Below are 144,179 nucleotides of genomic sequence, written 5' to 3'. Positions count from 1 at the left end.
ATGAAAGGGCTGAAAGATGACAGATTGGAAAAACAAGCTAAAATGGCATGGTTGTGATTTCGTTTTTATGTCACATTCTCTTTTGTTCGTACTATCGGGTGGGTTTACACTGTAAAAAATGACCACGAATTTAACAGTGAAAATTTATGTTTGTTGCATTATTTCAGTTTCATGTGTGTTTAGTGTTTGTATGAATGACACTGTGCAACTATATATGTTAATATTTAAAAGCTGTTTGTGTAACGCCACGCCAGCAGAGGGAGCCCTCACCCACTGACTGACTGTTGCTGCTCCCTCTGCTGCTTCGTTTGTTACTTCCTGTTTGGTGGCCATAAAAGGAGGCCATTTTCAAACAGGAAGCTGTGAAGTATTGTTTTGCTCTTGTGGACTCTACCAAGCGTTTTTCCCTGTTTTCATTGCCCTGTTTTGTCTTTGCCACGGTTTTGTTTTATTATCATAGTTTTGCTTTTGTTTTTCCATAGTTCTGTCTAGTTTTTGCCATCGTTCCTTTCCTTGTTTATTTGTTACTTTTTGGACTGCTCTCCCTGGTTTTTGCCTTCGTCACTCTGTTTGTCTGGATACTGACCCTGCCTGTCTGACTACGATCTGTAAATAAAGCTTGCACTTGGATCTTACACGCTTCCTATAAGTCCTGCTTGTTACAGTTTGTGATGGGCTTTGGTTCATCATGTGACTTTCTCATCACCACCTGCTTTTGGTGGTTATCAGTGTATTACAAAAGTACAAAACAGATTTCAGTACTTCAATAGGTTGGTACATTAAAGGAGAAGTCCACTTCCAAAACAAAGATTCACATATAATGTACTCACCCCCTTGTCATCCAAGATGTTGATGTCTTTCTTTCTTCAGTCGTAAAGAAATTATGTTTTTTGAGGGAAACATTTCAGCATTTTTCTCCATATAATGGACTGATATGGTGCCCCGAGTTTGAACTTCCAAAATGCAGTTTAAATGCGGCTTCAAACGATCCCAGCTGAGGAAGAAAGGTCTTATCTAGCGAAATGATCAGTTATTTTCATTAAAAAATACAAATTTAAATACTTTTTGATCTCAAATGCTCGTCTTGTCTTGCTCTCCCTGAACTCTGTGTATTCTGTCTCAAGACAGTTAGGGTATGTCGAAAAACTCCAATCGTATTTTCTCCCTCAACTTAAAAAATCATTTCAAAATCATCCTACATTGCTGCAGAAGTACCGACCCAGTCTTTGCAACATGAGCATGCAAAGAAGATCAAACACCCTTAACAAAAAAGGTAAAACAGCGATATAGGACAATTTTGAAGCTGAGGGAGAACATGAGATGGGAGTGTCATGAACCGGAAAACAAACAAACAAAAAAAAAAACAGTCCAGGCAGAGTAAGACAAGACAAGCGTTTGACATTACAAAGTATATAAATTGTATTATTTTTATGAAAATAACCAATCGTTGCGCTAGATAAGACCCTTCTTTCTCAGCTGGGATCGTTTAAAACCGCATGTACAAGGACCCAATAATGTTCACTTCTGGTATTTTCATTTGTTATTTTCATTTTTTCAAGAATTGGAACAAGTTCACAATATCAGATTCTCACTACATGATTATCATTGACAAAAGTGCACTTACACACTGAAAAAATTATAGACATCACGATAATATCGTTATTGTGATGTCTGTAATTTTTTGAGTGTTTGAATGTAGGAAAGCAAAAAGCTAGTTTGTAGCCAAAACTGTACAAAAATTGCTTGACCCTGATCAGTTCTTTCTGCAGACTGTCTAAAGGTGTCGAAAATTGGTGTTATAGAAATTTCTGTGGAAATTTGCACGCAAAAAATGGTCAATTGTCTATAGTCATTAGTGTAGAGGTGTATAAGGCCAAGTGCAATCTGAAGTCCCTTTCAAACAAAGCAATGGTTTGTTAATACAGCAAATTCACATGACTGAACCATTGTGAAACCTGTGTGGGGTAATTTTTCATAAAATTACATGAAATTTCAGATTGCATGGATTCTATTTGAAATAGCTGGATTTCGCCTGTAATTAGTCATCAAACACTGCTAAATATTTTCTTTATGGAATCCAGAAAACTTCCACACTGGCAAGCTTTTTTTCAGATGTGGGTAGAGTGTCTCACTTTCTTCTGTCATCCCCTCTGATTTTGTGGTGCAGTGGTAGCTACATTGCACCATTTATTTATTTATTTTTTTCCTTTTTATGACGGCCAGCAACCACCGTTAAGTTGCAATACTGCCACCTACTATGTTGGATTGTCGACCAGTTATTGGCACTGAATTGTTTACGATATTATTGTAATGTTTAATTTTTTAAATATTACAGTTTTTTAAATATTACTAGTATATTGCAACATCTCTATTCAAAATAAGGGCAACACTTTACTTAAAGCCTTTATGTCTAATACATTATAAAGTTATTTATAATAATGTACTTTGTAATGCTTTGTCTTTTCATAAATAATTGTAACCAAAGTTAAAATGCATTTTAATGGTGATGGTTTGTTTAATTTATTGTGTATTTTAATGCATACATTCTGTGTAACAATAAATAGAGTTTTATAATGTATTAGCAGTTCACATAACACTGTATAGGTGCATTGCAAGGCAAATTTAATGCAAATCATTTTTAAATGCTTTTAAGTGTTACCAAAATAAGTATAACCAGTTCCCCAATGTTAAACACTCATGATATGAATTTTATATTGATGTGACAAAGTCCCATTGTTGCATCATGGCTAAATTCCACCTTTTATGTCTAACAACACAATATCTACCATCATACCGCACAATCCTAGTTGTGGCCTTCATTCATCTGTGAGTGAATAAGGAAGACAGAGTGAGAGAGAGAGTCAGACAGTTCAAGTGAATACTAAACAAAGACTTTAACTCTTCTATTATGTCTCTATAGACATCCAATTAAATCACTTGAAGGTTTACATTATTCTTTAATGATAGCAAGTCAGATTATAGCCTGGTGAAATCTTAATGCATCAGACTCTTTTCGGTAAAAGTGGCCTTGTCTTCTGTAATGAGATATGCGCTGTGAAATGTTAATTACACGCAGGGCGAGAAGCAAGAACTGCTTCCAGTTCTGACCCCATTTCTATTCTTTTAATAACAATTACTTGAAGAGAAAGTGGGTTAGAAGAAATTGTAGAGACTTCACTCGGCCACACATCTGAGACAAAGAAAGCCCTATGCGGGCACACCTTACGCTTGCGTTGCACGCTGAACCGCCAATATCAGATCCTCCTTCTAATATTCTTTCCCACCCTTTTTTGAATTCTAACCAGACTGAATGTACTGCGGAATTCTGTGGAACATATTTAAACCGACCCGAGATTCGCTGATCAAATTAGCCAAAATAAGTCATAAACTAAATTTATAAAAGTCAAAAGCCCCAGTTCTGTGTAAATCCGTGTACTGATTCCATGTGGGCCTGATTAGAAACTTTTTGTGTCTTTTATGAATCATAATTAGCTACTCCTCCAGTGTGTATTCAGCCCAGACACAGACTGACAGACGATTAAGAGTATTTCTACTCTTTGGGTATGTCTAAGACAAAATCGTTGCACGAATCTGGTTCTAAGCACGGAGCGGCTCTGTTATGAATAACAGTAATTGTTCGGTCGCTCGCCGCCTTTGCGCCTTTGCCAACTGGCACCTGCTCCCCCGCGCGTCACATGACACTACAGCTGTGTCCACATGTTCCCCGGGTCACCCCATCAGTGTGGATAATGCCTGCTTTTGATCAGTCCCCCTGACTTTTTCGAAATGATCTCATCATATTACCGCAGATTGCTACCTATTACAGAGCGATACTCATTCGGCAATTTAGCTGCGAAAATTGCCCGGCTCCGAGGCTAATTTCAGCGGTGACATTTTACTGCGCCGCTGCTGGATAGACAGCAAATGACAAAGAGTAATTAACGCTAAATGAGTCCCTCGTTTTGTGTGTGTTTAAAGGTCTAGCCCATTCATTGAGTTCTCTCGTCTGACCCAGAAGGAATTAAACTTTGTGTTTGTCTATTAAAACAAAGGCGAACACAGCAGTGAGCTAAACAGCATAACTCAGGAGTCTAGGGTAATGCTACACTGCTTCAGGGACACTGTGAGATAATTGCTATGTGTTGTGTGTGTCTTACACCCCATTTCCCCCACACACAAAGAGCTTCACACACTCACAAAAAGAAACACATGGATTTATTGTGTCGCCTCACTCACTTGCTGGTAATTTGTTTGTCGGCTTACAGAGGACATTGTTGTGGTAAAAAAAAAAAAAAGACTGTGAGTGATTAGCTGTTTAGCATGATTGTGTTGCACGGGCAGTCAGATGAATGAGCCACTGGCTTTTTCCCAGGCATTTCATGACACCACTTCAGGACGAAAAGCAATTCCAGTGTAGATTTATGCTGGCTCATTTGACGTAAGTAGTTTTTTTTTTTTTCGTCGAATTCAGTTGTACATGATAGATGTTATTAAACGTTTTGAGCCGTTTTGGCGTGTTTTTAACTCCGTATTTTTTTCTCCAAAGCAATCAGTTCTGTGGGTTACAGGAAGGGAGATACATGCAAAAACACGTCTCAAGTTCTCAGGCCATCGTTTTATCTCAGATGCATCATTCAGAAAGCTCAAAACCGAGTGCAAACACAGCGACACGCGCGGAGAGTTATGAACTCATCTCCATTATGGACTGACCCCGGGATTTATGGAAGAGGAAGTTCGGACGAGGTAGTAAAAATGAAATCATGATGACATTTAAATACGCTGCCTATTAAAGATACGAAAACAGAAGCTCCTCCTGCCAAAAATAACTCGCCACGGCCCGCCGTCCAAGGCTATGGTATGGTGCATCGATCAGACCGATAGATATTTCACCATATGTCCCTCACACTCTGGAAAAATCTCCACAGGCTTATATATCGGGATTATTATCTATTAGGAGAGATGAAACCCAGAAATATCTTTCGAGGAAGGCTCGGATGATAGAAGCGGCCTTGGTCCCGAGCAGGGGTTTGGGGAAAAAGCCACCAGAGAGGCTGTTATTAGATATAACTCCGCATTAGCGAATGAACGGCATTTGAATGATGTACTAATGATGACCTATTCGGAGGATCCTACAGGACTCAGCTGTGTTTAGGGCCAGGAGTATTGGCCTTTGATGAGGAAAAGCCAGACCACTTAATGGAGAGAGCTCTGCAGAGTGGCTCTGCCACCAAAACATATATGCATAATGGAAAAATAATGGAATTTATAATAATTTGTTTAGCTGGAGAGAGAAACAGAGGGAATTAGAGATGCTTGGTGCTGCAGCCTGCAGACTACATGCACCTCTGCCATAACAAGATTAGAATTTAAACTATGGAGCGAAAGACTCTCTCTGGCTAGATGAAATATTAAAATAGGCCATGCCTTGGCGCTAGGCTCTGTCTCTTTCTCCATGTGACATTTTCCAATTCTGACATATACCTGCCAATCAAAGTGATTGACACCGAACACATCAGGCCACCTGAGCCGTTTCACACGATGAATTGCAAAGCGCCGCATAAGCATCTCTGCATATGTTACGCTTGCAGTCCATATGTCTTTTTTTGGGAGCTATAGTCTCCGAATGTCCCATTCGTAACTATTTGAATACGAATTGTCATGAATTATCCACAGTGTTCAGGCTCGGCCAGCGAGACTGGATGAGCATCCTCTTGTGTGTCTGTTTATTTCACAGGGAGACGGGTTAAAAGGTTGTCAGAGTCTTCCTCAGGGCTTTAGGCTGACGCGAACACGTGTTTCCCTCCTGTGATCTTACGGAGCCGTGTGTGTTGTGTGGGACTAGTCAGAAGGCATTTGGATCTAGAAAATCCCTGAATGATGCAGGAGGTGTGACCTGCCCTCCAGGGAGAGAGACCTGTTCCAGACAGACCTGTACCTGCTGTGTGAGTTGCAACTCAATCTAAACACTAAAGAGATTTTTTAGGATGTCATAATCAATAACTTTTATATATAGATACAAAGTGTGTGCTTTCATTTTGGCCCTGCGCTAGATGACTATAATTCTTATTATAACTTTTGTGTCTCTCAGAGGTATGTGTCTGATATGACAATGAATGAGTTGCATTATTGAAGTGATGACCTCAGGATGAGCACAAAATGCACTGAGCTGTAATGGGGAACATGAAGGTAAAGATTTTCACTCACTAATTTGTAATTGCCACCAGAGGGAGCTAGGATAGTAGCTTTGGGTTAGGATGAAATGAGAGCCGCCTCTGAAACTTTCTTTTCCTGGCCAACCAGATGGAATATTGCAACACCAAAATGCCATTTATGAAACATTAAAAAAAGCCCTGGGGATCACAAAAAGATTAAAATCAGGTGAGATTTTTTCTTACTTGTTCTTACTTAGATAAATAAGTTAGTTACAAACAATTAGTTAAAACAAATTATTATTATTGTTGTTGTTGTTGTTGTTGTTGTTGTTGTTGTTGACTTAATAAGTCAGCTTATCAGTTTTTATACTAATTATGAAAAATACAACAAGTAGGAGTAGTAGTACTAGTACTATTGTTGTTGTATTTTTCATGATTAGTACAAAATAAGTCAATAAAAAAAAATAATAATAAACTACTATTATTTAGGCTAATACTTAAGAAGCCAGCTTATTAGTTTTTGTACTAATCATGAAAAATACATCAATTGTTATTATTGTTATTGTTGTTGTTGTATTTTTCATGATTAGCTTATTAATTATTAGCTTTATGATTAGAAGAGCTATACTACTACTACTACTACTAGAACTACTACTACTAGTTAGCATTCTATTTCTTCACCATGATAAGCACAAAATAAACTTGATTAGCCTATTAACTATTAGACTTGTTAGTTGAAGAGCTAAAAAATACCATTAATTATAATTGTTTTTTTTTTTGTTTTTAGAATAATAAGAATATTATCATCATTTATCATCATCATCATTAAAATAAAAACTGATTTAGAATGCCCAGTTTAGAATGATTTTAGAACGCTGATTTAGAATGTTCTAACACAGTATGTTTCTCTAATATGTTATATTTTGTTACATTTGTGTCTTTCCCTGATTACATTCCAGCCAAATCAAAATGTGGTCAAATTATCTGTTGAGTCTCACATTGGCAATGGCAATCATGTCTGTTTCACCGCTGTTTCACTTTGATAAATAAAGATATCCCCATCACATCTCCTGCAAATCATACTGTATTTCTCTCCTACAACCACGTTTCAGTGAACGCACTGTAAAATGCAAATTCCCTTCTTTATCATCTGATTCTAATTTTGGTTTTAATTGTAACCTAATGTCACGCCATAGCTTCCTGTCCGTGACTCATCACTGAGGAATCTGTGCTGGCTTTGCCAGAAAGCTGTTTAGCAAGTGCATAACAGAGCAGCCCAATAGAGATGTCCCTTTATTGACACTGTTAGAGCAGACTCGCCCTCACCCCGTGTGTTTACACACACAAATGAGCACACAAGCACCCACACACACAGATGTCCTAAAATCTAAGTCTTGCAGCTGCCAACTCTCTCCATCCTCATACCTGCTGTATTCAGGGATCCTTGTAACCCAGAACTGTTGTTGTATCTGCTAACGATATGTTTATTTTCACTCAGTAGGTGTTCATACTGTAAAAGCGTAATGACCAGTGGCTCCATCTAAGTGTTGATTCAGTTTGAATTCATTTGATGTGCCTTGGAAAGAAAAAGGTGAAGTCAAAAGTACAATTAATTCAATTTGATTAAACTGATTTAAAAAAACAACAAAAAAAATCATTTTGACTGGTCCCGAAATGCACAAAACAACAACACGAATGGAAACTAAATTTAAAAACAAGTAAAATGGACCAAAATGAGAATCTCAGCCCAGTTTTAAGTTCAGGCTGAGAATGTAAAGGATTATTCCAATCACTTTTTGGACCACTTAAAGTGGGTTTAGTTCTGTTACAGATACTCATGTGTGAAAATACTGCATTTCTTCAAGCATGAATAATTCCTTGGGCCCCACAAAAATTTGCGAAAAGGTATATGATGTCTGCTTGTTTCAGAGGTTGTCAGTACTGTTTGGCTGTGGCTAGTCAGTCGCGGCTCAACTAATATGGAACACACATCGGGCTAACAAACAGTGTTTAGTTGGAGCTCGAGTGAATGTTTTTCACCCCTGCAGGGTGGAGATTAACACCAGAGCTTCTGAGATTGACTAGTAAAACACTACATGGACTCCACTGTTTCACAGACTTCTCCTTTTCCCAGTGCAATTTGGAAAACATATTTGTTTTTACAATTAAAGCAGTAGCATGAGGTGTAAGGACTGTTTGCACTGTCACTAGGCAGTTCACAACAGTGTTCTGGGTTGACGGCATTGCTAACTGATTGACTGATAGATAAAGAAAGAAAGAAAGAAAGAAAGAAAGAAAGAAAGAAAGAAAGAAACATATTCTCTGGTAATGTATGGGACTTTTTTAACCAATGCGAAAATACAGCTAGTTAAAACATCAAAGCAACTATTTAGCAAGAACGCATTAACTAATCAAAAGTGAAAGTAAATGTATTATTGCAAAACAATACACATTAAATATAATAAATATATAATCAATTCCGTTCTTTTGAACTTTCTGTTCTGAATTTCTAAAGGATTATGTGACAGTACAGTAATGACTGCTGTAAATTTAGCTTTGCATCACAAAAATAAATTATATTTTAAAATATATTCATACAGAATATATTTTAAAAAAATAGAAATTTCAGCTTTTCTGCACATAAGAGACTTTTTAAAAAAATGTACTAATTCGTTTGAACAATAAAGTATATTTATATTTGAAATTGTATAGCAATTATTTTGTTAACAGCTTAGCTCTCTCTACATGCAAAACAGGCTGCTGACAAACAATATGTTCTCACAGTCCTGTGGAATTCCATACAATTTGTGTGTGTGTTTGTATGTGCGAGACAGTGAATGGGAGTGGAAGATACGGAGAGACACGCTGAGATAATGAAAAAGAGACAATTCTTCCAGACACTGTCTCTTCTCATACTCTGCTTCTCCTTCTGTTGCACAGTTCTGTTTGGAGCCAAACAGTCAAGAATGTGGGGTATCATTTCCTGCAGAGAGATGACGTTCATGGAAAGGAGGGAAAAAAAGAGAAAATGGCGAAGGAAAAAAAGCCCTCGCCAAAGGGAGGCTTAGTGGTGTCAGACTCAGGAAACAGAGTTTTCAGATTTGCGGGGTTAGAGACTGAATGTGTGGGGAGAAAAGCACTGGAGCTTCCACGGAGAATGTGTATGTGTGTGTGTGTGTGTGAGGCCGAGAGCTGGCAGCTGCTGTGGTAGGGCAAGACTGGGCAGGCTCCGGTGCTCGGCCCCAGGGAAGCACCAAGCTGCCAAAGTGCCCTGGCAGGGGCCCGGGATGGGTCCGCAGGAACAGAAGAGCCTCTTTGTGCTCACCTTGCCAGCAGAATCCGGCCTGCCTCCTCTCCTCCGCGCTTTGAATCGGGTCTGGTCCGCTTTGCTGTGCTCACCGTACAATACGGCGACCACGGCTGGCAGCGAAGCCAGCAGAGTTACAGACGCTCTAGATGTAACGATGCTTTTGGATCTTGTACGGACCAGGATGTTGCACTCGTACATTCGGCTTCTGAGGTGAGAGACGTCTGCCCGCGTCTCCTTCGGCGGGCAACTCCGGAGTCAGCTGTCTAACAGCGCTTCTCAGCTCATTAAATGAAATCCCACAGCCCACATAGAAGAATTTAAATGAGAGCACGCGTTTGATGTGTGGGACTCCCCCTCCTTATTCGCCCTCTGTATGTGGTACGGTCAGGAAGAGGCTGGGTGGTAAACGCCTTGTTTAAGGCACTGACGGGTGAAGGTCTCGCGGGCCGACCTTGGGGAACTTAGCTGAAACTGTATATGTGTAAATCCATTGCAAATCCCCAGACCTTTTTTCCCCCTTACAGCCCGACTCCCTCAAGAAACTGGATCACTGCACTGTTTACAAGACCTCATGATTCATTTGGGATAAGGGGGCTTGACAAGGCAGGACCCGGGTCACTATTTGCAAAGATTGTAACCTAAAACCGAGGTCGAAAAAATGTCTTTAATGAGGACATGAGGTAACTAGTATGAAATAATTGGACTTTAACCCTGTTTTTACCTTTGTCCTGAAAATGGGAGAGAGTTTTAGAGGGTTTAAGTGAGTTGATGTGATGCACGATTGAACCCACTCTTTGTAATAGCTTCAACTGAGATATGGGTTAATGACATATAAAAGTGTCCAGAATAAATAAAAGGGACAATCTAGTTTAATCTAGTGTACTCTTTGAATTTATATTGGTTCCATGTAAAAAAAAAAAAAAAAAAAAAAAAAAAAAAAAAAACAAGAAAAAGTTACATTTATGGTTTCTTATGCCATCAAGTATAATTATTAGGGCTTAAGCCACTAAGGCGCAGTTATTGGAATTATTTTGACTTGTTTAGAAGTAAAAACAAACATGCAAAAAAAATAAAAAATGTGTGTGTGTGTGTTTCACACTGTTGATTTGTAACCCGTTTCATTGCTGTAACACTTAAATCCAAACTGCCGGAGGGTTACTGTAAATGCATGTGCATGTAAACGCACCGTTCTCTTGATGCCATCGGGATGGTTTTGCACTGATGACTTGGGCCCGCCATCGCTGCTTGCAGCTATATTTTTTTATTGTTATTATTCTATTAAATTATTTTTATTAAATTATTTTAATTATTATTACTAGTTTTTCACTGTGATAGTTGACTAATAATTATTTTCTGTCTAACATTTTTGAAGTTGTATTAAATATGGAAGCAGTTTAATTCAAAAAACAAATAAATATAACTTTCTTTTTAAGAATTGATTGATTAATTGATTTCTTTGTTTAATTATTTTTCACTGTTATTTTGTGCTATAAAATAATTCACTAATAATTATTTCTCTTTCTAACTTTTTTTTGTATTTGTAATAATTATTGAAACAGTTTTATTTTAAAAAATCTAATATATATAACAAAATATTGTGCAAAACTACTTGACAATGTTTTCTTTTCAAGAATTTATTTATTTATTTAACTTTGTATAATATCAGGGCAGATCTATAGCCCTATTTTTTTATGCCCTCCAACCCTAACCCTAAACTAACCTTAGGAAATTAAATGCATGGACGTCATATATGTATTCATATTGCTGTACGAACTTAAAGTAAATAGATAAAATAGATGAGATAAATGAATGTCACGCCATTGATCCTTAAAGTTAATGTGAAAATCAACTGAAATTAATGAATGCATTCTTTTCTTGATTCTTGCTGTGTTTATTTATCTCAAGCGACAACAAATGACAAGGCTTTTGTTTGCATGGTGCTGTCCTTTGTGTACACTGTCATTATGTCTTACAGACCCTGTTTATGAGCAACACCTTTTCGATATCAGGCTGCTCTTGCTATGCTGCATTCCCTGCCGCCGTGTTATTTGATTATTTGGTACTCGCACGAAACCACAAGGTCGAAACAATCACCAGCTCATAAACTGGCTGATCGGGTTTGTACATGGAATCATATCCACATGGCCACTCGATAATGATCAAATCTGCGATAAGCAATACAAGATTTTATGGGATATTGCAGAACTTACCCACTTGGCACCTGGGCTTAAGCGGTCGGAGTGGGAGAAATAGAGATCTGAAGCCTCTATTTGAGTGTTACGGAGAGCTAGTGTGATCCAGAAGAGCATCTTAACCCACCTCAAACCCCTTCATCCTCCTCCTCCTCTCGCACCCCTCCTCCTCCTCCTTCAGCACTCTCGGTCTCTGTATCAGGTTTGTAAGGGATTTGCCTCCCGAATCCCTCAAATCAACAGAGGATAGATGCCCATTGTGTTTAATCAAAGCACTTCCTTCCCATAATCCTTCAATTCTAACAGGAAGAATGGGAATGTGAAGGGGAATGCCATGGATGGAGCCCATGAGGGCCCACATTATACAGTCTCATTTGGATTTCTCCAGCATGCAGTGCCAGGACCCGGTCCTTGTTTGTTGATATTTCATTTATCTGTTCTTTCTTACTTTGGTTTGTGTGTATTGGGCTGTTTGTGTTGCCATTGCTGACATGTTCAGTTGTGGATAGATGTCAGCTCCCCAATCATGTTTACATTGGAGAATAATTGACTTGTCACCTGCAGAAACCTGCTTATGGGTTTAAATCTGTAGCTGTGCTTGGCAACATAAGTGCATACTGTTTATGCTCCCGTCAGGTGAGAGCAGCAAAACGTGTTAGAGTTGGCTTGCCGTAATCCTGTTCGGTCTAGTAATCGAGATAATCCTCAGGGACTCACCCTGTTTGCACTTTCTCCCAGAAGTCCCTGGGGCAGTGCACCCACCTGACACCAAGGTATTCTACATTGTTGTTATTGCGCTTAACACAGTGCTGCCAGTGGGATAAAGAAATAAAATTCAGTACATGTTATGCACAGTTGACCACAAAAAATGTATTTCCAAACAAAAAAAAAAAAAAAAAAAAAAAAAAATCAGTTACAATGAGAAACTTAATTAGAGGGATCAAACAAAATGCATGTTATTGTTTATTTAGCACTGACCTAAATATGATATTTCACATACAAGATGTTTACATATAGTCCACAAGAGAAAATAATAGTTGACCTGGTTCAAATGTTTATATCCCCTTGATTCTTAATACTGGGTTCTTACCTGAATTTTCCACAGCTGTTTTTTTTTTTTTGTTTTTGTTTTGTTTAGTGATAGTTGTTCATGAGTCCCTTGTTTGTCCTGAACAGTTAAACTCCCAGCTGATCAGAGTTACAATGAGGAACTTTTAATGGAAGTTAATTTACACCACTAAAATACTCACTGTTTAAATCCTAAAATGAACCCTAAAATAGCTTTACAGATTAAACAATACAAGTTCACAGAGGAATGAATGTAAATGCTTTTCTTAGGTAATAACTACCCAGGCTCATTGGAAATACATGCCTGTGGTGGCATTTCTGCAAAACCCATAACTCAAAAATAAATAAATAAATAAATAAATAAATAAAATAAGTACCTATATGTACAACATCACTACAGTTTCTGGTTTAAATGAACACTAGAGCCAGTAAAACTTTTATTTTTATTTATTTTATTTTTTTTTCACACAAAGTATGATTTACAGGGGCAGTGTTTTGATTAAGAAAGCCCAATGTTCTCACAGTAGGCCTATTATGCTATAACTTCGAAATTATGTTTACATGGTGAGAGATTTGAAAACTGATAGCCTACTTTTGAACGTTAACGTCACATACACAGCTTCATATATTTGGCTTTTCTAATGCAGTAAGTTTGCTCGCTAGCTCATGCAATACAGTGTTACATTCGGCATTTGTGATCATTGTTCATGAGTCCCTTGTTTGTCCTGAACAGTTTACCTGCCTGCTGTTCTTCAGGAAAATCCTCAACGTTCCATAAATTCTTTGGTTTTCCAGCATTTTTGTGTATTTGAACCATTACCAACAATGACTGTATGATTTTGAGATCATGTACACATTTCCATTCTGTTCAAAAGTTTTCACTCCCCGACTCCTAATGCATGGCCTTTCCTTCCAAAGCATCACTGAGTGTTTGAACATTCTGTAATAGTTGCATATGAGTCCCTCAGTTGTCCTCAGTGTGAAAAGATGGATCTCAAAATCGTACAGTTAATGCTGGAAAGGGTCTGTAGATCATTCAGGTAAGAAAACAGTATTAAGAATCAAGGGGGTGTAAACTTTAGAACGGGGTCATGTTTATAAATTCAACTATTATTTTCTCTTGTGGACTATATGTAAACATCTTTTATGTGAAATATCTTATTCAGGTCAGTACTAAATAAAAAAAAAAATATCATCCCTCTTATTTTGGTAAAATAACTGACATTTTGAATGATTCTGATAAGGGGATGTAAACTTTTGACCTCAACTGTACCTGAAGCAATACTGAATGTGTGTTTTAGTGCCTCTCTTGAAACTGCAGCGAAACTTGCAATAAGGTACGTAATATAGGTTTTGCAAAATTGTCGCCATTAGCACGTATTTCCAGTAAGCCTGGGTTGAATAATAACCTTCAAATCTCTGCTTTTAAATCTTCCAAAAATTGTCCCCATTTACTTCCATTCTAAGTGCCTCACTGTTTACTTTACTTTTTCTAAATAAGAAAATGTGGGATGAGTACTAATCAACATTTTGCTACAAATGTTTTACTTGTACCGAACCTAGAGGATTCCTTGTACATGTTCTGCTGACTAAAATGCATGTGCAGAATCCCATTCCCAAAACAGTATGTCATCGGCAGACGGCAGGCAAGAGAAAGCGGAGAAAGCGAAATGGTTTAAGTTCACACGACATGGACTCTTGGTGGATCATTCATCCTTTACTCTGGACCACAAGCCTGGGCTCAGATCCAAGCAGATCTCAGCCAAGGCCTTTCCATGGGCCTGTATTACTCCTGAGGGAAAGGTATCTAAGCCTTCCCCGCTACACAATTTCCCAGTGCCTTTCTACTTGAGTGGGTGGCCCCCGTGTGCCCTGGCTCCTGGTCTTTCAGTGACGGAGACCGCCCTCTGCTCTGGAGGAGGTGAAATCAAATCCCGCCGTCGGAGACAGCAGCGAACGGCAGGAGACCATAGAGCGAAGATTAAAGATCCATCTCATATTTTCCCTCCATGTGCACTGAATAAGCATTGTAATCCGTGGAATCAAATGCTTCTAATGTAGCCCTCAAGGGCCATGATATCTTGCTTGTGACATTTAGCTATTTTAAAACGTTTTCCCATCTCATATCAAATACTGACAGTGAAGTCTGAACAGAATACTGTGTGTCGTCTACACTGAATGTCTGACAATGACATTACCTTGGGTCTCATGCATTTCGGCTCGAGCTGGAAATGGATACTTCTGTATGTGATGTGTAAAGTGATATTGATGATCAAAGTAAACAATGTGACCCTTCATATGAGGCTTTGATTTGACCCTTTTGAAGAGAGTCCAAACCAATTAATGAAGTTTGGAGTTGAGTCCCAGGAGCTTCATTAGAAGCCCGAACAGCGATTTCAAAGACAGCTGCCATTTCTCTCCTCTGGTCCTTTCAGCCCCATTCAGCACATTAGAGAACATCTAACAGTTCATTTCAGCTCACAATTTGTTCATAAACCCAGTTGGTGAATACAAAGTTTTGGGTCTAAGATATGAGAGTATGGAGCCGAACAAAGTTTCAGTTTCTTCTCGGAACATGACGTTGTCAGACAAGGACAAATGTCCTTCTTCCTGGGAATGATTGATGATAGCTGGTAATCTGACTAAGGTAGTTTAAGAGAGGAACAGGTTTGTTGGATATTGATAGCTATTCCCATCTTGGGCCATTCTCCAAGGAAACAGGAAGTAGCCAATGAGACTACTGAGCTTGGGAGGAAATGTGTTATAGCTGTTTGTGTCATTTGAGACAAAGAGTGCATTTAGGCTACTTTTACACGAAAACGATGGAGTCAACAACAGAAAAGTTTTTCCCTTGCATTTTTAAAAAGTTTCACGTATGCACAACAACGTTTTCAAAACGATTTGCGTTGACACATATCCGTGAAACCTGCCAAAAACATTGTATTACGTATTCCAGGCCAGCAGTTAGCGCGCTGCTTGTAGGGCTGTGTATTGCCAAGACAACACGGGTTGCGATACGATATGTTGCGATACATTGCAATATTGTAAACAAGGTGATATATTGGGATATTTCTTATTTTATGAATAGGACATAATTTTAGGAAAGCTGTAATTAAGAACACACCACCATATGCAAACCATTCAATGTTACTGAATCACTTTTTGTGCAGTATGAGTAAAGGGGTAAAATAAAATGCTTGCAAGATTCTTTAGTTATTAAATGTATAAAATGTAAGCTTTTATAAACAGACCATATATATATATTTAGACCCTGCTTTACAACTTAAATTTACAATCGCAACCATGTCAGATCATTTTGATCTGAACTTAAGAATTACATCTGCTTACAGGATTCCTAAAGAAAACAAAATAGTGGTAAAACAATAAAATACATACAAATATTAGACATTCTAAGAACATTTTTGTTCTGAGAATTTCGTAAGGTTTGGATTTTCCAAGTTTTTCAGTATTTGTAATTATGCTCCGCGTGAAATCGCCGAGACCGCCTCAACTGCACAAAACAGCCCCACCACGAGAGAAAGCGGCAGGTAAGCCGCGCCCGGCGCGAAGGCCCTTTCACGAGACGCTGCAAGCAGCGGAACCACGGCGCGGGCGCCGCCTCGGCTGCACGGGGCGCTTCTGCTGCACAGACGCGTGGCGGCCGCGCGGCAGTTCCGCTGCTTGCCGCGTCCTGGAGCGAACGTTAGGGACTTTAAGCAGCAGCTTCCAATGGAACGGCTACGATGACCGGAAGTAGGCTGTAACCCCGCCGTAGCCGAGAACGTAAAAATCATTAAGCAACTAGGTGCTGATGCCAACAGCAGACATATGTGACCACAAAACCAGTCTTAAGTCGCTGGGGTTTATTTGTAGCAATAGCCAAAAATACACTGTATATGTCAAAATTATTGATTTTTCTTTTATGCCAAAACTCATTAGGAAATTAAGTAAAGATCATGTTTCATGAAGATACTTAGTAAAATTCCTACTGTAAATATATCAAAACTTAATTTTTGATTAGTAATATGCATTAGTAAGAGTTTCATTTGGACAACTTTAAAGGTGATTTTCTCAATATTTTGATTTTTTGCACCCTCAGATTCCATTTATTCAAATAGTTGTATCTCGGCCAAATATTGTCCTATCCTAACAAACCATACTTCAATAGAAAGCTGTTTATTCAGCTTTCAGATGATGTATAAAGCTCAATTTTGAAAAATTTACCCTTATGACTGGTTCTGTGGTCCTTGGTCACATATCTTTGTAGAAATGAAAACATCGTTAAAATTGGCCTAAGTTTAAAACATATCAACACAGATTAAATTAAAGACTAATGGTAGAATCGTATACTGATGCAATTACAGTGGTATATACTATAAAATGTAACATTTATCTACCTAATGTGACGTTGTAAAGACTATGGCAAACCAGCTGTTCTCCCGTAGTAGACGGCTACAGTAGAGAAGAAGTGGCAGTCCCTGTTACCTCAAAAGCCGAAACGATGCCACACTTTACACCGAGGCGGAAGCAGGAACTATTCTTTCATCCTCCATTAACACTAACATTAGCAGCGTGCCTTATGCTAGTATTTCCTGTTACTGTTTCAGTTCAGACATAAAAAGACTGCAATCTAGCGGTCAGGATGTAAGCTCAAAACGAAGCAACTGTCATGAATCTTGTATGATTAATTTTTTTAAATATCGGTTATCCGTTTTTGAGAATCGATACAGTATCGCCAAACAAAATATTGTGATACACACGTGTATGGATATTTTCTTACACCCCTAGCTGTTTGTGCTTGAGTTTAAAATCGACACGTACTGCGCATGTCTACATACCTAACACATACTATGCACACCCCTGAAACTTTTTTAAAAACTTGCACTTTGAACCCCTTTTTTTAAATTATGCGTTTTCAGTCCCTAAAATGATGTTGTCATGTAAACGAACAGACAAAATGCATAAAAAGATTCCTGTTTTTGGCTGAAAATGTTGTCATGTAAAACGGCACCATGGATTTTTAAATGGTTAAATTGAGGTGGAAAACGTTTTTTTCTTTCTTTCTTTCTTTCGTTTTCAAAGTTGGTATTTCAGTGTTGATTATATGACTAGAGCAAAACAATGGCTTTTGTCATCATTAATATCAAACTATGGCTGCAAGATTTGGGGAGCAAAAATAGTAACTGCAATTTTTTTACATAAAAATTGTAATTGCAATTTAAAATGTGATTTTAATTCTATTTTTAAGATCCAGGGCTGCATAGTTTGTACTTGTGATTATATAAATCAGTATAGCTATGTCTACTACTATTAGTAACAACAATTATAATGTTGTTTTTGTTACAAAATAAACATACCAAATGAAAGAAATATTACTATTGAAATTTTCACAGTAAAAAAAAAAAAGATAATAATGATCATCATGTTATTTTATTGTACAGCTATAAAATTATAATACTAATATTTATCACTAGACAATACAGCAGTTTCTAATTGCTTTTCATTGTGTTCTCAAATGCATGTTATAAGCAACACATCGACTCTGCATGCGTGTAAAAAATCTACTGAGCTGCATGCGCGTAAAAAAAACAAAAAACACACAAATATATTTCTTTAATTAAATCACGGTCTTTGCAGTTTGATATGCTCCATTCAAACCATGCCGTAATTTCGAGATGAAAACGTGACATTCTATTCTATCTGAATTATGTGTTTCTATGGCAACACTATCAACGCCAAAGCCCTCACGTGTTCCTGAACTTGTAATTACAACTTGTAAACTCGTAATGTTTTTAGCATTACAACTTAAACCAGTTACAGATATACCACGTGACCGCCGTCAGGTTCGTTTTGGTGCTACTTAGGTGCTACCTCAGAGTCCGACAACATGGAAAGCTATGAGTAAAATGTCACGTGTTGTAATCTCGAAATTACGGTAATTACGACATGGCATGAAGGCAGCATTAGTCACACTATCATGTCAGGAATATGGACCTGTTTTGTTGTTTTTGCCCCTGTTTCTGTTCCTGTGTGCCCTTTCATGGTCATGTTCCTGTTCTCTTTTAGTCTGATTAGTCATTCTGTGCACCTGTGTTTTCCCCACTTGGACATTTTGGACATTTTTGTCCATTTCAGTTTTGTTTTTGATCATTTTGCCTGTGTCATTGCCAGCTGCATACATTTTGGCACAGGTGTGTATTTTTATTGAAATTTTACTATTTCATCCCATTTCCTTTAATAAATCTTTTTTGCACTAGGTACAAAAAAGTTTGTTTGTCTCAGGACCTTAAGGACAAAAATGTTTCCATTGAAACCCATTGAAACTGCTATTCTATATCACAGTGGCATTTAACTGTAAAATGATGCCTTTTTTTTTTTTTTTTTTTTTTTTTTTTGTTAATAGACTTTCATTCTGTTGGCAAGGCTTCGAAATTATTATTATTATTATTTTATTTATTTTTTATTTTTTTATAGATAGTGCCATTTTTTTGCCAGTTGAATTAATAATGCAACTATAATTGTGTGGTTGTGTTAGTATGGATGTCAGAGTGTGGTTTGTATGCGTGTCATTGAAAAAAAAAATGTGCTTGTAATATTTGAGAGAGAAAAAACTCTACTGCAAATCACAAACCCAACCACCGTGTGCACTAGTGGAGTTTTGCTGGCATCTAAGTTTAGAGTTTAACATGTTTCATAAAATATATATTTTATATAAAATATTGTTCATAAAGCATTTTCATAAATGTAAACCTCTATAACTTTATTTTGGTTTCTTCATATAATGGACTGATATGGTGTCCAGAGTTTAAACTTCCAAAATGCGTCTTCAAATGATCCCAAATGTGGTTGTAAATGATCCCAGCTGAGGAAAAATGGTCATTAAAAAATACAATTTAAATACTTTTTAATCTCTAACGCTCGTCTTGTCTTACTCTCCCTGAACTCTGTGTATTCTGGCTCAAGACTTATCCATGTCTCCGTCGTTCCTCCCAGCACAGTTCATGAAATATCATGATTTCAGTTTAATTTTGATTATAATTGTATCTTCAACCATCATGTTTGAATACATAGAAGCATGAATGAGATTTGTGATGAATTCAGTTTGTTTCTCAAAGAAATATCTTCAAAAGACTTGAAGTCATAAAAGAAGTTGTAGAGACTGTTATGGTGTGTTTGCCAATTTACATCTCTTATATGGAATAGAGCAGGACGGGGAATCATACAGTTATGGAAGGACATGACAAAATAATAATTTTTAGGTAAACTCCACCTGAAACTATGGTGACTAAATAAGGTGTACTTTAAACTTACAAATTTATTTATATAGCCAGATATCATCAAAATATATACATGGTAGCAGTTTACATAAGGTGTAATTTGTTAACATTAGTTAATGTATTAACATGAACGATCAATGAACAATACATTTATTATACTATTTATTAATCTTATTGTTATAAAAAATACATTATATTGTTTGTTCGTGTTAGCTCACCATGCATTAAGTCCACTTCCAAAACAAAGATTCACATATAATGTACTCACGCCCATTGTCATCCAAGATGTTGATGTCTTTCTTTCTTCAGTCGTAAAGAAATTATGTTTTTTGAGGAAAACATTTCAGGATTTTTCTGCATATAATGGACTGATATGGTGCCCCGATTTTAAACTTCCAAAATGCAGTTTAAATGTAGCTTCAAATGATCCCATATGTGGTTGTTAACGATCCCAGCCAAGGAAGAAGGGTCTTATCTATCGAAACAATCAGTTATTTTCATTAAAAAATACAATTTAAATACTTTTTAATCTCAAACACTCGTCTTGCCTTTCTCTTACTGAACTCTGTGTATTCTGACTCAAGACAGTTTGGGTATGTTGAAAAACCCTGATCGTATTTTCTCCCTCAACTTCAAAAATCATTTCAAAATCATCCTACATCGCTGCAGAAGTACTGACACAGTCTTTGCAAAGTGAACATGCAAAGAAGATCAAACACCCTTAACAAAAAAGGTAAAACAGTGATATAGGACGATTTCGAAGTTGAGGGAGAACATGAGATGAGTTTTTCGACATACCCTAACTGTCACAAACCGGAACAAAAACAGTCCAGGCAGAGTAAGACAAGATGAGCGTTTGGCATTAAAAAGTATATAAATTGTATTATCTTTATTAAAATAACCGATCGTTACGCTAGATAAGAGCCTTCTTTCTCTGCTGGGATCGTTTACAACCACATTATATGGAGAAAAATGCTGAAATGTTTTCCTCAAAAAAATACAGAATTTCTTAACGACTGAAGAAAGAAAGACATAAACATCTTGGATGACAAAGGGGTGAGTACATTATATGTGAATCTTTGTTTTGAAAGTGGACTTCTCCTTTAACAAACACAACTTCTGATTTTAATAATGCATCAGTGAATGCTGAAATTAACATTAACTAAGTGTAATAAATGCTGTAGAAGTATTGTTCATTCTTAGTTCTTGCTAACTAATATAGTTAATTAATGAACCTTACTGTAAAGTGTTAACATCTATACTAAATTGCTAAATGAAGTAATATTTGCATTATATACTTTTAAAGTTTTACGTTTAAAAGCCTCATTTCTTTGGAGAGCAGCTTTTCCATCTGCTCTTCAGAAGTGGCAAGGAAACCCCTCAGTTACACACACTTATGAAAAGCAGCACAGCTTAACCGAGGCCGGCCTCCTGCAGGAGATTTTGTCAGTTTGCTTTTTTCCACCAGCAACAGGATCAGCCGTAAATACTCTCTTCCCAGGAGTGCGCATGGCTTCTCTTTTACACAGATTCACACACTCTCTATAGCTTGCTCGCTCTCTCTTTCTCTCTCTCTCCCTCTTTTTGTGGGCCCTACAAACAGTCCAAGTCCTTTCTCAGCCATTGGTTCCTAACCCAGATCAAATGTTAGGGTTTAAAAAGCTAAAGTCTGATGTGGATGAGCAACTGCCCATAAAACACTTTAATCCCTAATGCTGTAATGTATTTAATTTCACACTCTCTGATGCTGTTGCCCCTTTTTAGGATTACTGAGGGTGGGGGCTGGGTCAGGGTCTGGGACAGAGGGGGCCACTCAAGCCCTTCCGATGCAAAAGATGAAGATTGAGGACGCCGCTCTTCTAAAACAGTTGAGCTCTTCATAGAGCCGTATCCACAGAATGCCGCTGCGCTGTTTGGATGCTTGTATTTAAATTGGAGCGGAGGGCTTTAAAGAGCAGGGGAATGCAGTGATATCTGCATTGTCCTAAACCCCTGCTTGAGAGACCCGGGCAAATCCCATTGTATGCGTGTTACTATGGAGCTTCATAAAGTTGAAGACCAATATAGTTGCGCCTTTATTAGATGAGGATCTGCACAGGCGGATGGGATATTGGATGCAATAATTCCCTGCTAGGAGCGCACACATAGCCTCTTTTATATCGCCCTCTAATATCCAATTTACGGGCGAGAGGACCTCAGCCAACTGAGCCCACTAAGTTAAAATGCAAAGTCTTCAGCGTGAGATGGAATTAAGGCCAACTTTTCCTCTCTTCTGTTTGCCAACACTTTTGAGGTTTAAAGAAATATGAAACTTTTTTTTCTCTCTCTCTTTTTTTTCTTATTTCCCCCCAGTCTCATTCACATGAGATAGATGCAACAGAAAACAACAACTCAGTGTGAGATGAAAACCTGCAGCTTTGTGGTTTCACATGGTGTTTGGTAAAGGGTTTATATCATGATTGGATAACTGTGCATTTAATTAAAAACTAAATTAAGAAGATGCCACGTTTTCTGGCAAAGTTAGTGCTCTTGGGCATACTAGCAGTTAACAGTTTCCTTTGGACGTACTAAAATCCTGTTATTAGGGTTAGGAAAATAACTCAAAACTTAACTTTGTGCTCTTTAACAAAAAAGAACAGACTTCTATCTGTTTAGACAAATCCTTTAGAGGCATTGTATTCAAGTCCCCAGATCTTTGCTTGCTTCTAAGAGGTTTGTTTTACCCACACACACATACACACAGTGACTTTCCACTATCTTTAGCTGTCTAATTCTCCCATGGACTCTGATACAATCACTGCCAGCGGATATATTTACTCATAACAAGGGCTTAGCTGCAGCCCTGTAAATAAGAATATATGGTGATTTATACGCTAAGCACTGAGGATTGTGTTGCCCTGCTGGTTTAAGCATTTTACACTTTGATAAACTCACCCGAGGCTCTCTGCCACTTTGGGTACTAAACCCCCAGTGTTGACCCAGCCCTGCTGCCTTTTGCCCTGTTAAGCAGGCAAAACCAATCTGATAAGTGCACATGCCGTTTTTTGGCTCTAAATGTTGTTAGAGCTCGCCATGCAGTTTTTGGTTTGGAGCTGTGGAGATGATAACCACTGAAAACAAACACACCATCCGTTTTCTTGATAAAAAAGCAAACCCATTGTAAAATTCCACTAGAATATCGATGTCACCAACACAGGCGACACAAAAGCTTGAGATGGGGGATGTTTACTGCATTTATTATTTACTTTCCTGAATGCAAAAGCTAATGACAGTATGCAGAAGTCATAAAACAATCCTCCATCTTATTATTTGATCATTTCTACTTGATGGCTTCATGGCCAAGAAAATGGAATGAAATACTGGCCATGTCAATAGTGGATCCATAATGACTGCGCTATTTGGCTTTTGCTTTAGAATAATTTAAAAGCTCAGTAATCAATAACTAATCTTGGCTATAGTCAGATGAAATGAAATAAAGTGGTAAATGATGAGGCACACTATCATAAGGTGCGCTCACACCTTCCTTGGGAAAAATCACTATCACAATCATTCATTCCATGAGTGTTTTTTTTTTTTTTTCTCTCTCTCTTTCTGACATTTTAGGGGAAAATCTACTCAATTTTGCAGAATAGATTGAAACATGACACTTTGTTAAATGAGCTGAAAGTGCTAAACACTGCATACAATTGTATGCTTAATGACTATCTTAGTCTTGTTTTCCAACAGAGAAATATTTAAACATCCTTATTACTTAATAACAAGAATTTACCAAGTACAACTATACAACATATTAAGTCATTTTATGCTTAAACCAAGTGGGGGGATAAAATAAAATAAAACAAAATAATAAAATAAAATAAAATAAAATAGTATGGAGATAAAACACACATATGTCAAATCTATGAAAACAATTTTACCCTCTGTAAAAAACTACTCTCTGTTAGTTTTTGTTGTTGTTGTTAAGGTTTGTTAAACATTTTTACTAACAATAGTAAGATTAGATTTATATATTTGCAAAAACAGATAACTCTGTTTTGTTCCAAATCATTTTTTATTATGTTATCATGTTTTTATTGTTTTATTGTGTTAGTTAGCTATATATTTTATGTATTTATTTGTTTATTTATTTAAAGTCATTTTTACTTAATCAAAAAAAAAAAAAAAAAAACAAAACTCAACTGCAGTTTGATTGAGATTAATTGGAAAGCACAATAAAAAAAAAAAAAAAAAAAAAAAAAAGATTTTTGAAAAACAGAGTTTTAATATATTTAATATGTTTTTATATATAAAACAAGAAAATTACAAGCATTATCAAAAAAGGCAAAATATGATTTTGTTTATAAAACATTTTGTAGAACTTCTCAGTTCTCTGGAAATCTGCAAAGACTTCGGCAAACACAAATTCCCTCGTGGGTCTGCTAACTTTTGAGGATTTTAAACTTCACAGTCTGGAACAAAACAGAAAGCAGCTACAACTCTTAGGCTTGGGATCATATCAACTTGTAAATGTGTGAATTTACAGTAACCCCAAAAGTTTTAGAAATATCTGAATGCTGTTGCATTAAAATATCAAACCAAGTGCCATCTACACACAAATGCAGCAGAAGTTTCTCTGACTTTTCTGAGATTTTTTTCCAATGACTTTTGATCAACTGGTGTTTTTTTTTTGTTTGTTTTGTTTTGTTTTGTTTTGTTTTTTGTGAATGCATGAAGTCAGCTCTCCTCAAATTCACACAGGTGTCCATCAGAGTAACCATAGACGTTTAGAATCGTGGATCATCGTGATCCACTAACATCTGACAACTATAAAGTGTATCATTTAAAACTAACAGTATTTTCATGAAGTCCAAATACTATTTGGACCACTGTATGTCAAGGACATGCCGTTCACAGTGCAACATTTGAGACATGCAATGGAGTTTGTCTGCTTGCATTTATTAGCGCAAGCCCATCTGTAAATGTTTCTGGAGCTTTAGTGTGTAGTATTTAGTGGACACGCTCACAGCTGCTTTGAAACAGACCACTGCTTTGTGCAGTCACCCTGTGCCCTCTATGACCTCTACCTGCACTGCAGAGCAAACAGAGAGTCGGGAGAAGAGAAAGGATGAGAGGGAGAGAGGAGGGCGCTGCTGGAGCTCTGTTAATTCTTCCATATCTAAGCCTCTTTGCTGAGGCTCTCTTTGTCTTCAAAGTCCGAGTCATTAAGGACTAATCCTATCACTCCACCTAATCTGAAGTCGTGGAGTCAGAGTCCAGCTTTCCCTAAAATGGCCTTTGTAAAGGCCAAATAGACACGGTTAAGTTTTAGTCAAGAGCATCCAAAAGTGCCCCTCTCCTCTTTTTTGCAACCCGGCCCTTCAGACTCAATCCTCCCCAAAAATTTGATGGAGTGCTGTTAATGAATCTTCCCCTCTGCTCCTCTATTCAATCCCGCTCATGAGTCTAAGGAAAAAAAAAAAAAAAAGAAGAGCGCCACTCAGTTTCAAAATAAAAAAAAAAAAATATATATATATATATATATATATATATAGATATATATATATATATAGATATATAGATATATATATATATATAGATATATATATATATATATATATATATATATATATAGGCAGGTTTATTTTGTGGAAACTACATAGACATTGAGATGGACAACTCTTTCTCTAGATTGTACAAAATGATTTTAAGAAGTTAGGGTGCACATACGTTTTTCAGTATGGTTCTCAGGAGAGCACCTGGGGATTTGGTTTGGTGCTCACACTGCACATAGTGTGACCCATTACATATACTATAAAAAATAAAATAATTAATAACAGTAATAATTTTTAATTATAAAAAAATAAGAATTAAATAAAAATGCAATTATTTTATAGTACACTTTATATATATATACATATATATATATATATATATATATATATATACACACACATGCAAATATATTACTTTTTTACCTTTTGAAACCTAAATCAGCAAGCTTTTATTTTGGCAGGCTCCCGAGTGAAGCGCGTCAATGAATGAAATGTCACAGTTTTGCGTATTTGCTCTGAAACCGGCAGCGCTTGGCCTAGATGTATGCGTTCAGTTCAAATGTAAATCTTATACAGTATTACAGTTATTCAATCTAAAACTGTGATTGTGCACTTACAGCTGTCAGCCATGTCCGTGCGCAATAAGCAGTCTTCACACAGCGCATCTTTTTATGTTGGTCGACACTTACATTCACCCCTGATTATTGGAGTATGTTTTATAAGGAAACACAATTTCAGTCTTTCTACTTAAAATTTTTACATTTAATTCAATGTGTTACTTGCTGTTTCTTTGTAATTATTTGTGAAAGCTACTACCAGTTGTTTCAAAGTAAATCCTACACCAGTGTTTTTCAGTGTAATATTCTGTTGATTCTTAGAGTTGAACTTCCCGTCTCATTTAAACTTGAATATGCGGTTACATCCTCATTTTGCAGCGTGCTTTATAGCAGCATGACATCTGCCAGCGTGGATTTTCCCCCAGCTCTGTTTGAGGACAGCTGTTCCTAAACACACTGTTAAGGCATAGTTGTCTGGTGTATGAAACTGTTAAGAGAGCATTGCTCAAATAGTTCAAACCATTTGATTCTGGAGAGCACTGGAGGGAAGTGTTTACATAGTGTCTTTCTGGGGCTTGTTAGCCAGGCCGTTGTGGAGAGAGCTGGGTCTGCTCTGGTGAACTGGAGTGCTTTTGGCAGTTGCCCACCCTATTCGACTTGATGTGGCTTAATTAGGCTCAGACAAAACTTTGTAAATATGTTAAGGTAGCCTGCTTGTTTATGTGTTCCTTATCAGGAGCTGAAGCAGGAAATGAAAGATCAAGAAGTAACCCAAGCAGTTACTCTGTTGTCTGGTAAGTGAAGCATTTTTGATTACTACTTGCCTTGTAAAAGCCAAGTTTGAAGAAATGTCCTGACAAGAAACATTCCATGGATATGTCCGGGTTGTATTTCATGCCAAAATCTAAAGTAAGAAATAAGCCTATTTTTAGGACCATTCGTATTTTTTTTTTGCACATTTTTAAGACATAGACATGTCTTATTTGCAACTCTAGACACCTAGAAATATGTAAAAAAAAAGAGACCAATCACAATATAGATATCAAATAAATACACGAAAATAAATACTGCATTTAGTGTACAAATAGTGCAAAGAGGTCAAAAAACAACAACAATAATGTGTCAACAAAAATCAGAGATGATTTGTATATATATATATATATATATATATATATATATATAACACATTTAATAGCTTTTATTTTTGTTCACATTTTCCTTTTAATTATGAACGTATAAGGACGATAAATGCTTTTTTTTAAATGACTTTTCATTTTCAACACCACACCCTGCAGTGCCAGCGATTTTAATAGATTCTCATTTTTATGAACCAATATCGATTTTTAAACCCTAATTGATTTGTTGGTCTATGCTGTTTTCAGTTGATGTAATGAACAGTACATAGTGCGCCTCCCATCCAATAAATCGCAATAGGCTAAGCTTTGTGTTACTTCTGATATGAAATGCAGTCTCAGATTTTAAATTCTGTCCATTTCATTAGGAAATTCATACAATAAATACCGTTTTGACGCTCTTTAATGTGGCTTGATAGATCGTTGTAGCTTCTGGGTACTCACCTGTATGTAATCAAACACATAGGAAAACATTCGTGACAGTTTCGTTTTTGTTCTGGACCCCCTGCTCTCAGTATAATCTGTCAAAATGTTTCAGATCTTTCCGTCACTGATATATATATATATATATATATACACTGCCCTCCAAAAGTTTGGAAACACCCCTGTGGTTTTGGACGATATCAGCATAAATCCTTATCATTTTTGGTGCAAATACATTGAAGTAACTTGACATTATCATTGAAGACCAACAATAATAATTTTCATTTTGATTACATAATAATGGCAATATTTACAAGTCAGACATGCCCCTTTGCCAGCTGTGATGCCTGGTTACTGGTTTAAACTTGGCCCAGGTTTTTAAAAGATTTTTGGGTCAGCACACCTTAATAGCTTCAACAATTGATTGCCAGTTAAGTTTAGAATACAATGAATTTAGACCCAGATTATGCAGAGCTGTAATAGCTGCTAATGGTGGATATTTTCATTAATCAAAAATTTAAGTTTTTTCTATGTATAAACTGTTTATGTAATAAAATATGTTTTCGTAGTTTGTGTTGTCCCTTATCAGTGCAAAATTATCACAAATTAAAAAGCATTCATGCCAATATTGTCTAAAACCCCACTTTTCTAGGGCGTTTCCAAACTTTTGGAGGGCAGTATATATCACACTTGTAGATGTGCCTCGCGCCAATGGCCGAATCACAGCCATGCCGATATACAGCCATATCTCTCATCTCTGTGTGTGATATTGCGTTTATACAACGGATCGACGGCACAAGTGTGAATTTACATAAAATAACAACAGAGTGTATTTAAAAACCCTCTTTTGTGCAGAACTACTTCCTTCTACCATGGAATCAAATCTAAAGTTTACAGTTTAACAGCTGAGCCTAAGCTTCCATTACTAATTCGAAAATGTCACTTTAGAACTAGTAACAAAGGAATGTTGAGTTGCTTCATTGAAAGCCTATTGTATTACTGTATTAAAAGCTCACTGAAGTATGTATAGTAGAGTATTTTGAGAGAGAAATGGACTAGGCGAGTGTGATTACCTGCATTTGATACAGCATTCATTCTTCAGATTGGCCTCGTATTCACAATAAACATTAGTTTAAATATCTTCTGGAAAGCGTTATCTTTGTCATAATGTTAATATCCTTTCATCTGTTAAGGGTGATTTTGCTGCTCAGTGCATTTATTCACTGCATCAAGCTGTTGTTGAAACTAAAAATAACTTCTGTCTCTTGTCTTCTGTCATCAAACGGTGGAACAACTAAAATCACCATCACAAACACGCACCGTTTAAACACTATTATGAAATACTAATATTTATATCAAATATTATTTATTGCATAATAATATTTAATAAACAACAACAGCCATCATAGAAGTTGCTAGGCAATTTAGTAAAAAGTACAAAGGCTGCGCTCTGATAAACAGCATAGAAACATGAGATTTTGCCAAAACTATGTTCTCTGGAACAAATAATAGATTAATGAGACCAAAGACTACCGTTAGATTTACCCATAAGAATTTATATCTCATGTGTAACCACTACAGAGACATCAGAGTCAGCTGTAAATTCCAGAAGATCTGGCTGAGGTGAGGCACTGCTGACAGTCTGGAGCTCACATGTCCGCAAATTTTCAAATAGACGTTATCTTAATTAACAAACTGCATATTTGAACTATAAACACAAAAACAGTAATATTTATAAAATGATACTGATTTTGTGCATCCGCCATGATACTCGCTGTAAGAAGTACATGTTCATGTCATTAATTACTGGCCTTCATTCCAAACCTGTAAGACCTTTGTTCATCTTCAGAACACAAATTAAGATATTTTTGATGAAATCCAAAAGCAACTGACACGTTCAAGGCCCAGAACGATAGTAAGGACAACGTTAAAATAGTTCATGAGACATCAGTGGTTCAACCTTAATTTTATGAAGCTATGATAATATTTTTTTGCGTGCAAAGAAAGCAAAAATAACGACTTTATTCAACACTTTTTTCTCTTCTTTGTCAGTCTTTGAGACACATTCAAGAGAATAAGATCAGAAAGCTCTCGGATTTCATCAAAAATATCTTAATTTGTGTTACGAATATGAATATGAAGGTCTTACGGAAAGTATCACTTTAATTGCATCAAAAAACATATACACATGCAAGTTTGTGTTTCAGAGAGGAAGATAAAAAAAAAAGTTTATTTGAAACAGCTCTACTACTTACTATGTAAGCATGAAACGTGAAATACTCAATTATTTAAGTATTTTAAATGATATAGTATATTGTACATTAATTCCCTTGCACATAACTATGTACATATACCCATCTTCAGCGATAAAGCCTAGAGTGCTTGTCTTTCTGCTTTTATCGTCACTGCAGAAACAAATGAAAACCATGTGTTGTTCAAGTGTAATTATAGTGTTGTAAAGTGACAGAACAACAAGAGTGTAGTTTTACTGTGCCGTAAATGCAGGTACGAGTCTTTATCAAGGGATCTCATGTTGCAGGGATGCTGGTCTGGGAACTCTGGTCCTGCCCATGGAGACACAAACGGCCCTCACTGTGGCTCCAGGGCCCCCACCCACACCAGGCATTACACCAACACCGAAGGGTCAAGGGTCAGTCTTTAAAATGTTTATGCTCCGTCCTGTGATTTTGAACTCCCCCCGCTATTTTGGTAGGAGCCCCAAATTTCAAAATGACTTCAAATGTGTATTTTTGTTGTCACAGACTGGAGCTCTGAGAGATTGCTGGGGTGTGTTTATGAACACTGTCTCCGATGGTAAAGATCAACGGTTGCTCTCAGGCCAGTTATGGCTACACTGCATTAACTGCCATCGCTATAGGGAAATAATGGTGAATATAATGGAGGTTAGATTTTATTTTAGTTCATTACAAAACCAGGGTTATTATCCTTAACTGAAAGTGTATGTGTATATTTATCTTCTTGACACAATATAAACATTAACTGAAATCAAATCAAATTTAAAAAGTATTTTATTTCATCTAATTGCATAGGCAACATTTCTCATTTTCTCATTTCATTCATGCATAGTTTAACTATAAGTACTAAAATAACTAAATAAACTAAAATTAACAATAGACAAAATGACAAAAGCAAACAACAAAATTACTAACACTTTAAAACTGAAGTTAAAATATAAAATCTTATTTATAATACTAACAAAACTATTACAGTACCAAAGTGCCATTTACACAGGTTATAACTGTATTTGACATTTTTTTACAATAGACATTTTTATTAACCTCAGATATTGCACAGCATCATGCATAGGTTTTTTTAATAAAGAAAATATCATCTATATGTCAACAAAGTCACAAATGATAAACACGGCTAGCTCGTGCCCGTAACAACCTTCTTGTAAAGCCACACAATCACTATAGGGGTGTAAAACTCTGACAGCTTGTTATCTTTCAGTGACAGAAGCCAAATCAGCCTGGCTTACCGACCCAATGTAAATCAGCAGCGTAAAATAAGCAGTGGCTAAATCAGCCAGAGACAGAGAGGCTCTTTGTTGCAGCGTGCAGATTAATATCTTAAGCGTGTACCATTGTTCAGAGTTATGTCACCAGTGGCCGTAATGATATCTTAAATTAATGAAGTGATGAAAGCGGCGAGGGAGAGGCCTGTGATTTACAGGATTGCTTTTAGCTGATGCACACCACCATCACTGGAGATAAATCAGCCGCTGGGAGCCATGGGGGAAAATGAATGGATCTGCACACGGGTTTACAGTTCAATTAGTAAGGCACAAGGACGCCAGCGCAATGTAATTCGCCCGGCCAGGTGTTTGGATGAAGGAAGGAGCAAATGAAACAACGGAAGATGTATGTTCTTGTGATAGAAGAACATCTTAGGTCGTTGCTGAGTTTACACCTTGTAAAATAGATATACAGTAAACACATTATTTCAGTATTTTTTGATGTTATTACATGGTGATTCTAAGGCAAATTCAATCTTTTCAAGGCAAAGCGTGTTATTCTTGCAGAAAAATAATTAATGTTTCTAAACAGGAATTGATTGGTTGGTCCAACAGACAGTCCCACCCCAAACTCATGCTATTGGTCCAACTGATCAAGATGCAGGATTTTAAAGGGATAGTTTATCCAAAATGAAAATTCTGTCTTCCTCATGTCATTCCAAACCCGTTTGACCTTTGTTCATCTTCAGAAAACAAATCGAAGACTGACACAGAAGAGAATAAATTCTTAAATAAAGTCATTATTTTTGTTTTCTTTGCACACAAAAAGTATTCTTGTAGCTTCATAAAATAACGGTTGAACCACTGATGTCGTATGGACTACTTTATTGATATCCTTACTACCTTTCTAGGCCTTGAATGTGGTAGTTGTATTGCTGTTTATGCAGGGTCAGTAAGCACTCGGATTTCATCAAAAATATCTTCATTTGTGTTGTAAAGACGAACAAAGGTCTTATGGGTTTGGAACAGCATGACGGTGAGTAATTAATGACAGAATTTTCATTTTTGAGTGAACTATCCCTTTAATAGAACTAGAATTGTTGTGTCCGCATATTTCAACAGAAGAAAACCATCAAACGTGTGTAACTGATAATGGCAAAGTTAGCCCTGATTACTACCAACTTGAGACGGTTCCCCAGTAAAGCAGAATGACCTCCACATGCCCTGACCTTCCTTTTATTCTGCTTAAGAGGCAGGCTTAGGTAACTGTTGAGGTAACTGATGCCACTTTCTCAGAAAATCAATAATTAAATTCGGCCGTACATGGACCGGTGGCCTGCACCTGAACTGGAGTTTTGTATTCCATTCCCCCCCAAAGTGGTCCAGCATTCGCTCCAGATTACTTTACGCCATGTCAGATCACATACACCACCAGTCAAAAGTTAGGACATGCATACTCATTGTTGATTATTACTTTTTTACACAATCTGTAAAACTATGAAATACAGAATTGGAAGTATGGAAATTATAAAATACTCAATAAATAAATGAATAAATAAACAACTTTATTAGGCAGGATGCTTTATTTTATTGTATTTTTATTTTTTTGTGTAACAGTATGGAAGGAGATCCCATGCAGGTCACTTGTTGATTGATTTAGATTTTTCTTCTCTATCTCATTCATTTAGTTTTTCATTGTTCAGTTTAATTTTAATTGTTCATTTATTTGTTTTAAATATTAGTTTGGGATAGATAGATAGATAGATAGATAGACAGATAGATAGATAGATGACTGATTGATTGATTGATTGATGGATTGATTGATTGATTGATTGATTGAGTGATTGATTTACACTTCTGCATAACAGTGTATGTAATTTGTTGCAGTGCATGTTTTTATCATTTAATATGTTTGGGCTAAGGAAAGGAAAATTACTATTTTTATTTAGCAATGATTTATTAATTAATGAATTCATTCATTCATTCATTCATTCATTTTATTTATATTAAAACATAAGAAAAACACATAAAAAAATACAGACATGTAATAACAATAAACTAAAAACAAATCAACTAATACAAGAATGTCAACATATATTCAACCCGTTCAGGAGAAAAAAAAAAAAAAAAAAGATCAAAAGTAAAAGTAAAGAAATGTATAAAGTTAAAGAAATCCTGGAAAAAAAAAAAAAAAAAAAAAAAATATATATATATATATATATATATATATATATTATTTTTTATTTTTATTTTTTATTTTTATTTTTTTTTTTCTGGATCCTGAATGTTTCTTGAGAAGCAAATCAGCATATTATAATGATTTCTATAGGATCATGTGACACTGAAGGCTGGGGTAATGATGTTGAAAATGTAGCTTTGCATCACAGAAATGAAATTAAAACTTTGAAAATTAAACATATTGAACTAAATAACAATTATTTTAAATTGTAATTATATTTCACAAAATTACTGTTTTACTGCTTTTTTTGATCAAATAATTGCAGCCTCTGTGAGCATAAGAGACTTAAAAAAAAATCTCACCAGCTCCAAACTGTTGAATGGTACTGTAACTCTTTGAGGTCTTGCTATAACATTAATTCTCAGCTGTCAGTTTCCTGTATATGTTTAAAGGGTGTTGTGGCATTACCATGTTGTAGTTATCACCTTATCTGATGTTGTTTTTTGTTGAAGTGAGCTGTAAACTCATTTAACGGGGTGCTGCATGTGACAGTGGTGTAAACTTCACTCTCCGGCAGCACCTCAGTGTAAACCACATTCCCTGTGGCCCAGCTCAGCGCTCCTGTTCCCAGACCATTTGTTCATAAATGCAATCCCGCTTTCCCGTGGCATGAGAGGTTCACCTTGAGAGTGAGAATAACTCAGTGAGCCCGGTTTGTGTACGCTGACTTGTACTTTAAACAACCTCTTACTGATATTAATGTACTTCTCTGCTGTTAAAATTATAGTGATTTTTTTTTGTTTGTTTGTTTGTTTGTTTTTTTTGTATTTCAAAACTACTAAAATTGAATGTTTATTCTCATAAACTGTAAAGGTGATTACAGATCAACACACACGTCCAGCAATGGCCAAGCTAATGTTTGCCTGAATGCAGCTCGTTTCGCCTTGGAGCACCTCTCTCTCTCTCTGGTTTAAGTTTCCTTTAGGGACTCTGCGAGACCCACAGCGTCAGACCCCATTCAGTCTATTGTTAATCGAGAGCGTCTACAATCAAAGTGTGGAGTGTTTGGGTCAGAAACCTCAGCGATTGTGGCCTACCCCAGGGCAAGAGCATGGCCCCCAGAGACACAAGCTCACCAACCTGCTTTACACCGCACAGCTCTGAGGTTTAGCCTGGGGATTCGAGTGCTTTAAGAGCTAATGACCAACTCCAGAAATATTTGCTTGATTGAGTGTGTGGTTGACTTGAAGGCTACCTTTTTTCTCGTATTGATCCACAGGTGAGATCTTCTGTTTCACTTATAAGCAGCCAGCTCATTAATCAACCTTAACTATTAAAGTGAAACTAAAGATGTTCGTTCATTCATTCATTCAATCATTCATTCAATCATTCATTCATTCATCCTTCCATCCATTCATCCAGCAAAATTTGAGTTTTGTTTTTCTTTCATTCCATGTAGCATTAAGATGATCTGTATGCTAGTGTATTTAACTTGGAATGAATTAATGAATAAATAAATAAATAAATAAATGCACTGCCATTCAAACATTGGGGATCAGTATGGTTTTTAATGTTTTTTTTTTTTAGATGTCTGTTATGCTCATCAAGGCTGAATTTATTTTAATAAAAATAAAAAAAAAAACAGTAATATTGTGAAATAGTATTTTAATGTAAAATAACATGTTTTCAATTTCAATATACTTTAAAATATAATTTATTTCTGTGATGAAATTTTCATTATTCATTATTCAGTGTTACATGATCCTTCAGAAATCATTCTAATATGCTGATTTATTATCATTGTTGGTAACAGTTGTGCTGCTTCATTTATTTATTTTATTTTATTTTATTAACCTGTGATACTTTTTTCAGGATTTTTGATAAAAAGTTTAAAAGAACAGCAGTTTTTCAAAATAGAAATCTTTTCTAACAATATAAGTTTTTACTATATTTAACACATCCTTGCTGAATGAAATATTAATTTCCTTCAAAAAAAAAAAAAAAAAAAAAAAAGGAAAGGAAAAATTACTGACCCCAAATGAACGGTAGTATATATTGTTACAATAGATTTCTAAATAAATAAATGCCAAAAATATTGATGACTCATCTTGAACTTGTGGGCAAATAAATTATTTAATAATTAAATTTAAAAAAATAAATAAAATAAAAAATTATTTGGTCCAATAAAAAGCTCCCTAGATGAGGATGTCCCTCCCCTTAATACTCAATCAATTTTAACTATTAAAGTGAAATTGTAGTAGATTATATATTGAATTATTATTATTATTATTATTATTATTTTAAATTACTGTAAAGTGCTAACTTTTTACAGTAAGGTACATTAGTTAACATTAATTAATGCATTAGCTAATATTTAATATTAACCAACAATGAGCAGTATGTTTCTTACAGCATTTATTCATTTTTGTTAATGTTAATAAAAGTACATAAAAGTGTTAGCTCAGGTCAATTTATTAATATTAACAGATAAAACTTTAAATTGTAATAATGTATTAGTAAATGTTGTAATTAATATGAACTGAGGTTAATAAATGCTTTACAAGTACTTTTCATTGTTAGTTAATGTTAACTTATATAGTTAACAACTGGAAACATATTGTAAACATTTTTATTCTATGCCTATTAGCACTGAGATCATCTATGCTGGAGTACTTCAAATAACTTAACAAGTAGACGTAATTCACATAATACAGACGACTCTTTTTGCACCAGTGGGGGTGTCCAAATTTTGTTCCAATAAAATGCTCCCTAGATATCAAATGGCATAATATAGTTCAAGGCAAATGGTAAATGAAAGGCTGCTGGCTATTTAAAAGGAAAGCCTCATTCAACATTGTTCAACACTAGAAAGAAAGCCATATTGGTCACACCATTTCAAAGGTTTTCAAAGAGCTATTTCTATTTGATCCTACACTTAAAATAGATCACTCTTGTGTTGGTGTAACCTCAAGTGGTTAATTGTATTTTCAAGTGGTGTACTCATTTTTACTGTCCATGCTGATGAATAACCTTAGTTGGCATTAGTGGGACTGTACAGTACAGTACATCCAAAAACATGGCCTATGACATCAGTATGCAAAAGCGCTGAATGTGAGGAGGTGGATGAGATGATGAACATGAAGTGCGCTGGCCCGGCCCTCAAGGATGGTCTTAATTTTAAGACACCCTCTCGGCGTGTACAGACAGAGCTCATTAGAGTGTGCTGGTACTCGGAGCTCAGGCCTGGCTCTCCCTGTGTCCTTGCACGAATATATGGGTCTTCACACGTCCTCCGCAAAAGCACTCTTTCGCCACCCACCCCCCTTGCTTCTTTTTTTCCTCTTCTCTCTTTCTCTCAAAGGTGCTGATCAATTCACAGCCTCCTCTGGAGGTGTGAGACTCATCCCTGCACTTTGTGATTGGCTCAGGCGTCACAAACCCTCCGTCGTTCTCTCCCGTTCTCTTTCTCCCCCTCGCGCTATCTCTCATTGAGGGCAGCGGCCTACTCTTTTCACCTCTGGGCTCTGCCAGCCTGTGGCCAGGCTTCGGTCAAATGAAATCACACTAATCAAACTCCCCCCCTCTCCTTCTGCCTCTCTCTCCCACTTTCTCCTCCTCTCTCGTGGCTCTGAGCCCATTAGCACACCTGAAATAATAACTCAAGTGACAAATGTTTTGGCACTTATAGCTGATAGACCAAGAGAAAGGGTGGGAGAGAGCACACCATGCTCTCAGAGACTCAGACACGGTATTTTCCAATCCCAACTGTGTCAACAGGGCAAGCTGACAAATTCAGAAATCATCCTATGTGAAAACGCTAAAGCTTGATGTTAATAATAAAAACACAAATTCAAGTGCAAGTATTTGTGTGCTGCTTTAATAGAAATATCATTTGCAAGACATTTACAGTGAATTTCATTGACAACGTTGTTTTAACAGTGCTCTTATAGATGCAAATGTAGCAGCATATTGATATCTCACAAGTGCTATTCTTTATGCTTCACAATAATCTACTGATTTTTATTAGAAACTTCGCTTTGCGTCTTTCTTGGTGTAAAATCAAATAACAATCCGTGGTGAATAAAATCTGTTACAATACTTAAAACTTTAAGGAACGTAACCAAACGCTGTCGTATAATTTGGGAATTGCTGTCGACCCTTCTGTTGTTTGGTTTCTGATTTTTAATTTTGACGCAGCCGTGCGTAAATTAAAAGACTTTATAATTATCTGCATGTTCATTTAGATTTATTTAGATTTATAATTTTAATGTTACTGCTTCAGTTCACTCCTAATTGATGTTTACTAGTTACGGAAAAACAGAAAATAATTTACAACCGAAAACTTCAAGAAGTCAGCCGGTAATTTATTTAATTAGTTTTAGCTTTATTAATAAGGCGAACACAGATGAAGTGGGACATTTTGGGACGATTTGTCATTAGCGTTCTTTTTAACAAACATTATCCAAATTTACATCAATATCAGCATGATAAACAATTCAGATTTTTAGTCATTGAAGATTAACATTTTGTAAAGATGATTAAACTTACGTTACTAGATTTGAAATGACCGGATCTGTCACAATGATCCGTACATCAAACAAATACATTGTCATGTAGTTTTAAGTATTCATTAATACATATGCAGTCTCCTAAATTGTCAGAATTGATTATCATCATTAATAAAAGTAAGAATTGGTATTTTAACAAATAGTTAAGAGTGGCGCGATATTACAGACTGAATTTCGCCTGTTTTTGTGTGTGTCAGAAAAGTCATTGCGTCTCATTAAGAAACAAAGAAAGAAAATTCAGTATGTTTCCAGTAGAAGGCGCACATGATCAAGCATACAGGGTCACTGCGAGCCTTTGCAAATGACAAATATGTTTTTCTTTTGGATCTTGTTGTAGTGGTTTACATTATTGCAAATCCAATAGGCCTGCAGTACGTTTCTCAAGTCAGAAAATTTGTTAAAATAATGAGATCAGGCATAAATAAAACAAGCATTAATAACAACAAAGTAAAATAAAATAAAACCACTACGCAAAATAAAACAAAAACACACTGATTTCTAATTTTAATTAGACATATGAACATGCACATTAAAATTAAATACATGCTCAGTCAAAGTAGTGGGTTCTTTTTAAAGTTTGCAATTAATAAAATGTAAGTAAAACCTACGTCCAATAATTTTTAACTACACCTGTAGTTTATAAAATATATATATATATATATATATATATATATATATATATATATATATATATATATATATTTTAGCCAGTGTTTTATTCCCTTACAACTGAATTGTACCTAAAATTCTCGGACACATGCACGTATCTAATTTACGTATGGCCTAGAAAACGTATGGACCATCCAAAGTTTTTTGTTTAGTTTTACAGTTTTGTCGTCTTATTATATGTGTAATCTTGTCAAGTTAATTAATTTAATTTTCCCCGCTATTAGTAAACATCATTCCCTTTTATTATTTTATTAGCTACTAATTGTCTAAAACGTCTAGTTGTGCGCTTGGATGAGAAAACTTTAAAAATAAATAGATACACGATTATTTGCATATTCACACACTTCACATTTGACAAGCACTTGAAACACGCTGTAAGATCATTATATCTAGGCAGTGGCAAGATCAAGAAAAAGTTAGTAGCCTGCTGTTTTATCCCAGCGCGTCTTACCCATTCCCGACAGTCTTGTAACTTTGAGGCAGTTGTCAGTAGTGGAGATGGCAGGGTTCACTGCTGACTGGCCCCTGGTCGCAGATTGCTGCGGGGGGATATAAAGGATGACCTCCGTTTGACTTCTGAACCACAGCGGCATGTTGATTTCAATAGCGACTTAGGCAGAGGAAGATTGAAATGAATAACAAATATTGAGGCAGAATTGGAACATTCTTGTAATAAACACCCAAATGACTTTATGCGTTCCAACACGTTCTTGTTTTTAGGAGTAAGACTAAAATGAATTTCTGTTAGATTGGGCAGTCGATTTGTTTAGAGGCCCCTTAGGCATTTTATATGCCACTTCATACTTACTATATATGTGCTATATACTTAGTACACATTTTCCTAATTATATACATACATTTGAAGTAATAAAATAAATTAAGTCTAAATTAAGTCATATAAAATATCGTAAGCACACTCAATCCTATTGCGCAGTTGTACAAATGTTGCCAGTGATGCAAAGATATGCTTTATCTTTTTTCATTTGATAATGCATCAGGCGCACAGTTCAGTTTACTCGGCAAAGAGTCGGACTTGTTTTTAAACTCCCAGTTTCATTTTACCTCGAAAGATTTACATCTCTTTCTAAGCCCAAATTATCCGAAATGATGGCATTAACTCACTGATGCGTGCTGCAATCTGCTGACCCTCACTAAAAGGCAACCTAAACAGTGAAAGTCCTTGCCCTCATTGTGCTCTATAGCGTGCTTTTATAGATGCTAATTGAAGGAACTTAATTACTTTATAATGCTATTCTGGTACTGTGACAGCAGTTAAGCGTTTGGGTAAGCACAGCTTTCATGTCATCCCGTTTGGTTCTCACATAATTGAGACAGACACAAAACTAATGTTGAGATTACAAACATCAGTAAAACAAAGGAGTTAACTAATAATATAAATATATATATATATATATTACATCTACATTGCATACTTAACTGAAATTAAAATAATTGTTTGAACTAACAATAATTTAGATAAACAAAAACTTTATTGTCATAGTAAGTGCTTGAAAAAGACAGTATAGCCTACTTACCAATAAACGCGTGCGTGTTTATCTGTTGTACGGCGTCGGGTTAGCCATATATCTGTTGTATCTGTTGCATGAATCCTCCTTTCATTTGTGTTTAAGTCCACATCAGATCCTTCACCCGCGCAGCTCGCAACCTTCGTTTGCCGAGCGCTTTGGGGATTTGATAGTAATTTCATGCCTGTAAATGTGCGCGGCGGATCCTACCGCTGCTCTTCCGCGGGAAGCGAGGGTTGTGTGATGCTCACGGCAGCTGATAAGACACTGTTCCTTGCATTAATCGCTTCAGATCGATGACAGATGCTCCTCAGACAAACTTCATACACCTTGTCACCGGGTCAGTTGTATTGCCCGCAATGGCGCGCTTCAGCCTACATCAGTCAGTGTGTGTTTAAAGCCTCTTATTCAGCTTTCATTTGAGGATTTTACGGAATATGTATTATTTATGACAACAGAGAGGTTCTTTTATTTAGGCTGGTGTGTTTTAAATTTGCCAGAACACAAACTACTTCTCCACATTTTAAAACTGAATATTTTTTTGGACCGTACATTGGCATTGAAACTACTGGAATAAGTAGTTAAAAGTTCTGTCGGCGACTTGGAATGATAGGAATAGGAATATGATGGCACGAAGAAGTTCTTGTCAGAAGAGACAGGGAAAAAAAACAAAAAAAAAACTTTGTAGCATATAATATTAAGCACATTCACGCTTTTCCTTTTAATTACAAGACAAATAAATATCCACAGTTATGTATTAAAAGTAATATATGTTCTCAGTGAGTACTGTGTGTGTTTAAGTTTGAACGAGACTACGTGTGAGTGTGTGTGTGTGTGAGAGAGAGAGAGAGAGAGAGAGAGAGAGAGAGAAAAAGATAGAGGGAGAGTAGCACAAGAACAAAACAGAATACGAAGACTACATTTTCCCTCCAGATTACAATATTTTCATTCCACCCTTTCTTCATTTATGGAAGCATATCGACCGATAAATTAATGATTGATCATTCTTTGAACCAATAGACGACTTGATTCACTGTAGCAGGCTTTCATTGGACACTGCACCAAACTCCTAAGATCCTACAGTAAGTGGATGAGCCCATTCACAAATGGCGGGGGTGTTTTGGCTGAGAGCGCACGCAGCACTGCTGAAGCGCAGCATATGCTGTTTCTGAATAATGATGTTTGTGTGAAATGTAAAGTACACAGGCATGTGGTAAAAACAATATTTCGCATTAATAGTGCGGTGCATGTCTATAGGCTCCCGCGTAATACGCGGCGAGCGGGAAAACTTCATTACGCAAACTGAACAAGGTTTCCAAGTTTCTCCACTATTGTAAACAGCGTTCTCCCATTCGGATACTCTGATCAGAAGTGATAATAAACAGTGTGTTGAGAGTGACCTGATGTTAAAGAGCCCACGCTCCATTTGTAGTTATATTTAAAGCCTTGTTTTTATGTAAACACTTACGTGACTTTATATATCGCATGTCTTGGCACGCAGTGCAGGAAACAACCAAAAGCACAGCGCGGTCTCTGTGCGTTAGAGCTCGGTTCATGTTGAATCGTGGTCGTAGTGGTCTGCGCTTTTCTGCGTCCCACACATCTCACCCCCCTGCTTTGGTTGGAACTTGATGTGGCCCATCGCATTGTGCAAGACGCGACCTGTTATGGCCACCACTACTTCCGGGTTTCAGCAGTCTGGTCCAGATTCAGCTGCTGAGCCGCGTTCAACACACACTCATTGTACACAAACGGGGAAAGGCAGCTCGCAGCATCGATCGTGGCTCCTTTAAGAAAAACTAAGCCAGAATTATCAGCCCACCTCCTCTTGATCTCATTTAGAAGCTATTGCATAAAAAATCAACTCAGGAGCCGAGAGTGATCAAAGAAACGAGAGAGAGCTTCATTTTTGTGCATTTGAGTAGTATTCTCGTTAGGGGTGCTAACCAGTGGAAGCGCGCAGAGGATCATCATTCATTCAGCACTTTGACAAGCTCGCGTTTGATTGATTGACAGCCGGAGTGGCAAAAAGCCATGAGATGCGCTAGTTTTGTTTGAAGGGCTATTTTCATACTGCTTTGGAAAAGAAGATTTTGCTCGATCCTTGTCGCTGTCCACGGGAAAGAAAGCGAAGGGGACCTATTCGCTGAACGCGCCTGGCTGAACTTGTGGTGAAGGACTGGCTTCATCGCTCGCTTGAAACAGGCAGTTGGATTTTTTGGGAAAACATATCCCACGTTTGGAATTTGCGTGCTTATTTCCTATTCACCCTGGCCTCATAGGGGATATATTTTTGATTAAAGGAAGCCGAGGGAGTGTGGAGGGCGATGGCGCAGAGGGTACGTATCCCGAAAAGTTTCTTCGACTCCGTATTGTTGAATGCAGTTGGAAATACTGAAACGTGGCCGATGACAGTCAGCCTCGCAGTCAAACTTTCTCTTCTTTTGCCTGCCAGTTTTGTTGCTACATTAAACTTTACATCACTTACATTCATGCATGTGTCTTTGTAGAGAATTTTGAGACACTGAAACATTTTTTTTTTTTTAAACAGAATACTCTGTAATTACGCTTGACAGGAGCAATTCCTATTTTTTAAACCATACTTTTACCATACGCACTGCACTTGTTCAGGTTTCTTTAATTTCTCAATGAGAATAAATTATAAAAAAACTTTGAAACTATTGGAATTGCTCAACTCTCATAACTAAAAGTTATTACAATACATGTTATGATAATACATTGTGCAGGAACATTAATAGGAGTTCAACAAATTAAGCTCAGCAATATTATTTTTATATTCTATATAAAATAGCCTTATTTTTTAAAAAGCATTACAATGAAACATGCTTGGGCGCATGAACTTGTAAAGTTGACATTTACGACTTGGCCACTTTTTCTTTACGTTTGTAATCAAATGTAAACAATCACAAAGTAGATTTCATCGCAACCCTCCGAGCTTTTGCTTTTGATGGTGAAAGTACAACAGCACCCTGCTGTCTTGCTTACAACTCTATAGATTTAAAACTCAAATGTGTTATGTTCTCATCATCACACTTTCCCTACAATATCACGAAACTTATAATAATTAAGATAAATTATCAATGTCACTTATAGATTATTTTAAATAAACTAATTAAATATTCTATTGAACTGTTAGGCACGATTGGGCAATGTAAATTTGTTTAATTATACTAATCCTAAAAGTGTTACATATGTTAATATTTGAACTATAGTGTATAATACATTTAGTTATAATAACCTATGTATTACACAGTTATTACATGCAAGTGCCATTACTTATTACTTCAGTTGCACTTGTAAAAATAGAAAATCACATAAAAAGTGGCACAACAAAACACTGCACAGTCGTGTGATATTTTTGTGTTGATCTCAATAAAGCTGTAGCCCAGTACTCCATGTTGATGTGTCCGACGCTGTACTCTAAGTCTGTCTGTTTTTGTCTTTTTAAAAAGCATATGAGAGTTTTGCAACAAATTGCATTTTTAGCATTTATTGTTAGAACCACGAGATAGTCTGCATGTACACTTGATATTTTTAATTACTAAGAACAAAGTGTTTTCATTTCGCAACAGCTATACTTTTTTTTTTGCCCGAGAACACCCGATGTTGCTACCATTTATATTTCTTTTAGTGTAGTTTTTTCTATGTATATATTGTGTAAGAGGTAAAAGTGACAACATGGGAATGTTGCCCTTCGTGTGTGTGCAGTACGAAGATATACCCCACTATGGGATGGACGGAGTAGGAATCCCGAGCACGATGTACGGGGACCCGCACGCCGCCAGATCCATGCAGGCTGTTCACCTGAATCACGGGCCCCAGCTCCACTCTCACCAGTACCCGCACACAGCCCACACCAACGCCATGCCGCCCAGCATGGGCTCATCCGTGAATGACGCTCTAAAAAGAGATAAAGACGCCATTTACGGGTACGTGTAGATAGCCAAGACATATATTTTATGATGAACTTTGCCAATAACACATTATCTGACCCGTAATAGTTTCTGCGCAGGAACATATTGAGAACTTAAGGCGCCATGAATGTTTAATCTTTTTAAAAGTTATTTTTATTCTGAAAGTGTTCCCCTCTCACTTTTATATTAGTTCACCATTTTAAAAGACAGTTCTGACTGTTCGTTTTGTCTTTCTTTTTGTGACAGATGGTGTTTTTTTTAAAATTATCTTGTCAAAATTCTAATAAATTGTTTTAAACTTAAAAATTAAACTTGATAAATACAGAGTTTTAGAAAAACACCACTGCGCATAAAACATAGATGTGTATGTTGTATGTATATATAACTTTTTTAATTGTTTAAACTTTAGGCCTAGTTATTAGTTAAATGGATAAAATACATTTTTGGACAGCTTCGCAAAGTGGTTCCCGTGAAAATTACAATGAACACTCTCACAAAACCATAAAGGCTATTTTCCACATAGTTTATCTGTTCTAGTCATAAATTGTGCGAACATATCTGGATGTGCGGAGTTACTCCAAATGCGCCTATATACAAAAGCTGCTCGAGCACAAGAGTTCTCATCACAGCGCTGTATATAAACGTTGTTGTCGTCCAAAACAAGCTATTGAACTTACTCTCATTCATTATAAATTAGATACGTCCCTAAACATTTACACAACATATAGGCCCACTATTTGAACCATGGTTAAATTGCATGCTTGGCCTAGACTCAACGTGAGCATTTCTTAGATGCTGTGACCTCGTAGCCCACTGTTTATATTGACTGCTGTATTTAATAATACGTTCAGGAATCCAAGTTACCTGTGATTTGACACAGTATTATACACAACTAACAAGCTCGTTATAATGCAAGTCACAATAAAATAATCGACATGAACGTACGTTTAAACACTTTATATCTATATTATGGTCGCGCACTGATAAGCACGTACTTTTGTTTGGTGACCAATTAAAATGAGTTAATTAAATCTAAATTTCTTAAACGCAAATTAGATTGTTCTAATGCTTTCAGAAGTGACCGCTCATACACTGAGAAGGAGTTGTAAACTCTTATAAAATGTCATGTGCTAATCCAGAGCTTTCCCCGCACTGACCTCTTGTGTTTTTTTATTCCAGGCACCCTCTGTTCCCACTTCTAGCACTGATTTTTGAGAAATGTGAATTAGCCACTTGCACACCTCGAGAGCCCGGTGTGGCTGGGGGCGATGTGTGTTCATCAGAATCTTTCAATGAGGATATAGCAGTGTTTGCAAAACAGGTCAGAAGCTGTTTTATGGGCAAAAAAAAAAAAAAAAAAAAAAAAAAAAAAAAAAGTTTTTGCATATTTTATTGTGTAGTTGCTGCGTTGATGAACTCTTTGTAACTTTAAATCATAACACACTGGCTAACTAATGCTTTTAAATATATTTCTTAATTTTTTTTTAAAGAAATATTTTTTTTCTCACAATTTTAAATTATTTACATGCATATCGTCTCAGATTCGAGCAGAAAAGCCGCTATTTTCATCAAATCCCGAGCTGGATAATTTGGTGAGTGCAAGTTATTATTATTATTTTGTATTTGCCTAGAAGAGTTTTAATTTATAACTTTTATAAAATATTCAGAAAATGTGCTTCTTGATGGCATTGCTAATCGTTATGGATAACTTTTTTTTTTTTTTTTTTTGGTAAGAGTTCAACATTTTTAATGCTAATTATTATTTTTTTTTTTTTTAGTATTAACGCTTTATGTTGACGGAGGACACAACTCCCTGTCATTAAAACAGGGACTGAAGTGATAATTTATGCATAAATGAAGTATAATTTGATTTAATTGCGGTGCATTGTCTAGAAAGCGATCTCAAGTCAGAAATGATGCAAAATCTCATAAATCGCTTAATTTGCTTGTAATTGTCTCGGACCTGTTTGTTTCGTCACATTTAAAGTTAACTTTTTTCTTCAATGTCAATTTTCCCCAGATGATACAAGCCATTCAAGTTTTACGGTTTCATCTTTTGGAGCTCGAAAAGGTAATCAAAGTTTACCCCAACTGGCCGGTCCTCTCTTCAAACCTATGGGCCTCATCTGCATAAATGTATTTTTCCTGGTCTGTTGTAATTAGTGTCAAAATCAATCATGCTGCCTATTTCTCCTCCGAGTTTAATTACAATGCAACCTGCTACCACGGCCACAGATATTTCATAGCAGTAATTTCAATGTTTCTCTGCATGCTGTGCCATCCTTGCGTATTTGTAAGCGGTTTTGTTCTTTTATCTTATAAAAATTGACCATCGTTATTCAGGAATACAGTCGACCACGCTGATGGCACGTTTTGCGCTCTTATCTGTTATCAGCAATACACTTTGGAGGAATTTTATCAACACCTGTTTCCACGTCGAGAGTGAGCCTATCAAGTGATTTATCGCCAAACCATATAGTTTTACAGTATTGAATACACTTAATAACCACCGGCTCCAAATCTCCAGATATTTGCATGAGCCTCCTGGGTTATGTTTGTTGAGATAACGCGGCCAAGCGATAGTTTGAGCATTCAGCAATAAATAAAGAATTCTCCCCTCGCCACTGAATGTCATCCACCATATTATTCCCCTGTAAAGAGGTGGTAATGAAATAACTAGACGAAATTAAACAGTTTACCTTAAATGTCAGTCAAGCAGGTCATCTCTCTAATGGCCACAACCCCGGGAGCAGATGAATTTAACACGGGTGTTGAATACGGTGTAGCCCGTGAGTCGTCTTGTCAGTGTCAATTTTCGGCGATATCTCTATTTTGAGAGGGAGTAAAGTTATTTCACATTCTGGATGCGTCTGATAGCTATCAGAGAAGGCCATTGGGAGAGGTTTTCCATGTCAATAGGAGTTCTGGATGCACTTGTCAACTCGCTGTGATGACCCTTTGTGATTTTTCCCCCCCTCCTTGCTTCCCTTGTATCTATAGGTACATGAACTTTGTGACAATTTCTGTCATCGGTACATCAGCTGTTTGAAGGGAAAGATGCCCATCGACTTGGTTATAGACGACAGAGAAGGAGGATCAAAATCAGACAGTGAAGAAATTACAAGATCATCGGGGCCCCTTGATCAGGTACGTGGAGGAGTCCATTTCTTTTCTGGCCATTCAGCTCGTCTTTTGGGTCACTTTCTCTGCCTCGCCGTTATTTGCATACGATTAAGGCTTTTAAATTCCATCGGATTGAAAAATTTGGAATAATGTGGCCCATTATTGCTTCATTACGGTTTGATCCCGGAACTGACCCGAGGAGATTAGCTCGTGAAAGCATTGCCATAAACTTGACCTGTTTCTTGTCGATTTTAATTTAGTCCTTTCCCTCTTCTTTTCTCTCGCCTGCCTTTTTTTAATCAAACCAAATGGTTAGGCTATCTATGGTATCTATTACTATCTCGAACCAAATGGAGACATATCTATAGTAGACATTTAGAGATTTGGTGCTTTGGTTTTCTGCTGTTGTTCACGCTTCATTAGTTGCCTTGTCAGTGTTTTTCCTCAGACGAGTGCGCGCAATGCTTATGAGCAACGTTCTACTCTCAGCCTTTTGAATAGCAGAAGCAGCGCGCGTTCGTGTTTGAGTAGTACTGTCATGCACTATTCTGTGTTTATAGGAAAATGTGTGGAATTCTGTTCCTTTGTGGCTTTTTAACTATGCGGCAGCTTGTACTTGTGGATTCTTTGACGTTTCTTCAACTCTAACGTACTTTCAATTCAACTTTTACGCGTTCATTGCTTGTATCTGGGAACGTCGCGTAATATTGATATATATTTTAAATAAATGACATGAGATTTGGGAGAGACAATTGTTTAAAAAAAATAATAATTGGTCATATTAAGGGGATTAGCAGATTCACCAGCATAAAAAGTAATGAAGCGATTAGGCTAAATAATTTAAATCTGTCATCTTCCATATGGCTGAGTGATCGAATAAAGCATTGACCAGTAGTAGCTTTCCAATGAGTGCGTCGGCCACCAGCTTTTTATATTAGGGCGAGAAAACCCTGTCCCATTCATTACCAAACAGGGACTCCAATAAAACGACCTTTGGCTGCTTTAGTCTTTTCCATCTCGGCTGTATTAATGATTATGTTAATGGACAGATAATGCATCTAATTCAAAGGAAGCATTAAATGGCATAATGTCAGTTGTGTTTATAAATCTTTTAAATTCCATCGGAGGGCACGTGTCAAAATTTTTGAACAGATGAATTCTTGAGCAGAGATGAATTTGAGCGATAAAAAAAAAATAAATTAGGCTTATATGAAGACCCCTGGGTATGCAGGTATATAACTTGATAAGAGCAATTTATGCTTTGCTGGAGGCCACGAATTTATATCTTTAATTGACTTTAAGATGAAGACATGTCCTATTTTTTTTTTTTTCTTGATGACGTGTAACACCTAAATATTAGGGTTAGTATTAAGTATTTACATCTTCATGAAAGTCTGATTCCCCAATGTAAGCTGACCAACTTTTCAGAAGTTTGCTAATGCGAGGTAGAATCTTTGTTTTTGTTTTATTATAAATCGTACATAAATGCCGCTGGTTGGGATGGTGCGCATTTAAAATTAGACGAGCTACTAATAAAACTCAAGTAAATGTAAAATTAAAAATAAGTTTAAGATAACTAGATGTTTTTGGTTAACAGCTACAGAGTTAAAGTTAACTTCATGGAGCGTTTGACTTTAGGTCCTATATGTATTTTACATCTCATTTTTTTTTTGTGGCTACATTTCTGAGCTTGCTAGGCGGTGACATCCCTAACGAATTTGCGTCGCTCATGCATTATCTCGTTCCATATGTATTTTTAATATATGCCCTCGGGCATAAAGTTGAATTGGACTGGAAAAAAATCTCCTTTGTGCAAATTCTCAACAATGTTAACAAGAGGGAGAGAGGCGGTTCATTTATTCAAAGGCCAATTTATTCCAGCAGGAATACTGCAGCATAAGAAAATCAGAAATATACATAGAATTTATTAAACTCCGTGGTCCAGCGCTGTGCTGTGTTTTCGTCCTCCGTGCAGCGAAGCATCGTATCAATAATGTCTCAACTCCAGCTTAGCATTGTTTTGCAAGTATCGAGTGAGGAGAAAGAGGGGCAGAGCTCAGGGGTGAAAAAGTCAGAGCCTCTCTCTCTCTCTCTGGTGAATGCGGCCCAGCCAGTTTGGATCACGTTGTTTTCCTCGTACTGCGCTGATAAACGCGCGGCCATATGAGCCTCAGGTGCCATATGAGCGGAGGGACTAGTTAGCAGCTAGTTAACCCCTTCACTGCGGCCTTCATTCTGGAGAATCCTGTTTAAGTTTTTTGACAGCTACCACATGTCACACTAAGTAATTACTACAATGCTTAAAAAAACAAACAAACAAACAAACAAACAAAAAACGTATAGTATATTAATCTAGTATTAAGTGGTATATTATTAAATAATATGAAAGTTACTGTAAAGTGTTCTATATTAAAAAAAAAAAAAAAAAAACTATTCAAAGGTGCCCTTAGTTGTTTCTTATTAATCATATTTATGATTAATATGTGTGATTAAATTAAACTTTTTAAAACTTTTTAAAACTGTTTCATACTTGATTAACCTCCAAGTGTATTCAACCTCAAATGTGTTCTTTTGGACACTTTTTGGAGAATTTTGTTAAGATTTTTTTTTTTTTTTTTTAACTACACAAGTAAAAAAAAGTTGTTTGTGAATTAAAATACTTACTTGTTTTAAACTCTTAATTCTCTAAGATGCATTTTGTGGGTGTAATAAGAGTAGCATTAACAGTAAAAATAACACAAAATTAAGTGAGATTATAAACTAGCTAATAGTTAAATAATTAGGTTCTTAATAATAGTAAAAAAAAAAAAAAAAAAAAAAAAAAAAAGTATAATTTCCCTGATTTAACACTTTTTATGCGTTTATTATCAAATAGACATTGAAGTCTTAAAACCTATGAAAAATTGTAAATATCTTATCATCTCAAGACTTTAAAACTAAAATGATTTTTCTTTTCTTTTCTTTTCTTTTCTTTTGGGAAAAGTTATCCTAGTTGAATCACTTTTATAATATATACATTTTTAACTTCTTACAATTCTTATTTGAATATAAAGAAGTGTGTTGTGCTACAGGAATAATTTCTATGTTGAAGCAACATTTACGAACATATAGATTTAGTGTCGTCAGAGTAATGACTTTATCTTTTGTTTCGGCATGTTTATTGCCTTCTTGTGCCTCAGTGCAAAGCAGGCTAATTTGTTTTCCGATTGGCTGGCTCATGGTAACTTGTTTATGACGTATTTGCTTCGTGCTGACGCTCACTGAAGGCAAAGTAAAGAGTCTGAATGCATTTCCATGGGCTGCAGCGTTTGCACAGTTGTCTTTAATTGCAGAGAGGCACTGCCATTTGCTAATGAACTCAACACCATGAAAACCTCTGCAGTGCTTAAGACTTCAGTACTCGAGGGCTCTTTAGATTATTCCATGCAGCCTGAAGAGGGGTTGAAATAATTGAAATGCTGAATAGTTTCCCTGTTTGCCGTTTCCTTGCTGTTTTGTTCAGAGCCAATTTAAAAAACTAAGGGTGTTATTACATAGTAAGCTATGTTATTGAGGTATTCCATATAGTGGCCACCCAGAAGTCACGCCATTTGTGTGCTTAATAATTTGTGATCCAAAATATAATTTTGTTAATAGCTCAGCTTTTAGTGAATGAGGATATAAAGGCATGCTGCATAAATAATTCCACTCTTTACCTGTCATGAGAGATTCTTTTACTCGTTGTTATATCCTCACTGTTGAATGTATCACGTATGCTCAAGAAAACATCTTTTTGCACTTTTAGATGAGAACTGAGTGCACAAAATCTGTTTTTATTCACTCTTTAGTTCATATTAGTTCATTAGTATTTTGTGTGTTTTTGCCGTGAATCAGAAGTAATGTCTTTTTAAGTATAGATTATTTTCTTCTTTATAGTACACCAGTTGGGCAATGTCTAAATTATTACTGTGCTATAATCATAGTGTTTGTTGAAGTAATGAGAAGGCGAGATCCCTCGCTCTTTATCTGGACAAATGGTGGCTGCTGTCAGTGATTCAACAAGTGATATAAAGAACAAACGTGACTATTTTATCCTTTGAAAAAGTGGCACGGGAATATCAGATTGTGGTTGTTAAATCTGATTAGTTAAATTGAAAACAGATATTATGCATCGAGTTAACTGCTGTTTTAAAAGAGACGCACAGAGTTAAGTTCATGAGATTTGTTTGAAAAATGAGCCATATTTACATGCTGTTTATAAACATCTAATGTTGGTTATATTCTTCATAAGTTTTCCATAGTTAAACTTCTTTGCAATTCTATTTTACTTTTTGTTTACATCATTTGTCTCAACTTTGTAATTTCAAGAAATTAAGCTTGAGGATCCCACTACGAATTGTTTTTTAAGCCAGTGATGTGAAAGCTATTGTAATTAAAGGAGATGTGTGATTATCCTGCAGTGCCGTTAAGGGTGACTCTACTCGTTTTTAAACGAGATCTCACCCACAGGCCATTTTAAGAGATTTCGCTTTCTCTGTAGACCACAACCAAGCAGATTTTTTTTCAGCAATTATTCCCCCCTCCCCAATTTTGCTCCATTTTGCTTTGTAAGATTTGTTAAAGGAGGTGTTTGGGGGATTGGACTGTTCTAGCATTCACCCTCCCTTTTTTGTTTCTGTGCATGCCATTACCACATCCATTCATTTAAGAAGCCCTGATGTTTTTTGCGCAGAGTTGAACCAACAGCCACGTGGTCTGTTATCAACATTGAGGATCTCAGCCTTATCAACAAGCCGGAGTAAACAAATAAACAAGTGTCCTGAACAGATTTAGTTTTTTGGTTGCAATCCACTGGGCAAAGTTCATGTGTGAATCTTGTGCTTCCCAAGTATTTCCCAGCAGAGCTTGAGTATTTTAGTGAGCTTGTTCAAGTGTCCTTGCTAATCTTGTTTGATGAGGCATATAAAAACTCTCTCTCTCTTTCTCGCTCTGTGTGTGTGTGTGTGTGTGTGTCTCTCTCCCTCTCTCTCTCTCAGTCCGTTTTGTTGTGCTATCTAGATGAAGCCAGAACCAAAAATAGTACAATGTGACACTGGTGGGTCTGTGTTAAAAAAAAAAAAAAAAAAAAAAAAGGGGGAGTGAGAGAGAGAGCATTCACTGTGGCATGAAATTGTAAACATATACTGTTTATGAGTTTTCTTTCCCCTGTGAAGTCTACAGTAACCTGAAACATTTTTCTTTATTATTATAAATGAATTGGAAGCCCAATATTCTTTGCATGAGTGCGTGTATAATGTGCAGAGAAAGAGAGCTTCCATCTAAGACCCAACACAATGAAAATGCAATGAATTGGAATGCCTCACCGATCATAGCAGAATCAGAATTTCCAGCAAGGAAAATCTTTTCATGGCGAATTAAGTGGTGGAGGAAGAAAATGGTAATGAAAAAAAAAAAAAAAAGGGAAAGGCACAGATGACAAACGCTGCTCCCTGGGCTACGCACTGCAGATTTAAGAACTTTAGCTAAAGCTATGCAGAATAGAATGTGGAAAATTGAATTTACTAAACAATTAAGCATTGAATTAATCTACATCCTGCACTTGAGAGAGAGAAGGACATAAGGAGGGAGAGAGAAAAGGAGCAAGGGAAGAGAAAACATGTGGAGGGGGAGGGGGACGAAGCCACCCAAAAAAAAAAAAAAACACGACTGAATAAATCCTAGCTAGCTCATTAGAGAGACAGTGAATATATCAAGTGTGTTGTTGTGTGCAGCAGGACAGCATTCTCTCCGCCACGGCACTCATCTCTCCCGTAACCATCTGCATCCACACCGCCTCCACCCGCTGTTCATTTTGGCCCACATATTTACTCCTTCGCTTATGCGCCTGTGCGGTTTCCTCCGGGTGTCTGCTCGCTGGTGGACTGCTTTGCGTTTTGGGTGTTTTTTTTTTTTTTATTAATTAGCTGTTAGATCTGTGGTGGACGAGATTGTTGGGGCAGTTATAAATAGACTCGAGTGCACCCTGGAGATGTCACTCACCCTCGGCCGAGACCCTCCCCCATTCCCATGGGGCCGAGCGGCAGCCTCCCACAAGCCCCGCTGCTCTTTTGTTCAATTACAGTTAATGCAATAGTTTGCTATTTTCTCGTTCTAATTATATTTTCAAGTGGGATTTGTTGTGCGTAAAAAACATCCTTTTACGTGTGGAGGCTCTGGGGTTCTCGGTCTCCAGGGTGCTGTACCATTCTTTTCCACAAAGCTCTGAATAAACAAGTTCCCTCCATTTTTTTTTTCTCTCTCTCTCTTTCTTTTACAAAGGGTTGTAGAAACTGGCAATTTCAGTTTTAACTGTTTGCTCCCTGGGCATGTGTTCTAGATTACCTCTTACGGCATACTTTTGGTATGCTGCAGAATACACCATTTTTTTTCCTGGACATTTAAAAAAAAAAAAAAATCTAGAGTGGCTGGCACTGTTATGCCTGAAGTTTTTAGAAGAGTTGTGGCAAGTCTATAAAATGCATTTTATTTTATTTTATTTTATTATTTCTAAAAAGTGTTGTTTTAATTTCAACAGCAAAGCATATATAACAGAGAAGAATATTCACATTTGTCTTTACTTTTTATTTTCTTTGCACAGTCATGTTTGTGCATACATAATAATAAACAATCTAGATTTCCACAGAAATGAAAAAAACCACCATTCCCCAACTTCTGGTTATTTAATATTTTGTCTGTTTTAATTATACTTTTAGCTAGCAATAAGCATACAGTATTCTTGATTACGTTTAGCACATTTATTCATGTTTACACACACAAAGTTCCTAGGCCTGCTATTGAGAGTTATCATCACTGATACGCATCTCTTTACATCAGAAAAGATGCTGCGGCCTTCATCTCATATTTTCCTCCCTCAGTTAATGTTACTTTTGTGGAGGCACCCAGTGATAAGAGGCAACATCTGTTTTGTTCTATAGTACAAGTAGAGCCTGCATGGGGCTGAGTGTGTGCAGGCCCCGGCTCGCCATTGTTCCGTCCACTTCTCTTTATCCCCATGTCTGCTCCATTTGCCACATACCATCCGCCCAACAGCTGACACTTTCTCTCTATTATACACCTAAGCTTAATTGTCAATAGGATTTCTCTCTTTTTTTTCTTCCTCCTCTTCCCAACTTCAAGGAGAATGGCTCTTATTTGATTTCATTTTGATTCGCTAGGCCAGCGACCAGCGAGCAGGCACACACGCACACACGCACACACACACATACCCTCCCTCGCTCTGGGATATAAGAGTGGTGACTGACTGGCTCTTGTTGTATTCAGAGATCTCAAGTTAGCTAGTGCATGTGTGTGGACAGGCGTACACATCTTAGCTGCTATTGCCAACTCTTCGTTTGCTGTTTTTATTTTTCGTTTCTGGACTATGGACATTTTGTCTTGGGTAATACAACCTTTTTTGCTTTTGAGTCTAGTGTGTGTTAATTAAAATAGAGCTGTGTTTTTCCTTTTGCTACATTCTGTTCTGTGAAGTGAGAAATGTGTCAGTGATTGTGTAAAATGCTCAGTGACAGGGTTTGGTCCATCGCTCTTGTGAGCTGTGCTGACTGAATTGTCGTGTGAGGTTGTAGGGCCTGGAAAGAGGATGAAAAACAATGAAATGAGGAACATCTGATAAAACCAGCTGTCTTTGTAGCATGGGACTGTAGCCTGTGTGTGTTTCTCTGTGATCTGATGCCTGATTGTGTGCCTCATTCTCTCTCTTTCTCTCTCTCCCTCTCCGCATAGACTTCATGGAACAGAGACCATGACGATACAGCTTCTACACGCTCTGGGGGAACACCAGGACCATCCAGCGGAGGACACACATCGCACAGTGGCGACAATAGCAGCGAACAAGGTAAGGATCTGAGATGTCGTTTGATGCATATGTAAGGGCTAATGTATAGACTATCATTAACATAAAATAATGCTGCCTGGCATCTTACACAGTTACCAGTTAAATAAATTAAAGGGCATATTGATTTAAGTTTATTAGTTTGTTATGTAAGAGACCACAGAGTGGCAGGGGAGAAACTAGAATAGTTATGTAGAAAATATGCGATTAGTTGTGATTAGTTAGCATGCCTGTGAGTGGCCAATCAAAGTCAGGTATTCTATGGAAATGTCACTGTCTGACTATGCAGATGTGTCCAGTTTACCATCTGAAGCCGAGAGAGCATAAGAGAGAGTTAAAGCAGATGTTTAGGCCGCTGCTGGCCGGTGGTGTGGCGTAGGTCCATCAGCTGGTTGTGATAAGACTGCATTAATGAACCTTCCTCTGGGCCCATCTGGTCAGGGTGTCTGAAGAAAGCCGCTGGTGATGACAGTCTAACAAAAGAGCTTTTACAGTGATGGAGCTTTATTTAACGTTCTGGTATATTCCAGACCAAGATTCTGGAGCTTTCAAAGAGAAAAGATATATTCTCCAAAAAAATAAAAAAGTAAAATAAATCTTCTCGGTAGGAATTGTCTCTCAGTGGAATGAAAGCTAATGAAAGCCAACTTCACTTACTTCATCATGTCAACAAAATTCAAACTATAAAGAGAGTCATCAGATGTTCTGCGCTGTGATTGGCTAGGTGTGTGGTTCAGCCAACGAGAGGCAGTGTGGGAGGTGCCGGATGGAAGGGTGGAGGAGGGTTTCAAACAAACTGTAGGCAAAAAGCAACTTCATTTATTATTGAAAGGGATGTCAAGGCAGCAGTTTGAGGGCTGCACAGCCAGCAGGCAAAGCAGGATGAGAGCAGAAAGGACCACATTATGTTCCAGATGACTGAGCAACGATTTATATACCAGTGCTGGTTTTCTCCCTCCACAGAGAAGGAGAGCAATAAGAAAGAGGCCGGCCGGGCCTAGTCGGTCAGATGGCCAATGACTAATGGCCCGGTTGCTCGCCACACTCTGATTGGATGCCTTAATGAGCACATTTTGTGCCGAGTTTGGGCTCCTGCTCGCGGTGACCTTTGCTCTTTATTGACCAAAGTGACACGTCATTTTTCACATACTTCCAATTATCGCCAGGCTTTTAATGTTCACCCCCTCCTTCCTCCCCTCGTGTTCCCTCACCCCAGTGTTTTGGGTGAGTGTTTGTTGTTTTGTACGCTAGCGGGAAGGGCCGCAGAGAGGCTGAGCTATGAACCTGGACGTATGCTGAGTGCGTTCAGCATCAACAATTGACCCCGAGCACTTCAGCCCCTTCAGTCTTATTCACGCCAGTGGAGGTTTAGTGGAAGTATTATGTTAATGTGGGTTAATTGCTGATTGTGTAAAGCAGTGCTGCTAACCGTATTAGCATGTTCTGTAAGGAGTGACTTCATAATCCCAATAAGACCATTATTCTGCTGTTGGCCAAGAAACTCATGCCAATATGTCCCCAACTGGTCCCCTCTCCAGCGCCTAAGACTTTTTTCTTTCTGTACTCCGCTTCTTTCAATGTGCTTGCGCTTTATAATTAGCATTAACAAGCTATCTATGTTGAAAATATCTGCACTACTGTAAAAAGGGTCGATACTGTGCTTCTATGCAGAAATGGCATCATAACAAACAAGGACAAGCCTTCAAACTGCATAGGAACATTGTACCCACATGCATAACATAGTACATCTGCAACCCATCAACGTAGAGATTGGCATCATAGCTGATGGTTCCAGTGGTTGCCATCTGCACCATGTTTTCCATACCGCACCTAAATAGCATCTCAGTATGACTGAGGACAGCATTTTCCTTGTTCGTGATTCTGTACCCTTCAAAGTGTGAGTGTCCCCTTAAGGGGGGAGGATAAAGCCCAGTCCTCCCTCTCTGCGCTCACAGAAACTTTCTTAGCGGAGTCCAGCAGAGACTCAGCCCGGCCCATCTCTAATTAGAGCCCGTTTATTAGTGTAGTGTGCTCGTATGCACCCGCCTTTGTTTAACAGCCGCCCTCTCGGGGGACATCTTCTTGAATTGTATCTTGAAGCCATTTTTTCAGAGCGTCCACCCTCAGTGGGTAAAAAGAAAACAAATCATTATTATGGACTGTTGAGTATTGCTCACTCTGGACTCTTGGCAAGGCCAGCGCCCACCCAGATTAAAAGAGACACCCTTGGGCTGCAGCGAGAACGCAGGCGATATGAGCCCTACCAAAAAGGGGCAGGGCGCGTGGAAAATGACATGCTCTCACATACGCAGAGATCATGCTGAGTGTTTTGAAAGGCTTTGGGTTTCCTCTGCCTCATCAAAGGGTCTGGGAACAAGGTGATGACTACAGGAGTCAGATATGTATCAGCAATTACCAGGACCCATTTGCGAAAGGCCCCATGTGTGCCAAGTCAAATAGTTCCTGTGAGGCTCTTGTTATTGTCTGCATAAATTTACATGCACAGCCATGGACTCCAAAACTGGACTGCGGTAAGACTGTGGGAGCCAGTGAGGTCCTCAAAGCGAGTTAAGAAGTTCATTTACTTCGACCGAACTCGACAGGAATGACTATTGACGGATGAGACCGTTCAGCTGCGGTGTAAACAAGTCAATGTACAGTAAAAACCCACTGAAATGTGTGAAAAATTTGAAATGTGCCTGCCCGAATGTTACATGGACTCGTCTGGTGCTGTTACTTGTGTCGAGAAAAGCTGCAGCTAAACTTCATGCATCAAACTGATCATTATTTTGTTAGATTGATTGTGGTGAGTGCTGTTGTCATCATTGACTTAATGGTCAGTTTGCTACCGGCCTGTGTGAAGGTCAGTCTGTGCGAGAGCTCTCATTGGCTCCCGGCCACCATTTCCAATCTGCGATTGGCTGGCATCTGAGACTGACCAGCAGACATGGCCTCTGACAGGATGCCAACGAACCTCAGAGCCTAGATCCGCCCAGCGAGCCCCCGCCTCACGTGTTTGTCAAAGTCACCCGTTAATTGCAACGATTGTCCAGCAGACTGGAAGAACCCAGCCCCTTTCTCTCTCGCGCTTTCTTTCCGTCTCTGAGTGCCGCCTGCGTGCCTTTGCATTTCTCATGCGCTATTTTCAGTGCTCTCCTCAATTGCTGAGTGCACTACAATGCTGATCACTTTCCTTTTTGATTTTACAGCAGGGTCCTGGCTTTGTTTAGCTCAGTCACTTTGAGCTGTTAAGAGGACGCCTCCCCGTTCGCTTGCTGTCTGGATGCCCTCGCTCTTTGACTTTGTGTTTTTCGCTTTAATCGTGCCCGGTGTGTGCGAGTGTTGTGCTTCAAAGAGCGATAGGAGCTCTATGTTGTCATTCAGGTGTAGTCAGTCAGTGGTTGTTCCTGCCTCACTAGATTCTCCTCTGTGCATGCAAAAGTGCTGCACGCAGGAGGGGGAGGCTGAATGCTCTCTGCGCTCCCCGTGTATCAGTGGCAGCACGTTGGTGGAGTAATCTGGTTAAATCAGAGGCATAATGGCTGATAAAAGGTGTGCGGTTTTTATAGTGCAGGGATCTAAGAGCAGCACCGGGCGGCCCGAGCAGCCCCTGCTGTTTTTCTCTCTCATTCACATCACACATCACACATCACATCATACACACCCACAGAAGGAGCAGGGAAGCAAGAAAGAGAGGGAAAGACACAGAGAAAGCAAGGGATCACAGGAAAGAGAGCAAGGTGCCAATTCCAGTAAGTGTAGGTAAGTGTTTGGAAATGCATGTGCTTGACAGGAAGGATGAAATCAAAGAGCAGTCTCATCATGTTCTCTCTTCCAAGCCCATTTGCATGACGCTCTCATGAATTTCACATTGTCCCTGCAAATGGCTAAATTTAGCCAAAGTCAAGGAGATGCCAGCCGGCATCAGTGAGGGGCACGAATGGAGCCATGTCCTCGGTAGCTTTGTTAGGTTACCTAAGGGAAGGATGCAGCATGGGGAACCTAGGGGAATCCGAGCTGCTGGCGTGTTTATGACCCCACTGAATCTCAGTAGTGACGGCACAACCAACAAGCTACCACTTGTTTCTCCGAAAACGATCAGCGCCAATGGTTTTATGGCCCCGCTCCTGATAAGACTGTGTGTACGCACAGCGGTCCCATGGTGAAAAAAGGGGAAATGCCGCTGGTTCCCACACCAAGGGGCAGTTTGCCTTTGGGATTAGGCTGATGTCCTGTGTCATGTGGGAAAAGGAGAGTGAAAAGTGAGAAAGTGCAAGCAAACAACCTGCCCCCCTCCTTTCTCCTCATATATCAGCTGTTTCTTCTGCTTTCCTAATCATTGCCTTTAACTAGCTTTCATAGCCTGATTGAGCACCTTGTCTCTGGGCAGATAATACTCATAAAGCTGGTATGATAAAGTGTCACTGTTGTGTTTGCTCTTCTGTTTGTTCTGGGATTTAACTACTGCTGAAGTGCTTCTCTTCTCCCCCCACCCACGATCATGTGAACTCTGGCTATAGCACTGCTGACATCTTTCTCTTCTTCTATCCACTATTCTTTTATTCTTTAGTGCAAAAGTTTGGTTCAATGTGACAATGTTGCATCTCTCTTTGTTGTTGTGAAGTGGCCAATGTCAGTGCCTCTAGTGGCACCTATATGAATTGCAATTATTTAAACAACCCCAAATTGTCTCAACCTATGTTGTGGGGTGGGACTGCTTGTCTGATTTCACAATGGAAGACAGGAGTGTTTGAAACACATTTAAACGCCATCATTTTTGCAGTTCTCTACAGTGCCACTAGTAGTGCAGAAATTACACTCTTCACCTATAAGGATGTTTAGCCCCAGGGAGAGGGAGTTTTGGGTTGGACTCATTTGCTATGTGATGTTCAGTTTAAGTGGGAAGCAGATGTTAAATTTAGATCAAATGCTATAATTGTGGTGTGTTAATGATGTAGACACTTTGCATCTGTCTCCATGTGTACAGGAAGTCCTTCTAAACCAATCCTTTTTTGCTTGCCAAAACCAGATTTTTGGTGTTTGCTAAATATTCCCTTTACAGCCGCTCACGGTCATCATCGCTCATCTGCTTGCACATTCTCAAAACTTGAAATTCTTTCATCTCTTTTCACTCTTCATTAGATGTTTCAGATAGCAACATTAACATGTAAGTGCAGAGCAACTGCAGAACTATTGGAAGCTGAAATGGCCAGCAAAAAGAGTTTTTCTAGTAAATACTCAGGATGTCTACTTCATTCAGCGGTGATTCGTCATATGCAGGGTCACTGTCAAGAGGGGTCATGTTATGTTCCACAGTTTATGTTGCCTTTCCCAATCTGCTCCTAATAGCTGGGAAACCCCTTTGCTCCATTTGAAAAATCCCCATGCCGTGCCCCGTCATCTGATCTGTGCTGGAGAGGTTCATGTGAATTTGACAGAAATCAGCGCAGCTCATCACTGACGTGTCACAACGCATTAGGTCCCTGTAGAAGACCTGAATGAACATTACTCAGCACGACCTGGGAGTAGCAATGCGCACCCACCGGGCGTCCATCAGATACGCACACATCCAACTTTTCAGGAAAGAGCTGATATCACCCAAAGAGATATGCTATCATCGCTTGGCTCGCCTGATAGGGAGGGCAGGAAGGCCAAGGAGGGAGCTGAGGAGGAAGAGAAAAGAAGTGAGGGAGAACGAGGGGATGTTGGGAAGGAGTTTGAAGAACAGTGAGTGACAGTAAACAAACAGGGTTTAACTCTTTGTTCATTAATCAGGTGCTCTTGTGTGGCTGTGTCACATGCACTCGCCTTAGTTTATTTAGGGCTATGATAAAGAGATTAGCAATCTCTTTTTGGGGTTATTCTCTGCCAAAAAGACGTCTCTTGTTGACGATTCCCTTCTACAATATCCCCACTGACCTGCAGGAGCTATTCTAGTCCGCCATGATGAGCGCCTGATAGATTGGTTCCAAATAAAATTAGATTAAAAATATAAATCTTTCTGCAGCCATCGCAGGAAAAAACATTATCCCAGCAGGATAATCCTCCCGTGATCTGTAGGGATGTACATTCTTTCTCTAAGCAGGAGGCCAGTCTTTTTATTAGCGGTATCACAGTGGGTTCGAGTCCAGCTTAAAGCCACAAACAGTATTGTGCTAATTTTAGCCTCCAAAGAGGATGAGGATGAGTAGCCTGCTGCTAGTTTGCCATATGCTGCCCTACCGATAATACTGCGTGAGGAATATTTTCCTGCCGATAGCGACTGGGTCTGTGCGTGTGAGGTCCTGGGACTGTTACAAAGACATGTGAGCTACCCAGAAGTGATAGGACGAGGAGATGCTTGGTAGGTCAAATTGTACTGACTAATAGTCAGTTTTGTTTTCTTTCATATGTCAATCACATTTATTCACTTTTCCCTGACATGTAAATTTGCCCTGATGAATAATCATTTTTATATAGCACTTAACACCAAATGATTAAATTTGGACATGTCAGAATCTCATTCACAAAGACCGTTAATGCATGAAGCCTAACAAAGAACAAAGGAATTTGCCAGGCCTGTTTGGAGAAACCCCAGAAAGCCAATTTCATGTGAGCAAACACCACCAAAGCTCCATATTTGGGGAATTTGGCTTCCCTTGCACTGTGTGCTAAAGCTATTTGACCTTTGTATTTGTCACCAGAGACTTCTCACAGAGAGGGATTATTTGCTGGGGTGCTGGAGTTTTGGAGTGGTGGTGGACGAAGGTGTGTGCAGATAGAGACCGGTGCAAAAAGCACCAGGGGGAGGGCTGTGTTAACAACAGGCCGAAAGCTTGACCCAGGACTGACCCTTACTAAACAATCCTCTCCCAGAGCCCAGCCCTGGTCTTTTGACATGGATACCTGCTGAAGGGATTTAGGAGGAAAGATAAAGACCTCCTCGAGCGTTTTTTTTAAGATTTAAGGAGTGAAAGAGAGATAACAAACAAACAAAAGTGTGTATGCTTTTAGAGGGTGTGTATGTGTATGGAGAGAGGGTGTGTTTGCCTTAATGTGTGCTTGAGAGAGAGTGAATGCATGTGTGTGCGAGCATGCATGCACTTTTTTTTTTTTTAGAGTGGTAACCTGATCACCAGCCATGCCCTGGGAGCCCAAATGAGTCAAAGAATGGCAGGAACCAGAAAGATTCCCAGGTTGATAACCGAAAAAATGGCCAAAAAAGTCACAAGAATTGTTCCTGCTCTTTGTGGATATATATGTAAGTGCGTGTGTGTGAGTTTGTGTTTTGTGGTCTCAATAGAGGACTGCACAGCCGAAATGTAATGGTATCGCCCACGTCCAGCCGCCCCTGCTCTGTTGCTGTCAGGAAGCAGACGTTCAGCCCAGCTCTGTTTCCGTCACTTCCAGCCCTAAGCCTTATCTCCCTAGTTCACCCCAAGCTGATAGAACTACAATTCCCCCACATTCCCTCTGCTCCACTTCCTGCGGCCTCAGCACGTCTGACAGGGGTGAAACTGAGGCCTTCGTTAGACTGCAGTATGTATAGGCGTAATGGATTTGCCACTTTGAATGAAGGACAGCATATGAAAGACGGAAATGCCCCCTGATGTTGCAGTTCATCCTCGAATGCCTTTTTTCCCATGTCTTCATTTTTCCTATGTCTTTATTCTTAACCATTACTCATAACCAAGGGGTCAAGGTTTGGCTGTCAGCATGAGTGTATTAACCCCTGCTTGTAGAATGCTGTAACTACACCATTTCTCTACTGAGAGCCGATCAAAACAGGATTTGTATTCTGACTGATGCAGACATTTCTGTATTTAAATACGAGGTTTTTGTCTCTTAAAAGTGTAAAATGGATGTTGACGGCACAGCTATAGAAAAGTCAGAAGCAAAATGCTTGAAAGTGTAGTCGTGTAGTCAGTCTGTTTTCAGCATGTTAGGATGTAATTTTCCTGCGGCTTTGAAATGATTAGTCACAAGGCGTTTATGTCTTAGTTAACCGCCTTGAAAAATCCTAGGCAAGCAGATGCAACTGAGATGAATAGCAGTGCTAACTGCTAGGTTTCTCCAGCTTTTATAAACTCTTTGGGTGAAGCGGAGGTCTTCGTTAAACTGCGGTATGTTTAGACATCATCCGAATGAAGAGCAGCCTATCAAAGATAGAAAAGCCATTTGATGTTACAGTTCACTTGGATGACTTAATTTTTTTCCCTCCGTCTTTTCAGTAATAACAGTGCCGCCCTTCTTTACAAGCGGGGCTCATTGTGTGTAATTCTGCCATACAATTCACTCTCAATGTTAACTACATTTAACAAACGCAGGGGAAGCCAAGCAGGCTATTATTAGAAGTGAAATACCCTCACATTATCTACTGTACTACAGCCCAATGGATGGCGATACGCTGTAGTTGGGGAAAATCCCTGTGCATTAGAGCACTTATCTCAGCCTGTGTCATTTAGATAGCTGCCATGTGGAAAATTATCTGCCAGAAGCCAATAATGAAGACTGCCGCAGTTAACCACACGGCTCTGGTTCTGTTTCGCTCATTACCAAAATATACCAAAAAACACAAAGGAACAATACAAAACATTTTGTCTCCAGGCCCCTGTCTGTTACCAATATTGAAAAGTTGCTACGCTCAATTGAATTCTTATTTCAGCGTCAGATGATGAGTGTCACGTCTTTATTTGGCTGTGTGTGTGTATTGTTTCAGATTCACCTAGAGTAGATGATGAGAGGTTTAAAAGCGTTCAGATGAGTCGAATTCCGGGCAGATTGCTGCAGTAGTGCTGTTGTTGCGAGCCAGCGAAGGCTCTTAGCTTTTGTTGCGAGCCATGTTCCTTTTTTAAAAAACACTTTCCTCTCAGCCATCCGGTCTGCCTGGATATCGAACAAAGCTGGCCCTGGAGAAGGTGTCAAAAGCTGTCTGAGAGAGAGAGAGAGGGCGAGGGAGAGAGAGGGAGAATAGAGTATGTATACTCTTTGTGAGTGTGTGTGTGTGTGTGTGCTGCCTCAGTGGAATCAGAGGACTCTTAAAGTGTTCCCGTTTGAACCTCACCAGCCTGCCTTTTCTGCCCGCCTTATATCTTCAGATTAAAAAAAAAATTACAAAGGAGAAAAATCAATAGTTACACAGTAAAAGTGCTTGACATGAAAGGGTAAACTCAGGGCCCTACACTTTCATTTGACCGTTTTCCCCCCTCGACACACGGACCGGAGGAAGAATGAAAAGAGGAGGAGGGGAGGGAAAGGGGAGAGAGTGAGAGAGACCTCAGTTTAATGCTGTGTTTGTGCCCCTGGGCCTCAGTACGCTTTCCAACGTGTCGGGGGCTTCAGTGGAAGTGACCCCTACACAGACACGGACGAAAGAGAGCCGTAACATTTGCAATGACATTTTTGCCATCACCTGTGGGTATGTCAGCGGCCTGATCCCAGAGACCTGGGAATATGCATGAGGAGCTCTCAGCTAGGACTCACGCGGGCGACTCTGTTTAATTAGAGGCATTATAACACTGAATATGAGGCACATTATGCACTTATTACCCTCTCCGTTAGCCCCGCTGCGAGGCGATGACAGAGACGCACGAGGTACGGCTGAAAGACTTGTAATTACGCTCTTTTTTCTCTCCAAATTATGAATTACAGATCTGTCATTGTCATCATATGTGCAAGAAAAAAAGGGAAAAGAGCACTGTCATTATTTAAGATGCCGGCAGTTATTTAAAACTGTCATTATTTACTGTCATTATTTAAAATGAATCCTGGGTAATTACGGATTTTAATTATGACTCTCCGCAGATTAGTATTTACAGAGCTATTTTTTTTTTCGACGTAATTATAACATGAAAAAGTATTTATCTTAGCAAGTTCAGCATAAATACACAAATATGCACAGCTGTGCGTGGAAGTATCACAAGACGCAAGCGATCAAAAGGCAACATAACTAAAGATCTGCCACACTGCCACCATGTCGCATCTCATTAAACCCTCTGCTTTCCTTTATATTTATCCTTCCAAGTCAGAAACTAGAAGAGCTCAGGCCATTTTGCTAGAAGAGGAACTGATTGCAGTCAGCAGACCGCTGCTAATGTTTGTATGTATTTTAGGAACAGAAAATGTATGGTGGGGCAAGCGTGCACGGCAAGCTCCCCGCTAATCTGAGTGTCTCTTGTTGGGAATCATACCGCAGGAATTCCTGCATGTTCGGAATATTTTTGAGGTGGGAGGCGCTTGTGACCCATGCAAAGGGAACCCCCGCTGCCTGGTCCATTCTAACCATGTGAATGGCCTGAATACAATGAACCCGGCTTTATCTTTTCTTCCCCGACCCTCCCCTCTTCCCATTCGCCCACTCTCTTTATATGCAACTCTGTATGTGTGTGTGTGTTAGAATGAAGAGTGTGTGAACGTGTGTGAATGTGTGCATAGTGAAAAGAAGGCGGATGGCGGGCCCTTAAGGCTGAGGTTTTGCAGGACCAGGAAAGCCGTAGTACAGTCATATGAGAATGCTAAGGGAGAGTGAGAGAGCAGCACAGGTCGCCTGACTCCCTCCACAGGGAGAGGCCAGAGGTGCTCTAGAAATCATCCATGGACCAAATGTGGTGTAAAGCAAAAGCCAATCTGTTTCCACAGCCTGGCCCCATCCATCAGTCCATGGCCAATAAAATTTTGTCAAAACACTTCTTAAAATTGGGCAAGCTTCTTCTGTACTGCATGAGCTATGACAGCCTGACTTATAACCAGAGCCTAAAATTAACACTCGCCAAGTGCAAGTAAAAATCAGCGTTGGTGAGTATGAGTGCTACTCACCAGTTGGCCAGTAACTTCTTTTTTATTCATTTCTAACAATACCTGAGAATGTGATATGGTTTTGCACAATTATTAAATCGCAAAGACATTGTAATTATATCAATATATATAATCTGATGCACTGCGTGTTTGTGAGTAAATGCTGCTCCACACAAACTCCATCTCTGCAAGTGCTTTGAGGTTCAGTCACGTATAACGTGCTTTTGAATACATGTAATCATCATGGCTGATAAATCTGTTGTTGTTCAACAGTATTATAGGATATTTCTGTATTGATTTGTGCAATTGCAAAAAGGCAAAAATTACATTCCTGTTTTCCATTGCTTGGACAAACAGGTAGCCCATCCGCCAAACTCAAATTGTTAGTTTATCCAATGATGTTGTTTTTGTAATCCAGTTTGGTGCCACTAATGGCACATATATTGCATACATCACCTTTACCAGCAAGTTCTACTATCTATAGGTGCCACCATGTAAACCTAACCAACCAGCCTAAACTGTTCTTTATAGCAGAGGTGGTAGATCTCCATCTCAAAAACATCAACGTCATGAACACATCAACGTCTTGTAAATGAGCGTTTGACATAGTGACATGTAAATGTGCTCGATGGATCGGAAGTGCCACTCCGCTAATTTGCAAAGCAGCAGAAAAATGGCTGACACTTTGGAGTTTTGGACGCACAAGGCGAGAGGAACAGGTAGTGTCCTTTTTGAGTAATCAGATCATAACAGATTAGCCCACATTTTTCTGATAATGTCAGAAAGCGCCTTGAGTAAGTAAGAGAGAGTGGCAGAGATAGAGAGAGCAGGAGACAGGTATGGAGATGGAGCGGATGAGCCAATCAGAAGAGCTGGCTGACAAAGGCATGTTGGGAAGCTAACCTGATTTTAGCAGCAGCAGCCAGGCAGCTAGAGCGTCACAGGCTGATCTCACGCGTGGATGTGTGTGTGCGCGTGTACGAGGGGGTCATAAAAAATTCTCTCCCTGGTTAGCCGCGGGGCATCCTCCTCAGCCTCTGGCCTGCTCCAGTCACTGGCCTGCTCTCTAATTGCTGCATAGACTCTACCACACATGGCCAGATGAGATGACATTTTCCTCTCTGTCAGTGGCGAACCGGACCGAGCGTCCCCCCTCCCTGCAGTAGTTGCTAAGACGCTGTCATAACCCATTAGCAGTTGGCCAAAGTTCGCCCGTGGCATTTCCTCATGGCATCAGCGAAAAGGCGCATAAATCTGCCAGTGGAGCCTGCTGCTGGACTAATGAGGCTGTGAGCTTGTTTATGGACTAGCATCATTTTTATGATTATTTCCACCTTTTCAGTCTCGCCGCCATCATTCGTCTTTATTTGGCGCGGGACGAGTGCAGAAGCTCGGCAACGGGCTGACATTTTGACACAACGGTGCTGTATAGACACTGCCATAAGCCTGTGCCTACACTCCGGTGCTAAAATAGATGCAAAATTAGCCCGAGACGAATAAGGTGAACCGGTATTAAATTGTATCAAAGATGGAAATACCAATACAATTGGCAGCGATAATCACATCATACTTCCTGACACGCCTAAATAGGTGTCCTGAGAAAGCCTACATCCGAGTCAGGGGAGAGATGGGTTTTAGCCAATCAGAAATGCTCTCTCCTCATAACTCATTTAGCATGTTTGACTTTGAAATGGGGAAAATGGCAGAAGTTAGCAAAACAGCTAAAATCATTACAACCTGAAGTCATCAATACAACCTAAAGTCATCAAGTTTTCATTGCAAATATATGAATATTTAATATTCTGTATTAACATAACTGTATAGCCATGTGCTTACAATGACATTGCAATGCTAAAAAAGACAAAAAAAAAACAAAACAAAGAGGTGAAATGAGTCCCAGATTTGAGTTAAAATGGTATCAAATTGCGTCAAAAATGGAAATCCCAGTAAAATTGACAGCTTTCGTTTCTCTCACCCTCGTTTGCCTTGAAGTTCTAGGCCATCAGAGGTCAGTTTTTAAGGAAAAATATTGGGGAAGGGAGGTTAAATAGTTCAAAATGGCTAGAAGAGGCGGAAGACAAAAGCTCAAGAGAGCACACACGCAACAGAGTTACCTCAGACATCACTCAAACGCCCCCTGCCCTCTTTTACTCTTTTGTCGTGCCCCCCCCTTCCTTCTTCCTCCGTCTGACCTGATATCCAGTGTTTGCTTCTGTTTTGCTAACTCACATGGGACAAGCCCTGGGTTTATTATTTTAGGCTTTGCTGAACACGAACTAGTCTTTACACCGGATTTGGAGCATTTGCTTCTAATGAAAATGGTGTCTTAGATTACAAACCAGCGGTGCCACTGCCTTCCCAGATGGGAGCTGGGAAGTTCTATTTGCCTAAAAACAGTCGGAAGACAAACTGCTCTCTAAGCCAGGGCTGTTTTTGGCATCAGTTAATGATGTAATCAAAACTCGCCTTTGACGTCTTATAGAATTTTTCTTTTCTCGTGTCTGTGTGTGTTGGGGGGAGGGCGATTTGGCTCTGGTCAGTTTCTCAGTAAGTGACTGACTGAAGGAAAGTGCCCTTGTGTAAAAGGCAAAGCCATTGTATCTACATAAGTCTTCACTTAAAAAGTCTCAGTCTTTTCTGGGGCTTCTCTCCTAGGCGGAGAGGGCTGGCGGAGTGTTTTATATGGAATGTAGAAAGCCTTCGCTCTCCTAATGGCGTATATAATTCAGGTGCCCGCAAGGCATGCTTTCAGGAATTCTTTTGCCTGAGGTAATGGGGAGCAAAGACTCTTTTAGACCCTTGATTATTCTATTGATGCATGGAGCTGGGAAAAAAAATTATCTCCAACCGGATTACTGCAGACATTTCCATTAATTATCAATGATACAGGTGCCTTATGTCGCTGACTGAAAGCTACAGCGAGAGAAAGAGTTAACCCACCATAATCTCTCTGTACGAATAGCACTGGGGCTTTTGGAAGTGCTTTATACGTAATCAATAAGTTACTCTCTCCATTCCTGTGCCTCCGCTATTGAAACCCTCGCAGTGTGCGGTTGTTTGCCTCGCTCGTGTTTCTTTTATGGTTTATTATCCGAATCGTGGGTTCATAATAACAATTATCAGGAGTCTTCTCAGTGCTGTGTTTGGGCTCTCATTGAGGGAGAATGCGTACAATAATTGGGGATCGGAAAATAAAATCAGCGTGCGCAAGCAAACCGGCAACACGAAGCTGAAAAGGCGACGTAAGCCATCTCCTCTGCTCTGGTATGTTGAACTGCCCATTATAAAGCCTTATCGAGCACCCACAGGTTGCTGCAAGCACCCATGCAGTATTGTTATTAAAATGCAGCTCTTTGAAAAGCTGCCGTTTTGTGCGGCAGCCATATTCACCCCCCTCCTTCCTCTTTTTCATAGTGTGTAACTCCCCCACCTGAGGTAAAAAGACACCGGGGCGAGCTTCAATCAATATTTCCCTGGGATAATGAAGACTAAATCTCTCTGTCATTCTCAATTCTTTGGTGACTCACTGTGTTGGAAGGCAGGGGGGAAATGCGACCTTACAAGTCCATTGTACTCTCTCTCTCTCTCTCTCTGAGCGTTGTGTGGGGGATGAGAAAGGGGGGTTATTTATAAAAGTATTAAAAATGAATGCATTCAGACGTGACGCTTCAAAGATATACTGAAGCACTATTGTTGTCAACTCACCCTGTTACCTAGTTTTTGGAAAACTTAAAACAAAAAAATTATGCAAGGCCTTCTTAAATGTTTTTGTTGACCATGTGGTTGTGTGTTTTGACAGGTGACGGGTTGGACAACAGTGTGGCGTCGCCCAGCACAGGAGATGATGACGACCCCGACAAGGAGAAGAAGAGGAATAAAAAACGCGGTATCTTCCCCAAAGTGGCGACCAACATCATGAGGGCATGGCTCTTCCAGCACTTGACGGTGAGTCCTGTACAGTGATCTTTCCTTTTTCCTCTGCTTCTCTTTGAGCCTTCTACAGGCAATACTGCATGCTGCACTTCAAAGCCACTGAAATGGTCAAATGTAGTGCTAATGCTATGCACATGCTTGCTCACACACACAATTTACTTTATCTTGCCTAGCCTTAACCACACACGCTCTAAGTTTAAGCCAAGGAAAAAAAAAACAACAGCCTCAAGCTAAAGATAGCGGAGATAGGTGATAGAGAATTAAGCTGTCGTTTTCCATTCATTCTACTGTTATTTGCGGAGAATTTTAGGAAATCTTTGTACAGTGCGTGTCGGGGCATTATCCGTAAAGACTGGAGATAGGGATAGGGTACATACAGTGGTCCTAAAAATATTTAGGCATAAAGCTACATTTTAACATGTAGGGATGTCATTTAATTCTATAAGAAAATATCAAACCAAGTGGAATTTAAAAAACAAAACAAAAGATAGCACAAGCACACTTTACAAGCCGAAATTTGTTGCAGTGTTACACAATCAGAACTGAGTTAGCTGGTTAGCTGAATGTGTTTTTGTTACTGGTGGTTAGTTCTCATACTGTGGCTGTCCACACCTGCCATAGAGAAGCGATAGAGCAGCATGGGCCATTGATGTGGTTGGCTCTTCCTCTTGCTTTGATGGATTTCACTTCCTCTATTTCATTTACCACAAAGTAATCGGAGTGCTGTCAAGACACCACTTATCTCCATATATCTACCCTTCTCACAGGCTTAACACACCTCTTCCAGTCTCTGTCTCTCTTGCATACACACACATGCACACTCTGCACAACTCATAATAATAATGTCTCTTAATTAAAGACAGTGAAATGTTCACGTAGGTGTATTTTCAATAAACATATTACTTAAGCCTTCCCTCATTTGTGTTACACTTTATGACTGAAGTAGCTATTATGGCTCAGCAACGTGTATTTTTAGGTGTTGAAAGGAAATGTGTTTCTATCCAAACTGGAGTCAAAAGGGAGCCCATTTGATCAGTGCCAAAAGCCCCCACTTGCTCGCTCAACCTCCCCCCCCCCACGGCCTCTCCATTCCTACATCTGTGCCACAGAACTATGTCTGAGCACCCCAGAACTTCACCTGCCCCAAGCACGCCCCCAACACACACATACACACTTTCAAACCCCCACCAACTACCACCTTTAGCGGCCCCAGGAGAAAGGTGTGTGAAAAGAAAGCCATTTGCCAGTTCACACAGGCGCGCGCGCACACACATACGTACACACAAACAACAGTGTGGAATACCCACAAGAGCACAGACTGATGGAAGTTTTGTTTCCTGTTTGTCTTGGCTGACCAATATGGTGGACAGTATTGTGTCATTGAGGGCTTGTTCTGTCTCAAGTGTTTGTGTTTAACTATACTTTAGGGACAAAGTTGTCACAAGGAAGTTTTGCCAAATCCTCCCTTTTAGGACAGCTTGAAAGTAAAAATGCAAAATTAGCATTTATAATGTATGGTTAGGGTTTAGAATACTACTCTTATTATTGCTTAAACCGCTGAGCTTAAGTTTTAAACTTAGGCATGTAACTTGACGTTCATGCTCTGTATATCTTAAATCATGTGGCTTGTTAAAGAAAGATGTGCTATTACATTTAAGCACTCAGATGTAGTATTTTTTTCCACCCTAGCAAGCACTTATCAGTGCTCTAGCAACCACTTAGAACACCTTTGCAAACAACCACATAGCAATGAACAAGAAACCACCCCTAACAGTTTAGTATCATGACAGTGAGTGCACAGGACTCTTTTGCAGTAAGAGTGATTGCTCATAGACGTTCTTACTTGATGGTAGTATTCAACTGTTTTAGGCTGCAGATCCGTTTCTTTACTCCCGTTGGTAGTCACAGAATTGCATCCATGCAATGTATCGCCAACCGTCGCTATTGCTCACGTCACCAAAAATCTCCAGACTTGTCATTGCTGTGTATCTCTTAGACAGTGTAAATGTTCCTCAAAGATCAGTGCGTGAGATGAAAAAATATGTATAGGGAGAAACCAATAACATGGCATCAGAATTCCTGCTAAAGTGTCTGAGAGAAAAAGAGAGATGGATTGAGATGCAGACAGAAAGTTGACTTTAATACTGAGACAGAGAGTCAGATCGAAACATAAATGGAAACCCTTTCAGTCTCTTGCCGTAAATAGGTTTGCACAGCGCTCCTTACAGCAAACTCGGGAAATTAGACTCATTTCACTCCCTGCTCCGAATGCTTCACTCTGACAGCTCAGCATTTGTGTGGGGAACAAAACAACACGCAGCACGTGAGGCACGGATGACTGACCTTACGGACAATGCGGTCGTCTCGCCTTCCGTCTCCAACTGGCTTTTACTCAAAGGACGTCGGAAAGTCTCAAGTGGGGCCGCAGAGATGTAGGAGAAAGTGAGAGAGCACAGGACTGATGGAAGAGGTAGTCGCTGAACCTCTGATGTCCCTTTTTCCTTTGAATGGATGTGTGAAGGAATAGTGCTCAGGTCTGGCCCTTGGAGATAAAGACAGCGGCAATTAGTAAGCGGCACAAACAACACACAGATGATAGCCTTCTGTCTTAGAGAAATACAGATTACATATGTGTCTCGCAGTTCACGGCCCAACCGCAGCAAGAATGCGCTGTTTGCACGTCACATGAATCAACCAGCGAAACCATTGTGCCGAGACGGAAGTGTGAAGTGGGTGGCAGTACAAGATTATTCTGACGAGCCATTCGGTGGAAGAGAGGAGGAGAGGAAAACAATAAGTGGAACGGAGAGAGATACAGAGGAGACGGTAAAGGCTTATGGGGTAACTACACCCTGAAGCTGCTCTTTAATCAGTTGTTTTCAGTCCCCGGTTATTAGCCGGCTTGCAAGGCAAGTGGAAGCGGGCGTATGCAGGTCTGAGAATAGTATGGAGAAAGAGAGGGAGAGATGCTAGCTAATTACTTGCCACTCACAAGTGTTTTAGCATGCTGTAAAGCCGGCGTGAACACATTCCAATAAACTTTGTGGTGAAGTAAAAAAAAAAAAAAAAAAACAAAACAAACAAAAACAAAACAAGAGGCCCTAAACTTCTGTTATTTTTCCTGCTTTAACTGTTGTTTGTTTTTTTATTTTATCTGAACAAAGATAGTGTGATTGTGCCAGGCATCCTGGAGAGGAATGCTGGGTGCACTGAGCAGCTTTCCTGTTCCTGTGGCCGTGAAATTGGACTCTTTGCCCCCCTCCTTCCCATTCCTTGTTCCCTCCTGATTTTCACCCTCTATCTCACAAACAGTATTTTCTTGTTTAATTTAACAAGAAATGAGTAATAAATGGAAGCCATTGCCCCAAATCCCGCTGTGCTTATGTTTTTGCACTCAGCTCCCCAGTGAAAGGGCAATTTGCAAAATTATGTGATAGAGTAATTAGATGAAAGCCAGGCTTCAGATTGTTGCTATGCAGCGGCAGCGAGGACCGATCCTGGAACAGCCGAATATTAGGCTGGCACGCCGGGCTCTGGGCTTCATTCTGTTTGTACACAGAACCAGAGAACGGGAGGGAGCCTCCATCACAGCTCGTAAAAAGCAAACCACAGCACAATATGCAATTGCCCGTTTCCCCCCCACACTTTTACGTGCTGCTTGTGTTCAAAATGAAACTGGAAGGCATAATCGCTTTTAATGCAATTAGGCTCCAATTTAGCACCCTCTTCACACACATGTAACAATTCTGGTGGAGGCAACATTCTTGTTTTTCTCGTACTCGCTGGGAGCACATTTTGCCAAACCTCAACTGTGCTGCATCTTGAGCAGAACCAGGTGTGAAAAACGCTATAACTCATTTCTGCACTCGATGGACTGAATCGTGCAGAGGGCCCTTAGCTGGTCGGACCAGCAGGAGGGGGAACGGGCTGTGTCCTCTTTGGGGAGTTGGGCTGAATTTGTTGCCCCATAGTTTGGAGGCTGGAGTCGGGGGGGAGAGAGTCGGGTTTGAGTTGGCCTGCTGATGATTTCCTGGGCAAAATTACAGATGTTCAACATATGACCTCCTCAAGAAGTAGTGCTTGGAAAGCACAGAGGGGTTTTCAAGAGGCTGGACTTCTCGGTTTTACTTTAAAACAACACTGGCTGGGAGTTATGCATTTGGCACAAAGCAGTGAATTTTCCTACATGTCCATTTTAATTCACTTTTTAAGTCAAGTTAACTTACTCTTCAATTTCTCCCACATTAATCAAAATCTAGGAACGTGTGCAGGGCAGAAGAATGTATGAGTAATGAATAGCAAAATATGAGCATTTATAATAATATATCCACATTTTTTTGAACCTGAAAAAAAATGACGTCTTATTCATAGAGCTCAGCGTTAGATGCCATCCTAAAAGTTGTCTGTGAAATGGAGTGCTGAGTGTTGACATTGTTCAAACCGTAAGACCCTGCCACTCATATCGCCATAGCAACCGGGTGCCCTGACCGGCCTTATCACAAGGGTTCGGACCAGACGATATGCTGCCTTGACCACCTCTGGTTGTCATGCTAGCCTGTTATCATGTTATCACCTGAACAAAAAATAATAATAATAACTTGAGTTACACATTGCAAATGCATAAAAAAAAATTGTCAAAATTTTACAATGAAACGATCCTCTGAAAACATAAACACCCTGAGAATTGCCCTTCTACATAACGTCACAGCATCCATTTTGTCTTGCCCTAAAACACGGATGCCATTATTGCAACTGAGGTTTCTGTCAAGAAGAGTGACATCCTTGTAAACAAACTTTAGGCATGGTAACAGTTAGCCAAGGGCCCACGCTGAAATGGCATTGTCAAAAAAGCCACCCCAGCCATTAGAGGCCAGAGGTCAACCAGGCCTCAGATGCCATTAGTCCATGGTTGTTTATTGCCTAAGCCCTGGGATGTCAGCACACTGGTCACCCATGGCAACCTCAGCGTGGCATTTCGCATTTGGCCTGGTAGAGAAAACCCGGCTCTCAAATGTTCTCTCATCTTTACCATACAATTCCAAACCTGAACACAAATCAAATGACCACAACCAGTCACTCCTAAGAAACTGGAGCTCTGAGTGTATATTGTTTTTACATTCATTCATTTTTTTATTTTTTTTTTAACAAGAGCAGAAAGTCCATGCAGATTAATATTTGCAAATTGAATTTAGCCGCCTAAGGTCGCTGGTTATTTCTTAATTTCATCTAAGTGGCAGTGAGTACTGGAGGCGCCACGAAACTGAAATAGCTTCAAGGAATTTTTCAGACAGTGAGGATCAAGCATTGTGGATCTTAAAAAAAAAAGGCTTCTTTCTTGCCTCCCTTTGTACCTAATGTTCTTCTGAACTGTGTGTCTTTGCCATTTTACTATGTTTCTTGCAGCCAACTGGGACGCTGCATCAGCTGTCGTAGCTGTTTTGGTCTCCGTGGTGTTTTTGTTTGAGAGAGAGGATACATGTTTATTTGTGTGTGTGAGACATTTGGAAGCAATGACTTGATGCTTTTTATAAAAGTTGGTGTCAAGGAAGAGGCAGCTGAGTCAATCTTAGGGCTGTGGCTGCCCATTGAGGCAGGATGCGCCCCCCCTGCTCCCACATCTTGTAATGAAAACATCATCAATTACCCCACTGACAGGCCCCTGGGATGTGGGGCAGGCAACTCTTTGGGGCTGGTCTTTGTGGATAGACAACCCCTTGCACCCCCACCCCTCACCTCCAGAGAGGAAAAGAGAGAGAGGGTGGAAAAAGACTGTATATCCATCATTGGCAAGGCTTCGAGGGTGACAGCGTAAAAGGCATTGGTGTGTCATGGACAGAATGGATCGAATTGGTAAACTCCACATGGTGCAAGGAGAGGTGGCTGGACGCTGCTCTGTCACTGCTGACATGGCCTTTCACAAGCCATCTGTGCCTTGATTGATGAGCACCACATCAGTAGACCTTTTTCTACCCAAGCCCACCACGGCGTCCCCAACATCAACTGTACCTTCGGACCGAGGCTTTGGAACAAAGAAAGAGCCGTGTTTAATTGACACCACTCGCGTCCCTACGCAGTGAAGTTGGTTCCCTTCCTCTGTAGTGTCCCTGAAAGGCAGTTAAGTTTTACTTCATGTAACCTCTGAACTGTTGGAGCATAACTGGTCCAGATGAGAGCTGTCCCTCAGTCTCACTCTCCCATCAGTCTTCCTCACTGCTCTCAAGAACCTGACAATTTTATAATGCCCACAGGGCCAGCCACTGTTGCAGCCACGTCACTAGAGAAGACAGTGTTCCCGTACTCCATTTTCCACAAGCACACAGGTGGGCCTCACCGAATTCCATCCTCCCAGCTTGTTAACATGCACTCTTAGGCAGTTTCATTACGTTGTCAGTTAGAGAAAGTTATACGCTGGCCTGCTATATTATAACAGTATTGTATTTCATTATCAGCTACTTGTGAAGAGTTAGCAGCTAGCGTCTGTTTAGTGTGAGATCATGCTAGGCCTGCATGGTCTCCTGTCTGCATACCAGCCATTGCCTTAAATTTAAGAAAACGTGCTGTCTGTCTTGCAGTTCTAGTTTTTGTGTAAATCCCTCTAAAAAGCCCTGTCAGCATGAACACCTCAGGTGTGGTGCAAGGTTCTCCTATATTCACCGCCTCCTGAGCAGTATGTCTATCTAAGAAATTCACAAGCCAACTGAGGAAGTCTGGTACATTCCATTTAGATATCCACTAAGCACCCAGTGTTGGTGACCATAGTGTGTGTTAGTTCAGTTGTCATTGGGATGGACTTACGGGACATTTAGGGAGGATGTTAATCAGGGATTATGGTAGGTGCTTGATCCACAACTGTCCATGCTGGGAAGGGCAGAGGATGTAACCTGAGGTGACATAAGGGACAGTGGAAACAACTACTAGTCTACATTCTACAGCATAGCCAATCTGAAAGTTTGGGTGCCACTCCGACATGTTCTGTTCTGTAATCCATCTCAGTCAGAGATGTCCAGTTGGCCAGGGTTTAGCTATGGTCTGGTAAAGGTCCACTAGTGTTTTTAGATGGCACTATGTGTGTTGATTCAGACCAGGCTTTGCTGAATTACCCTAGCTATGCTGTAATCGTCAGTGCTCAGGGATCTTTCCGCCTGCAGTCAGCAGCTCAATACCTTTTACTTACAGCCACTGCAGAGCATTCCCCCACAGAGCAGAGCTCCAGCAGTCTGTCCCAGATACTCTTGGCTCACTCTGTTTGTGTGCATGTGCTCGCCAGTGTATGCCTGATGGATTATATGGCAGCAAAGACGCGGTAATCAGTTTGCACGTTTGCTGAACTAATTTATCAATTCGGTTCCTCCTACTTGTAATCTCAGCCATGCGTGCTGCTCTGAGCTCATTGTGCTTTTCATCTGGGGACAAACAGTTCTTCAGGAGGAAAAGGCACTACCCTCAGGCCTCTTGATGGGGCTTTTTTTCAGTTTGTGAAGGAGTGACAGAGCATCAACAGAATAATTGTCTGGCGATGTGTCTGAAAAACGTACGCAGATATAAAAACACATGTACTGCATTGGTATCAGGCACACCTAGACTGGCACTGCTTTATTTTGCATTTCCCCATTCCATTTTTTTTTTTAAGCAAAGTATTCGAAAGAGAGAAAAAAATAAAAATGAGGGCAAGCATTTTATAGTCTATAGTGTATCATTAAGTGTGCTGGCTTGGAGAGGAGATAAATTCAATTATTTTATACCACCATGCGTAAGTGCATAAATTGTTTAATGGAGCTAGCATGTCCTGTGTACTGAATCCAAGACCCTTTTAAAGTGCCGTTGTCTTTGTTGTCATTGATTTCCCAAGGCGATGAACAAAGGGGAAATGGTCTCAGACACTTAAAACCTCTTAGATTTGTCTTGTTTGCCTTAACTTTATCCAGGACCTGGCATATATTCAACTATTGAATAGGATTCTCTCCATTTAGCTCCGATAGTGGATCTTGACCTTTTCCTGCCGCGCTGAGTGCATGGTGTTTCCTGTCGCAATAAGGGATGCATGGCTGCATGAGAGTTGCATTGAGAGCACCTGCTGATCCATGTCGTCCCCATGGAGATTGCTGCGTGCAGCCAGGGGATCACTCCCTTCTGTGTGGGGAATCTGCAATGTGTGTCTTGATCCAGACGCGGCCACATTTCATCAGATTAGATTCACACGTTAATAGAAAGTGAGATCACTAAAAGAGAGGATGAGAGTGTTGGTCCATGGGCCTTTTTATTCTTCTTTCTGTTATCAGCCGAGTGTTTTAGCTGTGGTGGAAAAGGAAGCAGGTGGAGGCAAGGCGCTGCTCACTTGTTTGTTACAACAGATTAAGTCATTGATTTGTATAAGCTGTGCACCGATGGAGAAAGATCTGTCTTCCGCTCAGTGAATGAAAGGAAGAAGAGTTAGGAGAAGAAGATCACAAAAGAAGTGGAGAGCAGAAATATGTCTCTGTGTTCTTCCTTCCCTCACTCTGGCCGTCTTTTATCGAGACAGTGAAATGACATAAGGGAGCAATTGTAAAATGCCTTTACCTTCTTTTAACTCTATTCCAACCGTGACCAGGTTTCTCCTCCCCCTCAGGCCCTCCATTGAACATTAATTAAAATGGCCAGGGCAAAAGGGTAATTATGATAATAACATAATAATATCGCACAGGTTATTAGAATTTTTTTGTGGTTCCGAAATTGCTTCCTTTGAGTATCACATTTCAGTGGAATTAGCTAAAGGATCATTTCCTTGAGAGTAAAGGCATTGGAAAGGATTCCTTGGTCAAGGTGCAATATGGTAACCTGATTCTCTTAACATTTAATGCTCCATGAGTTCCTGCTCCTGCCACTCGGCCCCCACCTTCAACAAACCCGTTTTTGGCTACTGGGAGGCAGGAGGGTGGAGTAGCTTGTGTACCGAAGCATGCATTAATAGCACTGCTTTGCATTTCACTCGCAGTCCTCTTGACAATAGCTAAAACAATCATTTGGTTTTTTATCAGCTTTAAACGATCACAAGCCGCTCTGATTTTGTGTGTCAGGTAAAGCCGCTGGCAGGCGCTTGCTGGAACAGGGCCGGCCAAGGTGGCGTGTACCTCTTTGTCCATGATGCTACCTGACTGACTGTGCTAAAATCCCTATCCCAGCAGATATTAGACTCCCCCGCCGAATGCCGGCAGCCCACCTCCAGCTGCGGTCGGCGTGGCACGGCACGGCGCAGCTGAATTGCTTTTGAATGTTCCCCCCTCAAATAGGCTGTAATTACAAGCTTAAAGAGGTTTAGTGGTCCAGTAAACTACATAATCACCCCTGAATTAGCCCGGGCTCATCAGCCGCAGTCCACCAAGCTCCAGTCAGTGTTTGCAGGCTGGCCCCCTTATTACCGTGTGACTGTGAACAGCAGGTGTGGAACAACACGCATCCCCCTTAAACACAGACTCCCCACCCTTCCACTGGGATCTGTAATGAGACTGAATAAGAGGCTGCTTACCCTACTGCGACTGACTTTAGATCAGTGCCTCAACCTGGCTTACCTCTTTGCAGCGTCTGGTGGCGCTTGAAGCTATAGGCCACCCCATGAAAAATATAGCTCTGCTCTACTCTATGTAAAGCTATTCAAATAGCAGCCACTGTCTTCAAATGAAGTGGCTTACAAATCCGGGTGTCCAGATATGTGTTATTTTGTCTTGCGCCTGTTGCACTTTGCATTTTTGAATGCAAAGCCCTTAGCTCAAATTTGATAATGTTGATTTAGCACATTGTGGGCTTGGAAGTTTACACAGATATGGATAGATCTGATTTGTATTCCAGCCCACACCCATCCTTTAATTTTAGACTTACATTCTGTCCTCAGCTGCCTCCAAACCGAGAGTGCCTATTCCCTACCCAAAAGCACTTGTGTTACACCCTCTTGCCTAAACCAACAAAAAATGTTTTTTAACAGAGGATGACTAATTAAAATGCTGGAAACCAAATTAAACATATCCTCCTTTATCAAAAGTACAGATTAAATGGCAAAAAAAAGAAAAAAGCTTCCAAGGGTGAAATTTCCCCAGCTTTAGCTTGTTGTAGTACAAGGATTTCTAAAAACGCTGTGTGTGAATAATTCATGTGCCGGCTTTGTGTTGACTTAGCTCGCTACAAACTTAGTGGTGCTCCCAATGAAGCACTCCCACTTTCTGTGAGCCAGCCAGTCACCAACTCCGCCAGGGCATCTTAAGCCCTGGCCTCCAGTTGTTTTCCAAATCTAAGATCTTTCTCTCTCTTTTGTTGTTGTCTCATTGGTGAAGCAGTCTTAGGAAGAAATTGGGTTACAGAAGCTTTGCCGTTTTGTCTTTTTTGCTCTTGCTCTCTCTCTCTTCAGTTTTCCATATGAAGCATGTTTTGTTTTTTCTTAATGAAGGACAAAACTTCATGTTTATGCCACGTACACAAAAAGGAATTTGAAATGTCTCAACACTTCCTCAGCCAAGAAATATCTCTGAAGTCAAAACTTACTGTGCCTTCTTGAGAAATAACACCTTTCCACGATGATAACTAACTTTACAACAAAGCAGTGATTGTTCCTCTCATGCGCGTCTTACTGATGAAGACAACAAGTGCATAATTTTCTGGTGAGACGATAATGCTCTTTGCCAAATATCAAGGGTAATCCTTCCTCCCCCAGCCTAAGGTTTGGGCTGGATATTGTAGGTGGCCCTATCTACAGAAGGCCTGAAGCTGTGGTTCTGTTGCAGTTAATGCTGGCAGAGCTGGAGTAGGTGGAGCACTGAACTTCAGACCTAATCCTGTTTTCTCAAGGGCCAAGCCACGGAAGAGTGGTGGACGCAGCCCACACGTACAGTGGCTGGTTCTGAGATGGGATGTTGAAATGATACTCAGTAGACACCTTGGCCAAAATGGCCCCTGGATCAAGCCTCAGGCATTCCTCAGGGGCAGCTTGGCCTCCATGGGGATTAGCCACAAGGAATATGGAAGTGAAGCAGCAGTAGGAAACCTTGACGAAATGAACCCTTACATACCTTGAAAGGACCTGTTGACCTGAGTCACCCCCTGCAACATATTTAGTATTTAGACATTACGTTGCTTAGCGAGATGGGCACTTAGTGGAGGCATTCTCAGATGGTGCCACTAGAATTCATTCCTGCGTCCTGAGACTCAAGAGGCATGCCTCATTTTTGTGCCATGCTTTCCCACTCATTTTTTTTTTTTTTTTTGAATAATAAGCACCATGTTCAGCACACACTTATTTTATTAAGTTAATCTTGTGTGGAAAGCTTCTTTAATCCAAATCACACAGGATAGAAAGAAATGTTCCCTTAAATAGAACATAACGATAATAACGGTAATGTGGGTAATGAAGGCAGCAGAGTAGGGGAGAGGGGGTTGTGGCTGATTGTAATTAACTGGTTAAATGGAACACAAAAAGATGTGTCCACAGCGATTGGGGGGAGGACGTGTTCAGTATGTGGCCCGAGCCAACCCTGGGAGTTGACGGGTAAAGAAATACTGCTGGGATTCTGGCTTTTTTGCGGGGGAAGCAAAATGATGAAGAAAACACAGAGATGAAAGGAACTTCCAAAATAGTTCTCCCCTCACAGTGAACCAGAGGATCCTGTCTAAGGACCTGATAAGGAGCGCAGCTGGAGCTCATCCAGACCTCCTCCTCCCTGTTCTACATAGACACAACTCTCCCGACAAAGACATAAAGACCGAGAGTACACACCTCTCATGTTTCTGCTCTCATAGTCTGGGTTGTACCTCTCAGCTTTCAGGGTACAGTGCAGTAAATACTGGAATTCTACCCTCTCCCACGGAAAGGTCTCCTGACACAACTTGACTCCTCATATCTTGGCTGTATTCAAAACAGCATTCTCGGGCCATCGCTCGGAATTGTGGGTAAGGAGAGCAGAGTCAACCAAGGGTTAGGGGGGAAGTCTGAGTTCTGTTTCGAGCAGCAATCTTCGGCTGAGAGAGAGCACGAGAGAATGGGAGAGACCTGTTCACCTCTCTTATCTCGCTGATAGGACACGGACTCTACGCTCTTCCCCACCATTCCCTGTCTGAGGAGGCCGCGGAGGAAGACCGGGAGGGACTATTGTTGATGCACTGCTAGACACAGACACACACACACACACACACACAGATAAGATACATGATGGAGAACTGAGCATGGGGAGGACATTGTTGGCTTGGTATCCACCAGTGCAGAAGAGGCTGGAAATTCTGATGAAAGGAGTAGTATATTTGGACAAGACGTATCATTAAGATAGGCGAAAGGAAACAGGGAGGATGCGTTGAGATTTTCCATCTGTTCTTTAGGCAGTATTATTGCTTTCTCACTAAAGCATCACGAGACCCTGAGAAAACAATTCTCACCCAGTACTGCTGCCAAGAGGATTAAAATACTCAGTCACTCTCTGACTATTATAAAATCTGTTGGTTTCTCTCGGTTAAACCAGAATCTAAATCACACTGTTTTGACGCATAGGGATAATTTGGTGTTTGGAGACCCAGACAAAGAAAAAAATGGTTTCTGAACATATCCGCTTCATGACTTTATGAATGCTTTTATGAAATACATTACTATCACAATTATGGAAAATATGTGCAAGAACACTGTTAAAAGAGATGTGGACAGAACATTTATGGATGCCATAAGGGAGGTGGTTACCCTTCCCCCCCCCCCCAAAAAAAAAAAAAAAAAAAAAAAGCAGTGCCTAACTTAACAGAAGTGCTTTTGTAAATCATATCTGAATGAATTCCGGATATGACAAGTACTAGGTGTAAATGGGGTTTCAGTCACTGCTGCCCCATTCTGCTCAAATACAGGTGTGGCTACCTCGAGGTCGTTATGACAACAAAGGTGAGGCACGTACGATGCTGTGGGCGGAAGAGCTTGACCCAGTTGGCGTTTGTACAGGAATCCTGTTTGGGTACTACTGAATGCTCACGGTCAGAGCCACCTGTCAATCACAGAACAGGTCTTTGTATGGGGTTTCTAGGATTTAATGAGAAGTTAGCATAGGATTAGGTTACATTTAAGTTGAGCTGAAACTTGACTGCTCGTTTTCTCCACCCCATTGTGCATTGTTGTAACATTTCATTTTGTAAAGTTGTCTAACAAGTTGCCTTAGTTGACAGTCCTCCTCCCACTTCTTTTCTTAAAAGTGAAGCCAGTACAATGCCTTCTTCATTCTATACTTCATCAAAGTTCTTAGGATATTTAATATTTTGAATTTTAGTGTGAATGACTCTCTTAGATGCCCCTACCTTTACAAGTTCAGACCATGTAATGACTGACAAAACATAGCTGTAGAAGAGAGAGTTTTAAAATAGCGGATTGCAAAAGAATCGTGTATGCAAATGGTCTGGCGGAAAGACAATGTCTTCTTTCCAAATTATGTTGCCTGAGTGAAACCAAGCTGGAATTGAACCTCCTGTTCATAAAAGTTTTTGGTGTAGGAGAGGTAGTGAGCAGAACACAAGGATGTGTAAATCTCATCCAGCCCCAGTTTTCTCATACCTTGAATTGCAGCAGCACAGAGCTGGAGTCATTCTTTGCGGTCCGGCAGCTGAACAGTCAGTGTTTGTGCTGTCACGTAGCCTTTGGCACAGCTTTCCCCCTAAAAGTCATGAGGCCTCTGATCCTTTTGTCCAGACATGTTCACTACAGGGCTGACTAGCCATCATTGCCACACTCAATGCAATGAGTTCATTTGTAAAGTTGAGTACAAACTCTGTTCTCTCTCTCCGATGATTTGGTGATCTACAGTGAACAGGGCAGGGGTGACACAAATCTGATTTTGGAGTTATACATTAATTTTATAGTTGCCATTACATTTTTGATGCTCAAAGGCCTGCAATCAGCGATCAGGTATCACTGATCAGATGACAGTGAGAAAGACTGGAATGTTGTTTTCTCACATTTCCAGTCCTGGCCCTGGTTTCACACAAACCTCATCATTGTGGTTTACAACGGTGGACACTTGAAACATATGATAAGGCAAAAAAAATAATCTTTAAATCTATTTAGAAATGGCTGGAGGCGACACTACAATTATAACTTTCTGCATGAAATTATCCACAGTTTGTTCCAATTACCTACAATTGGATCACATGAAAATGACAGAGCGACAGGAAAACAGCTCGCTTTCTCTGGCAGTACTAGTAAATAAACATGCATTCAGCAACATGAAAGACATTCCAATTTATTATTGCTCGAAAAAAGAGCAGACAACCCATGGCGCCAACCATTTTTACATTTCTGTTTGTTCATTTGGAAGCCTTGTTCTTATTATGCCTCTCAAAGGGAGAATCAGAATCACAATTGCCAATGTCTTCCTTTGCAACACTATAAGTTAGATTGTACGGTTTGGTATCATTATGGTTTGAAGACTAGTCATTCAGTCAGCCATGGTGATTTTGCTAACTTGTCTGTTGAACAGCGATCTTTTGTCACTTTGGTTGATTTGCAACCCAAAGCCAGGTTAAAGCCTCAGTCTCTGTTAATCCCTAGCAGGTTGTGCAAGGTTTGGTAATGGGCTTAGAAGGTCTGAATCTGTTAGCACAGTGAGACAAACAGCACACCGAGCTATCCACAAAGACTGGTGTCCGGGTCCGCTTATTGTGTTAACAAAGCATAATATGAAAATATTGTACCACAGAAATGAGAAACAAGTTATCGCTGTGCTTTGAGGCCTACAACATAGGGTTCTCCCTCTCACTCTTTTTCTCTCTCTCTAGGTATAAATGTGGTGTAAACATCTTTGCACAATGTACCTCCCATTTTACATGCTCAGCAGGGGCCTCAACGCAGGCTCCGTCTTGTCTTTTTCATGAACAGCACATTGTTTAGACTCAAAGCTAGCAAGCTCAATACTTCACACTAATGCTAATATAAATCAAGCAAATCTCACCTCACCTTTATTTAAACAGCTGGATCAGCTCAGATCAAGTTCTTAACTGTATCGAAAACTGTTCACACTACTTCAGTATTATCCATGTTGTTACTTTTTAGCTGACTGGCTAATCATCTAGAATGACGGTAATCTTACAACGATTACAAAAGGAAGAGGTATATGTCAGATTTGTGGTCTGTATTCCACACAAGGCTTTAGATATCCATCCTCTATCATGCATTCATGGCAGCAAGATGACTAGAATAAATTTCAGTGGGGTTGCACGGCACAGCTCTCTAATTACTGTTTCTGTTCCCACACTTCACTTAACTTTATAATTGGCTTGCCTTTTTCGCTGCCATTAATTACACGATTTCATATTCCATTAATGACTCTAAGAAAGAGACACACCTCACTTTTTCACACTAATTAACAGCTGCTTTGCCACTTTTCTGCACAAACGTGTGAGCAACGTCTCCCTTCTGTACCTCAGACCTTTCTCTCACTAAGAAATGTGCTCATTAATTGATTTATTTACAATATTTCTCATGTCATTTACTGTGGCTTTTTCCTCTCTCTCTTTCATCAGCACCCCTACCCTTCAGAAGAACAGAAAAAGCAACTGGCACAAGACACCGGGCTCACTATACTACAAGTGAACAACTGGTAAGTCAATTGTACTTTTGTGTTTACATGCAATCAATAGCTTCGCCCCTGGCAAGCGGCTCCTAATGATTTGAATTAATACACTCCCCTCCCCCCGCTTTTGCTCGCCCCTCCCATCTGTCTCCCACTTATCGCCTCATCTCCCTTCAAATCAATTCACCCAAAGGGATATTGCCGCCAGGATTTTTCCGACTTTTTTATTTTTTGTTCGCTCATTCAAATATGAATCCCTGCGAGAGCAGCTACTCTTGTGCCTCTCTGAATCCTCTCTTAAAACGCGTCTGCCCCGCACTCGCTGGGACATGGGACTCTTTGTCTCCGCCTAAACGGCTATTGATTTCGCCGTTTTCACCGTTAAAAGTTCTGCAAAGTTTGAAAGAACCTTCGCAGGGGTGAGTTTGTTACCAGAGATGGCTATCAGCACATACTTACTGTTATTAGCCGTGTCTAATGAAGGGCCTGAGATGGGGAGTGTGGGGAGGTGAAAACTAACACAGGACGGAACGTTTGATGTAAGAATACAAAGAACAACCTTTGCCACACATTTCTTCTTGCCAGGCCCTTGCATGAAATTCTGTTCGCTAACTCACTCCGCTCTTGTTCCCTAAGTGTCAGAGATTGATATTGCTAAGGATCTGATTACATGCCCTAATCCATTTTGCTGAATAAACTAGCCTTGATGTAGGCGCTCCCAGCAGGGGATGGGAAAGTTACTTTAAAATGCATTCCGATACAAATTACAAATCACAAATTATTAATTACCTCACAAAGGTAGCCTAATCACCAAAAACAGCCAAATATGAACCATTTAACTACTTTTAATTACAAGAAAAAAAAACAAATCAAAATAAACTAGACCGCATTTATACATAGCAACATTTTCATAGAACGAGACAACACGTATGCATACACTGAGTGCATTTTTCCATCTGTTGTCATTGCAATGAGTTGGCAACTTTAAAAAAGTGGCTTGTTTCACTTGAGCGTCATGTCATTTGTATGTGGTACTTGCAATTATTGTAGAAATGGGTGCCGTCTAATGAAGCTGCTGTTGGATAAGTGCCCATCTGAAAGTTGTTTATACTATACTATCTTGCTGGTAGAACTATATATGTGACCCTGGACCACAAAACCAGTCTTAAGTAGCATGGGTATATTTATAGCAATAGCCAAAAATTCATTGTATGGTTCAAAATTATATTTTTTTATATTAGGATATTAAGTAAAGATCATGTTTCATTAAGATATTTTGTAAATTTCCTGCCATAAATATGTCAAAACTTAATTTCTGATTAGTAATATGCATTGCTAAGAACTTTATTTGGACAGCTTTAAAGGTGATTTTCTTAATATTTTGATATTATATATAAATCCCAATTTCGAAAAATTGACACATACGACTGGTTTTGTGCTCCAGGCTCACATATTTGTAATATTCTTAAAACAAAATTGAATTCTGCTAGCAATCATTGTTTTTACAAAATGCATTGCTAAACATTTCACTGTAATGCAATCTACCTTTCTACCCTGATTACATAACATTGTTATTCCGTCAGGCTTCTCAAGCTTATTAACAACCAATCCCTTGCTATGTACACCAGATGTTAGGAGAGTGAGAGAGATGGGAGACGTATTAAAACCCATTACACAAAATGTAATTTCTGACAACATAATCCTTACCATTGTTCGGCTGGGTACCTTGGAGACAACAGGTGACTAAGAACGAGGATTAATTTACAAAAGTGGCCTATCGGTGGGACGCAGGCTGACGGACACAAGGGAATCTTGTTGGGGTTATCAATTTCTGTGACCTCACAACAACCCATGGGAGATCAATTCTTTCAGCCACATTAGTTAGCAGAGAACACATAGGCAATTACTTTACACACTGTCCTGTCCTACCCCAGCACTCCGGCTACTGGGCCGGGTTTGGTGTACGTTCGGAAGAACTGTCACGTTGCCTGTGTTTGTGTGGATGCAGGCACTTGTCTGAGCAAGTGTGTAAGTGATGAGCCAGAGGTGGTCAATTTAAGCGGTATTAGCTGCTAAACCCTGCATGCTGGGATCTTGCAGCACTCTCCCAGATTGTGGATGTGTGTTAGGATATGTGTGTAAGGGCGCAGATGACATGGAAAGTGTGTATGAAAACAGAGAGAGAGAGAGACGATCAGCACATCAGGGGTTAGAGAGTAGGATCTGTCGTTTCATAGGCCCGTAGTAGGAAGCTCACCATTGGGTGTCTCCATGGCAACCCCTGGTGATGTTACCTCCTGACCTGCTGATTTTTAGAGGCAATTTCCCTAGCTGTGATTCTATTTATCAGACTAGTCAAAGCACCGGGCCAATATAGCTTATTCCCAACATATGATATTCGTGCAAGATAAATTCCAGCATTCCACTCTAGCATGCAAGCATATAGATTTCGCTTAGCATGCAAGCCCATATCATTTAGCCATATCTCTGAGTGAAAATTTTCTTGATTATAGGACTTAAGAGCGAACATGTGGAAACGACAACGTGACATCAAACAAACAGCTAACAGATGGGGCTAAACAAGAGATCAACTGAAAATGACGGCTTCCTTAAGCCCTGCTCCCATAGACTTGTTAACACGCATGTACGTGTCCATTATTGATGAGGACTCGGAGAATCCGCGGGCTGAAGATTAAATAAAAAATGCTAAAGGCCGCGCGGGGTGCGGATCACTCATGAATTATTGGCGCTAACATAACGTGAGGGACTGCTGCAAATCTGGGTCCACATATTAACAATCGACCCACGTGGGTGGGTGCGTTGTTTAGTCAACAAGCATTGAGAGTGTCTGAAAATCTGGACGATACGCAATAGACGTACACTTAGTCACACCCTTATGGACACCCTTACGCGCACATGAGCACAGACGCACCCGCGGACACGCATGAGCGCACAGAGACAGCCTGAGACACAGTGAGCGAACGTGGCATCAAGGAGGGGATGTGGATCGACTGTGGGATCTATTTTTGGAAGGAGATGTCAGAGCTTCGATAGGGATTACGTACAAGTGCATAATGATGTAAAGGTACAGTCAGTCGTTTAACATACAAATGCAAAACTTTCATTGAAATGAAGCTTTGATGGGAGCGTAAAAAAAGGACAGATGCAGAGAGCAAGAAAAGTTTTAGCCTTTGACGATAAGAGAAAGCATTCTCAGAACACTCCATAAAGATCAGTGATGTAAAATCAATGGGCGGGTCATCGGGTTTCACGTGTTGCCCGTTCTTCCCTTCCTGACGGAATTTAATAATCCCTTTAAAGATGCTGTTTAAACCTTAGGGATGGATTGTTTTGTCAATAAGGCGGCTTTTATGAAAGTCTTAAAAGCATGGAGTGAAGTGTGGCGGGGCTACTTTAGAGAAACAGCGTCCACACACCCTGGATCAGGTTTCTGCGCCTGAGAGAAAAACGGAGCGAGAGCAAAATAAAGAGAGAGAACTGGATGACTGGCATGCTTCACTTCTCTGACAGCCAAGCCCGCCCATGTCAAGAGAAGTTGAAACTTGTTCAAGAAAAGCTCTGGATGATTGCTCTTTGTGCTCTTCGTGTGTAGTATCTGGCAACGTTCTTACAGCTTTGAGGGAAAATGTGACCCCTGACCTAGTAGGTCGCTTGGAGAGGTGATGCACAACAGTTTTACTTATACGAAATCACAAATGTGTGGTATATCGGTTGTTCCTTCTACACCACGACAAATTGATACTTATATAAAACACAAAAAGGAGCTCCATTGATTCCATCATATCATAGAGCAACACCTGGGCAGTAAAACTTTTTCTGGGTTCTAGTTTTGGACTGTATGTGATTTTGTAATGTGCATGATTCTGGATGTAGTGTACACAGACAATTATCTGCTTAAGCTGAGAATACGTGCATACGTGTTGAGTCTCACTGCTTATGCATGCATATGCATATATGTGTGTGTGTGAGCGCAACAGTGGCAAGCAAAAGGATGCAAGCAGGTCTGGGTGAGATGAGCCATAGCCCATGTCCCGGAGCGGCCTTCACACAGCCTTCCTGTCAAGGTGCTTTAGCGTGAATATCCGTGGCCTTTCAACAAAATACCAACACACCCTGGGGTCAAACTGCCAAACAAAAGACATATTTACACCAGCAAGACACAGGCATGCAGCCCAACCTACACCCTCAAAATCCCCTGCTACATCAGGCGAAGATGGAGACATAGTGGAGAGCTCAGCTCCATGAAGCTGGATGGATATAGGGATTGTTTGCCTTTCTGCACAGTTGGGCTCAGTCTGTTCTTAAGTGTTTGCTAACAATTCTGCCATACTGGAATTTCAGCACTTGCTCAGACCTGATCTCTGTGTTGTGTCAACAGCAGACAAGTTGGAGTGGTTCTGTGTGTGTGTGTGCGCATGTGTGTGCGTTTAGACATGTGAAGTCGCTGGACTGCGCGCGCATGTGTGTGCGTGTGTAAACGAGACCAGCGCAGTTAAAATAGTTTCTTTGTCTCGGGGAGAATGCGCCTCTATATGTGGAGATATATGTGCATGGATGGCTCCTTGGCAGTAAGTTGTCGTAGGATATGTGCGTGTGTGTATGCATGCATTCGTACAGAGTCTGTGAACCATACAAGGGTGCACCCCCCTCTTTCTCTCCCTCTGTCTTACATCACAACAGGCCCCAGGCAATGCCTGCATTTTTTTTCTTCTTTTCTCCACTTTTTTTATCCTCTCTTTTGTGGGGGAATGTGAACATGACAGACGGAGGGTGGATCGGCACTAGAGCATATTGGTTATGTTTATAAATCTAGGAACAGATTGGACCGCTGATTAGCGAGCCGACCACTGATTAGCTAATGAGCTTTTAGCATTACAGTGATTGCAAGGTCATGCTGAACTTCACCCCTCTAACAACAACCACAAAAATAAGCATGTTAGAGTGAGTAACACTACATATATTTATTGTATATGTATAATGTAGCTTTTTAATATATATATATATATATATATATATATATATATATATATATATATATATATATATATATAAATCATCCTGGCCATATTATTTCCTTTTTAAATGTGAATGCTCTTATCTGTCAACTGATTCTATCAGTTGAAATCAAACAGTGCCAAAATTGTATATATCAGAATATCTGATGTGATATCAGCATGGTACATTCTGTTTTTGCAAGGGAACTTAAAACAGAAAAAGTGACTGAACTTGTCAGACCACAAATCTTTAGTTTTCATTTATAGTCTCTACTGGTTATTCAAATCACCGTACCATCAGATGTTAAAGTATAAATTGTTTTTTTTACTCAATTCCTGGTTGCTTAGTGCGTGGTTAGTAATGTCAGTCGGCGCTTATGTGTAAGGTCTTGTATGTGTGTCAATAGAACTAGCGGTGCCAGCATGAGCGCTACAGCGCCCGGCAGAGACCACCACAGTGACAGCTAGGCGGAGGACCCATTAAACCTGCTGCCGTGATGTCATTTCCTCTCTAACGTGCCATGTGCTGCCACACACACGGCTGCCAGTTGACGTCCCAACACTGTGCAGTTGTTTGTTTGCATGTTTGCCCAGACAGAGAGGCAGTGCCCTCTGGCCCAAGCGCTTGCCTCCGGCATCAGGCCGCATGAAGAGCCCTCAGAGATAGACGACAGCATGGAACGGAGCGTGTTCCAATGTTGTGTTTGTGAAGTGGGCATATGATGGTGCCCTCCCTCACTGATGTATTATTGCTCTATTTCTCTTGCTCTCTCCGGACTGGGTGGGGAATCAGAGGAGAGCAGGCAGGCCATGTTCATGCCAAGAATGACCTCATAGTCCCCGGCTCTAGAGGAGTGGGGAACCGTCTCTGAAGCATGTCCAGCACCTCGCAGCAGTTGCACTCTGCTTTGTATTTCGGTGGTTGTTTGAATGCCGCAACAGAGGTTGATCACAGCAATGGTCTCCTCTCGCCTCAAGCTGGAGGTTTTCTGGTCTGAAGTCTTCGTAAGGCGTCCTGGCTGCGTTGTTCTTTTGAGCAACTCGTAGCTGCTACACCCCTCTCTCTTTCTCACAGACCGGCTACGTGTTTATAAAGTGTGTTCCTCAGCCCCCAGGCGGCGGCCCCACTCTTTAAAAGCGGCTTTAGAGGGGACTTCACAGCTCTGTTAATGGAAAGGTTTCGACTTTGTTTGGTGAGAGGAGCTTGTGGGGGTGCACCAGGGGTGAGTTTGCTGAAGTAATGGCCAGCCTCTGTTGGAGGGGGGCTGATGCAGCAGGGATTAGACCAGCCCCTACTTGAGACTTCCCCAAAAGCCCCCTTTACATCTACTCTGTTTTCTTTTGGCAAGCTGTTTTTGCTCTGCTAGAGTGGACCAGGTAATCCCGGTCAAGTCTGGGAATCTCTGGCCACACTGCAAAGTTTTCTGGATGATGACTAGATTTAAATGTGAGATTGAGTCCCATGCATTAGCTATGCAAATCTCACAGTTGCATGCAAGAAACCTGGAAGCCAACAAGTTTGGTATTAACTGGTGTAAGCAACTACAGCAACATAAATAAGTCACGACACATGCCTACGTTTCTGTGATTTTCTAGCAGTCTCTAAAAGAGAATGACATCACTGTACTAACAACCAGATCACATCCATCTTTAGCTTCCCTAGACCCAGTAGAGTGGGTTCTTCTTATGGGATTCCACCAACGCGGGCCAGTCTAAGAAGCAGCGGAGGGGCTGAGGGGGAGGCCGATGTTATTAAGAACATGAAGAGAGGTGAGAAAGGCAGGAATATGCAGTGCGAGGGGAGGAAGAGGGGTGTGATGTGGCTGAATGGAATTGTCGGAGGTGAGAGATGCAAACGGGTGTTTGGAACTTGGTCCTTTATGTACGCCCCATTCCCCCTCGTCTGTCTTCAGCAATGGAACAGGTTAACGCCACTCCTCCAGGCCTGGGTTGCTCCGCGCTGATTAAAAGAAGTGTGTAAATGTATGTGTTAGTGTGTGTGTGTGTGTAAGTGAACGAGAGTGGGTGGATCGGGGGGAGGCAAGAGTGTAAATGGAATTTGTGCAGCAAACAGCTGGACTAGTTTATTTAAGCACAGGCAGGCCATAGCAACTGACCCCAGATTGACTTGGAGAGAGGAGGAGCCAGGGTGGACTTTTATGACTTTTAGGTCGAGATGAGATGCTCGTATTTATGAAATTTGCCTTCAGGCATGCCAACATGTGAATTACTAATTACTTAAGTAAATGGATCTCTGGAGCAGATACTGATAATAAAGTTGGTTTCACCAGAGGGGTCTTATTGCATGATTAGCTAGTTGAATTATAGCAGTTAGCAAGTTAACCGGTGTGGGGGAAGCTACTTCAAAAATGTAGTTTGCCAAGATATAAGCTGCATGTTTTTTTGAAACTGTTATACTCCAGTTGAGCTATATTTATTTAAAGTAGTAGCTATTTAGATTACAAGCTAACAAAACATAGCAAATTACATTGTAGTTAATTAAGGAAGCAATCTAATTTTAAATGTATTGTATTTGATGATACAATTTGATGATACAATGATACAATTTGTATTTGATGATACAATTTAGAATTATAATTTCAAGTATAATTTCATATATATATATATATCTAAAGAATAATATATTATATTAATAATATATTATAATATATTAAATACCTAAAGAATATTATATTATATTATATTATATTATAATTTATTAAAAATACCTAAATACCTAAAATGTGACTCAAATATTTATTTGTCATTATTTCTATTTATTTATTTATTTAATTTTATTTTATTTATTTTTTCAGTTTTAACAAATCAATTGATATCACTTTACGTATGAATATTACTTAGTTTGATGTGTGTGCATGCACATTGTTAAAACCGTAATATGGCATTGTCACAAAGCAGCATGCAACTGGAAAAAGTACGTTTTGAAAACATCTGAGCTACTGTCACACTACTGAAAATGTAGTTTGTAGCTATTTTTAGCCAGTTATTTCCCATCACAGAGTTAGCACAATGACTGATAAAGCACGCTTTTAAAATTTTAACTGATAATTATCCTAAAACCGTATCATCTTTTATATCTTTTCTTTTAATGCATATTTTTACTGGAGATTCCTGTAGAGCCACAGATGCAGATCCGAATCATCAGATCATTCTATTCCATCGGTATTACTGATATGCCTGTTTGTGGGTTTTTAATATACATGTAAATGTAGCTGAGTGTGTTGAAATGCGATTTCATGAGTGAATTTGGTCCTCCGTAGTCATGCATGCGCCCCCTCACACAGTTTACATCTGAGAAGGAGAGGGAACGAGCGAACGAAGGGGGTATTTCTGAGAAAAAATGACGTACTTCATATGCATTTAGATAGACATACTGAAATATAACCTTTTGTATCTTCAATCTGGATCTTTCCAGCAACGCTTATTAAATTATTCCCTAATTGGTCACGCAACAAAGGCAGCTGATGAAAAAGACAATTTCTTGCTTTTAATTGGCCATTTCACGTGCCGTTCGTGCTACACCTGTGCGTTTGTAATGAGAGTGGGATATTAGCGGAGGCCCTGGCAGACCCAACAGAGATCACATCGACTGTCAGTAAAGTCGGGAATGAGCGATAGTGCTCCAACACGTTATGAAACACACACACACACACACACACGCTAACAGAATGAGAAGAACCGAACGTCCATCAAGGTTCATTTGGCTCATAAACACTCATTTCAATCTTTTTTTCTCGTCCTTTTAGTGAAGCTGTGTATTTTTAACCCTCCTCTTTTTACCCTACTTTGGAGGTGCCACTAGTGGCGTTTTGCTTTAAAATAGCCCCCCATTGTCCCAAGCTGGGCTGAATAGTTGGCTTCATTGTGTGCCTATGGGAAGTAGAAACTGAACAGGCCATAAACGCAGTCCTATAGCGCGGAGAGGTCGCGCAAAGGTGAACTTTTACTCCTAATGGAGGCTCCAGCTTTAGCCTGGCCCGTATGGCTCTCTGCTCCTTTTGATTGCCTTCTTAACCGTCAGCGCCAGGGCGTCCGCCTGGCTCACAGAACAGAGCATGACCATTCTTTCTCTTTTTCCTCACACTCCTACACCCCCTCCCTCACCCTCACCACCTCTCCATCCCCCTGCCTGGTATTGTGTAGCACTTGTCCTTTGTTCCAGCTTTTGGCGCATCTGGCCTTAGATATAAGAAGGAACGAGAGAGGAAGCTTAAGATACCTTTAAAAAAAAAAAAAAGAAAGAAAAAAGAAAGAAAGAACAGCCATTTCCACAATTTGAAAAAAAAGCGAGCGGAAAAAAGGCAGAGGGAGAGCGAGTGAGCGAGGGAGGAAAATCCAAACGGCAGAGGTCAGCAGATAGACAACAGTGCCCCCCCTTTGACCCCAGCCTGAGATGAAGGCAGTAAAAGGAATGCCTAGTCTGAGACTCCCCCTGCTCTCCAGCCCGCTGCTGGTGATAAAACTCCAGACATTCTCTCATTTGATGGTGCACTGCCATGTCAGTACATTCCTCCCTGATCTTTTTTTTTTTTTTTTTTTTTTTTAAGGTGATGTCGTAGAATGATATTGGTGATAAATATATGAGACAGTTGTGATCTCTGGCAAAATAAATTTAGAGGAACAAAAAAACATTCTATTAAAGCTTTACGCCACAAAAAAACTATTTATTCCAGTAACTCCCTTTAATTGTGGTAAATTTTAAGATAACAGTCATGGATGGCTCACTTACAAACCATATCGTTTTATTTAAAAATAGTTTTTATGAATATTGATTACATTGTGAATATTAATCATCTCCAGAGTAATATAGTTAATTGACCAAATTGTAGGTGGTTTGCAGTTGCATTTTCCAATGGCTTAAATGCATTCAAAATTTAGAAAGTTGGAATCATCTGTTTTATAATTAATAAAGAAGAAGCTTAGCAGATGCCTATGTGAACATTTCTTTGTCCGTTAGTTCTGCTCTTTCTCTTTATTTCTCCCTTTCTCTCTTTCTTTCTCTCGCTCTCTCCCTCCACCCCAAGCTCTCCTCCCTTGCTTTTCTCAGCCTGAAAAGAGTAGCGGGGCTATTGTTTCCTTAAAAGTCTACTAATTCCCCCCTCAAAGGATGAAATGGAAGTGTCCAACTGTGGTAACAGCAGGAGGACATAAATCAAGTTGGAACCCCTGAGCATGGTCTCCTGGAGGTGACCAGGGTCACGGGGTCACTAGAGGGGATTTAGGCACAACAAGGCCAGAGCTCTCCGATGTATGGTGCAAAGAGGCTGGGGGTCAGAAGCTACAGGGGCCAGATATGTTTTTGTCACAAATGTTATGCACAATATGCAGAATTGCACAGCAGTCCGTTCTTTTTGGCGGGGGAAAAAATATCCTCGTTGAACCCACAGTTTCATTATTCTCCCTCTAGGGAGACAGGGAAAACGAAAACATGGCTTGTACTTGTGTTCTTTGACAATGCAACACTTTTCTGTTAGCAAACATTTCCTAAACACATTAATTCCTGTGGTGCATATCAACTGAGTTGCATCTGGCATCAGGGTTTGAATGGTTCAGTGGTTTAAAATAAAGTTGTTTAAAAAAAGGAGTCTCTTGAACTGCATAGATAGAGAAAAACACCACTTTCTTCAAGGGTGCTATTGTGCACTTCGCTTGCTAGGCAATATATATTAAGCTAGCACAAGTTTGTACAAGTCATAAGCTTTGTGAACATTTCTGTGTTATGGAACAACTCTCTGACACTCCCACTGGAGTACTAGAGGATTAGAGAAAAAATCCCTCAATTACCCCTCTGATTAGCTATCTGGGCTGATCTGGACAGCAGCAGGCTTGGACGTGACTGTGTTTACAGAAAAAGACAGCAAAAACTCCAGTGACTTTCCAGTCATATGTTGCATCTTGTTTTTTTACAGGTTCATTAACGCAAGAAGAAGAATAGTGCAGCCTATGATCGACCAGTCCAACCGAGCAGGCAAGTCCCCCATAGTTTCTGTATTCAAGTCCCGCAGGCGAAAGCCCCCTGCAAGCCATGCACCCGGAGGCCCACCTGCCGGTAAATACTTAGCCCAGCCTGGATGTCAACAAAGATTGACCACTAAAATCCATCCAATTAACCCAAAGCACTAATCATGCTGACTTGGGCACTATATAACCCAGTGACGAAGAGAAGCAAGCAAACACCTTACGATGGATTAAAGTATTGAAACAATAACTACAACTGGATCCTCTCTATCCAACTCATTATACTGAAGAAAAGTGGAGAGTTGTTCGGCTAAGTGCAGAGGATATTAATCTTTTTTTTTTTTTTACTCTCTCTCTCTCTCTCTCTATATATATATATATATATATATTTTTTTTTGTAGTGGCCATGTTTGCCTCCCAGCTCAGTTCTTCCTGTTAGTGAACAGTGCCCCTGGTGCATGGCTTGTTGTGGACTGCTGTAAAGTTTATTACCTGTAATAGGGTTCAGGGGGCAGGGTTGCATTAGGGACTCAGTAAAGTTCAAAGGCATTCATTGGGGTTGAGCTGTTGTTTTTGACCAAATAACCCCCCAACACGCACACACACACACACACACACACATATACTTTCAACAGTGTGAGCTGACGGTAAGTACATCTCAATTAGCTTGTGTGGGGAGGAAAAAAAAAAAAACTAGAACTTTTTTTGTGTGTGTGCGCGTTGTCAAAAAATGTTTCCTGTATTATAGAATATAGGATTAGTTCTTTGTTCCTAGTACTTAGGCTTCATTGGGCATGTTCTGTCAAGTGTTTTATCTCTCATGAAACCCAAAGAAACTGTGTGAAATGCCTAAGTCTGCATGCGTGTTAACAGATGACGTTTCTCCTGTGACTTAAACTTAATTAAAAGCACTAATTGACCACTGTTCATTTCCCCCACATTCCCTCACCATGCCCTCCTGCAGTAAGTCAAGGAGCTCCCTACAACCCAGATGGTCAACCCATGGGAGGCTTCGTGATGGACGGCCAGCAGCACATGGGAATCAGACCACCTGGTAAGACCTTGGCGTGTCTTCTCTGACATCTCCCACCTTCCCACAAGCCCCCTCCTTCTCTTCCTCACCACCTCCTTCTTAGTCTGATTCTAAGACCCTTGGCTAGCACAGGTGTGGTCCAGTGCATGACACCCCTTTGTCCCTTCATGTTTCCTCTCTGAGACCTTTGCTTTCTAATACCCATCTTCCCAGAATTTGCTCTTCTCTCTAAATCTAAGCCTCTTCCACCCTGTGTAACTGGTCACTGTTGCTAACCCCTCATCCCCTCCCACCTCCCCACTTAAGCTGCAGGATTTATCCAAAGCCAGGCTTCCTTCCAACCTTTAGCCTTTGAATGCATTATTTACTTGGTTGTTTACTTATATTGTCTTATTTGTACCATATGGTGTTCTTCTCTTTTCTTTTAATAAATGGGGGATTGTTCTTTTGTTTCTTGACCTCCTGTCTCTGAGCCGTGGTCTGTTTATTTTCTCATCTTTCGGCATCTTCTTCTTCGATTGTTTTCTCTCCTTCTAGGGCCTATGAGTGGGATGGGCATGAATATGGGCATGGAGGGACAGTGGCACTACATGTAACCTTCTAGTTAACCAATCGCAAAGCAATGGGGGAAGTAAGTACAAAAGCAGGGTCACCAAGCATCCATAACATGTGACATGTCTTGAGCAATGAATTTGATTTGCTTTTTACAAAATGGGAGACAAAAAATAATGTCTCTTTTCCTCCAGACAACAAGCTGCTTTTTCCTGCTTACAAATACTAATATTTCCTGTACTTGTGGGTGACGAGCTCTGGTCAGGAGTTTGTGTGCTTGTGTCTCTGTGTGTGTGTGTGTGTGCGCGCGCGTGTTATCTGTGCTGCCCTTTCTTACTTCTGAACATTTTTGGCCATGTTACTAAACAGTGCACAGAGTCATATATAAAAAGGGGAAATGAGTGTGGGTGAAAGAGAAAGAGAGAGAGCAGGAGGAGGAGGAATGGCTGTGTGGGGAAAGAGGCAAATGCAGGGTGGGGGGATTGAGATTGGGGTTTTGGTCGGAGAAGGGGAGGGGTGTGTTGCCATAGCAACAGACTGATTGGCAAAATGTAAGCAGTCTGCAGCAGTGCAAGGAGAGAAAAGTGCATGTCCCCAAAGTGTCATAAATCTGTCTCCCTACAGTTGATGCATGAGTTACATTTATACAGCAACCTGCGAGGCAACGCACAAAGAATCGCTCTCTCACCCTGCAGCCAAATACATAGCCACACATTTGGAAATTATGTCAGCCTTGCGTGGAATGTTTTAGGTGGAGCTGCTTCTATCGACCCTGACTTGGTCCACTATTTTCTTGTCTGTCTTTCCTAATAGGATTACTAATGGCAAAGGCAGGGGAGATGAAGGAGTGCAAAATGGAGGTGTGCACAGCAGGGTACACAGCTTAGTCCAGCCTAATTGACTATATCCAAATTAAATATGCCATCACAAGCGGTGTGACAAATGGATTTGACTTATTCAGTATACAAAAATAGCGATCATTAATGCAGCCAAGCACAGAATACCTCTGTTGTCAAAGAGACTCTCTACTTCACTGTCTTTAAGCGAGAGACGCAGGCTGATAACACGAGCTTGGTGCTTTAAAACGTCACGTCCCCGCTTTGTGTGCGTATCCAAACACCGAGAGTGTTTCCCGGTGTCCAAATGGCTGCTTACAGCAGCTGCCGTAGTTCCCAGAAGAGACGAGAGAAACCTGCTTTAAACAGCCTCAATTTGCTTGCCGAATTCTGTAATTGGGCCGCGTGTGGAATCTTAGATGAGATGGGTTGAGGGGAAAAAGAGAGCGAGCGAGAGGGGGAAATGAGGAAAGAAAAGGAGGCAGAGTGTGACAGAAATATGTCGCCATGGTGAAGAATGCCTGGTCTTTATGGCTTCATCACTGAAATTTCCGAGCTTGTCTAATTTAAATATTGTTACTATAGTTTCTAGGTCAATTAAATGTAAGTGATGTGTTTTATACTTCGCAACCAATTAAATTAATAGGTTATTACAAAAAACGTTATCTTATTTGATTAAGAGACCAAGGCTTCATTATATTTTATAAGCAATTTTCATTAGTTGAGGAATTCTCCTCAAGGCGAGATTAAGCAGTTATTTGCTGGGAAGTCCCAAGACCTGAAATTAAGGTGTTCCAAGCAGTCACACTGCAACATTACTTAAAACCAAAGCCAATTAAACCTACTTAGCAAAGCGTTATGCTTTCTGCCCATGACGATTATAGAGCTTATAGCTCTCCGAAACAATACACCTGTCAGCGTGGATAAAGCCTAGCTACTCAAGCAGAAGAGGGCGAGCCTTTGATAAGCGAGGGAACGACTGTTTTATGACCATTTCCCCCCGTACCGTTCTTTGTGTTTCTTCAACAAAATTAGCCAAGGGTGGCCACATTTTTTTCATTTTAATTTCAAGACAATAGTGAGCGCAGAGAGCATTAATTATGGGCATATGGACAAAAATGTTGCCCTCCCCGTCCATACTCGAACGCAGCTGGTATGCTTTGGTGAGCTGGAAGCTCTGCTGGAGACTCCTTTGTCTGACATTTCATTCCTCCCATTCATTAAGCAGAAGTTTGTTAACCTTTTGCAGGGTCAAGGTACCCATTTTTCTGCTCTGAACTTTTACTTTTAAGGGGGGAAAGGGTCTTCGGGGATTTGCCTCCTGTATTGTCTACGTCAAACATCCCCTGTTGATTCGGTCCCATGGCACCTCTGAAAATAGACAGGCGAGCAACTCAATGTATTGATTGACTTATTAAGTGAAAAACCACATTTGCAACGTGTGCCCTTTTCACATCCAAGCATTGCTTTTCTGATAGACTGGATGTTTTCCTTCCTCACCAAACAACGTGTTCAAGGATTGAAATCAAATACAGCTGATGACCCCTCAAAAGCTCGGGTCAGGCCTTTAGTGGTAAATAATTGCAGGGGCATACAGATTACCGCTTCACGTGCTACTGCAAAACACCAACCATTATGTATGCCGTTCTAAAGCTGAAACCTAAAGACCTACAACCCGGGCAATAACAAAAGGCCTGTTTTTTTAACTTGAGCTTGATTTGTTGCTTTGTATTGCCGCCGTCACAGGGTTAGTGGCCTTTCTGCTCATGGCACGTGCACGCACCCAGGTGAGGCCTCTCAAGTGACGGCCTTTGTAAATTTTCACCTTTCGTCTTTAATTTAAGCACAATGGTGGCGTTTCTCTGAGGGGCTCTCAGAGCGAGCCACAGACCTTTGCTCATTGTGTTTAAAGTGAGATAAGTGAGGGGAGAGCGTAGAATAAAGGCATGGCTTATTTTACCTCATTTGTCATTGTTGTGGCTTCCTCTGGCATAAAGACTTGGCTCGTGGACACGTAGTGGTTCATTTCCACCTATGTGCCATTTAGTGTTAGACTTCACATTTCTATCATTTACTAGCGTGTGATTAAAATGCTAAGAGAGCAGATATATAGATGAAAAATTATTGTTGTAAAAATGATCATTAAGTCAATGCCTTTTAAGATATAAGCACACCACAGTCGCAGTTATTCTGTGGCGAGCCAATTATATAGATTTCATCGTAGCATTGTTCTCTGAGATGAATATAAAATTAGCAAATTAAGCCTAATAACAGCTACATATCGACCTTCTGGTTGACCTTAGTGAAGGACAACCTTCCGGTTGACTAGTCGGGTATGACTGTGGAGGACTCCAGACCTGATGGATATGGCACTGAGTACAGATTCCTGGTGCAGGCAGCAGTAAAGTGCTATGTTCAGGCCAGTGAGTTAGTCCCTAGAGAGCCACCCTCTCCCACTACACGGATTCCTCTTCTAGTCTCTTCCCATTCATTACAGAGGACAGTCCTCTCTCGAAGGCTTCTCTTACAACCACATGACTCAAATGTTTTCTGGTGCTGTGATTGTAGTGTCAACCATTCCTTGCAAAGGAAGCGATTGGTTTGAAGACCTTCCAAAATATAATTTATATAATGGTATGTTTGACTATTCCAAATGCATCATATCAATAATCTTCTGTTTTTCTATTTTCTTCCTCAGGACTACAAGGCATGCCAGGGGATTACCTGTCACACAGTGGCCCGGTGGGTATGGCTATGGGGCAACCAGGCTACGGCGCCTCCCAGATGCCCCACCACCCTGCTCAGTTGCGGCACGGCCCTCCCATGCGTTCCTACATCCCTGGACACCCCCACCACCCAGCGATGTTAATGCACGGAGGACCACCTCACCCTGCCATGCCCATGTCAGCCTCTAGCCCCCCTATGTTCAATCCAGGAGACCCTACCATGGGAGGACAATTCATGGACATCCATGCCCAGTAATTTACTAAAACGGATTCTTTAAATGACTGCTACGGATAGACGAGGAGCTGCGATTGGTTTTTCTGGGGCTTGCCAAGCACCGATTACATACTGACTTGTTACAGAGACTGAGGAGCTCGCATCTTGGCTATAGATTCGGACCAAGAAAGATGCCCGATTTCTGTATACTATGGGACACTTTAAAAGGAGGTGCCCTTTGCTTAGACACAAAAAGAGAGAGAGAGAAAGAAAGATTGAATTTATTACTATATCAGCCTCTAAAGGGGAGGGATGAGGACATACTGTATACTGTTGTAAAATTGCATTGGACTTTCATAAGAACTGGGAAAAAGTATTGTAAATGCTATCGTATTGTTCTGCATATTATGTTGTTTCTAATAGATTTTTTTAAAAAAGGATGTGAACTTTTTTTCTTTCCACACTATGTGTGTGCCATCTCCATAGACTTTTGGCCTCCTCCATAAATCACTTTGCGTTTAAACAAGAAAAAAATATATGTGAATAAATCAATAATTCATTGAATACATGTTTGCCAGGCCATTTTTTGTCCTGCGGGAGGGCGGATTTCCCATGACCCATCATGGCCTTAGGAAGAAACTGAGTGCTATCCACCTGTCTGAGCCACATCCTCCTGCCTTTCAGGAGGTTTTGCATTCCCAATTTGTACAACATAATGGAACTGCCCCCACATCATTGGAACCAATGAAAAATTATTTTCACTTACCTTTACTGGATGCGTGAGCAGCTGAATGTGAAGAACAAGCATGTGTGAATGTGTGTGTGTGTGCGTGTGTGTGTGAAGCCAACCCATCAAACTTTCAACGTTTAAGTTATAAATGGGATTTGGGATTCATATATGCTTTTGATTAAGCAAACCTGTTTTTTGGGATATTGGTTTAACGTGTTGCTATCACTTGTTTGAATTTTGAAGAGTTTATGTATACATTGTAAATGAATAAATTTTGTGTAAAAAGAGGGGGAACTATTTTTCATATATTTGTGGTTTCCAGGCCTGGTTTGATTTTACATAAGATGGGTTAATTTTATGAAGCTGTTTACTGAACGAAACTTTCAGGTTTTTAATGACTGTCATTCACAAAATACTACAAATCCTTTAAATATTTTTGGATAATTTAATTTCACACAATGTTTTCAGATACCAAATAACAGTAGTACTGTCTATTTCTGATTACACATTTTGATTAACTTATTTAAATCACTATCCGACATGAGATAACTAACTTTTAACCTTTAAACAAATCTTCAGAATGGTTCTATTTATTCATTAGCCAATGTTCACAGTTTTTAAATTTTTTTTAATAAACTGCATTACATGCTTTTGTTCGCGCAGTAATGAATCCAAAATTAAACCACCTGATCTAACTCTCCAAACTAAATTTGTGATATGATCAGGACCATAAATTTAGATCTTATGTCGGCATTTGAATCAAACTTGAATCAAACTATGGGTCTATAAGCCACCTATAGATTCAGACAGGGATTATAGTTTAAAACTTTTAGAAACTAGACCTACAGGTTTATCCCATCAAAAATCTTTCAGCAGTGTCACACCTTTCAGCAGTGTCCACACAGTAATTAAACTCTGAGTAACACAAATTAACAGGAAGCTATTATTTTATGAGTTGCATGTAATTACAAATTGTTTTTTGTAGGCTAATTAATTTTAATAACTCACTATGAGTTACAGAAAACACTAAGTCTGAACATGGTCTGAACATGAGGCTCTAAATGCACAAGGTGAGTCCAGGTTTAAGGAAAGAACAGCATATATCATATATATAGGACAAAGCATATTTAAACGTTTGTCTAAATGCTACATATTCCACTTCTCCAGTACGTTTGCTAATGTGCAACAAATGTGCGGCCCGTTCGAAGGAGGCTCAAACGGGGGGCTAGATGAGGTGGAGGGACGGATAAAGGAAGAATTATCCCCCGTTTAGCATTAAAATTCATTTAGATAAAATTGCCACAAACACTTAAATGGGAAGATTAGTTCCCCCTCACGCCTTATTTCACTCACTCAATGGCTCCGTCAAGAGCGCTTGAAACGGCATTATCCAGACGACGACTGTTTCCAAGCTACCCGCTAAAACCGAGCACTTAAATAATTCTAAATCAGACACAACTAATCGAAATGTATGTTTACGGTCGATTCGATACGACCACGACAGGGAAATGTGGTGTATTCTTGTGGGAATGCTGGAAAAAACTTACCCAGCTTATAACTAAATGGGTGATGCCAGGTTAAACTACACTCCCATCATAAATCAATAAGTTCCCTTTCTTAAACCCGTCCCTCAGTTTTCTATCGCCATTGTATTTTTATTACCTTCTCTTTGCTGAATGTTTTGCTCTCAAGCAACGCGGAACACAGGCGACGTTTTAATGACACCGTTTCAGCTCCTCAGATTTGAATTCCTCAACCGTTCGCCATTCGGTGCTCTGGAGACACGGGCGGAGATAAATCCCATGTTTGACTGCCATCTTTAGGGGATCTGGAAAACTGTCCTTAAGGGGCATGCATATTTTATATCTTTTAAGTTTACCCAGATATTCATTATGGGCTGAAATAGTCGATTACTAAAATTATTTTAAAAATATTTCTGATAATTAAAAAAAAAAAAAAAGTAAGTAAATAAAGTGCTTTGGTGTTTCTGTCACACTTTACATGACACTATACTCATAGCCTAACTACTACTGAGTAATATTAATACACGATATATAAACTATGTCGTATTTATTTAATTCTCTTTTTAAAGAACCCATTGTTTTTTTTTTTTGTTTTTTTAATGCATAGGCTAATGTGTAACAATTACACGTGTAATAAAGCATTGCGTGTCTTTTATGTACCGCCAGTGCACAGCTAAACCTTTCATCAGATCTATGTAATTTAATGAATATATCAGGAATCATGCCTACATACAGAACATCGGTTTAGAAAGATCGGTTTTCCTGTTAGTTCTGTTCTTTTAATTCCCACTGGGTAGGTAAGTTTCCTAACGAGCGTTTCGTGACCTTTGCAAATTAACATAATTATTGATTTTCTTCATTTATCTGCAGTAAACGACATATAAGGACGACGCCTTTTCCATCTGTTGTTTAAGAAGAAAGAAGAAAGCTTTTATCTGGCTTTGACCACATACTGAACTCTGTGAGTAATGACTGAAAGAAATTTGTTCCATAAGCACAGAGGTGCCCAAACAGGACTTTCTGCCTCCCATAAAGAACAGCATGGGCTGTGCTGTTGCATGTTTCTGTCATCTGTACTCTGTATTCAAGTAGTTTTGCTTCAATTTGAAAACTTTCACAAAGGGTCATGTGTCTTCGCAGCACGCCGGCAGGGGCAGATGCAAATGTGGTCCACTCTCCATTCACTGGTCATATTTGAAAGGGTTATGTCCACTCCATGAAGTGTGTGTTTGTGTCAGTGATTTATTTTATTTTATTTTATTTTATTTTATTTTATTTTATTTTATTATTTTAATACTGCAAAACAAAAAAAAAATAACTTCATTACATTGTCCCACAATGTATTAATTATTTTATGCAACAACAATATTCAAACCAACGCACACTACAAATATGTCTAGAACTGGCACTGTAGACCGTATGATTTTACTGTAAATTGCTAAGATATAAACAAACATAAGTTATATATGGAATCGTCATTTCACAATATTGCAAGAACTTATGCAATTGCAATCAATGCAAGAATGAAAGTGTTTTAATGACCTAAACAACATTTCATGTTAGTTCAACTAAAATATTTATTATTAATTTTAATTTTTACAATATATGCTTATATGTAAAGTAAATATATTATGTCACTTTCTTTTTCGCCTCGTCTTTTATTTTCTTGTTTATTTAACTCAGAAGACAAATAAATTAAAATTTCGGCAATATCGCCAGGTCAACCAAATAAAATAAAATAAATGTATATATACATCCAGGTCGATTTATGTAAAATTGAAAGACCAATAACAGAATTGTGAGAAACCGGTGCCTTATGTATGTATAGAAGTGCAATTTTGTTTCACTAACGTCTCAAGCGTGTTACCACGTAGAATAATGTTATATGGCAGCTGGTGGACTACTAGAGAGAAGTCTGGAGAGAAGAGATGGAGTGTCCAAAACTGCAGGGCCATTTTGGATGTCATCTGTTTCCTTGGTGACTTCGCCCACCCCTGAAAGCCCCTGGGCTCCAGGATTGTTGGAGAGAAACGCGCTATTTTCTGCACTATCATCTATCACTGTCACCACGTAATGATTCCCCTCGCAGCTCCTTATTGATGTTTGTAATTGCATTATCTCATAAGGGGGTGATCAATGAAAGCGGGCTGCATTCGGGGGTCAGAGGATGCAGGATTGCTTTCTTGTCCGTTCAATTCAGTAAGAGCTTATTATGCAGCTTCGTACTCCACGATTAAAGAATGAATATATATATATATATATATATACACAGGGAAATCAAGTGTTTTGTGTAGTCTCCTGAAAGCAAACAGCATAAAAAGAAAATATGAACAATCACTTCACATACTTCGACAAAATTCTAACACGTTAACGTGGATAAAAAAAACACATATCACATGCAAAAAGCACAAAATAAAATGAAGCAATATGGTTTGAAATATATGGGGACTTATGGCAAGAAAATGTACTTACTGTTTGTACTAGAACACACCCGAAGAATATATTTTAAAACACGAAGTGACATTTTTTAAACAAATTGCTCTTGGTGGCTTTGAGAAGTTGAGTTAAAAACGAAGCACGCAAATTAAGTAATAATATCATGTTTCAGCTTCCAGAGGGAGGGTTGGTAAGCTACGAATCAAACAAATGCGCCCATTTCCGTGTAGGACGGACAACACGAGTACTGCTGCAGCAACACATAAAGAGAAATTAGAATGGTTTATCGTATCTCCACAAAGAGAGCAAAGCACTGAATTAGTAAATAAATACACAAACAATTAGTTTAACGGAAAACGCAAATCATAATCTTAAAAAGTCAGTAAACACCAAATAGCATGTAAAAATGATTTAAAATAAAATTTCAATAGACAATAGATGTTCTTTTTTTTAAGGTAAGGGCATTATGTTTTGCGTGTTTTGTGTTGCGGCAACATCACTGAAAATATACGATATATTTATTTATTTACTGATGCATAACTTGAGCTCTTAGCTCTGTTATGGTACAGAAGAGCTGCTGTCGTCAGATATGAACACTTATATTTCACAAGACGTGCGTGTTAGTCTGTTCCTGCAAATACAGTGACGCTTATGTTGAAATAGTGTATGTCTCTAACTGTAGGAATGTTACATTCTGTCTTTATTTACACAGATATTATTATAATTATTAGTAGTATTCGTATTAGTATTTATTCGTGTAAAATACGGTACTTATTTGACTGTTTAAATGGCAAAAGTATTTATAGGTAAAGTAGAAGGGCCGCTGCTGTGTTATAAATCGGACATCGTGCAACAGAACCGCGTAGTATCTCTAAACCTCTCTCTCACTTTCTCCCTCGATCACTATCAAGGTCACCACGGCCGCGGCTTACGAAGGACAAGAGCCGGGAAAGCAGCCTCGGATGTCAGTGAAAGGTGCGCCAGCCCGGCTCCCATCTTCACCTGGTGAGATCCGATCCAATAATAGCCGTTGTGTGTTAGGCTTTAATGAGAGCTCACCGACCCCCACCTGCCCAGCAGTCCCGATGAATGCCAAAACGCACTCAGCAGCATCATTTCTCCGCTCTCTTTTATGTTATGAGGTATTATGTTTCGCTTACAATAACCACTTATGTTCCCTCGTCGCTTTGATCCCGGTGAGACAGTGAAGTACGATGCATCTGCTGTTAGGGGCGAAAGATAAACGCAACACACATTCAGAGAGCAAAACTAAAAGAACCTATCAAGTTATTGACAAAGAGAACTTTTGCACGAGCACGGAAGTGAAGTAATACAGTGTTTTATAAAGAGCAATCTCTTTTTTTCGATAATAAATAAACAGAAATGGATATAGACTGCATACAGGATAATTAAGGGCTATTAATTTCATATATGATTTATTCAGCTAGTCTAAAACAGAAACACATACAGTGTTGAAAACAGCACACGTGCATACGTGAAATAACTCTTAATTATTTTAACCGGTGTATTCAATTTACTTTCTATATATTAAACACGCATTTTATTATTTTAGATCTTACACCACTTGATTAGTAATAACGTTCCGTTCATCGCAGTATGCAGATGCCCCTCTTGAGGAAATGAATCACAGAATTCTATGAGAATAATATTTAAAGGACATTAAGAGTGTTAATATGCAATTGCTTTATGCAAAGCACTACATGTAGAATAATAAATATTCTAAAGAAGACAAAAGTCGTATTATTAATTCCATTTTAAGTATGTAAAAAAACAAAGACTTCTTGAGTCTAAAGAGAAACTTTTGATACAGTAGAAAATCCCTGTGTGTCACATGACTGGGAACCAAAGGTGAAAAGGTCACGACTGCTTTAGGTAAATATGTGAGCTGCAAGTTGAGACAAGGCAGAGAGTCACAAATTCCACTCGCATAGCAGAAGAGTGATAAACCTCTGACCCGAGGCCAGTGGCCTCCTCATTTATTTATTTTCGGAGGCTGTAATTCGGTCTATGGGAACGTTTCTTTTTGATGTGCCAGTTTTGCTGCAAGAATCTGATAGACAACGAGCCAAGACTGGCAAAAAAGGATACATCAAAAAGAACCATTCAATATTACAGTACTAAATTACTGTAGCCTATTATAACAGCCTTTTTTTTCAGTTTGAATACCCTACACATTATAGTAAACCTAGATAATTAATCAGTGTATTAAAATATCGACGAATGAAAGATATAATTATAAAAACCCGTGAAAATAATAATAAACAACGTGCTACATTTTCATTATTAATAATAATAATAATAATAATAAAAATAACTTTCCTTAATGAAACACGAAACAAAATAAGGCTATGATTATCAGGTAATGTTCAAAGGTAATAGATCATGCAACTTTTTCCCCCCTTGAATGCACATTAATCTAAAGTTGCAATAAAATATATACCAAAAATTAAACATATGAGGAGAATTGGAAAATAAGTCTAACAATATGCGTGGGTGAATGATGATGTCTGACATAATAAAACATAATCTAGAAAGTAAAAATTATAGTTTAAAATGTGTGCCAAGCCTGAATCTGTATTCTAGTAGTGTTGGTTTCATATTTTAAAATAAATGTGACCTTGTGAAAAACTTGATCTACACAAGTGTAGTAATAAAAATGACTAAACTATTCTTGGACCTTAAATACACTTGGGTCTACACATCCATTATTAGCCTACTACAAAGTTTTCAAACATTTCTTTTCAAGGTTAAAACAAACAATGCTCATTAAATGTTTACTTGAGATTAGTCCAGTTAATCTGAACAAAACTTTCTTTATTATGAACGATTTATTTTTTTCCCCCTTTGCAAACCTTACATTTGTCCTACCAGGCGTTTAGTTTGTCTTGACACATTGGTCTGCTTTTCCTCTGTGCAAATGGCGTCTTTGTGCTCTGGGGCTGATTTTCTAGTAATGCTGTAAATGAAACAGTTGTTTATTCACACATCAAGCTCCGTTTTAAGACAACCATTTCCTAATGATGAATTAAATCCGGTAGCGATTTGAAAGTAACACCCAGAGTGTATCTGTTCCTTACAGCGCGCATAATTATCAGCCACACATCCGTGGCGGGTTAAAAATGTCAGCAAGAAGCTCTCTCACCTTGTCAGTTTTTCAGAGTTGCGTGTTTTCACTTTCCCACCCTGAAGTCGTAGTGCGTGAATCAGACACAAATACTTTGTTATTGTTGCAGTGATGAAGCAGCGCGGATCCACAGGATGGTATCAGAAATGTATTCGCAATGTTCATTAAGTAAATCTAATTATAAGTTTTGGTATGCAGCTGTTTTTTAGTTTTAATCAACGGGAGCCATTTTCACACTTTATCACGAACGCATCACTTGTAAACACCGTGCAAGCGCGGGGAAACTATTATTTAGAGAGAATGCAAATTCCTCAAGGGTGAAATACACAATGATATACTCAATTTCAACACAAGACTCGTATAAAACAATAAATACGAACGCTTATATTTCTTTGTGCAGCTTCAAATCATTAACATACAACAAAGACCGCACAATCTTGTTAGAACCTCTTCAAGTTGGTATTATCTTTATAGCAGACTTTTTGGCATGATTGACAGTGCTCATTATATACAGATTCTGTCATTGCAGAGGTGTCAGAATAGATTATCCTGCTGGCTCGTTTTGAAAATCTTTATATTTATCCATTTATTCATCTGTTTTGTTTTCCTTTCAGTCATCTCTCACTGTAAGCTTATAGTTACAGGACCTATATTTTGCTTTTTAATGCTTTGCAGTGTCTGACTTTGAATCTGGCGTTAGACCATGTGACAGGCCACAAGTTTATACCAGTAGGACTGTTTATTTTACACAAGCATTTTAAGGCGCACCCATTCAGGCAACACAGGGATGGGCACTTGGCTGAATTACTAACTTAGCTGCCATGGTGTCACGATGCCAGATTATTAGAACAATCATAATATTCTGATTTTCTAGTGCTGCACACTTTGCAGCACTTGAAATAACATGCTTGTATGTCTTTTATGTGAAGAAAGTGACCCGGTTACTGTAACGGAAGCTTCCAGAGGTCTTAATCCTGAACATGCACAACCCAATGCCACGCTTTCTGCTGTGTAGTTTATGGTCCATAGACAGTTTATAAAGAGCAATGTAGTCTATCAGACTGGCTGACTGCCTCTGCACAAGAGATTCAGTTAGAACGAATGTACTCACTCTGCTGTGGAGGTTTTCAGGTAACAGTGGGGAGCCCATCGGCTACTTACCCTAAACTAAACATTAAAAGAAGTGGAAAAGACTCTTCTACCTCTTTAAACTGAAAAACAGAGGAGAACTTGAAAAATGGATGACGTGACCTCTATATGTTGTTGTTCTGCTCCTGCTGTGTTGTATTTGTCCAGTACTGGACAGAGTTTTTTTTTTTAGGCTCTTTAGGGTACATGTTTTTAAAATCAATTTATTGATTCATTTAATTATTTGGTAGTGATTGTTTTTCCCTAACAAAGCTACATTTATGCCTTCTTAGAAATAATATATGCCCTGTAATTTTCCATCCTAGTATTACTTCCCACTCCACAGTAATTTAAAGTCTACCTGTGGCAATGTGTTGAAAGACCAATGAAGGATTAGCTGAAGTGTGAGTCAGAGACAAATTCACTGATGTGTGAGAGAGCTAGAAACAGAACGGCCAAATATTTGAGCAGATTCGAAGATGTGCCACCTCCGTTCCTGCAGTCCAAGCCTGTTTATGTCCAAGATAAATCTCTCTCCACTTAGATGTAAAGGAAACAAATCCATCTGATAAGGGACCCTTTGCCCCCACCCCTCACACTTTACTTTGGACAGGGCTACACATTTAGCATAAAAGCTTTTAGTGTGTCGTGCCACAGTCCAGGCAAGCTATTGTTAGGCTTTGTGATGGATTAGTCTGAGATCCAACTAAGAATGTTAGTGTTACACGCTATAACATTTTTGAATTTATTAGGGTTTGTATAAGCAGGGTCATCGACACTAAATGGGATGTCAATGGGTAAAACACAACACGAAGATAAATAATAAGCACTTTAAATGAGTAACCTGAGTTGCACCTCTGCAGATCCGGGATAGAAGCATTATTTGAACTGAAGGGTGTTGGCGAAGGGGTTAGAAAGACAGGCAAACCAGTCTAATGCCGCCAGGTGTTTTTGACTGGATTTTATATTAAAAACAACATCCATCAGCCTCAGCCGTGTTTTATTTTACTTTAATCCGGTACATCTTTGTTCTAGATTTATGTGGTGTTTGACTATTTTATCATCCATCTTCATCAGTTTCACCTGTGTTTTAGTGAGTTATGCTAATTTCCTATACATGGTAAAAGGATGCCAATATTTTTACAGTTTTGCTGTAGACCACATTATGATGTCATGAGCGATTCAGGCCAGTGCTCATAGTCTTTATTGTGTAGGTTTTCTTTTCCATTGCACAATCCAACATTATGGAAAATACGGCTTTAGAAGCCTATTTTAAGAAATGTAACTATACTGCTGCATTGTAACCTTAAGCAAAAAAATATGTAGAAAATAGCATTCTATTAAAATTTGAAATGAAATATCTCCCTTGCTGTTTCTCTCCCCTTCTCTTGTTGTGATGGTGTAGTCCATGTCCACTCTTGGGACAACAGACCTTGATTTTTCACTTACAGCAGCAGTTCAGTTTACCAATGAATTGTAGCAGGGTGCTAAACTGTGTCCGGGCCGCAGTCAATGTTTATGTCTACCAATCAACTGCAGTGTGCTTATGTTATATGGTATTATGGACACAGCAACCTTAAAACATGCCAGGCGTATTCAGAGGGGTAGATTTATGACATGCTGAATTTCAGGAGCTGGAAAAAAAGCACGCTGGAGATGTATGTGTGAGAAGGTGTTTGTTTTCTGGGAAGAAAACCTCTATTGTTTATTCTTCATGAGCCCACTGATGATGTAGATTCTTATCTTATATAGGTTGTAGATTTTTATATTCACATGAATGCATCCGTCTGTTCCTCACTCATGTCAAGAGTCTTATTTTTTGATTTAAAATAAAATCAATATTAACGATCAAATGCTTTATTGAAATTATAGCATGCTGGAAATGTCATTGCAAGCTCACTTAAATTAGGTTCATGATGTATTTAGGCACTATATTTTTAAAATGTGAATTCTGCAATTATTAAAAGATCATTTTATGAATTACACAAGATCAAAATAATAGATAATTATATCAGGAGTGCAGAGCAAGAGGGATCAAATTAAACACAAAAAAATAAAGGAATCATTAACAACCAATGAACGTCTTGATAAATATTAGATATATTCCTGAACAAATCATCTGCATTTGCCCTTAATATTTCGAATTTGAAACGGCCCCGATTTTGACAGATACATTTTGAAGTGTGTATAGTTAAAGTTTTCTAAATAGTTACTGCTAACACTTGTTTGAGTTGAAACTAGCACTATTTACTTGAAAGGTCACAGCGTGAGCGTGAGTTCACTGATTTCTATATCAAGAGAGATGATTGTCATTTAATATCAATATCATAATATTTAATGTGAACAAAGCATATAGTGTAAGGCTGATCAATTTGATATTAAATCCATCTCAGTGCATTTACAGCTCATTGTTGATTACTAAATATATACTGATATTGCTTATACAGTGACACTTGTTTGTTTATTTTAATGGGTTTCTGCATAATTTATTAATTATTAGTAATTTTATTATTCTTATTAGTATTTATTTATTTATTTTTATTTACAACCATTTTCCTTAGATTGTTTTTTTGCTTCCTTTAAGGCAAGGTCAGTGAGTGTTTTTGCATAGTTAAATAACTTGGTAACACTTTATTTTATGGTTTCTTAACTAGTTGCGTATTAGCATGCATATTACTAGAATATTAGCCATTTATTAGTACTAATAAATCAAACACTGATGCCTTATTCTACATGATCTTATTCTACATCCCTAATCTTACTCAATACCTAAACTTCACAACTACCTTACTAACTATTAATAAGCAGCAAATTAGGAATTTATTGAGGGAAAAGTCCTCAATAAAGGTTATAGTTAATAGTGAATAGGTGTACCATATTCTAAAGTGTTACCAAAAAATTTATGTGACCATGGGCCACAAAACCAGTAATAAAGGGGTATTTTAAAATTGAATAAACAAGCTTTTCACTGATGTATGATGTGTTATGATAGGACAATATTTGGCCGAGATACAAGTATTTGAAAATCTAAAATCTGAGGGTGCAAAAAAAAAAAAAAAATCAAAATATTGAGAAAATCACATTTAAAGTTTTCCAAATCAAGTTACCAATTCATATTACTAAAAAAAAAAAAGTTTTGATATATTTACGGTATGGATATGATTTTTGGCATGAAAGAAAAATTGATAATTTTGACCCATGTGATGTATTGTTGACTACTGCTACAAATATACCCGTGCTACTTATGACTGGTTTTGTGATCCAGGGTCACATATTTCTTAAGGGAATAAATTAAAATAACACAATGACAGCATAAACATGTTGCTTTATTAAAGAAAAAGAAGAAAAACATGCTATGCCTTCACAAATAGTTAAAACTAATAAGCAAACACTCACACATTTTAAACTACTGTACACTGAACGTGGTCCTTATCTTAAATGCATTATATTCTATATTTTCTAAAGTCATTTCATAGCTTTGTGTGAGGAACAGACCAAATTTTAAGTAATATATCCTTAAAAGCCTTCCACCCCAGTGAGCTGTTCACTACTGTGACTGTGAGAACCAACTTAATCTGACTCATGAACAAATCATTCAGACTGGTTTTGTGACCTGGATCAAAGTGTATATTGAAAAGATCTGACTCAAAAGAATGATTCATTAATAGATGTCACTACTTCTGAATTTTTTTTTACAGTTTATGAAACTCCTATAAACCTATTGTATGGCTCCAGAAGACGTATAGCGCATGAATCATACTGACTGTTTTATAATACTTCTACTGTGCATCCTTTGGCCATTCATGGAATAGAGCGTCAACACAAATTTTTAAAGTTTCTCCTTTTTTGTTCCCTGGAAGAAACAGGGAATTGTACAGGATTGGAACACTACGAGGATGAGTACATGATGACAGGCCTTCATTATATTCATTACTGGGTGAGGTAGTTGTTTCCATAACTTTTTTTCAAAACAGGACATTAAGATGCTTTTACTCAAAAGAGCTTTTTTGTGTCACTGCATGTGAGCAAAAAGTAAACAGACACTTAATCCTGACAGAGAGAACAACTTGACATCAATTTGTCCCTAGAGGGAACAGACAGAGTACTCAGGTCCTCTTTCCACACACACACACACACACACATTCAAATCCCCACCCCTTCATTCAAAACTTTGTGCCCCAGTCATAAATCCATAACCAGGGAGCTGTGTTGTAAACATAAGGCTAACCATGGTTAAAATGAAGGGACATCTTATTTATTGCAATTTCGAGACCTCATTCTGTTCCTAAAGTGCTCTCTACACATGGAATCCCCATCGTGCTGGAACGTCAGTGATTGAGAGGTTTTTTGGACTTTTGGAACCCCAAGGGAGAGGTCAGCGGGCCAGAACACACTAGTGTGGACAGAGGGAGTTGCCCGTCCCCTAATCCCAGACTCTCTACATGGCCGTCCCTCAGAAGGAGAGGCCCAGGCCAAGGGGAGTAGGGGGGAGTGTCTGCTAGAGGCCCAGTCAAACATCCCCCCCTTTCCCTTTTCTCCATAAGGTAAAAAAGCAGCCGAAAACCTAGGGGTGACTCAGAGGACACGGTGTCTTGTAAAACACATGCACTTAATATTAGAGCCATAAAACTTGTTAAATTAAAAGCTATTTTGGAAAATAGAAAGGGAAATATTTATGTGTCTGGCCCATGATAGAAGCCATTTTATCCCAGGGCCAAGGGTCTGCCAGGGCACAGGTAACTACTGTCAACAAGTGGGAAACCCCGCGGTACGAATTCTCAAGTGTGATATGCTCCTTTTAACGGGGCTCCACAATTCTCTTGACAGAGAAAAAAAGAAAGGCATAAATTAAGAGTTGAGGTGAAATTAAGAATTAAGAATGAGGTGAAAATACCCCTGGGCCGTTGCGTATGGTTCAGTCCTTAGAATAGGGTGAGAGACAACACAAAAAGAGCTCTCAGTGATTGAAAAGCTGCAAAAAGCAATTATGATGTGAAAATATACAGACCTCTGGTTGTAGCCACAGCAAACGCTATAAATCGTGCCGTGTGCTGTGTTTACACTGCGCTGACCTCACAGTGCCCAAACGGGATTGGTCATTTTCTATCAGCAGCTTGGAGGAAGCATGACCTATATATATATATATATACATAAAGAGTTTATTTGCAAAAACAGATAACTCAGTTTATTATTATTATTAAAATCATGTTTTTATTGTGATAGTTAGCTGTATTTTGTAGTTATTTTAACTTTATATTAAAATAACCCAACTGCAGTTTGATTGAGATTATTTGGAATGCACAGTAAAAAAAAAAAAAAAAAAAAAAATGGAACATTGGAAAATTGTTAAAAACTGAGATATATTGTGCAAATGAACTCTTCTTATATATAATATATATATATATATATATATATATATGTATATATATATATATATATATATATATATATATAAGAATACATATAGAGTATATAAGAATATATATATGTGTGTGTGTGTGCGTGTGTGTTTGATTTAGATTATTTGGAATGCACAATACATTCCAAATAATCACAACACCAACAACAACAACAAAAAACAAGATTTAAAAAAAAAATGTTAAAAACTGAGTTACCTGGTTTTGCATTTCTTACTTTACCTACTTTACCTACTTATAACATTATAAGTATATATATATATATATATATATATATATATATACACACACACACAGGTCATGCATTTTTATTTTTTTTTTATTTTCCTTAATTAACCTTCTTTACTTACCTTTTGTTCAAGCTAAAGTTTTTTGTTTTACCTCAGCATTTTATTTTGTCACTTTATTTATTTAGAAATTGATATTTTATTGATTTTATTTTCATATCTCATTAATATGAATAATGCCATTTTTGTTTTGCATCAATGTGTTCCTAAATCTTTTGATGCAGCAAAATGCATCAGATGGTTTGCCTTCCAAGGATTTTCAACCTTTAATGTAAACCAGCAAGTACGTGAAGGAACTCCATAGAGTTCTGAAGATTTATGGACCATTTGATCTTAGAATGGAAAGGTGCTTTAAGGCCCACAATGGTTTTGGTGTGTGTATGTGTGTGTGTGTGTGTACTTGCCCTCACTAAAACGACAGTGAAAAGCCATTATTATTAAAAATAATAAAAACACAGACGCACTCACACGCCGAAAGACACACGAACAGACATGCATTTACCCAAACACATAGCCAAAATGCACTAAAAATTTACAGCTCTAACATTCCTACAGGGTCAAGCAATTTATCAAATCCTCCACATTCTGGTTTCAATTACACAGCCTATTGTGAAAAGCGGCTATTTTAGCAGGTTCATTTGACTCAGTAGGGGACGCGAAAGCTCTCGGTTAATGCGCCTTCTCTGAAGGCTGCTAGTTTGGGCCTTGCTGAGGAGCCGCACCGGAGTTTTGTGAGAATAATGGACAGTGGCCTCCCTCTCTCTATCGGCTTTTAACAGAAAGGGCTATGACTGTGGTAGAGAGGTGATAAATCCACGTTTTATTACTGAAGAATTCCACTCTCTCCACAGGCCTGACAGCTCCCCACGTTCTCAGACCCTTTTGGACAATTTCGACACCGTGTCCATCTGGTTCTGATTAAGTCCCAACTGGCCTGCATCGCATCCAGAGCGAAGAGGCGAGACGGTGAGAGAGAAGAAAAAAAGAAAGACGGCAAGGTGAGAACGAGGAAGAAATGGGAAGAGCCAAAACGACAGCAAAGTGAGATCGACAGAGAACGATTGAAAGCCCATGCCAGCAGCAGAGAGATCCATAACTGATGCCCAACATGGGCGTCATTACTGAAACACAGGATTGTTACATCAATAGCCCAGCCATGGCCAAAAGACATTATTTGGAGTGAGTATCCAGCTTGTAGCTGGTGTTTATTAGCCTCTCTTCTGGCACCTGCTCCCGCACCGAGCATGCCAGCAGTCTTCCTCGCCCTCATTCTGCCTCTCACCATCAAACTAATGACGGCGGTTAAAGGAATAGCTCACCCAAAAATGAGAATGTCACCATTTACTCACCCTCATGTCGTCTCCAAACCTGTCTCGTGTTATTTCTTTGTCAACAGACAAAATTTAGGTCATTATTTACTTACAATCAAATCTCATTCTCCATATTCAAACCAACGCATCATGTTTGACGCCCACAAGAACCAAATCTCAAGTTCCAAATATTTGCATAAATTCACAATTAACTAGATTTATTCCAGTTAAAAATACTATCTAATGTCATAGAATCAACCTAAATACATTAATTTACCTCCAAAATTGGTTCAGTTATGTAGAAATACACTGCTGTGCATTTATTTGGTCAAAAATTTGATCAAAAATTTGTTTGATCAAAAAAAGGATGATCCCTCAGAAACCATTCTAATTTACCATCTTATTTTAATAACCATTTAATTTAATTTAATTTAATTTAATTTTTTATTTAATTTAATTTATTTTTTATTTTCTCCAAGATCCTTTGATGACTAAAAAAAAAAAAAGAGAGAGAAAAAAAAAAAAGTCTAACATTACAATAAGGTTCTATTAGTTAGTGTTAGTTCATTTTCCAAGATACTTTGATGACTAAAAAAAAAAAGAGGAAAAAAAAAGTCTAACTTTACAATAAGGTTCTATTAGTTAATGCTAGTTCATTTATTAATTAACATGAACAAACAATGAACAGGACATTTATTACAGTATTTAATAATCTTTGTTAATGTTAGTTAATGAAAATACAGTTCATTGTTAATAAATGTTAAAATCAACATTAACCAAGATTAATAAATGCTGTAGAAGTATTGCTTATTTTTAGTTTATGTTAACTAAAGTAGTTAACTAATGTTAATTAATGAACCTTATTGTAAATTGTCTCATAAAATATTAGTCAATAATATAATAATTATAAAACATTGATGTGACCCACAAAACCAGTCATAAGGGTCAATTTTTTAAAACTGAGATTTATACATCATCTGAAAGCTTATGTATGGTTTGTTAGGATAGGACAATATTTGAATATCTAGAATCTGAAGGTGCAAAAAATCTAAATATTGAGAAAATCCCCTTTAAAGTTGTCCGAATTAAGTTCTTAGCAATGCATATTACTCATCAAAATGTAAGTTTTGATATATTTATGGTAGGAAATTTACTAAATATCTTCATGCAACATGATCTTTACTTAATATCCTAATCATTTTTGGCATGAAAGAAAAATCGATAATTTTGACCCATACAATGTGTTGTTGGCTATTGCTACACATATACCCGTGCTACTTATGACTGGTTCACATATATAAGTCTTAACTGTCACTTTTTTAATCAATTTAACACATAATTGCTGAATAAAAGTATTAATTTCTTTCAAAAAAATAAAACAAATAAATAAATACTGACCCCGAACCTTTGAACGGTAGTGTATATTGTTATAAAAGATTGCAAGTAACAGTTGCAGGTTACCAAATCATAACCCAAATATTGCCCTAAGCAAAACTCATTGGCAGCATCTGGCCAGCTCTCACCAAAACAACCTTCACTTCCATATCACGCTGATTAAACAATCAGCAAACTCAGAGGTTAACCAGCCTCTGTTCTTCCCACAGCAAACGTCAGTGAAGATGAATTAGAGGAATAAACACTGCATTAAAACATACCCGTGTTTATTTCTCACAATGCTACAGCGTATTGCTGGGACACTGCAGCGATAGAGGGAGGTAATGTGCATGTGTGTGTGATGGGATGGAGGTGGGGCAGATGGTGGAGGTGTCATGGTGTGTCTGACCCTGTGGAGACCCCACGCCTCATCAGACGATGAAACTCACCTACGCAGCTCGGCCTTTTCTCTTGAAGAGGCTTCTCTGTAAAAATAGTGTTATTAATAAAAAACAGATGTGGACATGGACAACCGCAGTCCGGCACTCAACATGTGCCTCGGATCCTCACAATGAAATAATACTTCTGCAGATTAATAAAACAGCTAATAAACACACTGAATGGACTTTATGGAAAATGATCATTCAGCACCTTTATACCTAACTGATAAATAACAATTTTATGAATAGCTGTATATTTTGGTTTGAAATTCAAGAAATTAGCACCTCACTAAATTTAAGAATATGAACGCTACCATGAAAATGCATATTATACACAAATAGTTTTTTTATTTTCCATAAACCAAAAAAAAATATATAGTGTAAACACAATGATAATTTTACAAATCATTACACAGGCTATAGAAATCATATAATATGGGGGAGTTTATTTGCTGTTTGGGACTCGCGAGGATATGTGCATCATAACTCTGTGGAATAACAATATCATTAAAAGCCAGACCGGACGGATAAATCATTATTGCCATTAATGTCTGCTAACCTATTCAAATAGGCTTCTCTTTCCTAAAGTCTCCCCATCTGTGTGGGCTTGTGTTATATTCAAATCACCATAATCAACTTTGCTGTGTGTGCTGCATCTGGAAACGATAATTAATGGCATTGTTTAAAACCTAATTTTTGCATCCTTGATAAATGAATAGATTGCTAATGGTATCATTTGAATAAAAAATGAAAGCTTAAAAAAAGCATATTAGTAGGAGGGGACTGGGCGCGTGTTGATCTGCAGTGAAAAAACGTTGCAATCTGTGCCGTATTTACGGTTAGTTTGAGCTTGTGAGCGTTGTAATGGCATTCTCAGTTCAAGGAAATCTTAGTTCAATAATCGTAAAAATAAAAATGGGATAAGAAAGCTATTTCATGCACCGACATCACTCCGTCTAGAGTTCCCAAATAAATGAAATCGCCGCAATCAAGCCTCTGTCATCACCTGCCATTTGAGCCTTATTCATGTCATATCATCATTTCGCCTTTGCAGAACTAATTTCACACAGCCTGCTATGAATAATATTAATTGTAGCCTTCCATTTCAGAATTTGTGGAGTGTTCCTTTTCTCTGAGGTGAACCATATTGTTAAAAATGGGATTAGGTGACTTTTAGGAGCAATTGTTAAAAGCCACAAGGTTTCTAGGAAATCTTAGAAACCCAAAGCAAATGAAGTGACACAAAATAAATGATTAAATAAATAACATTTCCTTGATGTTCACAGGTCCAGAAAGCAGCACAGGTTATTACTGGGAACTCAAAGGCCTAATTAAACATGATGGATCACACTGCTTGTGATTTTATCCACTATTGATGAGTGTGAGCTTTGGCTGCAAGAAAAACAGAAATGCGAGAGGCAGACGTGTTACGTCAAACTATCAATTCCCACTTAGGCTCGGTGACATGCTCCTTAAACTGAATGGAAAACTGAATTTAACACATAAACACTCCAGACTTGTTTTAACACAGAGAAAGGCCGATATGACGCAGACTGATATGTCTCCCGTAAGCACCACTCGGAGTGCGATGACATTGATTATGATTTTCAGCCTCTCTGAGGTTGATCTGGCCGCCAGCACAGTCAGGCTGACCTGCTAATGCCATATGTCTAGAGTGAGAGCTTTTGGGTAGAGAGGAAATCTGACTCTGGCCATATTCTACCGCCTGAACTGTGGTAAAATCACTCTCCCTGGTGTTGTTTCTGCCACGGTGGCCAATATTTTTGAAAGTTTGCGCTGACAGAGATTTTAAGTCAGTCTGACACGGCTTCACCGATGCTCAGATATGCTCCAGAAGCATTCGCAGGTGAAGCAGCCGTTGAGCTCGAGACGAGCAGACGAGCGCAATTTACGAGTCAGGTTGGAGAGCAGCCTTCCAGAGATGGGGGAAGTGTGAACAAATTAATTTATTTTGGTAATCTCTCTCTGCCTCTCTCTCTCTTTTTGCTGTCTTTGTCAAAATGAATGACAACAATTTGGCTGAGGATCTGGGATGTGCAGGCGGCATTGACAGGCGAATTATCAGGGGCCCGGCGCTCCTTATTATCAGCGGAGAACTCATCAGAGGTGCGGGTCCAGGAGTCCTCTCTGCTGTCACTATCTGTCAGTAGGACAAGCTCTGCTGCAAGGGCCAGCTGACAGGTCATTTCAACAATAACAATTACTCCGATTACTGGTGTCATAAACAATTCACCCAAGGCAGAGCAATAACAAAGCTTTATAATTCACAGCCACATAAATAAATGCCAGCAGGTAACAAGTAATTTACCAGAGGAATGGATCCCAATACATGACACGTTTCATTGTTGCGGGGCAAATGAAAGCCAGGCTCTGGAAACATACATGATAACAAGAAACAGGAATTCGGCCATTAGAGAAATTACACGTTAAACCGGTGCACAAGCTGTACTGCACGACATCACAATACGATACAGCACAATAAAAACGACTATGCAATACAATCGCGTATTTGAGCAATAGTTACCATATTAAAACACCGTAGCCTATATCTGTTCTGGTGTTTATTATTATCGAGCTATTTATAAAAACACGCGGTAATGTAAAATTAAATGATTGATATAATACCGTGTGTATTGGCAGCGCGTTTGATGCGGACAGACATCAGCTCTCCGCCCTGCAGCACTTCAACAATTCCAAAATCCCTAATGAGGAGAGCTGTTGAGCAATTAACACATATCAAACTCGCCATCATCAGGTGCCTCTCTAATTTTCTCACTAAAGGGCTGCATTTTTCGTCTTTTTTTCCCCTTCTCTTTCTGTGCGTCTGTACCCGCGGGCACGTGGGAATCAGATTCTGCTCTAATGATTTCTGTTCGAGCGCGCACAGCTCTTCTGTGATCACCGGCTCGGGAATCCTTCACTCGACACTCGATTTCTGTCTTTTAGCAGCAGTCAAATAAGACAGATGCTTAACGAGAAATAATGGTAGCGGTCGCGATGGCCATCGACTCCTTTGAGGACAAACACACCCTCAAATTACACACAACTGTCCAGGCTAAAATTTTAGATCAAAAAATGATCATCCGTATTTCGGCATTAATGTTGCAAAATATTGTCTCTGTAAATGTAACATTCTATTCTTTTCTATTCTATTTTTTAAAAGAATATTTAATAAACAATAACAATCATTAATATTAATTTAAAATATAACAACATATTTTTGAATAAATATATTACAAGATATAATAGACTTTGTGGTGATTGTCACCTGTATTGTCACCTGTCAAGACGAAAGCATATTCTCGCTTTTCAAGATATTAATGTCAAATAATTCGTTTTTCAGTTCATTAACAAACACTTCAAATCAGCCCCCAGTCGTTTTTTAAACGAACATTTGTATTGAAAAGACGATTTAGCTTACCTAATTAATAAACGTTTAATAAAACATTGAAATAATAAAACTATGTTTAACGAAAAAGTGCACATATAATATAAGTTTAAAGGTCTAAATCTGCCCACTGCCCAGAAACCTAATATGGGCAGAGAATTAAAACGACAAGCCGACACGCTTCAGAAAACTGATGACGACTCTCCACAAATTCAATTAGAAGATGAATTAAAGGTTTATTTATAAAGGAAGGAAATATAGTGATAAAGCTTGTAATAAAATTACACTGTTTTAATTTTCTTCGATATAAGCAAATACATTTGCAACATACGGGTACATTTCATTTGTACAATTTAATGTATTTAATATAAGCGTACGTATTTCCGTGTAAATATGAAAACACATAAATAATCAAAATTACAAAACAAATAGAAAAACACATCTTTATTATTTTTTTTTTTTTTTATAATAGCCACAACTGTAACATCACATTTTTGTGAGCTAATTAAAAAAAATGGTTTGTAACAGTTTCACAGTTGTAAGCACTAGTTCCTCATGCCTCAGAATTAAATTTACAAAAATAATATGTCGAAGCTTTGCAGATTACATACAGCAAAAAACAATCACATTTCTGCCAGCATTTCTATCCATAAGAATACTCCTGACATTTCTAATTATTCCAACTACATCTGATTGAATATATCTAGCGAAATCAAGATCCAACTTCAACCCTGACTTCTGATTAACTGAACTAGTTAAGCACAATTCCACAGGGTGTAATTGAACAAAAGCTGGTAAGAGCCTTCCCTACAGTGGAGGATGAGAAAATGTGCTTTTGTTACCAGTTCTCAGATGAGAGAGATAGTAGAGCTCATCCTGGTGCTGGTCTGGGGAGGGGGGGGCTCACTCCTCTCTCAGTCAGCTGCAGTTCGTCTTCTCTTCTTGGACCACCATCCTTTTTGGGTTGTGCATCTCATTTGCATACATTTGTTTCCAGCCGAGGAGGCCTTCAGCTCATTAAGGCGTTCTCTTACAATCTCCCAGAATCCTGCTGCTCCCAGCCACTACCTGCTGCGGAACGAGAACACTGCTAGGCGCAGGAGAAGAAAAAAAAAAAAGAAAGAAAGAAAAGAAAAGAAGGAGAGGGGAAGAAAGCAGAAGGGAGGGGGAAAAGGCAACACGTTCTTCAGTCCAAAACAAAAGCCAAGGGCCGGTATAAAGGAATCCACTGTGTGTGTTTGTGCCTTGTTTTCTGCTCTCCCTTGGAAGCAGGCACCGTTTTGTGTTAAGTAGCCTCCTGTCATGACAGATACCTCTGCGGGTCAAGAGTCAAAGTTGAGGGGAGGGTCAGCAGCACAACATGCAAGCCAAACGCTGAACGGGATACCTATCTGACTGGACAGCATTTGATTTTGTGTGTTATTTGGAAGGTTTGTGACTCTGAAAGACAAAAAAGGGTAGAAAATTGCTTCCAAATTAGCACACAAACCTATAGCAGAACATCAAACAATAAGATTTTACATGCTTGCTTTTACAGAACTTGCTGTAGATTGTTGCTATGCTTTTCCAAAAAATGTCAAAAATTGTAAATCTGATTGTTTGGAAAAGTAACAGCACACCTCATCTCAGTAAGCTGCATGATTCAAGGCATCTGCAGCACAAATGCTGTCGGACAAATGGCACACCAAAGTATATTTCTTATGGTTAGGGGTTTGTTCATAACCATAACCCTGAGTATAAGAAGTATTGATGCTTGCTTTAGCAAACACCACTAATAAACAGTCCATTGAGTCTGAAGGCATGGGTAAATGCTGATATGGGGTGAAGTGCTGGAGCGACTTGAGTTTATTTAAAGCATGACGACCCCTGGCCAAAACCTGCTTCAGTGGAGGGATGAATAAAATTTTAATGGCTCATAAAACACAGCAATTCCTCTCAGTGCATTTTTTGACTGCATTATTCGTGGCCGCGCTGTGTCGCCTCTTTTTGTCTGCAAAGTGAAAAGCTGCAGTGAGTGGCCACGGTTGGAGCTCTACTGGCATGAAGAGAGGTGGGAAGAAAAGGAAAGCCATGAATACGACGGCATGATTAGTGGCGTGACAGAGACTTTCACACACACTCACACACATACACGTTTACTTACCTAAATAAGGACATACCACAGACTTCTATTGTTTTACACTGAGCTAAATATATTTTCTAACCCCTAAACCTTTTTTTTTTTTTTTGCATTTTACAATTTTTATTAAGACCTTTTTTAATGTGTTTATTAAGCTGTGTCTCTTGTGGGGCAATTGTCCGTAGGTGATTTTAAGTTTTACTATCCTTATGGGGACATTTGGTCTTCCACTGTGGGAGAAATCTAACCCACAAACACATTTGTAAATTAAGCAAATTAAAAACATTACAAATGTAATTCTCACCTAAACCCGTAAAGGTTTAGCAATTTTAGAGTTATTTTTGCCAACAGTTCATTTTAACATGACAGAGTTAAACATGTCACATATACTTATAGTAGGCTAATAACCGTAAATTTTGCATAATTATAAGCAACTAACCCTAAACCAAACCCAACCATAATCATACAGTAGGTACTTTGTAATTACATAGTAATTACACTGTAACTAAGTCACCTTAAAATAAAGTGAAATTTTATTTATTTATTTATATGAAATGAAAAAGGAAACTATATATATATATATATATATATATATATACACATATATGCGTTTGTGTCATATATGTGACCCTGGACCACAAAACATAAGGGTTCATTTTTTGAAACTGAAATTTGAAATGTATACATCATCTGAATAAATAAGCTTGTAAGATGTATGGTTTGTTAGGATAGGACAATATTTGGCCAAATAATGGCTATTTGAAAATCTGGAATCTGCAAAAAGAAAAATCAAAATATTGATAAAATAGCCTTTAAATGCATAATGCATATTACTAACCAAAAATTAAGTTTTAACATTGTAATAACGTAATATAATGACACTGTAAATAAGTCACCTTGAAATAAAGTGTATATATATATATATATATATATATATATATATAAATTAATATTTTAGTTGAGAATGTCCCCAAAGGGAAATATTTAGCTTACTTCTGGGGACAAACTACACACCCACATAGTAAGTACGTTATCATTACATTGTAATTACACTATAACAAAGTAACATTATTTAGTATTACTATTTATTTTATTTCTGAATCGATATTCCAATTAAAAATGTCCCCGGAGGGAAATTCTGTCATATTCAGCTTACTTCCGTGGACAAACTAAACCCAACACACACAAAGACAAAGAGTAAAAACTGTCACTTTCAGAGGCTTTCAGATGTAAAGCCAGTAGGCACCAGCACAATGGGATGGGGGGGTTAAAAAATCAAGCATTGTCTCTTGATTAAAAAACCCTCTCAGCCATATTCATGTTTGCTCCACCCATGACATGCGCCATTTGCTCGCATGGAAATGGCCCTGGTGTTGATTCACTCACCAGTCGAGCTGGCCTGGGGGCTAGATAAATAAACATGCATCTGTTGTGTTATTTAATGCTCTGCGTCTTAACCGTTGGGTCCGAGTCTGCAGGCTTCACGAGACGCAGCTCGTGCTGAAAAACTCAGCCGCCCGTCTGCCCTCAGCACGACAGCTAATGCTGTTAGCATAGTGGCAATCCATCACTCTCTGGATGTGTGTGTCTGAGAAAATGTATGAAAGAAATAGAGATGTAAGCTGGATCTCCCTGTGTGCCTGCTTTCAGAGTTTGTGTGTATTAGGGGATTATGGAGAGCGCCTGTCAGACAGACTCTATATCCCTGCTCAGTGTCAGTGGTCACCACGTCTCTTCAGGGTTTGAGGGTTGCATGAAGTATTTTTGAGGTTTGTAACTAACAAGCTATAATTGATTTATTTTAAAAATATAATTAATATTATAATATCAATTATGTATTATATTTAAATAAAATGTATATTATATTTCAACTTTAGTATAGGGAACAATTCTCACTATTTACTACTTATTTATTACCATGTCTATTATTAACATATTGGCTGTTTATTAGTGCTTATAAAGCAGCTATTTTGCATGACCATATTCTACATCCCTAATCCTACCCAATACCTAAACTTAACAATAACCTTACTAACTATTAATAAGCAGCATATTAGGAGTTTACTGAGGCAAAAGTCATAGTTAATGGTTTGGTAATAGAGAGAATTGGACCTTAAAATAAAGTGTGACTGACATTTTTTTGATATGTGCAAATCTAAAATATAGGAAGGTATGCATATGTTATTATCTTCTAATCTTCTATAATATCATTTGTTAGTGATTTAAAGGTGATGATTTCTCTTGTTTTGTTTTTTTTATTCAAAATTTATTTTGCACAGAACTTTAAAATGATGTTGTACCTTTTTTTTTTTTACCATTTAAAGTAATCAAATAAATAAATAAATAAAGTTTGAAAACCTCCCACTGACTGATAGAGTGTCCAGCATTCAAAATCATATTAACTGCAATGATATTATCATAATATTTGCATATTGGTGTTCTTTCATACATCTATTTACATAATGAATTGCGATTAGTCATAACTTTGCATGTTGCTAAAAAATCCTCTCTCCTTCTCACTTTCTGCTTTTTTAATAATTGCATGAACTTTTTACTTTTAATTTTCTTTTTTGCAAATTGCTTTGCAAGCAGTTGTGTTTACTTCAGGAATGCAAATCTATGTATATTTAATGTCTATTTGCGTACATGTGGATAAATGTTTCTTTGTTCTGCCATGCTGCAAGAATATTCCCCTCGAAGACGCAATAAAGATATTCTACAGCTGTTAGTATTTTGGCATTTTAGAAAGCCTATATACTTTATAGGCATTATGGCAAGCATTGTCTTATCAAATCACTAAAATGAACATAACCGAGCAACTGATATTATTATTCAGACCTTTCTAATGATGACGAATAGACCCAATACTTTGAAAATTAGCATGGAGGCTTGTATATATGAGTAGCATTTGTAGACAAAAAGGTTTATACGTTCGTTTCGGATTGTTTGTGTATTTGGAGGACTAGAGCCCTGCTCTTGAACTGTGGATCTGCTCAGGTCGTGAGACTGTAAATATACAGGCAGAGACCTGAACCCATAAATCTCCCTGTGCAGTGCCTGCCGTCTCTTACACATGGCCATTACAGCACACACACACACACACACACACACACACACATATATATATATCTATAATGTACTGTAACACAAGTCGCCCCAAACCCACAAACATGACCCAAACTGTGTTAACAACACCGACTGCAAACAAGTTACTTATCTCTTTATCTCATGCATCTTATTAGTTTATCAGTACATTAGTTTCTTCATATTCATAATGCATGTATCATGATGTCCACAGTAATATGATAAAGACTTTCTTTGAAGACAGAATTGACACTCTTTTTAATTATCTTTTATATTAAGATACACATTTATTAGGAGTTTATACGCATATTGCCAACTATAATGAATTTCTCAGATGCTTCCAGAGAGGATTGCTTCTTTTTGGAATACATTTATTTGCTTTGTAAAACTCCCAGCGTCTTAAATTAATTTGTATTTTCTCAAGGGCAAGAATACAAAAAAGAATAAATGGAAAAGCATTCTGTCATCATTTTTACTGCTCAGAGGGAAATTTGGCATCCTTGTTCACCTATGACACGCTGTGACAGTTCCAGTTTGATTGCAGGCCATTATTTCATACTCTTTCAAAATAATTTATCATCACAGAAATACAAATATCACACAAAACAAACGTGATTCTCCTTGACTATTGTCAGTTTAAATTGTTTGTTCTTTGAAATACAGTTGTTTTGTTTTTCCATTTTTATTTTTTTCCCTCTAAGTTGTGAACGCACACGTGTTGGGCAGTGTGTAACGTTAATTGATTTTCTTTTGTTTTCCTTCTCTTATTTACCATTTGTTTGGATTCACCGTGTGAATAAACATCACCTGGTGCCTGGGCTTTCTTTGTCTCTTGCACAATACACAAAATCTCAAGGCGCTTTAATGTTACTTTAGCACAAAAACATGAAATATAAATATTAAGTATTATTAAGCGTTAATTAATTATTAATTTTTTAAATCATAAAGGACATAAAGTATTTATAAAAATTAATTTTCAGACATTTTAAAATGCAAAAATAATAATAAAATAAAATTAAAATAATAAAATAATGCAATGCAATAAATAAAATAAAATACAAATAATAAAATAATGCAATGCAATGCATTAAAATAAAATAAAATATTTTCTGAACAGAAATGTATTTTGTGTCTAGCAATTACAAAAAACATAGGACAGGGTTTCCAGGCATTACACTGCCTTATCTCACTCACTGCCATGATGTATCTGTGATTTCTCCAAGGCTGACCTGATGTAAAACACTCCCGGAGAGCTGCTGTTGTTGTTGTGTATGAGACAAAGCCCCTGCTGCCCCCTACAGCCTCCCCGTTATGACATCACTACCTCAATGTTTTCACACAACACACCGTACCACATTTAAGGACAAATTAGAGGCCCAAACTAATGCTTGCAATGATGGAGGAAAGTAATTACTGTTTACCAAAATACAAGCTTAAGTAAATATTGACTCCACGGCGTATAGTTCGATAGAGCAGTCATTTATAGATTAAGAGGTGGATCTTTAAACACACATATTTTTAAGGCTGTGATGTCTGTAATGTGCTCATTAGAATTCATTGTATTCACACAGTTAGCAAGGTCACCACTCTGTATTGAGCGATGAGTGCCGGAAGAAAGAGAGAGAGGAACTGTCTTAAAGTAATTGCTTTGATTCAAGCACACTTGAAGACCTTGAACCTGTAACTGAAGTTTAAATCACCTTATGGAGAGACTGCTGTCCTTTTCAGGAGACGGACGATAATGAGTGTTGTTACAGTCGTCCCGCACATCTACTTCATACATTTTCAACACTGATATAATTGATAGAACATCAAATAGCTATAAATTATATGTTGTTTTACAGACTTAAGATGGAAGAATAAAAATGAATACACTTTTCTACATTTCCAGAACAAATGTGCTGTGCACTTGCCAAGATTTTATACATTTTGTGTGTGCGTGTGTGTGTGTGTGTGTGTGTGTGTGTGTTACTTACTAGCCCAAGTTAAAATACAAAAAGTTTTCACCAGTTTTATTATGTACATGCTGAAACTCATAAGTCATGATCGCTTATCTTACTACATGATTTATAATTTAATATTTCATTCATGTCTTTAGTAAATTCATACTTACGGTTTTAGGTTTAGTTGTTCAGATCCCTAACAATAAAAAGGTAACGTTACATTTTTACATTAAGGTTTTATTAGTTAACATTATTTAACAAAATGAGTTCATGAACGATCTACAGTCTTTATTAATCTTAGTGTTTAATTTCAGCATTTACTGATGTTTTTGGATCAAATGTATTTGTAAACATTAGTTAACTTTTTTTCTATTAACTAGCAGTAACCAGTATTAATAAAAGCTTTAGAGATACATTTCTGACTGTTTAAAGGTGATTAATTCTATTGTTTTTCATTAAAAATGTATTTTATACTTAATTTTAAAATCATGTTTTCTATGTTTTAAACAAACAAACAAACAACAACACACAAACAAACAAACAAACAAATAAATAAATAAATGCTTTTTAATCGAAATGTAGTTGTAAAATTTAGGTATATATATGGTCATGCAGAACATGTGTTTTTTAAATAATAATAATCACCCAATATGCTAGTAATATTAATGTTAATAAGCAACTAGTTAACAGTGTGAACTGTCCCCTATACTAAGTGTTACCATGTTAACATATTGTAAAATGTTACCAGTAAAAGTATAATAATGTAAAATAGTGATGCTTGGCTTAGCAAGATAGACAGATAGACAGATAGACAGATAGATAGATAGATAGATAGATAGATAGATAGATAGATAGATAGATAGATAGATAGATAGATAGATAGATAGATAGATAGTTAGTTGTTTGTCTAACTTGTGCAACTTTATGTATTCATAAATAATTAACATGCATAAGTGGATGATGATAGATGTAGTTCATACACACTGGCCTCATTTATCTATCAACAGGAGATTAGTAAAAGGATCTTTGTGTTTTGGTGTTCTTTACTGCATTGCATATTTGACTGGATTTCACTGGTGTAATTGCAGATTTAAATTTCCCTTTTCCAGCAGGCTCTGGTGTCACATTCGGAGGTCATGTCTACTCCCATCAGCGAGACAGCAGGTATGCGCATCCCGGGCCACAGCCATTGTCTGCGCAGGAAAATAAAACAGCATCATGTGGATCGCCTTTCTTTCCAGCACACCTCCTGCGCCAGAGCTGAACTCAATCCCACAACACTGCACTCACTCCCCCCAAACACACCCACCTCCCATGGGATCAACACAGCACTGCCACCCTTAGCATGCTGGGAAGAGCTGTCCTCTGTTCAAATGGCCAAATGCATTTTGTTCGCATTAAATAAATAAATAATTAATTAAATAATTAATTCATTTACAACTGGGTTACACTAAATAAATGTTTACCATATCATCTCTCTCTCTCTCTCTCTCGCTTTTTTTTTTTTTTTTTTTTTTTTTTTTTGCACATTAATGTAATAATTGCTAAGCAATTTCTTTATTATTATTATTATTATTATTATTATTATTATTATTATTATTATTATTTATTTTATTTTATTTTATTTTATTTTATTTTATTTTATTTTATTTTATTTTTTTTATTTTATTTTATTTATTTATTTTTGGTTGGTTTGTTTATTTATTTATAGTTGGTTATTTAGATGAGATATACTAATGGAAAAGCTTCAGTTCAGTTTAAAAGCATTGCAAAGAATATCAAGATGGAGTGGTATTTTACAACTAAGTTACACTAACAAATGTTTAGTAGATTACTTTTTTTTTGGACATTATCAATTTATTAAATGTAGTCATTGCTATGTCATTTCTTTACAAATGTGTTTAGTTAGTTAGTTAGTTAGTTGTTAGTTGTTTGGTTGGTTGGTTAGTTAGTTAGTTAGTTAGTTATTTGTTAGTTAGTTTAGCTGAGATTATGTCCAGAGGTAGCAGTATTTAACAGCTAAGTTACACTAACAAATGTTTACTGTATCACCATATTTTTTTGGACATGAACAGTTTATTAAATGTAATTATTATTATGCAATTTATGTACAAGACGTATGGATTCATTCATTTTTTTTATATTATTTTATTTATTTTATTTTATTTTATTTTATTTATGATTTAATATTTAATTCACATAGTAAGTTAATATTCATGTTTTTAGGTTTAAATGTTTAGATCCTTAACAATAAAAGGGTAACATTACATGTTTATATTAAGGAATTAATTTGTTAACATTGTTTAACTAAATGAGTTAATGAACAATATATCTGCTCTTTTTTAATCTTAATTTCAACAGGTATTAATATGTTTTTGGATTACATGGATCTGTTAGCATTGGTTAATGAACAACCAATATAACTGCATTTTATTTATAACTTATAATTTATAATTTATGAAATGTAATTATTCTCATGGAATTTATGTACAAAAATTGGTAATTCATTATTTTATTTTTTTTTTATTATTATTTTTTTTTATTTTGACCAAATTGGTAATTCATTATTTTATTTTATTTTATTTTATTATTATTATTTTTTTTTTGACCAAACTGTAATGGGAAAGCAGACAAAAAGGCATATGTGAACTGTTTCAATACTTTTAAAAAGCATCTCACGGTGCATATATTGACTTCTTAAATATGTTGGTTATACTAAATAATTCTCATACTTGCATGTGTGTTTATAGATTTGACCTCACTACAGTTATTATTTCAAAATGCGTAACATATGAATGTTTCACAGTGTATATTAAATTACCACAGTATTATCATCTGATTTCATCACTTTTTTTTTTATACGCTAAGGCATATTTTTCCAGCTACATGATCTTGTGCTCAAATGCTGAAGTTGTCCTCTACTATGAACCTATTATATTTGTTTCTGTGAAGGAGAGTTGAGCACTTTTCTCACGGCTGGCATTCTAGTCATCTTCTTCTCCTTAGCCCTGTGATGAAGAGCTGCTTCCTGACACGGAGCCACAGAGGAAAGAGGCAGCAACGGTCACAACTCACCACAGCGCTGCACCACGACAAGCCACACATCCGCACACACACTGCTACTGACTGTATGAAGCCATGATGGATGTCATGATGAAAGCCAAGCGCAGATCGTTAGCAGGACGCATGGTTGTGTATGCTTACAGACATCATGCTGAGAGCACTAAACACACTCTACTCATGTAGGTTTGGACCGTTTAAGTGTTCAGCAGGATGAAAGGAATCTGATGTTTAACATCGCTTTTAGGTCAAAGAGCTTGGGCAGAGTTACACTGCATTATTGTTGCTTGTGTAGTTTGATTTGGTTAGGACATTGGTACAATTACAGTAGTTATGCAATAGCATATGGCTTGAAGTAGGACAGCAGGAAAAAAAAATGCAAGGTCCCAATTAATATTAAGTGGCCTTAACTATTTACGTCAAACAATAAGTACAATGTCCAGTAGTGTTCATATTGTATTGCATAATACTTTTGCTGCTATTGAGGTGGGATACAAGTAAGTTTAGGTTTAGGTTTAGTGGTATGGGCAGGTTGTAAAGGATGAATAAATAAACGTACAATGTAAAAACATGTATGTACACAATATGTGCATTGTATCAAATAATTAATTTAAATGTAAGTACACTGTAGTTAAGGCCACCTAATATAAAGTGGGACCTAATGTTAAATACAAATAATACAATGCAACTAATCATATGATCATGCATACTTACGACAGCTATAAAAAGAGTACATAAAAGGCAGAAAATGCTTTAAATATATACCGTTGTTGACGTCCAACTTAACATTATTAATATTAACATTTTGGCATCAATTCATCTGTCAGTTGCTTATTAGACATGCCAGCATTATCCTCAAAAAATCAAGATAATACAAAAATGCTGGCTATATTAAATGCAGTTTCACTTGTTTAGGATGACACGTTGACATTTATCTCTAATAAATGCTTGGATTTGCATTTATCTGGCATTAAGCTCTAAACTGCTAAATGCGACTCAAAGACATGAAGATATTATAAACATTAACATCATGTTTTTCTGTAAAGCTGATTTGAAACAGTGTATTGTGAAAGGCTGTCTACAAATAAATTAGTTTTGACTTCATGTTTTCACTTAGGATGACACTAAATTAAACTTCCATGAGTATTTTGTTGTGTTTTCAGTGTAATTTTCAGATTTTGCCTATGCCATGTAAATTAATACATTTTAATAATTAAACAAATGAAACTAATAACTTAAATAAATTATTATTTATAATAATATTATGTTTTTAAACATGCTAATATGTTTATATTTTCAAATATTTTTAGTGGGCCGAGCAATGATAAATCACAGTGTGAGCTGTGATTAAATAAATGTAATAATTTTGAATAACTGAATATTTTAAGTGGTTTGTTGATAACCAATGCTATCCAATCCAACCTAATGATTCAAACACAATGACTCAGTTTGTCACATAGTGCAACAAGTAAAATATTTTCATTGGATTAGTTTCAACAACATCATATATATATGTGAGCCTGGACCACAAAACCAGTCTTAAGTAGCATGGGCATATTTGTAGCAATACCCAAAAATACATTGTACGGGTCAAAATTATCGATTTTTCTTTTATGCCAAAAATCATTAGGATATTAAGTAAAGATCATGTTACATGAAGATATATAGTTTCAAATTTCCTACTGTAAATATATCAAAACTTAATTTTTGATTAGTGATATGCATTGCTAAGAACTTTATTTGGACAACTTTAAAGGCAATTTTCTCAATATTTAGATTTTGTTGCATCCTTATAATTGTAGATTTTCAAAAAGTTGTATCTCAGCCAAATATTGTCCTATACATCAATGGAAAGCTTATTTATTCAGCTTGAAAAGTCCTTATGACCAGTTTTGTGGTCCATGTTCACAAACACACCAACCAACACACACACACACACACACATATATAATAAATAATTCTACCTTATGTTCAAATCAGCATATTATAATGATTTCTGAAGGATCATGTGACACTAAAGACTGGAGCAATATGCCAGCTTTGCCATCACAGGAATAAATTACATGTTTAAATATTTTAAAAACGATCCATATCAATACAATAAAACAGCTATTTAAAATTGTAATAATATTACTGTTTCTTTCAAAAACATTCTAAAAATGTATCCATCACAAGTCATATCAGCATGTGAACACATATGTCAGTGGTAACATTCAGATTACATAACACTATTCACTAATAACTGGTTGCTTATTGGCATGCATATCACTACCATATTGGCCTTTTATTAGTACTTATCAAGCATATACTAATGCTTTATTCTGCATGACCATATTCTAGCTCTCTTAACCCAATACCTAAACACAACTACAGCAAGTACCTTACTTGTTATCACTTAGCAGTAGTTGGGAGTTTATTGAGAGTAAACTCTTAGCTATCAGTGAATATGTGTTCCCTAATCTAAAGTGTTGCCATATCAGCATTATATTGTTGTACTGACTTGCTATCTGTACTGAAAACCTACTTTGTAAACTATAGCATAATTTAAAAGCTTAACAACTTGTATAATCTGTTTTAAAGTGTATAATCTGTTTTTAAATGTGAAGAACAGCTGTAAACAAACAAGAAGACAGCTTTGATCATCACCTGATGTATCTGAGCTTCCTATATTTCACTTAGAAGCATGGCCCAACACACACACTCCATTAGCGAGCGCAGGCCCAGCCCAGGTCATTTGTGTGAGAAGGGCAGCGGGCATAAAGAACAGGGAGTGTAGTGAAGTGGATCGGCACCCGGTGCTCTCTTACAGTTCTGCCATTACAAGCCATTACAAGTGACCTCTGACCCCTATCCGCCCTCAGATGAAACAGCAAGTCTGGTCTTGCTCCACTCGTTCAAGAGGAAGATAAAAGAAGGGAGGGAGGGGAGTAAGTGACCCATTCCTCAGACATGTCCCAAACCCACAGACGCACAGCTCCGGGGCTCTCCTGTGGCTACGCAGATGCGAGAGAATGCAAAAAATGAATTTTAATCACCAGAAATCTCCAATTACCGCACAGCTACCCACCATGAATCTGTCTCCTCGGGACGCGTTCCAGAAATGACAGAGACGCTTCAGCGAGGCCTCCACACACTCCTCTCCGCGGCACGCGCCACCCTCACGCAACTCATCTATGGTGGATGCCTCCTAATTACTAGACGTCTCCTTTCCTTCCCCACTGACCTAAAGAAGACAGATGCACAAATTCTGATCTAGGATTGGTCGGCCAGCCTCACCGCAATCATATGGCGCAGGGTTCACCGTACTGTCCGCAGCAGCGCGGCACGGCGATGCATGGAGTTCGTGTTAATTAACATGGGGCTTGTGCAAGGGGGCTGTGCTGTGCGTAACTAACCTCAGATGAGAGATGAGACTTTGTTGTCAGATTCATTCAGCCATACACACGGTTCATCTTCCTCAAGAGCCATTATTAGAGTACAAAGATTGATTTGAAGCAATTTAAATCAGTTTTCAAATGTGAAAGTATATATATATATATATATATATATATATATATATATATGCCTCTGCATATTTAATACATTTGCATGTATTCAGTAAATTGTAATTACATTTTATTTGCAAAAAGAAATTAAATGAAGCACTTTTTGCCAAAAAAAAAAAAATAATAATAATAAATAAATAAATAAATAAAAATATCATTCTGTTTCTCAGCAGCTTGAGTTAGCAACAACTAATGATATGATTTTGTAAAATTTTGAGAAAACTTGTTCAAAATGATGCAAACTAAATTATTTGAGATATATTTGAATTATTTTTAAATTTTATGATTTTTCAAAAAAAAAAAAGTCTAATCTGTCCAAATTTGATAAGGTGAACAAATTTATGAACAGTGTTAAAGCTACATTGTGTAATTTCTGTTACACTACTTTAGCTTTAGATTCACTACAAAATCATGTTCCCCTTCAGGAACTCGAGCCGCGTCGAAACGCTTTGGGAACGCCTTCAGCGTGACCGCGCTCTGAATCACGTGTGCAATCAAACCAATGGAAGAACGAAACGTCACAGGCGGGTGACGTCACTGACCAGGAAGCATAAAAGCACGTGCGCCAGAACGAGCGTCAGCTTCTGTCTTTCAGCAGCGCTCTGTGTTTGTGTCTGTGCTGTTCCCTTTTTGGTTGCTAGTTTGCACCACTTTTATTTTGGAACAGATGTCTAAAAAATCACAGAAAACCAAAAACGTTAGCAAGCCAGGTTTTAGAGCGTGTGTTCCTCCCTGCTCTCGTTACATCTCGAGCGGGGATACACACGCTCTATGCGTGGCTTGCTTGGGAGCGGAGCATGCGGCATCAGCCCTCGAGCGGTCCGATTGCCCGCATTGCGACGCATTGCCGATGCGTCTGCTCCGCTCCCGGAAGGACCACTTCTCCTCGGAGGGGTCCTTCATCAGCGTTCCCCCGCGGGTCCGGTCCCGCTTCCGCCAAGGCGGAGCGGCGGCTGCACTCGTGGGGTTCGCAACTGGATCTGGTGGAGGGTATGGAGACGGGTGACCCCCTATCTTCTGCCTCACCCACCAGATCCGCTGCCCGGCCTTCGGGATCGGAAGCCCGCGCTGCGGTTTCTTCCCCCCGGGGGTCGGCCTCCACGCTCGCCATATCTTCCTCCGAGGAGGTTGACGTGGTGAGTGTGGATGAGGCTGCAGCACCTCAGTTTCCCCAGTACGAGGAGCTACTGGAGGTGGTGACTCGGGCGGTGGCCAAGCTCAGCATCGATTGGCCCGCCGAGCCTTTAGTCGAACCGCAGAAAAGTAAGTTGGACGAGAGATTTCTGCGGTCTCGACCACCTCCAGCACGCCGGAGCCTTCCTTTCTTTCCTGATCTCCACACTGAGGTGTCGAGATCATGGAATGCACCCTTCTCGTCCCGCTTGTTCATCCCCGCTTCCTATAATTACGGTTATGTGGCGGGGTTGGATGAGCGAGGGTACAGAGCGATGCCTCGGGTGGAACAGACGCTCGCGAGCTATCTGTCCCCCGAGTCTGCATCGTCTCTGAAGGCTCCGGTCTTGCCCTCCAAGCCGCTGCGAGTCACCTCAGCGCTGGTGGGCAAGGGGTACACGGCTGCGGGTCAGGCTGGTGCGTGTCTGCACACCATGTCGGTGTTACAGGCGTACCAGGCTGACCTGCTTAAAGAGCTGGATGAGGGTGAGGAGATCAAAGATAGCGATATCTCTGAGCTCAGGAGGACCGCTGATTTGTCTCTCCGCGCCACTAAGGAGACCGCCCGTGCCATTGGGCGGTCTATGGCAGCCCTTGTGGCCGCGGGCGGTTGACCCTGTCCGACATGAAAGAGAAGGACAGGGTCTTCCTTCTGGACGCCCGCTTTTTCGCCTGCTGGTCTGTTCGGCGACGCCGTCAATTCCGTCGTCGACAGATACCAGGAGGCGCGTAAGCAAGCGGCAGCGTTCCAGCGGTTCCTCCCTCGCCGTCATCCGGCTCGCGGGGCTGCTGCGACGGAGCAGCCCCAGCCGTCTACCAGCTCCTCGTACCGGGAAGCTCAGAAACAGAGCGTGGCCACTCGCACTCCTCCCCATCGAGAGCGAGTGGTCAAACGCTCTAGGTCGAGGACCTCCCAGGCTAAGCCCGATCTGAGGGTCGTGCTTCAGTCGAAGAGGTCCTCGACCAAGCGGTCCTGACGGGTCGGGACCGCCGGGGGCAGCCCCATCTGGGGGGGAAACGGGTAGCACCGCAGTATTCGGTGTCCGGGTCCCCCCCGTGCCCCCGGGAGATCGCCCTGCCAACCCTGCCAGTGTTTCAGGGCGCAGCGGTCTCCAGCGAGCATCCACCCCAGTTTTTCCCGCCCGGCAACGTAGCGGGGCTGGGGAGCTCGCCACCCCCGCGGGGGGTCTCTGGGACCGCTGGTTCAGGTGCTTCCTGCCGGGCAACCATTTCAGGACACCGTTCCAGCGGCCCCCTTAACACCAGAGGCCAGCCTCGAGAGGCTGGTTCCCTTAGTAGATCATTTGGCAGCGTGGAAACTACTGCCCAATGTGTCTGCTTGGGTCCTGCATACTGTAGAGCGAGGTTATCGCATTCAGTTCGGCGCACCACCTCCGCCGTTCAACTGGGTCTCTCCCACTCTGGTGGGCCCCGAGCAGGGTCTGGTAATGGAACAGGAAGTAGCCACTCTCCTGAGGAAGGAGGCCATCGAGGTGGTCCCTCCTCACGAAAGAGAGTCCGGGTTCTACAGCCGGTACTTCATTGTTCCGAAGAAGGATGGGGGCCTGCGTCCCATTTTAGATCTGCGTCTGCTGAACCGCTCAGTCAAGAGACTGAAGTTCAAGATGCTCACCATCAAGCAAGTCGTGTCTCAGATCAGGTCCGAGGACTGGTTTGTCACGATAGATCTAAAAGACGCATATTTTCACGTCTCCATCCTTCCTCATCACAGGAAGTTCCTGAGGTTTGCTTTCAGGGGCGAAGCTTACCAATATCGGGTTCTTCCGTTCGGCCTAGCACTCTCCCCCCCGCACTTTTACGAAGTGTGTGGATGCAGCTCTGGCTCCTCTGCGACTCCAGGGCATCCGCATACTCAATTACATCGACGACTGGCTGATCCTAGCTCAGTCGGAGATGAGTGTGGGATTCGACCACGATGCAGGCACGTCTGTCTCCTGCTCGGATCGAGTCGATCCTCACTGCAGTCAAGAGAGTGAAGGAAGGCCTGTCACTCACTGTCAAGCAGTTCCAGCAACTGCTGGGTCTGATGGCAGCAGCGTCCAACGTGATACCTTTTGGCCTGCTGTACATGAGACCCCTACAGTGGTGGCTCAAGACCAAGGAGTTTTCCCCGAGGGGAAACCCACTTCGCATGATCAGGGTCACGCGGCGTTGCCTACGTGCCCTGGACATGTGGAGGAAGCCTTGGTTCTTGTCTCAGGGCCCGGTGTTGGGAGCTCCTTGTCGCCGCGTAACGCTAGCGACGGACGCGTCCCTCACCGGTTGGGGAGCGGTCATGAGTGGCCACCCTGCCCGCGGTCTGTGGAGCGGTCGCCAACTCACGTGGCACATAAATTGCCTGGAGATGCTGGCCGTGTTTCGGGCTCTGAAACACTTTCTCCCGGACCTAAGAGACCGCCATGTGTTGGTCCGCACCGACAACACCTCGGTGGTCTCTTACATCAACCACCAGGGAGGTCTGCGTTCGCGCCCCTTGTACAAGCTGGCGCACCAGATCCTTGTGTGGTCCCAGGACAAACTCCTCTCGCTGAGAGCAGTTTATGTTCCTGGGCATCTCAACTTGGGAGCAGACATCCTGTCGAGACAGGGGCCGAGGCCCGGGGAATGGATGCTTCACCCCGAGGTGGTGAAGCAGATCTGGAGAGTGTTTGGTCCAGCCCAGGTGGACCTGTTTGCCACGAGGGAGAACACGCAATGTCCCCTCTGGTACTCTCTAGTTCATCCAGCTCCCCTGGGGCTGGATGCCATGGTGCAGACGTGGCCGAGGCTACGTCTGTACGCCTTTCCCCCGATCGCTCTGCTCCCGGGAGTTCTAGAGAGAGTGCGCCGGGACGGGGTGTCCCTTCTTCTAGTAGCCCCGTACTGGCCGGGCCGAGTATGGTTCTCGGACCTGATTTCTCTCCTCGACGGCTCTCCCTGGGAGATTCCCGTCAGGGGAGATCTCCTCTCACAGGCAGGGGGCACCATTCTTCACCCCCGGCCGGAGCTGTGGAAGCTTTGGGTGTGGCCTCTGAGGGGGCGCACCTCTTAGCTTCCGGTCTCTCAACTGAGGTTGTTGAGACCATCCTCCAATCTAGAGCTCCCTCCACGAGGAAACTGTACGCCTTGAAGTGGAAACTCTTCACTTCTTGGTGCGGACACCGCCAGCAAGACCCAGTTAACTGCCCAGTTGGCTCAGTGCTGGAGTTCCTGCAAAGCCGGTTGTCTGCAGGGTTATCCCACTCCACCTTGAAGGTCTACGTGGCGGCCATTGCGGCCTACCACGCCCCTCTTGGTGGTCTTTCCGTGGGAAAGGACCCTCTCGTTACACGTTTCCTCCACGGTGCTTTGAGGCTCAGGCCTCCTGTACGACCTCGTGTCCCCTCTTGGGACCTGTCTGTGGTGTTAGAGGCTCTCTGCAGGCCTCCCTTCGAGCCTGTTGAGGAAATCTCGGACAGATTCCTTACTTTAAAAACTGTCCTTCTCTTAGCTCTTTCCTCCCTTAAGAGAATTGGGGATCTTCAGGCCCTCTCTGTGGCCCCTTCTTTCCTGGACTTCGCGCCAGGCCTTTCTAAAGCTTTTCTGTTTCCAAAAGCGGGTTATGTCCCTAAGGTCCCCACCTCGACACCACGGCCTGTCGTACTCCAGGCCTTTTGTCCTCCCCCTTTCGGGATGCTGACCAGCAGAAGCTTAATTGTATGTGTCCAGTGCGAGCGCTGGATGCATACGTCCACAGGGCTGCCAGGTGGAGAAAGTCAGACCAGTTATTTGTCTGTTATGGCCCCCCAAAAGGGGCCTCCCTGCTTCTAAGCAAACTTTAAGTCGCTGGGTAGTGGACGCTATCCTTTCTGCTTATGAGGCTTCTGACCTCCCTCCTCCTTTAGGGGTCAGAGCCCATTCTACCCGGAGCATGGCTGCCTCCAAAGCTTTTCTTGCTGGGGTTCCCATGCAAGATATTTGCAACGCTGCGGGATGGTCCTCACCTTTGACCTTTGTTAGGTTTTATGAATTGGACCTGCGGGTCTCGCCTGGTACCTCTGTCCTTTGTCCTAGCACATCCTAGGCAGGGACTAGGGGTCTGGCGGCGTGGGCATCTCGTTCCCAAAGCGTTTCGACGCGGCTCGAGTTCCTGAAGGGGAACGTCTAAGGTTACGTATGTAACCCTGGTTCCCCGAAGGGAACGAGACGCCGCGTCTCGTAGCCATCCTCCTGCGTCCCTGCGCGCTGCTTCTCTCCGGGAAGCTGACGCTCGTTCTGGCGCACGTGCTTTTATGCTTCCTGGTCAGTGACGTCACCCGCCTGTGACGTTTCGTTCTTCCATTGGTTTGATTGCACACGTGATTCAGAGCGCGGTCACGCTGAAGGCGTTCCCAAAGCGTTTCAACGCGGCGTCTCGTTCCCTTCGGGGAACCAGGGTTACATACGTAACCTTAGACGTTTTCAAACATGAATCACATTAATTTGAACAATATTTCTCAAAATCATCAGATTTTTAGGAAAAAGGTCTACCCCTAAACTTAACCCTCAGTGAGGTGTAAGCGGTATAAAAATGTACAAATTTACATTGAACGATTTCATAGAAATTTTCCAAAAATGTGTCAAAATTGTCCTAAGTAATTTTGAAGCATAAAGCTTATGATTAACTTAAAAAAAGGTGTCTTTATTTTATTTTATATATTATTAACTTGTGTTAATTATGGTGTCCTTAATATGGTGCTTTGGGTACATTTTACTAGTGCAGAAAAAAAATAAAAATAAAAATAAATAAATAATAAAGAATAAAAAATTTGAAATACAAAATGAGTTTTAACTAATACGTTACTCATTAATCATTTACAGTTAATCATACAATTAATCATCCTGCATATTATAATATATTTTAAAGGATTATTTAATTATCTAATTTTATTTGTAAAAAGAAATTAAATAAAACACTTTTTGCTTTTCAAAATATCATTCTGTTTCAATTTAGTAGTCTAATCTAATCTTTGAGTAGATTTTGTACATTTTTTTGTAGATTTTTAAATTTTAATAGTGCAGCAAAAAAAAAAAACAGTAACATGATTTTGTAAAATTTTGTGTATAATTGTTTAAATTTATGTTCAAATTTTAAATATTTTGCATAAATTGGAATTATTTTTCTCAGATTGTTTTAGAAGAACTGTCCAAATTCATCCAAACCAATTTGCAAGAAAAAGTAAAATACATGTGAAACAAAAAAAAGATATTATTTTGAACAATTTTAAGAAAAATTGTTCACATTTATGCAAACTAAACTTAAACAAATGTAAAATATTTTAGATAAATTAGTGAGGCGTAAACAGATTGTACAAAAACGTACAAATGTACATTGAACAGTTTCACAGAAATTTGCCAGAAATTTGCCAAAATGTGAAATAGTTGTGAATTTCAACAAGAGTGTGTATTTTTTAAGCAGTGTCTAAAGTTTATGATTAACTTGTGTTAATATGGAGTGTTCATTTTATTTTACATATTATTAAGTTGTGTTAATTATAGTGTCATTAGTATGGTGTCATTTGACTAACATACATTTTACAAGTGCATAAACACACACACACACACACACACAGGTGCAGCGTTTGAAATACAAAATGAGTTTTCACTTATATGTTACAATTAATGATTGTCAAATAAATAATCTCTTCGTTCATGCCAAACTAGCTGTTGGCACTAACGAGAATGCGTGCAGCGTCGCAAACTTCAAAACACGACACAAATCCCTTCTCAAAATCCTCCCGTCAAAAGCAAAAAGCAAAATTCCTTTCTTTGCAGCAGCTTTGATATCCTTGCACTGGAGCCAGGCTAATATTCAAATGTAAATATTAAACAAGGCGAAACAGAGATCCACGCAAAGGCCTTTTGTTCGGAGGCACTGGGAAAGCAGTCACCCTGAAACAATAGGTCAAATTAGCATGCAGCAGCCCTGGAGCACAGGGCCGTCGCGCAGTGACGAATCCCCCCCGTCCTGCTGGGGTGAGGGGGTGGGGGGTCACCGCCGAAGATCCGTCTCAGCCACTGGCAGTATGTCAGGTCCATCCGCCTTATTCCTCACTTAGAGCACCTATCCAAGAACAGAAGATGTGGGAGGGCACAAGACAAGATTAATATAGGAAATACCTGGTGATCTGACAAATGATGACAGCTGATAATTACCCACAAGCCCTTGAGAGTGGCAACCGAGAGGGCCATCCTCTCGCACGGTTATCTAGTCTTTCTGTTTGAAGAGGTTTTTTACCTCAAACCCTCCGGTTTATAAGTACGCTCTCATTACAAAGCCAAAAACGGCTGCTTAACTGACAGAAGATCCGTTCTGAAAGTGGAAAATCAAATTAATTCAAAGAAAAATGTGAAGGTAGGAGAGATTAAAAAGGCGACTGCAAAGAAAAGAAATGACGTCAACGCCATTACTACGTTAGGAATATCGAGAGACCG

General features: G+C 39.2%; 1 protein-coding gene across 2 annotated transcripts; it reads left to right on the top strand.

Moving 5' to 3' along the window:
- Positions 1 to 41,761: 41,761 nt before the first annotated feature.
- meis1b (Meis homeobox 1 b) lies at positions 41,762 to 102,190 on the top strand. 2 transcript variants are annotated; one of them, XM_051125499.1, is made up of 13 exons: positions 41,762 to 42,399; positions 43,790 to 44,010; positions 45,175 to 45,316; positions 45,537 to 45,587; positions 46,016 to 46,066; positions 46,996 to 47,142; positions 54,880 to 54,991; positions 69,561 to 69,706; positions 85,199 to 85,275; positions 96,194 to 96,252; positions 97,207 to 97,296; positions 97,813 to 97,906; positions 101,362 to 101,508. In XM_051125499.1, exons 1-12 carry the CDS (start codon positions 42,388 to 42,390, stop codon positions 97,869 to 97,871), a joined length of 1,167 nt encoding a protein of 388 aa, XP_050981456.1. In that variant the 5' UTR covers positions 41,762 to 42,387; the 3' UTR covers positions 97,872 to 97,906; positions 101,362 to 101,508. The 2 variants fall into 2 exon arrangements, with proteins under 2 accessions (XP_050981456.1, XP_050981455.1); XM_051125498.1 differs by lacking the exon at positions 97,813 to 97,906 and having other exon boundaries at positions 101,362 to 102,190.
- The last annotated feature ends 41,989 nt before the right edge of the window (positions 102,191 to 144,179 follow it).

This window comes from Labeo rohita, chromosome 13 (assembly GCF_022985175.1).
Source record: "Labeo rohita strain BAU-BD-2019 chromosome 13, IGBB_LRoh.1.0, whole genome shotgun sequence".
Lineage (NCBI taxonomy): Eukaryota > Metazoa > Chordata > Actinopteri > Cypriniformes > Cyprinidae > Labeo > Labeo rohita.
The sequence above is the reverse complement of the archived record's forward strand: the minus strand, read 5'-3'. Positions and strand labels throughout refer to the sequence as shown.

What these genes read in the sequence shown, in the direction of transcription:
- meis1b (XM_051125498.1), top strand. An exon ending in GATAAAGACGCCATTTACGG is followed by an intron (nt 44,011 to 45,174) that starts GTACGTGTAGAT and finishes TTTTTATTCCAG; the next exon opens with GCACCCTCTGTTCCCACTTC. An exon ending in ATCCCGAGCTGGATAATTTG is followed by an intron (nt 45,588 to 46,015) that starts GTGAGTGCAAGT and finishes AATTTTCCCCAG; the next exon opens with ATGATACAAGCCATTCAAGT.